The sequence below is a fragment of the Mangifera indica genome, chromosome 17 (genome assembly GCF_011075055.1).
Source record: "Mangifera indica cultivar Alphonso chromosome 17, CATAS_Mindica_2.1, whole genome shotgun sequence".
Lineage (NCBI taxonomy): Eukaryota > Viridiplantae > Streptophyta > Magnoliopsida > Sapindales > Anacardiaceae > Mangifera > Mangifera indica.
The window spans coordinates 13,312,363-13,415,002 of NC_058153.1; the positions used below are offsets into that span (position 1 = coordinate 13,312,363).

General features: G+C 33.4%; 11 protein-coding genes and 1 pseudogene across 16 annotated transcripts; 5 read left to right on the top strand and 7 right to left on the bottom strand.

Annotated features, from left to right (window-relative positions):
- The first annotated feature begins 5,248 nt into the window (after positions 1-5,248).
- LOC123201174 (homeobox protein knotted-1-like LET12) lies at positions 5,249-14,065 on the top strand. Its single transcript, XM_044616649.1, is given in 6 exon segments — positions 5,249-5,263; positions 8,533-8,653; positions 9,281-9,474; positions 9,542-9,623; positions 9,626-9,672; positions 13,925-14,065. Coding segments are annotated over 6 exon segments (600 nt in total).
- A 1,051-nt stretch (positions 14,066-15,116) lies between these two features.
- LOC123200420 (receptor-like protein 7) lies at positions 15,117-18,129 on the bottom strand. The gene is made up of 2 exons (XM_044615587.1): positions 16,368-18,129; positions 15,117-15,937 (listed from the first exon to the last, which is right to left on the bottom strand). Exons 1-2 carry the CDS (start codon positions 18,117-18,119, stop codon positions 15,791-15,793), a joined length of 1,899 nt encoding a protein of 632 aa, XP_044471522.1. The 5' UTR covers positions 18,120-18,129; the 3' UTR covers positions 15,117-15,790.
- A 9,319-nt stretch (positions 18,130-27,448) lies between these two features.
- On the top strand, positions 27,449-28,841 carry LOC123200003 (probable E3 ubiquitin-protein ligase RHY1A). 2 transcript variants are annotated; one of them, XM_044615073.1, is made up of 4 exons: positions 27,449-27,767; positions 27,877-28,109; positions 28,195-28,313; positions 28,399-28,841. In XM_044615073.1, the coding sequence occupies exons 2-4, from the start codon at positions 27,933-27,935 to the stop codon at positions 28,706-28,708; spliced, it is 606 nt and encodes a 201-aa protein (XP_044471008.1). In that variant the 5' UTR covers positions 27,449-27,767; positions 27,877-27,932; the 3' UTR covers positions 28,709-28,841. The 2 variants fall into 2 exon arrangements, with proteins under 2 accessions (XP_044471008.1, XP_044471007.1); XM_044615072.1 differs by having other exon boundaries at positions 27,450-28,109.
- A 973-nt stretch (positions 28,842-29,814) lies between these two features.
- LOC123200482 lies at positions 29,815-32,613 on the top strand. Its single transcript, XM_044615678.1, has 5 exons — positions 29,815-30,392; positions 30,607-31,428; positions 31,560-31,639; positions 31,763-31,834; positions 32,020-32,613. Exons 1-5 carry the CDS (start codon positions 30,066-30,068, stop codon positions 32,393-32,395), a joined length of 1,677 nt encoding a protein of 558 aa, XP_044471613.1. The 5' UTR covers positions 29,815-30,065; the 3' UTR covers positions 32,396-32,613.
- A 430-nt stretch (positions 32,614-33,043) lies between these two features.
- LOC123200483 (uncharacterized RING finger protein C4G3.12c-like) lies at positions 33,044-38,603 on the bottom strand. 3 transcript variants are annotated; one of them, XM_044615680.1, is made up of 7 exons: positions 36,879-37,016; positions 36,168-36,341; positions 35,059-36,021; positions 34,455-34,625; positions 33,738-33,883; positions 33,431-33,541; positions 33,044-33,306 (listed from the first exon to the last, which is right to left on the bottom strand). In XM_044615680.1, the coding sequence occupies exons 2-7, from the start codon at positions 36,237-36,239 to the stop codon at positions 33,231-33,233; spliced, it is 1,539 nt and encodes a 512-aa protein (XP_044471615.1). In that variant the 5' UTR covers positions 36,240-36,341; positions 36,879-37,016; the 3' UTR covers positions 33,044-33,230. The 3 variants fall into 3 exon arrangements, with proteins under 3 accessions (XP_044471615.1, XP_044471614.1, XP_044471616.1); XM_044615679.1 differs by lacking the exon at positions 36,168-36,341 and having other exon boundaries at positions 36,879-38,603; XM_044615681.1 differs by lacking the exon at positions 36,879-37,016 and having other exon boundaries at positions 36,135-36,805.
- A 38-nt stretch (positions 38,604-38,641) lies between these two features.
- On the bottom strand, positions 38,642-42,191 carry LOC123200485 (zinc finger BED domain-containing protein DAYSLEEPER-like). Of its 2 annotated transcripts, none has more exons than XM_044615683.1 (4): positions 41,894-42,191; positions 39,535-40,083; positions 39,006-39,435; positions 38,642-38,861 (listed from the first exon to the last, which is right to left on the bottom strand). In XM_044615683.1, the coding sequence occupies exons 2-3, from the start codon at positions 40,078-40,080 to the stop codon at positions 39,019-39,021; spliced, it is 963 nt and encodes a 320-aa protein (XP_044471618.1). In that variant the 5' UTR covers positions 40,081-40,083; positions 41,894-42,191; the 3' UTR covers positions 38,642-38,861; positions 39,006-39,018. The 2 variants fall into 2 exon arrangements, with proteins under 2 accessions (XP_044471618.1, XP_044471617.1); XM_044615682.1 differs by having other exon boundaries at positions 39,037-39,435; positions 41,894-42,189.
- Positions 42,064-47,821, top strand: LOC123200296 (cation/H(+) antiporter 27-like). Its single transcript, XM_044615434.1, has 3 exons — positions 42,064-42,147; positions 45,649-46,653; positions 46,730-47,821. The coding sequence occupies exons 1-3, from the start codon at positions 42,064-42,066 to the stop codon at positions 47,819-47,821; spliced, it is 2,181 nt and encodes a 726-aa protein (XP_044471369.1).
- An 813-nt stretch (positions 47,822-48,634) lies between these two features.
- Positions 48,635-54,576, top strand: LOC123200698 (110 kDa U5 small nuclear ribonucleoprotein component CLO-like). Of its 2 annotated transcripts, none has more exons than XM_044616029.1 (11): positions 48,635-48,788; positions 49,459-50,206; positions 50,642-50,710; positions 50,822-52,015; positions 52,125-52,223; positions 52,326-52,484; positions 52,589-52,674; positions 52,747-52,945; positions 53,356-53,466; positions 53,729-53,935; positions 54,178-54,576. In XM_044616029.1, exons 2-11 carry the CDS (start codon positions 49,472-49,474, stop codon positions 54,274-54,276), a joined length of 2,958 nt encoding a protein of 985 aa, XP_044471964.1. In that variant the 5' UTR covers positions 48,635-48,788; positions 49,459-49,471; the 3' UTR covers positions 54,277-54,576. The 2 variants fall into 2 exon arrangements, with proteins under 2 accessions (XP_044471964.1, XP_044471965.1); XM_044616030.1 differs by having other exon boundaries at positions 48,669-48,870.
- Positions 54,577-55,605: 1,029 nt separating this feature from the next.
- Positions 55,606-58,196, bottom strand: LOC123200385 (40S ribosomal protein S11-like). Its single transcript, XM_044615554.1, has 6 exons — positions 58,077-58,196; positions 57,948-57,988; positions 57,761-57,861; positions 56,226-56,370; positions 56,043-56,132; positions 55,606-55,917 (listed from the first exon to the last, which is right to left on the bottom strand). Exons 1-6 carry the CDS (start codon positions 58,086-58,088, stop codon positions 55,827-55,829), a joined length of 480 nt encoding a protein of 159 aa, XP_044471489.1. The 5' UTR covers positions 58,089-58,196; the 3' UTR covers positions 55,606-55,826.
- A 13,254-nt stretch (positions 58,197-71,450) lies between these two features.
- On the bottom strand, positions 71,451-76,919 carry LOC123200386 (annotated as a pseudogene).
- Positions 76,920-83,658: 6,739 nt separating this feature from the next.
- On the bottom strand, positions 83,659-86,307 carry LOC123200387 (40S ribosomal protein S11-like). The gene is made up of 6 exons (XM_044615555.1): positions 86,174-86,307; positions 86,042-86,082; positions 85,850-85,950; positions 84,234-84,378; positions 84,052-84,141; positions 83,659-83,925 (listed from the first exon to the last, which is right to left on the bottom strand). Exons 1-6 carry the CDS (start codon positions 86,183-86,185, stop codon positions 83,835-83,837), a joined length of 480 nt encoding a protein of 159 aa, XP_044471490.1. The 5' UTR covers positions 86,186-86,307; the 3' UTR covers positions 83,659-83,834.
- Positions 86,308-87,531: 1,224 nt separating this feature from the next.
- On the bottom strand, positions 87,532-89,086 carry LOC123201038. Its single transcript, XM_044616484.1, has 5 exons — positions 88,894-89,086; positions 88,689-88,750; positions 88,518-88,596; positions 88,040-88,107; positions 87,532-87,939 (listed from the first exon to the last, which is right to left on the bottom strand). The coding sequence occupies exons 1-5, from the start codon at positions 88,961-88,963 to the stop codon at positions 87,745-87,747; spliced, it is 474 nt and encodes a 157-aa protein (XP_044472419.1). The 5' UTR covers positions 88,964-89,086; the 3' UTR covers positions 87,532-87,744.
- Between the last annotated feature and the right edge of the window lie 13,554 nt (positions 89,087-102,640).

Consider the following 102,640-nt stretch of genomic DNA (forward strand, 5'->3'; position numbering starts at 1 on the left):
CATCGAACAGGTGGCCTACTGTAAAGAGGTGGTCATAATATACATGATAATATTGCACCAAGTTTTTTAAAGTGTTCAGCAATTTTAATTTACTAATCTCATTGATTTGAGGGAGACTAACAACTTCCATGAGAAGGGTTAAGAAGGCAGAAGGCACAGTCCTGAAAAAGACATACAACAACAGTTAAAAAAAAAAAGAGGAGAGTAGCAGAGGAGCCAAGGCCAACTTCAATGCATCACAAAAGGTCAAAAAAGTTCTTTCCACAAATAAACCAAAAATATATATACAACTAAAGTTAAAATGTTTTATGAGGAATGGAGAAATATATTATAATACACCAGCACATTGCATCAATTTGTATTTTAGTTTCTATAATAACTGTAAGTATACAGTTTCTATATGATTCAACCTCAGCTACTACTTGAACAAGCATTTCCTAGATGAATTCTTTATTTGGAGATCCATTACCAATACAACAACGTGAAATATGAAATCATGTCATCCTGCCTGTCAAGTACCTGTATAAAAAATGTAATTCAAATGAAGTTCTTCTTCCCGCTGAAGTATTTAGCATACCATATCATAAACAAGGTATGAAGAGCAGAAAGAGCTTCACAAAGGACAACACCACCATATGTAACCGACGAGAACTCACTTTCTTAGCGTATTCACAAACTTCCACTAAGAAGGCAATCAATCACGAGGAGTAGCACTATAAATATGCAAAGAGATGGGTAATTTCAACCCTTGGTGAGCTAGAAGAAAAAGCATGAGACAAACATGAAAGCCAATGCTCACATTACTGGCTTATAAATTTTTACAATTACCTAGTTTTTGTCAGTTCTGCTGGTCTCAAGAACTTATCAAAGAGTTTGCTATTAAACGAACAAAGGAGGCCTCATCCTGCTCCAGAACAAAGGAGGTCTCAAGAACTTACAAGTATGAATTTTAACCCAAAAAGATAAAAACACATCAACATTAATAACCTGATTCAGTTAATCAATCAAGAGCCTCCATGTGGCTGTTATTGATTGTTGTTGTTTAGAAAATAACAAAGTTATAGTTGTGAAAGCTAAAAATGCCTGTGTAAATATTAAAAGCGTCATCCCTTAGCTCAATGCAATCAATCTAAGGGAGATTTTTCATTTTTTGAAGCTAAGTGTCCTAATTTTGCATTAATTGTTCAAATCTTGCATTGAAATTTTGAGGTCTTTTGGAATTCCAAATTTTAACTCAATGCAGTCAGTTTAAGGGATATTTTTCAAATTAAATTGTAGACAAATAATACAGTAAAAGTTTTAGAAATATTATTTAGTCAAAAAGGGTGTGCTTTATTTTGCATTTATTCTCACTGTATGCTTACATGATAAGCTTAATTTTTCCAAAAAAAAAAAAAATGATGGGTGTGACAATTCATAAATAAGACAGTTGGATTGAACATCTGAGTCAACATTAATCTTGAAATTTTGAGCAATGAGATAAAGAAAAGATTAGAAATTTAATAGTGATAGGAAATAATAATTCAAAGTTATAACATTTAAGTAAAATCTAGCCTCTGTAATAGTTTGAAAATTTAGCAACTTTGAAATTGATGGATACAAATTAATAAAAGTGGTCAAGTTGTGCAGTTCAGTTTTATCAAATCATGAGCACATAATTCCCCATCTGATTATTAAAACAAATAATAAGTTACTAATTAGTAATTACAATTTTTGGCTGATTGATTGATTTTTTTTTTTAACAATTTTTGGCTAATTAAGGAAAATATTTTCACTATAATTAATGTTTGTTGGAAAAAGATTATTTTGAGTAAATTAAAGAGATGGGCATCTTTATATGATTCTTCCAAACACATGTCTTTGTCAATGATTATTAAGATGGTGGAGCTATTTGGAATTCCAAATTTTAACTCATAATGCAATTATCTCTCTTACAAGGCCAGACAATGGTTTTTGATAGACTTGAGAAATTAGAAGTATTTCAAATAATTTCGGAAAGAAAATAATTTAAATTTTAAATATTTATGAATACCATGCATATATGGAAACTTAAAAAATTTACATTGACTCAAAAGTCTTTGAAACAGAGACAAAAAGCAAAAAAGATTTTTAATGTAGATAATGCTCTAACAATATTTTGTATTAGGATTTTTCTGGTTAAAACTTAATTTTAATTATTTCATTAGTTTAATTATGATAGCTACTTTAAATTAACCTTTAAATGGTTTTGTTCCTTAAAACATTATACAAATTAATTGAATGTCTACTTAGAGCAGTTAGTCCTAGGCATTTTGACAGAACCATTTAAGTATTACCGATGGGAAAAAAAAGCCTCATCATTAATATAATATAAATAATTATGGGTGCAAATTCCGTGTTAAAAATATTAATAGCAATATAAGCCAAAGGCATGTACAAGCCAAGTTTGAAATGTATAATCTATCGTACACTCATACTAACGGGAATTTCTTTCAAAGAAGAACTAAAAATAATTTAATCTAGTTTCTGAACCGTATTCTATAAAGGAAAAAAGACAGGAAGTCCAAACTTGAATAAGAAAGTCATAAGTATGTTAATCCAGGAATGTCAGCAAGTGTTGATGGTATTGCTCCAACCATTTTGTTGTAGGATAAATACATGTGAAGATTCAAATGACAAATTAAATAGATTCCATGACACTGGAATCAATAAATAAAAGCTGAAAGGAAATATATCCTAAGTTGTAGCGCACACAAGATAGTTCAACTTGCAGAATTTCCAGATCAGTCAAGTTTGTTAGTAGTGTTGTAACCCCTCCAATTAAATATTTATAATTCAAGTAGCTACATATCAGGAATAATTATGGCAGTCTGATTCAACCTGTAAATATGTTACGTAAATGATTTCAACACAATCGAATTTCTTTCAAGTTGCGCAATACTGGATAGCTTCCATCAAATCAGATGAGTTCCTAAGTCGTACCCACTAAATAAATGTTAAAAACATCCCTGAAAACGTAAAAAAAAAAAATTTCCAGCTTGCAAATAAATTGGAAGTAGCTGAAAAATAGACTGGATGATTAATATATACAAGGTGCAAGAATGAGATATGCACTAAACATTCTAATAAAAAACTACAATAGAGAAAAGTAGAATATGACAAATGTCTAATTTATGTTCTGTAAGGTACCCATCTCTGATGGAATAAGCCCGATTAAACGGGTAGCAAAGCTCTTTAGGAATTTTACCCTTAAATTATTTAAGGTCAGGGACCTGGAGGCATTTCAAAAAATTTAGTCTCAAATTCACACAAAAGCAAATAGATAGATGAATCAACGCACAAAGAAAATGAGTCAGTTTTTTCAGTTCACCAATCTCAGGAGGAATAACATCTTCTAGTTTATCCCACCTCAAATTTATGTAAGGTACACATCAAGTTTAGTAATCAATTAAAGCTCTGTAAAAAATGAAAACAATACAATACATTAAAAGATACAAGATACAACTTTGAGAATATAAAAGGTACAGTACATAAACGTGAAGATTTTTTTACACTCAGAAATCCCTAAATTATCCTCACGCGTTCTCCACATTCGCAGTGTAAATCAGGAAATATTGTGAACATTAATCATTAGATAATGTACATGCATTTGCAACTAACGAAATTCTAGTGTGTCATGATTCCTTTCTACACACAAGTGCATTTCTGCATCAGGTTTGATCGATCACTTCTAATCACATAGTATGTTGTTGCTTTGTCTACAATAGAAACTGAGTATGTTGCACTAACAGAGGCTGCTAGGGAAGCTTTGTGGCTGAAGGTATAACAAAAGAGTTGAGATTGAGTTGTAGTGCTCCTACGATATATTGTCACTCTCAAAGTGAAATACATCCATATAGAAATAGTGTTTTTCATGAAAGAACAAAACATATAGATGTTAGGTTACATTTCATAAGGAAAGTTTTGTCTAATGGTCAAAATTCTGAAGAAAATTGCTTCAGAGATCAATTTTACTGATGTTTTGACAAAAATTGTTTCATTAAACAAGTTTAAAATTACCTTAGACTTATTGCATATTGGAAGTGTATAAACTGTTTTTGCAGAGGTGTTTTTCTTGGTTGAGTTCATAGTTTTGAGTCTTACAGTTTTCAACAAGGTGGAGTTTGTAATATTTTGTGTCTCAAACTATAAGGGCATATATGTAATTTTGCATTAAAGAGTGCATTAGTCATTTCAGTGTTTAAGCAAGGGCAGTCTAGTCATTTGCATTTTCACTTTTTTGATTTAAGTATAAAGTCTCTCTTTCATTGTGTATTTCATACGGAGAAAAAGGGCACTGTATATTCTTCTTCTCTACTTTGCATTTGTTGGCACTGTACTAGGGTTTTGGCTTTTGAGTTTAATTAGTGACGTCTTTCCAGTGAAGTCAGAGCCTATTTTAACTTTGTTTTACCTCATATATAGTATTGTATATTGTGTGGTTCTACAAAGGTTGAGAGTCATGTATTTGTATTCTTATAATCAAACTTGATAAATAGTAGATTCGATTAGAGTGTCACCTTTGCCTTGGATATAAGATTTCTTTATGAAATCTGAACCAAGTATATTGTGTTGTTATTATTTCTTTCTATTTCACTCTGATATTACTCGAATTGAAAGATCTTGGGGTTCAAATCTATAACAAATACAATACATTAGAAGGTACAAAATACAACTTTGAGAATATAAAAGCTACAGTCATAAACACGAGGATTTTTTTACACTGAGAAATCCCTAAAATATCCTCACATGTTCTCCACGTTTGCAGTGTAAATTAGAAAATATTGTGAACATTAATCATTAAATAATGTCCATGCATTTGCAACTAACGAAGTTCTAGCGTGTCATGATTCCTTTGTGCACACGAATGCATTTCTGCATCAGGTTTTATCCATCACTTCTAATCTCATTGTCATAAGTAGTTGCACTCACACTAGAAAACAAATCATGAAACTCCACAAATTCATACACCTTGGAGGTTTTTGTCTACTGTTATATTATTTTTCATTTTTATCTCTTTATGTGTTTCACTTTTCTAAGAACAAAATCATTTTCAAATTGTTCTAGTTGTATAATGAGCTTCAGTCCACATCTGTACTTGTATTGCGTAAATACCTTAGGCTTGTGAACATTTTGGAGGGTGTAGTCATAAAGACAAGGAGTGATACTAATAATCTATTTGTTGTCATACATTTCTGCATCGGTAACAATGACTGGTTTGTGAGAAGAAATGGAGCAATTTCTTGTCCAACCATTATTAAACTTGGAAGCTCTGCAACTGTGGGCAAGGAGGAGTTAAGTTTTGCAACTCTGAGAAAATCATATCATATTTTCTCAGCATCGACAAATGAGAATAATTGAAAACTTTTCTTTGCTGTACTGAAACCTTGATTCTACATGTTTCTTTCTATGTCTTCTTAGTAATCAAACAAAACATCACTGAAATTGATTAAAAAACTCTACCAATCAAAAATAGTCTCACTAATTCCCCGAAAAATTCATAACTCACACTCAACAGGATTTAAGGAATGTCCAATAGAAAATGAACAAACAAATTTGTTAACTTCAAAAATGATTCTCAAGCAGGTTAGCAAGCAAATACAAATGGGACAAGATAAACAAACAGATTTCCAATTCAAAATAAGCAAAAACTACGAAGACATTCTCAACTTCTTATTAACAAGGTCGACAACAATGTGTTAGGGTTGCAAAAGGGCATCAAATTTTATCAATATTCAACTTCACAAACATGTAACAAGCTGAAATTTCTAAAACAAGAAACATAATATCCAAAAAAATCCACCGGAAAAAAACCGAATGAAGGAGACAAGATTAAGAAATTTATCAATTTCTACTCGATTCTCAGTTAGATATTGTCTCTTATCATAGTAGGTCAGCCGTTTGTCCTCTCGATTCGTCTATTGGGCTCCGTCGGTCAAATTTCATCTCTCCCCATCTTCTGTCAATCCTTCGTCCTCTCGGTTGTTGTTGCATAGTCTCATGTGTTCCTCTCGGTTGGTCACCACTTGCTCGGTTGTCTCTCAGTTATTGCAGATCATTGATTTTGTAAGATTTCAAGACTAATGCTTTGGGTTGGGAGAGACTGAAGTGGAGCTGGTGAGTGGAAATGATACTTTGTTTTTGTATTCGCACTAAATGATGTTGATTTGAGAATTACTTGACATAACCTGGATTAGATTGCAAACAAAATTTGAACCATCTCTTTAAATTAATTGGAATTGGATATTAAATATTATTGTTAAATATCGAAGAGATGTTTAAAAAAAATGAATTAATTAATTATAAATAAATAAAGTAACTCTGAACTTAAAGTCCTAAATGTGTTTGATATTTTTAAATTAAAATACAAATTAATTATAAATTATAATAATTAAGTAGTAAGTTTTAATTCATTTATTCATTAGTAAAGAAATTGAATCATATTTATTAAAAAGAAATGTTAAATATACAAATTAATTAAATAAACAATTTCTTATAAATTGATGTGAAAATTTGTACATATTGTTTTTCGTTTGCATGCATAATATTATTAGTTTTTTTTAATTTTTTATCAAATGAAATTAAATATACAAAAATTTAATTAAAATAACTTAGTCACTATTCATTACGTCCAATTATTGTTCATCATATTTAGTGATTGTTTATCATGTTTAGTCACTATTCATCGCAAAATTTGGAGTTGGATTTTTATCGAAAGAACATATTTTTTTTTATGTATCCATGTAATCTATAAAGTATTGACTATTGTTGTTTAACCCTAATAAAATTAAGTTATTCTAGTTAATTTACTTTAAATGTATGGGGTCCGGGAGTTGAGTGAAGGAATATTAGTTTTCTGTTGGCTAACGTAGAAAAATTATAATATGTGTAGTTGTCAACTAATTACTTTACTTTTTTGCATCTACATACCTAGTATCATATAATTTTAATAGGCTTTCTATCGTTATGAATTCCTCAAAATTTTCTCTTTTGCAATTAAATTGCTCTAGACCTGAGTTTTTCGCTTGCCAACACCAATATATTAATTGTTTGCATTTAATAAAAATATTGAAAAAGGTCCTCAAATATATTAAAGTTGGAATTTTACTTTTACCTATTGATTTATTTTTTCAATATATTGTGATACATTATATGATTATATACATTAAACAATTTATTCCCTTGGAAATGTTTGAGTATTTGCATCTTTCAAGAGACTCTCAAAGTTGAGAAACTTTGAGAATCTAGAATTAGGTGTTAACAAATTCAATAATAGTATCTTATTATCTTTAGTTGGTCTCTTCTCTCCTCTCCTTGTTAAAATATTTGAATCCAAAAGGAAATAATTTCAATGATATTATTGATATTTAAGGTAATGGGATTCCAAAATGGGATTAGATGTTTAGTTAGCCTTAAATCCCATATCAAAGAATTTCTTCTAATCCAAATTTCACTTAATTCATTTTTAACGTTGTTTAAAAATGAATTAAGTGGAGAAGAAGAAGAAGATGATGATGATACTTAAGTAGGGTTTTTTGTGTGGTATGTGATGGCATCATTATAAGAATCATGCTATTGGGTATAATTAATAGTTAATAATTGAGCTTTTTGGAGTGGTTTACAGAATCTCTTTGTTGATAATCATCTTGTCATATTAGTCCACCTGATAGATGGGTTAGTGTACTTAGTCCTTTCTCTTTTCTTGTTTGTTGTGGAATTTGTGCTTCCTTCGTTGAGCCAACTTCAAGTCTCTGCAAGAGGACTGCTTTTTATTTATTCCATTCCCCAGTCCACCAAGAAGTTTTTAATGCCCTTGTTTTCTGATATGTTTTTCACCCTTAAGTAAATCTGGAAAGAAAAATGAGAATGACTGCTATCATACTAAAGATAAGGATCTGAGAACAAACTTCAATTATAAAATTCATATTAATATATAAAAATGATTTGTAATGGCATATAATGGAAGAAATTTGTATTTCTTTATACCAGATGTTATTCAATCTGCTGCACTATATGACCCCCATTGATGGTGGCTTGCAATTAGGCAATTATTGTAACATTTCACCGTTCTCCGTGACTTGCAGCCAAACTGAATAACTTTCTTCAATAACATATTTGCAAAAATTATACATCAAAAGGCCTGATGTCCTCAAATTTGGGGACAAAAATTCCTTCTAAGCAGAGGAGATAGATACAAAGCATACACAGACTTCCAGCCACAGTTTATGTTTAACTTCATTTGTAGTTTAAAAGATTGTTTTTGAATTTGAAAATATTTATGAAATGGTAGTTTTGTTGGAGCTCTAATTTAAAACGTTTTCTTATATGATAATCAAGCTGTATCTACTTTGTTGGATTAAATATGTGGATGTCTATGTTTATTGTTTTCTTTTGTCTGAACTATTAAATATAATTCAATTAGTGGTTAATAAAAGAGGTCGTGAATTTTGTGTGTTTTTTTTTTTTTCACCTAAATACCCTTTTTGCCTCATCAATTTCTTTGTTCTGATGTAGACACATTGTGTTCTGTTGTTTTATCCTTTCAAAGACCAGTTGCAACAACATGTCCGTGTTCATGCAATGGAAGCAGTAATGGCTTGTTGGGAGCTTGAGCAACCTTTGCAAAGCTTAACAGGTATTTCTTTACTCTGGAGCTTCTTTGTGTACAATATATATCTGATGTCAATATTTTAATAAAACAATATGCTATTTGGTATTACCAACTTTTCTTAACCTTCTTTCTATCCGGTTAAGGGCCTTGTAACATCAAAGGAATTCTGAGAACTAGCAGTAGACTATAGTGGAATTCTTTTGTTTTCTGTCTAGTGTAATTCTTTTGTTTCAACTTTCAACAATTATGTATATGGAGCTTGAGAGATTTCAATCGAAATGATATGATAGCAAGTTGATGTGTGGCACTTATTGACTTATGGACTCTGTTCTAGTGAACTTATGAATATATTTTTTTGGTAAGTAACTTTTGAATAATTTTCCTACATGCTGCATAGATTAATTTTCTCACTGTAGTTTTTGTCTTAAATTTCTGATATAAGTGTCTTCCATAACTGGTAAAACCTGAAATTATACCTTGTAGAAATTATAGGACACCAACCTTTTGTTTGGCTGCAGATAGTAGCACATTTATTCATGAAATTTATACTCGATCTCTACTTTGCCTTCCTTTCTTTTATATGCTCATCTCTCCTCAGATTAGATTTAGGTCAGAGTTGTCACTTGGTACCAAACCTTGGTGTACAAACAGGTGTATCCCGTAGTGAAGGCACAAGTGCAACCATGTCAGATGATGATGAAGACCAGGCAGAGAGTGACTTAAACTTGTATGATGGAAGTTTGGATGGGACTGATAGTCTGGGATTTGGTCCTCTTGTCCCAACTGAAACTGAGAGATCATTAATGGAGCGTGTTTGGCTAGAACTGAAGCATGAGTTGAAACGGGTAAGATGCATAAATTTCTTTTGGTGGACTACTTGATAGTGCAACTAATCCGATTTCTTATTCTCAGGGTTATAAGGAGAAGATTGTAGACATTAGAGAAGAAATTCTGCGGAAGAGAAGAGCTGGGAAATTGCCAGGTGACACAACCTCCCATTGAAAGCTTGGTGACAGTCACATGCTAAGTGGCCATACCCAACTGTAAGTATATTTGTTAGTTAGTTGAGTTTGTTTTGAACTAAATCCTTTTTGGTTTAAACTAAAGTCCAACTAGATTAGGTATAGTTGGTGATGAAATGTATGGTAATCCATCAACTAAGAATCCTTTTTGCAGTAAAGTATGGTCTCAATGTACTTGTCTCAATATAAAAAGATAACTTTGATGTTTGTACATGTAATTTTTCAATTCATCAAAAAAACTCATCTCAAGTTCTCTCTCTAAAATTGTTCTCTGTACTATACTTTAGTAGTTTTTGTTTTTGCTTTTGATTGTTGAGCTTGAATGAATTCAGTTGAGTCAAAACAACATGGTATCAAAGTTGTTGAGGTCTTAAAGGGTGTGTCTCCTAAATCCTACTGCTTCAAATTTTTTCTTACCTCTGTTTCTTCTATAATCAGTTATTTGCCTATCCTTCCTGAAATGGCTTCTTCATCAACTCATTCCTCTCTTTCACCTCCATTATACAATGGTGAAAACTATCAAATTTGGGCTGTAAAAATGAAGGCTTTTTTGAGAGGATTGGGACTATGGCAGTTTGTAGAGGAAGAAAAACAACCTCCAACTTTGGGGCCAAATCCAACACTTAATTAAATAAGGATGTATGAGGAGGAATTAACCAAGGCTCCTAGAGCCTTGTCAACCATTCACCAGAGCTTAACTGATGCTATTTTCACTAAGATCATGGCATGTGAGACAGCAAAAGAGGCTTAGGATAAGTTAAAGGAGGATTCATTAGGGAGTGAGAGATCAAGATTGATGAATGTCTTGAATTTGAGAAAAGAGTTTGAAATGTTGAAGATGAAAGGATCAGAAACCATGAAAGAGTATTTTGATCGAATTCAGAATGTGGTAAATCAAATAAGACTCTTGGAGAAACACTTGAAGACAAGAGAATAGTTGAAAAACTCTTAGTAAGTGTCCCTGAGAGATATGAAGCAAAAATCACCTCTTTGGAAGATTCAAAAAGCTTCAATGAATTGACTATTTCAGAAGTGATTAATGCTCTTAAAGCTCAAGACCAGAGGAGAGCATTAAGGCTAGAGGAGCAAACAGAAAGTGTTTTAGCAGTAAAGATGCAAGAGAAGAATATAAGCACAAATTCAAGCAAAAGGCAGAACAGTGACAAGAAAGAGGATAAAAAGGAGAAAGGGAAATTCCAAGGTGATAAAAAAGGAAAGTATAATCCTTGCCTTTACTATAAGAAGAATGGCCATTCATCAAATTATTGTTGGTTCAGACCCAATGTTAAATGTAGAATTTACTATCAGTATGGTCATGTTGATCGAGTATGCAAGAGCAAACAGGGAAGCCAAAATCAATCTCCTTAACAAGCTCAAGTTGTGGAGAAACAAGAAATATCAAGTGAAAGTTTATTTGTGGCCACCTGCTATGCAACTCAAGATATTCAAACATCATGGCTATTTGACAGTGGATGTTCAAGTCATATGACTTATGATTCTACACTCCTTGCTGATTTGGATGAAAGTTTCATCTCTAAGGTTAGAATTGGAAATAAAGACCTTCTTGATGTGAAAGGGAAAGGTTCTACCTTAATAAGCACAACCTTAGGTACAAAAAGTTATCCATGATGTATTTTATATGCCTAAAATAAATTTTAATTTGCTCAATGTTAGTCAAATGATGGAAAGGGGCTACACTTTACAATTCAAAAATGATTGTTGTATTATTTATGATTCTAAAGGCATTGAAGTCATGACAGTCAAGATGAAAGACAAGAATTTTGCTATCAGTTTTGAAAATTCACATGCAAATGTAGCTAGGTGTGGCAATGACAGTTCTAGCTTATGGCATAAAAGACTGGGACACTTTAGCTACTCAACCTTAAAATCAATGCATAATGAAGGGCTAGTAACAGACTTACCTGACATAAAATTAGAAAATGGCATTTGTGAGGTATGTCAATTGGGTAAACAAACCAGACTCCCTTTCTCAAACAGCAAATAGAGATCAAAACAAAATCTAGAGCTCATTCACTCTGACATTTGTGGTCTTTTAAGCACACCTTCCTTGAGTGGAAGTAAATATATGTTTTCGTTCATTGATGATATGACTAGGTTTTGTTGGGGTTATTTTCTGAAACAAAAGATAGAAGTTTTTGAAACCTTTAAAAAGTTTAAGACTGAAGTTGAAACTCAATCAGGTTGCAAATTAAAAATGTTTAGAACAGATAATGGTTCTAAATATTCCTCAAAGACTGATGATGGAACCATCTAATTCTTTTGACATAAGTGATGATGAGAAAGAAATTCCAGAGTCTAGAATAAGATCACTTAATGATATTTATGAAAGATGCAATTTTGTGTTAGTTGAACCAGAAACCTATGAAGAAGCTTCCTGCAATCAGGCCTGGATAGAAAACCATGATAGAAGAACTCAATATGATTACAAAAAACTGCACTTGGAGTTTAGTTCAAAAACCAGCTAACCATAAAGTCATAGGTGTTAAATGGGTTTTTAGAACCAAATTGAACCCTAATAGTACAGTTAACAAGCTCAAAGCAAGACCTGTAGTTAAAGGATATCAACAGCAACCTAAAATAGATTTTTCTGACACTTTCTCTCCTGTTGCAAGGTATGATACTATAAGACTGTTAATTGCTTTGTCTGCCAAACATGGATGGAAGTTGTATCATTTAGATGTAAAGTCAGCATTTTTAAATAGCCTGCTGGAAGAAGAAATATACATAGATCAACCTGAAGGCTTTAAAATTCGAGGCAAAGAGGATCATGTATATAAGTTTCATAAAGCTTTATATGGACTTAAGCAAGCCCCCAAAGCTTGGTATGTTAGAATTCACACTTACTTATTGCAATAAGGTTTTTTTTACAGTGAAAATGAAGTCACCTTGTATGTTAAAAAGATCAATGGTGAAGTGAAAATAATTGTGTTATTGTATGTTGACGATCTCCTAGTGATAGGAGGAGATTTCTTTTTTAATTCAAAAATTCAAGCAAGAAATGCATTAGGAGTTTGATATGTCTAACTTGGGTGAGATGAAGTATTTCTTGGGCTTAGAAATTCTTCAAAAGTCTAATGGCATGTTTGTGTCACAAAGCAAATATTCCAAAGACCTAATATGGAAGTTTCATATGAATGAATGTAAGGAAGTTTCTACTCCCTTAGCAATGAATGAAAAATTAATGCAGAATGATAAAGCAGAAAAGATTGATGCAACCAAATTCAGAAGACTTATAGGCTGCTTGTTATATCTTTGTACAAGTAGACCAGACATCATGTATGCCACTTCATTGCTATCCAAATTTATGCAGGAACCAAACAACCTTCACTGGAGTGTAGCAAAAAGGATACTAAGGTACAATCAACTATGGATTATGGTTTTCAAACCATCAAGGTAGAGATCTAGTTGGATATTCAAATAGTGACTCAGCTGGCAACACTGATGACTACAAAAGCACTTCAAGTTTTTGTTTTTCATTCGGTGAAACTATTTTTTGTTGGAATTCAAAGAAACAATATATTGTAGCACAGTCAACTGCTAAAGCAGAATATGTGGCATTAGCAGTAGCAAGCAAAAAGGATATATGCCTGAAAAAGCTTTTAACTGATCTAGATCAGTCCATGGACAAAGTAGTGACAATTTATGTTGATAACAAAGCTGCCATAGCCATCTCCAAAAATCCAATTCAGTATGGTAGAACTAAACGTATTAATGTTAAATATAATGTTATAAGAAAAGCTACTAAAATAGGAGAAATTGTTTTGGAACATTGCAACTCATCAAATCAGTTAGCAGACATAATGACCAAGGCTCTTCCCAAACCTCAATTTGAAAATTTGAGGCAGAAACTTGGTGTCTTAAAAACAATCTAAAATGAGGAGTATTAGTTAGTTGAGTTTGTTTTGAACTAAATCCTTTTTGGTTTAAACTAAAGTCCAACTAGATTAGGTATAGTTGGTGATGAAATGTATGGTAATCCATCAACTAAGAATCCTTTTTGCAGTAAAGTATGGTCTCAATATACTTGTCTTAATATAAAAAGATAACTCTAATGCTTGTTCATGTAATTTTTCAATTCATCAAAAAAACTCATCTCAAGTTCTCTCTCTAAAATTTTTCTCTGCACTATACTTTAGTAGTTTCTGTTTTTGCTTCTGATAGTTGAATTGAGCTTGAACAAATTCAGTTGAGTCAAAACAACAATATTGAACTCTCTTATATGGCCATCAGTTCAATCAAAACGTTTCTGCAGGAGGAAGATAAGGCGAAATTGGTGCAAGAAACAGGATTACAATTAAAGCAGATAAATAACTGGTTTATAAACCAAAGAAAAATGAATTGGCATAGTAATCCTTCATCTTCTACTTGTTCCAAGAGCAAACGCAAGAGCTAGGCTATTAGTTGCTCTATGTTTTTTTTGTATGGAATCTTATTTGTACAACATCTTCCAACAGTATTTTGGGAAATAAGTAATACAGGTAAGTCCAGCAGTGAAAATTTTGTGTAAACAAAGAATTGAAGCATGACTACTGGGTTGCACTTCATGTCTACATCTTGGTGGGAAGCACTATCAGATAGCTTCTTACAGGCAATGCATTGGAAGGAAAAATTATGAAGACTGGTAGCATATATCTGATGAAGCTATGGAGCAGTGAAGTTGGCTGCTAGAAAAATCTGAATTTTTGAGGATGGTTTTGGTGCAGAAAGCTGAAGCTGATGTGGATTATTTTTGTAGCCTTGAAATGATGACAAACTTAACCATTTTGTAATGCTTTTGGTTAGATTGCAACCAAACCAAATTGTAGTAGCTGTGTTTGGTGTACTTTGATAATTAAGGTTTGGTTAACTTGTAAGAAATTGTACGGGTAAGCTTAATTAAAGCTGCTATTGTACATGGATTTAGTGAATTTGATGTAAATATAAATGCATGGAAAAGAATAGAAAATGTTGACTTTTCACAGCAACAAAAATATTCCGTTCCAGCTCTCCAATTTCTCTCCTCTGTTTTTGCATTTTTTCATGCTTTCTTTGCATAAAAATCTCCATTAAAAATCAACAATATCAACTTTACTAATACATGGAACCTTAATTATTCAACTAAACAAGGCTGCCTGTTTATCCTTACATTAGCATTCAACTCATACATTGATTAATTCCTATCATGAATAGGTATGCTTGAAGAGTCTGTAAAGCTTTATGATCTTAGAGGTTCAAATTTCAAGCATTATGAGATTAGAACTATATTCCTCTGGATGGATTTTCTGGATCATGTTCCTTGTAATCTGGGAAAAACCTTTGCTTTACGTGTTCATATCTGTGAATAAGAATGCCTTTTAGCTACAAGTTCTACATGTAGTTCTATCTTTTTACCGTACTCTTCACTGTGTTTCAACTAAATAGCCATGAGCAGTATATCGGAGTGATCATCAGTCCTCATTACCAAACTAATCCAATGCAAAGCTGAATTTCTCTGAAAATCACATTGAGAATTTAAACACAATTTGACATGCTCTTGATAGTTTTCTACATCAGCTTAGGCTGTGATGTTGCTATTATTTTGTTTAACTTATATAATTTCCTGAAAATTTCGATGACATTAATTCCAACTCTGTTATAATAAGTTACAAATCTGTGGGTGGCTTCTGCAATCCAATAGAGGTCAAATAGTCTGGAAAATATGATGTGACTTAGTGGAAATTTAAATTCAAGGGGAGGACTTGGAGTCTTCAGACAATTGCCTCATCTGCTTATCTCTTCTGCTAATCTGAACCTTCAGTCATTCACCAATGAACAAAATGAAAATAAAGAATTATGTATACAGTCAGCATAAGAAAAAGCAATCTAAAAGTTACGTGAAGTTGAAGATAAGGCTGTTGACTAAAGAAACTAGATTTAAATTGATCTAACAAGTGAATTGTCTAAAAGCAAACAGATCCTCTTTCAGAGGCAGGAAACCAAAATTCAACTTCTCTGGCACTTTGTTCTTCATACCCTGAGCTTTAAGAAGAAAAGGAAAGATGGTTTGGCAAACATTAGCATGATTAATCAGCTGCAGGAAACATAAAATTTAAACAGGTAGAAACACTAAATAAGTCATGAGCACAAGGAACACATGGGATTATACATCGGCCACTATAATTTCACCTTGGGATACCGCAACACCTTCCCCCAACCCAAGGTTCCAGTCATCATAAACCTGTTTACTGGCCAGGTTCTCATTGAATCTGAATGTGCATGAGGTAATGCTTTTTGGCACATATCCAGCCTGAGGAATAATTACAGGTTGATGAGACACTGATTTTTTTTTTAAATTTATTAGAGAAGACAACATCACTTTCTAAGATACTTTAAAAATTCTTTAAACTAACAAATAAAATTAACTAAGGAAAACTTGATAAAGAAATATTAGACAAAAAATACAATACTTCCATATGAAATTTTTATCTTCATCAAACTTTAAGAACAACACATTCAAACTTCCAATAATCTACACCATGGAAGAGTTTCTCTTGTAAGATTATTGTATGAAACTCACTAAACCAAATGGGCAATGGTGGAACAAGGAATTGCCCTTGCAACTTATTTAAGAATAATAAGACTAGGGAAGAACATGAAAAATACAACACATGAAGTCAGTCAAAGCCAGTTAAAAGATTGTTGGCAAGGTTCAAGTTTTGCAACGAATCTATGCTTACGTTCAAAAACCATCTAGGTATTTTTCCAGCAATCTTGTTTGAGGAAAGGTCTAGGTCCGTTAATTGATCTTGGTTCCGCAAGAAGCTTGGGAACTTATTTAGGTTGCAGGACCCCAATCCAAGATGACTAAACTTTGGAAATTCAGTATAACCATTGGTAACAATGAGCAATGAAAAATTGTTTGAAGAGAGACTGAAATATTTTAAATTTCTGAATTTAAAAGCAATCATGTCCATATCTACTGTGCCATTCAGAATGTTTGAATCAAGGTAAAGCAATTCAAGGCTCTCGAGATGATAAAGAGCGCTAGGAAATAGGCCTTGGAATTGATTTGAGTCAAGTGCAAGATTTTTCAGTTGTGTCAAGTTTCTAATTTGAGAAGGGATTATACCATTTAATTCATTTTGGCTCAAATATAAACGAGTAAGGCTTTTTAAGCTCATGACCCATGAGGGAAATTCACCAACTAAATTGGTCTTTAAAAGGCTTAAAAAAGTAAGTTTACTATTGGCCATCCAGGACAATGAATGAGAATCATAGCTTGAAAAATTGTTCATAGAGAGATCTAGTTCTTCTAAAGAAGAAAGATTTCCAAGGGTAGCTGGCAACTTACCTGAAAATTTATTGTCATTAAAGAAAAGATGAGTGATCTTGGTAAGGTTTTTTAAGGTTGTGACCCAAGAGGTAATTTCACCAACTAAGTTGATCCCTGCAAGGCCTAAATAAGTAAGCTCACTATATTGGCCCATCCATGACAATGAATGAGAATCTTGGCTTGAAAAATAGTTCATAGAAAGGTCTAATTCTTTTAAAGAAGAAAGATTTCCAAGAGAAGGTGGAATCAATCCAAAAAAAAGGCAAGAACTTACATCTAGGATCTGTAAGGAATTAAGACTCCCTATTGAATATGGAATCTCCCCAAAAAATGTCGTGTTCGCAACTCTCAATTCTTCAAGGGGGCTGTTGTTTTGAAATTTTGGCAAGGATCCAGAGAGATTTGGATTAAAACGCACACTAAGAATTTGAAGGTTGGGTAATTGGAATATCTTTGCAGGGAATTCACCTTGCAATTGACAACCCTTGAGAGATAAAGTAGTCAACGAAGATAAATTTGCCAAGATATCAGGTATCGGTGAAGAAATGTTGCTGTGACCAAGATAAAGTTGTTTGAGCTGAGTTAAATTCTCAAGTAGGCTTCTTAGACTTGGGTTTTGGAGTTTCAAGTTGAAATTAAACGTTGTGTCAAGGATCTCCAACTTTGAGAGCTCTAGCACTTCTAATGGTATTTGACCAGAAAAACTAGAATTATATAGGCTCAGATACGATAACTTGGAAAGGTTCTTGATTGTAGAAGGGATTTTAGAGCCATTGAAGTCATTATCAGCCAAGCTAAGTCGTGTAAGGTGGACAAGATGGAAGAGACTACTGCTAAAGTTGATAGAACCATAAAGGCAACTACTAGAGAGGTCAAGCTCGACCAAATGACCGGAAACCTCATTGCAGGTGACTTCGTCCCATGAGCAACAGTTTGTATTAGCTTTCCAAGATGCAACCTTGGGATAAGCAGAAGGTTCAGAGGAAGCAAACTTATTGATGATCATGCTTTCCTTGAACTGTAACAAGGCAAAGCGCTCATTTTCATGACAAAGTGATTGCACACAACAAGTGAAGCGAACAAGTACTGAAAAATAAAGGAATAAAAGCCAGAGAATTAAGCATCGAAATGAGAAGAAAAGTAATGATAACCCCATATATGATTTAGGTAAGTAGCTAGATTTGATTGTGAAGATCTTTTTCTCAAGCATGACATGAATTTATAGGCATATCATGATGGATATGCTATCAATATTATTGACTCAAATTCTAAAAAATATACAGGTGTCATAATCTTGGATTAACATGGTGGAGCCTTTTGTAATTCTAAATTTCAACTCAAGTTGCAATCAGACTCTCTCATAATAATTGTAATGTTAGTTGGATTTGCACCCAATTTTTTTGTCTATTATTTGGGCTCATTAATGACAGTTTATTGAAAATTAGGATCATTTCACATGACTTCTAAGAGAAATTTTTACGGATAGATATTAAATTGAATACAAACTTAACGCAAACTTCGAGTGATAAATGTTTGCTAAGTCTACTTGAGCTGGCTTATAATAAATATACTATAGGTATTATAAAATCATATTCATATTTATTTGGTGGTGATGAGAGTAGTTCTGACGAGAAGTAGATTGAACAAGGATAAATTTTGAAGCCTTTTAGAATTCCAAATTTTAACTCACTGCAATCAATTTAAGGGATATTTTTCAAATTAGATTGTAGACAAATAATATAGCACAAGTGTTAGAAACATTGTTTAGTTAGAAAGGGTGTGCCTTATTTCGCATTCGTTCTCATTGTATACTTACATGATAAGCTTAATTTTTTCCAAAAAAAATTATGGGTATGACAATTCATAAATAAGACAATTGGATTGAACATCTTAGTCAACAAACTTGAAATTTTGAGCAATGAGAAAAATAAAAGATTAGAAGTTTAATAGTGATGGGAAATAATAATTTAAAGTTAAAATATTTAATGTCTAGCCCCTATAAAGGTTTGACAATTTAATAAATTTAAAATTGATAGATTCAGATTACTGAATATGGTCAAGTTGTGTGGTTCAACTTTATCAAATCATGAGCTCATAATTTTTCGCCTGATTATTTAAATAAATGATAAGTTACTAATTATAAAATACAATTTTTCGCTATTTGATTGAAGGTTTTTTTAAAACAAGGTTACTAAATACAAATGCCTTGGTCGATGGTTGTTCAAAAAATATTATGTTGAGCAAATTAAAGAAATGGGCATCCTTGTATCATTCTTGCAAACATACAAGTATTGGTCAATAGTTGTTAAGATAGTCTTTTGAAATTCTACATTTGAATTCATAATGCAACCAATTTCTAATATATATAAAAACTTAAGATATTTACATTGACTCAAAAGTCATTGAAACAAAGACAAAACATGTCCAAAGAATGTACAAACTTTCAATAAATGAGAAAGTTCAATTTCTTTTCATAAAAATTCACTAATTTAGAGTTTTAAATTAATTGAAGAAATTAATAAAATGTAACTTCAAGATCCTATAAAATCGTTATTTGTTTCTATAAGTTAACCAAGATTAGACCTTAACTATTCATATATATTTTATATGTTTATATTATCTTTTGGAAAACTATAATTTAATTAATTTTTTAAAATAATATATATTTAGAAGTGGATCATTTTAATAAATTTAAACTAGACTAAACCGTATTTTTTCAGTTTAGTTTGGTTTGGTTTGAAATCTAAAATAGTTTAGTTTGAAATTTAAAAATGGTTTGATTTGAAAAAGCTCCCAAACTACACCAAATTGAACTATGCATACCCCTAGTCTACATGGTGTAAGATCTAAATTCAACTAAACTGAGAAAAGTGTATATTTTCAAAACTAAAATAGGGAAAGGGAATTAAATTTTATTTTTTTATATTATTGGTTAAATAATATTTATACTCTTGTAATTAAAATATTTTTTTTGACAATAACAATTGACGGGTATGTTTTCAAACTTAACAAGCTTAACACAAACTTCGAGTGATAAACATTTGCTAAGTCAGGGATTATTAACTCATATTTTATATGTACTTGTTGGTGATGAAATTAGTTCTAATGACAAGCGAATTGAACAAATATGAATTTTAGCGCAAAAGATACAAACACGTCAACATTAATAACATGATTGTTGTTATTTAGAAAATAACAAAGTTATAGTTGTGAAGGCTAAAAACGCCTGTGTAAATATTAAAAGCGTCATCCTTTGGCTCAATGCAACCATTCTATTTCTAAGGGAGATTTCTCATTATTTGAATCTAAGTGTCCTAATTTTGCATTAATTGTTCAAATCTTGCATTGAAATTTTGAAGCCTTTTGGAATTCCAAATTTTAGCTCAAAGCAATCAATCTAAGGGAGACTTTGACAAATAATACAGTAACAGTTTTAGAAACATTATTTAGTCAGAAAGGGTGTGCTTTATTTTGCATTCATTACATGATAAGCTTAATTTTTTCCAAAAGAAAATGATGGGCTTGACCGTTCATAAATAAGACAATTGGATAGAACAATCGGTCAACATTAAACTTGAAATTTTGAGCAATGAGACAAAAGAAAAGATTAGAAATTTAATAGTGATTGAAAATAACCATTCAAAGTTAAAACATTTAAAATCTAGCCCTACAAAGGTTTAGAAATTTAGTTGCTTCGAAATTGATGGATACAAAATACTGAAAGTGGTCAAGTTGTGTATCAGATCATGAGCACATAATTCCCCATCCGATTATTTAAACAAATAATAATTTACTAATTATTAATCACAATTTTTTGCTAATAAATTGAAAGTTTTTTCAGAACAAGATTCAAACGTGCTCATTAAATATGCAACTGATTCAAACTTTTATTCCAAAAAAAAAAAATTTAAGTTTAAATATTTAATAACATCAGTTAGCAAACATCTTGTATTATTTTTCAATTAATTTTTAAATAAAAAATTAAATGGACGAAAACAGGTTATATAATTTATATGGGTGGATTACTTGCTTTTGAAGAGATGATCTTGGGAAAATACTTCAGATGGCGGAGTGGAACATTAATTTTCAAATTCTATTTAGAAGATGCAATATAATATTTTCTTGCAAACTTACACATTGCCCCTATTATTATTATTATTAAGGAAAATATTTTCATTATAATTAATGTTTGTTGGAAAAAGACTATTTTGAGTAAATTAAAGAGATGGGCACCTGTGTAACAAGTCTTGGTCAATGGTTGTTAAGATGATCAAGACTTTTGGAATTGCACATTTAAATTCATAATGCAATCTGTTTCAAATATATATAAAAACATTAGATATTCACATTGACTCAAAAGTCTTCGAACAAAGACAAATTATGCATAGAAAATGTACAAACTTCTAATAAATAAGAAAGTTCAATTTACTTTCCTAAAAATGACATACTAATTTAGACTTCTAAATTAATTGAAAAAATTAATAAAATGCAACTTCAATCCATACAATTGAGATCCTATCATGAAAAAGACAACGCGTCTACATCTTAGATGAAAACCGTTCATCCTTAGCTGAGATGAAGATGATTTCTTTGTCTTGTCTTGGTTGATGATGGTCGGCAAGGCAAGGGAGAGATTGGAAAGGAGAGATAAGGTGAGAGAGTGGATGGCTAGCAACTGAAGGTCGGCAAATCATTGTCAGAGAGAAATAAAAAAAATCCTAAGAGATAAATTGTCATTTTTCAAACTTTGGGTGGGGAAAAATTGTGAGATTTTTAAACTTAGAGATGAAAATGTAATAAAACTTTAATTTTTTTAATTTTTTTAATAAATGACAATTTTATCCCTAACTTTAACTATTTTTTTAAAGGAATTTAACTCATAAGTGGGTGTTTAAATTTTTAAAAATTAAAGAGAGTCACTTTGGGTTTTCAGTATACCTTTGGTGGGTACAAGTCTTTTGGCCTAATTGTAATCTTAGTTGGATGGCATTGATTTGCAAACAATTCTCCATCTTTAATTTCAACTCATTAACTACAATTTATTGGAAATTAGTGTGGACATTCAAACAAAACAATTTTATAGAACTTTTTTTTCTAACAAATCTTTATCTTCGAAAAATATTCCAAAATCTTTATTCAATAAATTCATTCAAATAATTTCATCTTAACAACTATATAATATAATATAAGTTTTCTTCCATAGAAAATATCTAATTAAAACACTTTTCAAAATATTTTTGATAAAATTAATAGATACTCTTGAAATGTCCTTATAGAATCAAATCATCAAATAGTCCATTAATTTTTATAAAAAGAATTTCATAACATAATTCTTCATATATAAACATTTTGAATATAAAACACAAATCATTACATATTATGATTTCTTTTACTTAGCTTGACAATTTTTTATTACGCTTTTAAGCACCCAATGAAATAAAATATCCTCTCATTGTCCTAGCACTCATAAATCAAACTTAATACCACCAAATATTAATCTTAATAATATCTTCTAATAGTCTATAAGCCTTACAAATCATACTCTTAGTATTAAATCATAATAAACTCTATCAAAACCAACTATGCATATACAGACTATTCACTAGGCAGTTATGGTTATGATATTTTTAATAAATTAATGACTAATCATAAAGTCAAAAAATTTAGACAAATTAAAGTGACTTATAATAAAATTTTCATAAAAAATTTCAAATGAAAAAAAGTTCAATTTGATTCTCAAAACGTTCAATAAAGGATTATCAACACTATCAAAAACACCAAATCTTTACTGAATAACCCCTATTACTTGATTTTTAAAAATTTCTATAGGTATCAAAAACTTATGAAGTGTTGATATAAATGAATAAACATATAATAAAATATTTATAAAAATTTTAAGATACAATTGAGTTAAACTACTTGATCGTTCAAGAAATTCAAACAATCAAATTACTTGAAATGTAGAAATTTTTATTGAACGGTCATTATTCTAAGAATTTTAAAAATTTATATAATTACCAAAAAATTATGAAAATTTGATATAATATAAAGACATGTTGTAGAGTTTCCAGAAAATCTTTTAATTACAAATGAAATAAATTTCTTAATCAAAACATTTAGCCAAAAAATAGAATACAAACTATCCAAAATTTTCTGTTTTCAATATGCACATACACAATTTAAACCCCAATAATATGCTAACACAATTAAATCTAAGTCCAATTGTTAATTAAAATAACCCTTCTACTTCCCCTCCTTGAGTTGCAAAAGTGATGAAGAAAAAAGAAATTTTTTTTAAGGTAAATTCTTGGAGTAAAAAAAAATAAATAAAAGAAAGAAAACAACCCTTAACCTTTCCACAGTTTTTCAATTTATATACTTTCAAAAGCATGTGTACAAATTCATAAATAAGACAGTTGTAATCAATATCCAGTTAATAAACTTGAAAATTTGAGCAATGAAAAAAGGAAAAAATTAGAAATTAAATAGCTATGAGAAATAATAATTTAAAGTTTAAACATTTAAAATCGACCCCCTATAATAGTTTAGAAATTTAGTTATTTCGAGATTGACAAATATATATTAACAAAGGAAGTAAAGTCATGTTGTTCAATTTTATCAAATCAATAAGCTTATAATTCTCCATTTAATTATTCAAATCAATAAAAATTTTCTAATTCATAATTACATAATGTAAGTTTATATATCTAACCAAGGGAGTGTCCTTTATTATTATTTTTCAATTATGTTTTAAAATAAATTAATGATAAAAAATAAAATGGATGAAAAAGATTATATAATTTATATGGGTGGATTACTTGTTTTTGAAGAGATGATACGTAATTATCAATAAAATATGTCTTAAATATAGTAAAATAAGATGGTGGAACTATAATTTTCAAATTCTATTTAGAAGATGAAATATGGTATTTTCTCCACAAACTTAACGCACTGTCCCTATGGTTGCTTTGATTATTATTATTAGGGAAAAATATTTTTATTTTCTTAATAGTTGGTGAAAAAAGATACATTGAGTAAATTAAAGGATGGGCTTCCTTATAACATTCTTTCAGAGGCCGAAAGATTTATTCCCATCGAAGGTATAATATAATTTTAAACTCTCATCAATTAATTTTTAAAAATTCAAAATTTCATTTATTAACTGTTAAAATTAATAAACTTTATTAAATCTATGGTAAAAATTATCATTTAATCAGTATTTTAAAAAATATTTAAATTTATATCATTTTTCCTCCAAAACCCAAAAAATCAGTAATTTTCTCTTAAGATGAAATTTAAAAAAGTTGCATTTCTCTTCTTAAGGTTTCAAATTTTCATAGACAATTTTTTGACGAACGGCTAACTTCTTCAACATTCTCTATTCCTCTTGATGAAGTCCCTCCCTCTCTGACAACTTAAAAGGCATTTTTCCTGGCATGATTCATCGAGAAGAATCAATTTTATACTTAGATTTAATAGATTTTATTAATTTTAATAGTTTATAAGTAGAACTTTGAGTTTTTGAAATTTGACGGATAAAAATGTGGAATTACATCAAACCTTAGGTGGGAAAAAGTCTTTTGGCTTTCTTCCAAACACACAAGTCTTAGTTAATGGTTGATAAGATGATAGAGTTTTGGAATTCCAAATTTTAACTCATAATGCAAGTAGTTTCATGCATTTATAGAAACTTTTGATATTTACAATGACTTAAAAGTCTTTGAAACACAGGCACAACATGCATAGAAAATTTATAAACTTCTAATAAATAAGAAAATTCAATTTATTTTTATAATAATGATACATTAATTTAGATTTTTAAATTAATTGAAAAAAATTAATAAAATATAATTTCAATTCGTATAACTGAGATCATGTGAAATTATCATATGTTTCTATAAATTAACCTAGATTGAATCTTGAATATTATTATTAAATACTCATTAGCTGTTTCTATAAAGACAAAAAATTAATTAATTATAAATAATCTATGCATTTGCCTAAATCCCAAGAGATGTCGATAAAAACAGATAATTGTTAAAGAATTTATTAATTAATTGTAAGGAATTATTTAAATAATATTGCTAAATACCCTAGAGATGTATACCAATTGCATTAATTTAGAAAATAAGGTTATGTTCAAAATACTTCACAAAAAAGTTGCCCAAATCAACATATGTGTTTGATATTTTTAAATTAGACAACAAATTAATTATAAATTATAATAATTTAATAATACCCTGACATGATATAAATTAATTCAAATATTTTAGATAAATATTACTTTAATATAATTTATTAGAGATAAATTATGAATAATATTATGTATATATATTTTTAATATACAGTTTGAGTATATAAATGATATATTACTATGTGATTGAGTGTTATTTTATTTTTAATTTAAATTCTTCTAATCATATGATAACATATTATCTGTACACATAAATTGTGTACGTATAATTTTATTGATAAATTATAGAAATATTAAAAGTCAATGGTTGAAATTTTTATAGATTTTATATAGTTATATTTTTTTATAATTGTAATTACTTATATTAATTTTTATTTATATTTGAATATTTTATTTTATTATTAAATCATAAGAATGTGATTTGATTGGTCAAATTTTTGACACGTTTTAAATGTTTTAGTATGTAATTTTTTGATCATTTATAAATAAAATAAAATATTATATTATGTGTTTTATTAATGAGCAATGCTATGTATACCTATTTTTAGTACATAATTCATGTACACAGTGATGTGTCATCATGTAATTAGGTAATTTTAAAATATGTGTCATCATATGATAAAAAACATCTAATCACATGATAACACTTCATCTGTGTATATAAATTATGTATCAAAAATATGTATACATAGTTTTATTGTTTATTAATAATAGATTGAGATTATTCAGTGAATAAATTAAAACAATAGAAACACTTGGAAGAGTAAAAACAATAAATAATTTTGAATCAATTTGGGTTAGGTCAAATCAATTCGAATATTAAAATATTAGATTAATATTAAAATTTTTGACATAATTCTAATTTAAATTAGGTTAGAACAGGAGATCTTTGATATAAAATTTAAACTAACAAAATATAAATATTATCTAATGAGCTGTAACTAGGATCCATGCCTAAAGCCTAGGCTGAAGCCCGGGCCTGGGGAGGGGGTGAATGAGCTCAAATTGTGTCAAGTTATGCACGTATTTTTTATTCTCACCGATGATCAAATTTAAAAAAAAAAAAAAAAAAGCGCCCCCACGGAATCAAGCTCTCACATATGGCTTAGTCCTAAGACTAGTTTAGGCCCTGTATTAGAAGGCAGAGCCCAATCGGGTTCGGTCTGAGCCCCATTTGTCCACTCTAATGAATCATACAAATAGACAAATTGGACCCAAAGGTTACTTGGGGTAGTCATCGTGGTGCCAATCCAACTTTGGCAATCTTCATTGGGCTAAGAAAGACTTAGTCCATCAAATTGCCCAAGCCCAAGCCCCAAAACTAATATGAATCCATTGGTCTAGAATATGGAAAAATATAATGACGAGGTACGCAAGCTATTTTGTCAATTCTTAATCACAATAATAAAATATTAGTTGGGATTGATGTGGCCATATGAGATTGTGGGTATTTCATTTCTGGTTAAACTACATATTATTTCCCAAAATTGAATTTAATATATGGTTTTTGAGCCATCCCTTGCTTTGCAGCCCCATTGTCCTTTTTCATTTAATAATTCTTACTTTTATTTGCGTCACATGATTGGGATCATATTAGGATTCCATTCTATTAAAAAATTTGAACCAAATCTACCAACCCAATTATCTATATATATACCTCATCGATTATATTCTTAATTTGACCGAATTAGTGGAATTCTATGATCTTTACAAAGATATCTGACTAGGAAAACATTAAAATTATGAGCATAAAAATATGTATAATTTTATATACAAATAATAATATATCATTTTATAATTGATAGTTTTAAATTAAAAATAAATCAGCATCTAATTATATGGTAATGTATCTTTATTTATATCTAAAATTATATATATTATTTATACATAATATTATTTGAATTCATAATTTTATTATTATAGTCATACATGCATTTACTCAGTTAATCACCTAATTAATTAGTATGATTCAAGGAAACTTCATCTGTGAGAATTGAGTAACATGTTCTTGTCATGTGCCTTGTGTTATACGGTCATTAGGTGGATTCCATATAAGTTTAACTGAGTTTAAAACTAATTTGTGTTCAAATTAAAATCATAATATTCTGTTTTAGTTTTTTTAAGCTAGTGTATAATATTATTAGAGCATTATCAATAAATAAATAAATAAATAAAATGATTATTAATTGGGTTACTAAGTTGAAACTCCAGTTTGGAATTATTTAAACCGAATCATGAATTCATTTCAAACTAACTAACTCAGATCGAAATTACCCCAGGAGAGGAACATTGGCATAAAAAAAAAAATCACAGATTCTTATTCCAAACAAAGCCAATAAATCTGATCGAAACCAGACAACAGTCTTTGCGGTAACGTGAAAGACGAGGTTTATATATGAAATTAGGTTACTCACGTGGCTCTCCTTGCACGCAACCGCCGCTTAATTTCCCTGCTCATTGATTTCGTGCTGCCTCTTCAACAATGACCTTGAACCTTCCTTCTCCTTTCTTCAATTATATAATCAAACTTTATGTTAAATTTTAATATACAGACAGAGCAGATGAAGAATGAATGATTGGTGGAGATTCTCACAGCGATCTTCTCCGATGGCATGGACCCGCTTCTGTCTCCCGCTTGCTTTACTTTGATTCCTCTTTGTTTTATGAGTCAGAATCTTCATTTTAAATCTTTCTGTCATCAGGGTTTCACTTGTTGCAGATTTTCCCTCTTTGTGAGTAATTATCAGAAGAAGAAGAAGAAGAACTGGTGTTTCAATGGCTGGTATGCTTCCTGGGGTCGAGTGTGCAAGAAGAAGAAGGTTTCATCAAAGTGGAGGGTGCTCTGATTCTCCAAGTATGGCGGCTCATGGCTGGTCAAGAAGATCTTCTTTTTGTTTATATACAAGCAACCATGAAACCCATCACCATAGTTCTTCTATGATCTCTTCCCGGGTATGTGTGTATGTACATATATACATATATAGTTACAACCCTTTTTGATTTATTATTTAATTACTTAAACGAATGAGAAAAACAGCAAAGAAGCATAATGAGTGAGGCATACGAGGATGAGAAGCTAGGGGGAGCAGCTGGAGAAGCTAGAGAAAGATTAGATGAGAGATTGAGAACTCAGAGGAAGTCATCAGAGTCCAAAAGGTAAATTTAATTACTTAATCCGATATTGTATTGCAGCCGAGAGATGGTTTATTATGAGGTGCTGATGTTGTATGAACTTGATCAGGCAAATGAGTGCTGGGAAAGAGAGGTTGAGGTCAGGAGAGTTGCATACAGAAGTATTTGGAACATTAAAGAGCAGCAGCAGCAGCAGCAGCAGGAGTGGGTCAAAGAGGTTCAGCTGGGCAAAGTTAAGTTGGAAGGCTTCAGAGCAAGAAGAGTGTGCAATTTGCTTGGAGAGGTTCAAGACGGGTGAGACTCTGGGTCATCTTCCATGTGCTCATAGGTTCCATGGAAGGTGTTTGGTTCCATGGCTAGATGCCAATGCTCATTGCCCTTGTTGCAGAATGGAAATCTTGACATCGCCATTACCTTAACCAAATTAATTAATTCTTCTTCTGCCATAGAGTAGTTGGTGTGGAAAGATTTGTAATCGATGCTTTGCTTTTAATTATGTGATGCATTAACTGGAGCTAATTGATGTTTTCAACAAAGCTTTTCGCCTGGAAACATATATTCTCGGATGGTCTTATCTGAAGATTCTATTAGTATACTAGAAAGACATGTATTGGAAATGGTATAAAACCCAATTAAGACAAATCATATGTGACCTTTTTTTTTTCATGGAAGCTCAACATGATGGGTAAGTTAAGTAAAGAAGGTGCCATTTTTTATAGGGATGGAAGAGTTGAGTTTGGTTAGTTTGAAAATGAATTCAACTTGTTTTACTTTTGATATATTCGATAAGGAAACCTTCGAAAAATTATTAAATATGAAAAGGAAAAATCACTAAAAATAAATAAAAAGAAAAATTATCAAAACAGATAAAATATCTTCAATGAAGATAAATTTATTAATAAATTTTTGATGATTTAATTAAATTCAAGTACCCTTGTTTGAACTCAATTTATTCAAGTAACTTAAATTGAACACACTCCCTTTTTTTTTTTTTTTTTTAATTTATCACTTATTCCATACTTGACTAGGACATTTGATTAGCAGAAGAGAAGGAAGTGATTCTCATAGCACGAGAGATCATTATCCATTTTTTCCAGTTGCCCACCCACCTTCATTTGAATTTTTAATAATGCTTGCTAAAGACACTTTTTCTAGAAGTGGACCTATAACTTTTGAATCCAATGTCCAAAATATATATACCTTTTTTTCTTTCTTCCGACCTATTTATTTATTTTTTTTTTTCAAGGAATCTTTCCACATATAACCATGTAATTTGTGTGTTTTTATTTTTGCTAACCACTTCAATTATTTTAACACCCGCCAAAAATTCATTTCCAAAGTTTTATAATTTAATAATAATATCTCTTATAATTTATTAATCCTTAATTCAATTATTGATGACCCAACAATTAACCAAAAGTTAAGGGATTAAGTGTTAATCAGATTGATTTTCATTGTTTTTTTCAAGGTACAACAACAAGTCATTGCATAGACAGACTGTCCAATTAAAACGGTAACGTATTAGTAAAGCTTTTTCACCCCTGTCCACAACGGCTATATTCAAGTGACCGTTAATTTTACCAAAATTTCAAAACTCCGAAAACCATCATGAACACTCTCTTCGATACAATACAAATCGAAAAGCCTTCTCCATAAAAAAACTACACAAATTTACAGCTCTGCAAACTCACGACGAAAATATTCAGTCAAACCCTCTTTCAAAAAGCCCCAAAATTTAAGAATCCAGAGCCAGAACCTCAAAAAAATTCTAAGGAAATGGTGTACAATTATACACCCACATACTACTCTTCTCTTCATGACTCAATCACTTCTCTTTGCAAGACCATTCTGCCGTTTTCATTCAAAAAGAGGCGGTGGCTGCCAAAGGCGGATCACAAGCTGGAGAAGCTTCAATCTGATCATCTGAAGTGGCAGCAGGACTCGTACCACCAGATTTTGAACTTGATGGGTCTGCACAAAGAGGGGATTCTTGAAGAAACTGAAGTTGCTGCTTTTAGAGTTAGTTTGCTTGAGACCCTTATTGCTTCTCCCGCTGAACAAGAACGGGCTGTTATTTTGAGAGATAAGTTGGTGTTCTTGCAGGTAAGTGGTTTTAAATTTTATAGGAATTTGAATAATTTGCTTGCTGGTTAGTGTTCGTTGGTTAAGTTTTGATATTCTAGATGCTATAAGAACATGAATTTGCATGAACTGAACTTAATTTGGTTGCTTATAAGTCTTGATTGGTTAATGTTTTGATTGCGTTCAAGTGAGCTTAATATGGTTAGTTGTGTGTTTGTTTAATTTGCTATTGTAGGAGCTGCTTTATGCAAAATGCATATCAGTAGATGACTACCATTCCTCGAAAAGGCCTTTGTTACAGCGATTGGCGGTACAAGGAGCTGAGATTGAGGCTAGAGATGTCATTGTTTCGAATCCAAAAGATGGGAAAGAGAACTCAGAAGAACAATGGTCTGTCATCGACTTGAAAGATGAGAAATGCCAAATGAAAAAGGAGAATTCACAAATGAAAAATAAGTTGAAGCACAATAACTCAGCAATGAAGCAAATGAAGGAAGCGGTTTCAGTCTTTAGCTTTGCTTCATCACATAAAAAAAATAGAGAAGAGAAGAGCATTTTTTATATTGAATCAGAATTCTCTGCTTGTAGTAAGAATTATATGATGTGTTCCAAGGAAGACCCTTTGTGGGATAGCCAGTTGAAGCATAAAGAAAGTGAAACACAATCACTTCTTCCTCAGGAAAGTTTACAAAATGAGTCAGCCATCAAAGTAAGAGATGGTGGCAACAGTGTTGAAAAAGCTAAGAGAAAACCCTTTCGAACTTTGTTTCATAAAGAACAAAAAGAAGGACGTGGTGGAGGTGAAAATGTTGTTGAGTTTGAGGAGAGCGCACTAAAATCAGCTAAAAAGCAATGGGCATTTGAGGGGTTGAAGAAATGGAAGAGAAATGATTCAGACGATGAGACTGCGCCTCTGCCTCTCAATGAAAGATCAGACTCAGAAGCTTATTTGGAATCCTGCAGGCTTGTTTCAAGTTCCATTGGAGAGGGACCGAACACAAGAGATATTAAGAAGTTGCATTCAAGTGGTGCTCCATCAGATCCCTTCACTGACAAGGTCCACAAGTTATTCAATTCAATTGGCTCTAGTTTCTTAAATGCTGCGTAGAACTATTATCTTATCTAACAAAAGTTAGCTAATTTAGAGCCCTGAACTGATGTTGTGTGCACTTGTTTTGTTATTTGCAGGTTTTAGGGGACAAGATAAAGAAGGAGCTATTGCGAATTCAATCAGAACTCAGCACCACAAACCCCAATCTAAAATTCTCGTAAGCATATTCGATGAAACTGTAATTTGATTAGTGTTCAGTGTTGGTGTGGTTGATGTATTCATAATTAGTTTTCTATTCTAACATGGTTGGCTGATGTTATTTATGACATTGGTTCTATAGGAATGATCAAATTGAAGCAATTTCCACCAAGCTTCCTGTTGGAAAAGCTGACCTCAAAAAGTTCTTCCCCAAGTGAGGCCTGCCTCTAGCTGTATCTTCTTTTCTTATGAGCATATAACAAAAGCTCTAAACTTATCATGCAATTCTCTACTTGAACACATGTAATGAAGTTTTAGTACTAGTCCAAAGGGTCCTTGTTTTTTTATAGCTGATCACTCTTCTTAATTGTGTTTTGTTGTTCTTTTTAAATGTTCAAGGTCATGGTGTGATCGGTATGGTGATGGTGTACTGGACGTGGTTAAAAAAGAGTTCAAGGACCACGTTGGAGAAATGGAGAGTAAGCGAAATGCTGCCGGACAGAAGCATGGCAACTCAATGCAATGGACAACATTTGAAGATGATGATGAAAATTGTCACCCAAATCTCTTTGCTCACCACGATCATTCATTTCAAGTTATGAAACAAAAATTTACTTCTTGGAACAATGATCACAACACCAATGACCTGGTAAAGAATCCCTTCTTCCAGGATTGCAATGAGAAAAATGTACACAACCTAAGGTCTGAATCAGCCTTTTCTGAACGCCATAATCCATTCTGGACACCAAATCATGACTCTTCTTTGCTGAAATAGTTGAAAAGCGGGCAATGTAATTATGCTCACATAAAAGCTTTTGCTTCTCTTATACGTAAGAACAGCGATCTCTAGTATTGTGGGGGATTATATGTTGTTTTGAGAAATTCAAACCCCGGTTTTCTATGTTCATATTTCCCTTAAGAGGGCCTTACCACTATCCATTTTGTAATATGATGTTCTTGCAATGGTGATTGATTGAGATTTATGATTATCAAGTCACTGCACTTTTCAACCGTGCTCCTTACCCAACATTCTTTGCCCAAAAGTCGTAAGGGAACAAAGTAAACATAATAAATAAGACTACTAACTCTCTCCCACCAACTTTTCTTATTCTATTCGCACCTAACTCCAGAGAATAAATTTTCTTCAAGAGTTAGCCCTATCCTGAGTCCCTGTGAATTCTTTTACATAGCCATATATTTCTCACTACAATGGCTAATTGCACAATAATAACCTGGAGTCTGAGAAAAAGGATATCAGCAATTAAGCAAATATCCAGTTGTGTTCATCTTGGCCTAAAAGAGTATGATTTTCAAAAACATATGTAAGTGGTATCCTGCATGCATAAAACATTGAGTAACATCATGTTTGTGATTCAAAAATAAGTTCTATTACTTACACAAAAGAGATGATATAAAGGCAGGATGAAAGAATTGCTATGCCAGCAAAATTTCATTTCTTTAGTTCTGCAGAGCTAAATCATGAGGAGATGCCTCAAGATGGGAATATTTAATTTCATAACAAGAAATTTTGATACAGTATAAAATTTGCTGTAATACAACATTAATAGGGAAAAAACCTGTCACCATTTACATTGATATTCACACTTCTGTCAAATGTTAGGAGTTTCTGTGTTACATGATGTGGTGGCAACCTGACAAACATCTCCTCGACAAAGTGGACATACCCTGTAAGCGCCAAGAGAGAGGGAGATGATGAAGAACCATTAGTAAAGAAAAAAAAGCTTGCTTGCGGGAATCATGAGGAAAAGAAGTGGCAACATATGTAAAATGAGCTTGATGAAAATGGTACCTGTGTATCTCTTTTCGCCATTTATCAACACAAGACATGTGATATTCATGGTGACAAGGAAGAACTCGTATTTTGTCCCCTTCCTCATATTCAGCAAGGCAAATGTAACATCTAACAAACAGAAGTGATTGGTTAAAATAATAAACTCTTATCAAACGAATAATCATCCATAGCTATAAAGCAGAAGAATCATTAGCAAGTTTTACTCATCCATGACAAACACACATTCAGTTCAAATTTTATTTCATTTGAGCTAAATATATAGACTTCATTTCATTCTAAAAGGTAAATGACTACAGAAACTTACTGTTCAACATCTTCCCCTCCACCCCCAGCTTTGTCTGCCTTCTTGTGATTTTTGAGAGGGAATGAGTCAACAACTGATTCTGGGGCAGGAAGCGAGACCATAGAAAGAGAAAGTGATACAGGATGGTGATGAATTTCATCCAGGACCTGCAAATATCACATTTATATATAGCTAAGAAATTCAGTTATTTGTTTAGTATTATTATTATAAAATTATAATGAACAAACAACAGAGAAAGATTAACGAAAATAAAACTTAGCCCATGATTAAGAAAGATATGTGAAGCCACTCATCTCTTATGCCCAGGAATTATTGGTCCTTTAGAGATAAAATAACATAGAAATATATTTGCTTTTATCGTCCAGTTACAGGCACCTTTGATAAGAGAAAAATGATGACACTCCCTCTAGTAGAACAAAATACAACTAAGCAGAAATCAGGAAAAAAAAAAAAAAACTGAATCTGAAAGGAAACCAATAATTAAAAAAAATGTTGAGATAAGGTCCGCATATACATGCTCTTTATTTCAAGGCCTGTCAACATTAGTCTAAGTTGGCCCACCTATTTGTCACCAGCAGTCCAGCCAATCACTCATATACATGCCAGATTCATATAAAAGCAGAATTGATCCAAAAAAAATAACAAAGAAATACACTTGATCTGATAACATAGATTATTCAGTTGGCTGAAACACATCCAACTGGTTATGGAATTCACCTCAAATAGAGCTTCAGCAAGCATGACTATTCGAGATATTGCATGAGAATGAGACTCATCACTCATAACAAATGACTCACATGGGCACGAACCATCAGGATGGATACCAGATGGGCAGATTCTAGTTTGCTGACCATTCTCATCATAGCCAGAGCGAAGTCTTTCCCAAGTCTGCGAAACAATACATCAGATTATTAGAGAGGAAAAAATGAAATTTTTTTTATTATTAGCTTCCATTCCCCCATTTTCTAGTAAATCAACAACATAGTGCGAGGAAGATAAAACAATATGAAGGAAAACTGAACAGAACCCATCATTCCATTAACTACTAAATTGACAGCGTAAACCAAAGTGAAGCATAGACACTAAAATGATGTTAAAATACACTTGCAATAAATACAATCAGAGGATTACTAGAGATCTATAACGAGAAGGATATATTTTTTCTTTTTAAAATAAGTTATAGTTATATTGCTGCATGCCACAGCCCACAGACTGAATAGGCCCAACCAACAAATCATTTAGCTGATTTTCATTATTCAGCGCAAGTTGGGTGCAGAAATGAAAGTAAAATATTCTAAAACTGAAACACTCAGGAGATTACCTCAGATCTTGAATGTCGTCTTTGTTCATTCCAGCTGAGAATTCTACTGCCTAAGTAACCTGAATCACCTCTTACACCATCATCGAAGAAGTCACCACTAAAGTCAAGGAGCCATCTGTTATGAGATCCTAGATCACCAACATCATCCGCAGAGAAAACAACGGCTGAAGAGTCAATAAGCCTCCTAGAACTACGCCTTGAAAATGAATCCCAAAACAATCTCCTACTATTCCTTCTGGCCTCATGGTTACTGGCATCAGCACTGCCACTAGACAAAATGTTGGAAGAGATACTAACAACATCCACATGCAACACACTTCCATCAAGCCGGCTTTGTTCCCTATTAGACACAAGAAATCCTAAACCAGCAGGCAATGCCCCTCTAATAGATTCATCTGCTTGTGACTGAAAAGTTATGGGTAATGCAGGGACATGAGAAACAGAAGAATTATGTGCAGTTGTTATTTCACTTGCATGATTCTCAGCAGACACCCCATCAGAGAAAGAATCCCCAAGTGTTTGAGAAGATGAACTACTTGGCCCAGGAAAGATTGGAGGTACACCCTTTTCTGAATTATCAATAGCATTGACTGCATTCTGGTTAGCTGAATCATTTATAGAGACAAGGTCTGAAGTTTCTTGTTCTATAAATGAAGTACTAGCTGTAGTACTACTTCTATACCTATAAGATTCATCATGACTAGAATTAGCACTTACCAGATGAGGACAAATTAACTCCTTACTATGAGCTGAACATTTTCCACGATTACTAGTCTCAACATTTCTTCTACCATCTTTGGCAGAATTATATCCACTCGCTGCAATGTCGCTTCCAGATGAGGGTCCAGTTTCAGTACTCAGGCTGCTAATCAAAGAACCACTAGGGAGATTTTGGACCACGTCAGTGAAGGGAGGACACTGTTCTGCTGAACTCACCAGATATACATTGGAATACTCCTCCATCTAGAAGGGAAAAATCAATATATGAGTCTCTTTACTTCATACTAGAATTACCAAGCAAAAAAAATCGTGATAGAACAATGCATTAAATATAATTAATGGCAAAAAAAACCTACGAAAAACAGTTAAGCTGTAAAACTTATTAAGACCAGTTGGCTATTGTTGCCGAAATGAGAACCATGTAGGTTCCACGGTTGATTCCTATACAAGTGAAAGGCCATGATGCTCAATTGTCTTCATAGCTCTTCCGGAACTTCAAAACAATTTCAACAGTTCTGATATTCCATTGGTAAGCTAACATCGCATTTAAAAGCTAAAGAGGCCTGTGCGCATAAAAAAGCACCCAAATTGCAGCGTCAACTCAAAGTAAAGAAGCTTAAAGTCCCAATCAAACGAAACATGCATAGAACTTACTTCAAAACTTCACACACCAACAAAATTTACTGTACAACAAACCTAACATCAAGACTGTACAAATTTCATCTTCAAATCAACCAAATCATCATTCCAAACCGTTTCTCTTACAAATGAAATGACATCCAAACCGTTGATTTACACATAAAACATATCAACAGATGGTTCAAATGAGCTTTAATATTATCAAAATTCAGTAATAAAATTTACAATAAAATTATCCTCGGCACCAAAACAACACAAACAACCCCAAAGTCAAATACTTTTAAAATGGGTAGATTCCAAACTGATCAAATAAGCTTAAGAATACAGAATGAGAAACTAATCTCAACACAAACCGATCATCGAGCATAACCATACATAAAAAAATAAGCTGAAAAAAAAAACACACAATAAGAATTCGACGATTATGATGATGACGATAAATACAATAACGTAAAAGGCACCTCGATGGGAGCAGCGCGAGTGGAGGAGCCACCGCACAGGAGAGACGAGAGTAATTTTGATCGGCAACTGACCCGGGGAAGAGAATGACCCGACCGGAGTCTACTGTTGCCCGAACCCATTTGAGTGAGAGAAAAGAAAGACTTTGAAATTTCCAATCAAATTTCGGTTGGGTTTGCGTGCTCCTTGGAGTAGGGCTGGATTCGAGCCGAGCCGAGCCGAGCCGAGCCCGAACACAGAGAAACTCGGTTTCAGCTCGGTTACTGTTCACTCGAGCCGAGCAGTGGCTCGAGCTCGCCGAGCTGCACGAAAATGCAGCTCGTATTCGAGCTCGCTGGCTCGCGATCTGTTCGCGAGCCGTTCGCGAGTCTGTTGAACGAGCCAATATCGAGCCGATAATCGATCTAGGATCGCTAATGCATAACGAGCCGAGCCATCGAGCTTATAAACGAGCTGATGAGCCGAGCTACATAACGAGCTAACGAGCCGAGCTCAATAACGAGCTAACGAGCTGAGCTTCATAACGAGCTTGCGAGCTGAGCTTACAAAGCATCAATCTGAAACTCAAAGATTCAAAGGGTAAGTAAGGACCACATAATATTTATACTTTCATGTCAACCCGAAACTTAATAGATTCAATGTAATATCCAAATTAATAAAATATTGTCAATACAAAATAATTCCAAGATTAAATATAATCAACTCCTACCTACAACATGTGACATAATTTCAGTCATGAATTTATACTGAGGATAAAACTAGGTCCTTTGCCGATAACATAGATGCAAGCACATGTTCTCACCCACCTAAAGATAATACCAACAAAGAAACCAAAATATAGTTCAAGAAATGATTATAAGATTCATTCGTTTCCTTATCTGAAGTTAAATCCTCACCATACTTTCCATGTGGCATCAGTGATAATCATTTGATAACCAAATTATATGACAGTATCTTTAAATCTATATTATTTATGAATCTAAGATCATTCTAAAATCTTTCTAAACTGGTTGTAAACAATGAATGAGTCTGAAAATCTAAATAAAATGAATTTTTTTTTTGCTCTTGTAGTTTGACTTTTTTCTTTCTGATTGGATTCGTATTTCAAGTAGTAAGTTATTTGTTAAGTAATAAAATTTAGAAATGGATTGTCCAATTATTATCTAACAAAAACCCCATAAAATTTACGTTAAAAACGTCATATCTTAAAATCATTCACAAAATGAATCCCACATTTCCAAGTGATAGTAATAAGTAATGCTGAACAAATGTCAATCAGTAGCAAAGAATCTAGTACACTTCATCCAAAACCAATACAGACAGACATAAATTCAAAAACTTACTATCTGATAATCTTTTCATTGAACAAGTTGACTGTACACACTGACCTCAAATTTCCTCATTCTTTCATTCATGTGTAGGTGTTTTTGTGCAGTACAACTAAAAGTCCACACCAGTTCTACCCCAATCCACCATTTATAAAAACCTTGAAACTTAGTTCTAGATTTCCCACAAGAATACAGAAAACTGAATTTGAGAAAAAAAAAAAGCAAAAGTGAATTTCAATCAATAGTAACATGAACTTCGTTGATCACAACCCTTCACCCCAGCAAATCCCAAGAGCACGAGACATTGTGGGCTTAAGGTTGATAATTAATACATAAATCAGTCAGAAATTATATCCCCTGCCTACTTAGGTCATAAACAGAAGTTAATACTTGCTGCATCAATAAGAAGTTCACTGCTTTTAATATCTATGCCAGTGTGCACACAACTGTATGGTTTCAACTGATAGAACGTCTATATAACATACATAATTTATCAATCAAATGAAGATGCAATTACATTGTGAGGACCGATGACAGTGCCAGTCCAGGAGCGCATGTAAATGTCATCTCCATCATCCATCCCATAGCTGACGGTACCATCTCCAATACCTTTTTCTCCACGTTCAAGTTCCTCTAACAATCTGAAGTTCCGAGGAACTGCAAACAAACCCCAATAATTAGTGACACCAATACTTGACAATGATAATAGAACAAAAAAGGGCTGATAGCCAACTTAAACTGCAAATCACTTCTAAACATACAAAAATGTCTAATGCTCTTCGTTAGTAATATATCTCTTACCATTGCTTCAAAGTTACAAATTTGATTTTACCTTATGTTCAATCCCCCACCCCTTTAGACAGTCAAATATTGCTGCTGCAATGTCTATTCCTCTCCTAGGTGGAGGTAGGTGCACAAAATTTATAATTTGTTTATTTAAGGACCACGACTGGTCCACCCAATGCGCTGTGAGTACCATGTACTCAATACTTTGATGATCTGACTTCCAAAGATCAGTAGTAATACTAATCCTTCTTGTCTCCTCAAAAACCTTCTTCAATCTGTCACGCTCTGTTTGATAAACCCTAAAGCAATCAGCTTTTACTTGCTTTCTTCCAACTTTTTCATAAAAAGGTTGCAGAACGTGACAAAAATTAATAAAGTCGGGGTGCTCGACAAAATTAAATGGCAATTCAGATATCATCACCATATGGGCTAAGGCCTCTCGAACCTGAAACACCAATACCATAATCATTGTATTAGTTAATACAATTAATTTCATAACAATTCTATAGTAATAATATACGTTAATAATTAAACTCAAACTAACCTTGGGATGCTCATAAGTAGTCTTTGTTTTCACCACAGTTGGCGTAGGCACCCCTGAGGTTGAACGCTCAAAACCCAAAACTGTTTGTCCCCCCACGACCAAGTCTTTCCCCATTGCTTTCTTCCTTTCGACACATTGACCCATATGTCGTGTCAAATGGGAAGTAGCCTTGGTCTTTTGTAATTTCAGCTTTTTTTGGCAATACTTGCAAACTGCAAATGTAGCATCGCCAATAGTAACAAACTTATCTTCGGGATAACACTCCCAAACAACTGATGTTTTCCTCCTCTTAGTAGATGGAATAACAGGAGGTGGTGCTTCCATTTGGCTTTCAGGACGTTCAATTGCTTCAGCTTCTTCACTTGAAGCTGAGACATCAAAATCTCCTATTGCAGCCAAATCAATATCCACATCATCAATTGGTGCTTCAATTTGCACCGATTTTCTCTTAACAGATGCACATACTGAGGGAGCCATTGTGCTTGCAGTCGATGCTTGAGATGAAGCTCGACTTGCTCCAGAGGGTTCTACTCTTCTTGATGTCATATTCTACATCACAATCACATGCCAACGGTTAGATACAATTTAAATAAAAATTTAAAAACACAACCTAGTTAGATACATGAACATATTTTCAGTAACAACACAAGCTAAAAGGAATAATCATAATTCCAGTTTAAGCAATTAACACTTTATCTCCATGACTCCACCATTGTTTTACTAATTAACTAGTGAAAACTTAAAAAAAAAAAACCACCAAACATTGCGTAAAGAAAATAATATAAAAGAAAACAATACAATAACATAAGTATTTTTTTTTATGTGTGAAACCTCTTCAATATAAATAGAGCAAAAAAAAAAAATCAAGAGAATCTATATGATCAACTTAGATATAATATAATAAAAAATGTTTACATCAGTCACAATTTACCAAAAAAATATTTCATAGAAATTTAGAGTTTAATCACAATTCTAATACAAATTAAATGTGTGGGTTTATAAAAAGATTGATTAAATTTATCTAATAAGTAGTCACTTTTCAAGTTTTATAACTTCATATATAATCATTAAATCAAAACTTGATGGTACAAATTAAGTATCCACCTGTTTCAATGTATATTGATAAATAAATTATATTAAAATAATATATTTAAACATTACACCATTTTTTGAAAGACTAAAACCCTATCTCTGGAACTGAAATCTGATTTGAGCTTTAGGTTTTTAATGCAATGTTTGGATGACAGACTAGTTCAATTCCACACTAAGTTTAGAGTTTTATTTTGCACCAAATATACTTATTAATTTTAATTTCAGATCCATTTGAAGGTGGGTCTAATAACATATCTTTAAATTTTTACCCAAACTTGTTTACAATTAAAAATGGATATCATTTATCTTTAATTTTCTGATATTTAAGGGTGGGTCTAAACAATTATTCTTCTAACTTTATCTAATTTGAGGGTAGAATTGGATCTACCTTCAAAAGGCCTAAGTTCATCCCAAACTACAATATAGAACAAAGTCCATTTAAGCCTAACTTAATACGGTAGTTAAATTCCAGTTTGACTTCCTTTAAGCCAAATCAACTTGAAGCCACCTCTATTCAAGAAACCCTTAATTCTTTTGATTGCTAGCCACACAAACTATTAGCATTGTTTGGCATCTGAGTAAATTTTTCCTTGTGATGTTCTAAATGTGCTCTTTTAATGGATGTGGTTATCTATTCATTCCTCCATTATCATGTTAAAATAAAACATCAAACCTCTATTATGAGTTTGAAGACCAATGAAATAGGCGAAAAAAGAAAGAAAGACAAAAAAGAGAAAAATAAAGAAAATCAAAGAAAATAATAATAAAATAATTAAATTATCATTAATATTTAATAATTTATCAATAATGTATCTAGTTATGAAGCCTAATGCTATCCACTCACTATTTGTATATCTAGTATTATAACAATCTTGGCAGATCAAAATTTAAGGATGAAGCGACTTGAAACTTGGTGTTGTCCAATAATTTTATATATATGTGTGTGCGCATGTGTGAGACCTCACTTAATACCTTCTGCATTTGGTAGGGTTGAATCAAGGTATTTGCTATATTTAAAGCAAAAAAAACTATATTTAAAGCAAAAAAAACAGCAAAAAAAAAACAACAACGAGTACTTCTGCAAGTTTGACGGCAAGTTTAATCAAGTTTGAACAACGCATTTCAATCTGCTTGACGAATAAATTTTATATTAAAAATTAAAAAATTAAAAACCCCCAATTCAGAAACCCTAATTCCAAAGTTAGGGTTCAATCAATTTAAAGCAAAAATTACAAAATTGAAAGTGAAAAAATGGAAAAACACAAACCTGAAATATATTTGTGTCGTCCACGTCGCCGTCGCCGTCAAAATTGTCGTTGTAGAACTCTCGATCGCTAGAATCTGCGATTGGCACGTGACGTCAGAAGACTTGAATAGAATCGCTTCAGAAACGTCTGTCGACAGAACTGGAGAGCAGCTGCAGGTCGGAACTTTCAGATGGCGGAGGGCTGGACTTTGGTTTGGTCTGGAACTGGAACTGGAACTGCAGCTTGGAGTTTGGTTGGAGGAGAGTTTTTATGCGTATGGAAGTCTCTGGAACGCAAGCAAGAGTGACTAGGCTGGCTGGAAAAATAATAAATATGTTTAAAGGGAAGGGAATTCTTATTTTAACCAAAAAACGGCACCGTTTGCCTTTTGGTTAAATAAGAATTGGCTCGCGAGCCAAGTCAAGGGACTCAGCTCGCGAGCCATAACGAGCCATTGGCTCGTGACACGTAACGAGCCAGTGGCTCGCGATCCACAACGAGCCAGTAGCTCGCGATCCAAACGAGCCATTGGCTCGCGATCCAAACGAGCCACTGGCTCGAGATCTATAACGAGCATTGGCTCGCGAGCCATAGCGAGCTGCTCGCATCCAGCTCGTATTCGAGCTCGAGCTCGATTCCTCTGAAACTTAAAGCTCGATATCAGGTTCGGGCTTGTTAATACCTGGCTCGTTTCGGGCTCGTTCGAGTTGAACTCGATTTCGAGCTCGAGCCAGCTCGGCTCGAATCCAGCCCTACCCTGGAGTCACCCAAAACATTCTAAAAAACACTTATTAGAAAGGCCGAAAGACTTATTCCTACCCAAGGTCTAGTCCATTCAAATAGACACTCTCTCACCCACTAAGTGTTAAAAATTTAAATACTTACCTTTTAAGTCATTAAAATCAATAAAATTAGTATAATTACCATTTAACTAATAATATTAAAAAAATAAAATTTTATTTCACTTTTTTTTTTAGTTTTAAAAACTAACCATTTATTTCTATTTTAAGTTTTCAAAAGTTACATTATCCCCCTGCTAAGGTTTACTCAAAATAGAGTCATAGTTGCCAACAACTTCTTTCTCCACTCCAACTGCCTTTGTTGGAAACAAAGGGTGAAATTGATAAAGAAACATTGGTAGAGAAACGCAAGCCAAAGGTGAAAGGTAGAGAATCTAACGGAGAAATGTTGATTCAACTTTGACGAAGGGTGACTGTCGACTTCAATTTTGATTCAATTTTAACTTAGATTTCGATGAATCAAGGGGTGATTCTTTGTATCATAAGGGATTTCCATCAAATCGAAGGTCAACTCCCTTCGAGCGCATGTTTGTATCATTAGGGCGACTTCTTTTGTTTTCACGAATGAGATTTGACAGGAGAAAGAAGGTCATCAGTCTCCAGTAAAGAAGATGATAGGTTCTGACGTCGGAAAAATAGAGAAAGAAACCTTAAGAGGATATGTAAGATTTTAAAGTTTTATCAAGAGGAAATGACAGTTTTCTAAACCTAAGGGAAAATGGAAATATTTTATTATTTTTAATATATTACTAATTAAATAACGATTTTGCTTTTGAAGTTATTTATTTTTGCTAATTTTACTAATCTATTAATGAAAGTTTGGATTTTCTATAACAAGCAAGTGAAAGGTTGGAATTGAATCAGAACTTAGGTCGGACATAGTCATTTGGCCTATTAGAAAATTTATAAATTAATAATGGGATAAATATGTGCATACATGTTGATGTCTCATTAGGGGGTTTTGTGCCGAATTGTATTTTTAAAGTAGATGATATCTTGAAATTGAATTGAATTATTAGACCATATTACAAATACTCAAAGTCACTTTACAAATTATTTTTCAATAATGGTGGGACAACTTCTATAAAGATATTAAGTTTTACATAAGAGATGAATGTAACATTGTTTGAAAATAAGAAAAGAATATTAGTTAAATAAGTTTGTGAATTTTTCAATGGCCAAAGGACTATTTTCTACTCAACTTTTAATCAAATTTTAAAAACACACTTGGAATAGTTTTAAAAACTCAAATACTTACTCATAAATTAACTTTTATCAGAGGTAAGGGTAAAATCGTTATTTTACTACTAACCCCAAAAATCCTAAAAATTTATATCTTTTTTTTTTTCTTAGTTTAGAAAACTAACAAATTTTTTACATGATTAAACTTTCAAAAATTATAATTTCCCTCCTAAGATTTCAACTTTTTAGGTGATCCACCAAAATCTGGTGGCTCAACGGATCTGACCTCCATGAAGAAGAAACGTTGACAAAGGATTTGACAGAGAAAAAACATCTTTCGTCAACCAAATCGACGCTTCTAGATGATGAAGTGTCATCTAGATTTGGACGACGCTTCGTCATCGAGAAGCATCAATGCTTTGTCGTCAAGATTCATCGATAAAGGACATTTCTTCTCTGTCGAATTAGATTCCAACAAATCACCTAAAAAATTGAAACACTAGAGGGGAAATTATAGTTTTTCAAAGTTTAATCATAAGGAAAAATAGTTAGTTTTCTAAACTAAAAGAAGAAATGATACACATTTTTAGGGTTTAGGGTTTAGTGGCAAAATAATGATTTTAGTTTTGCCTCTAACAAAAAATTCTAATAGAAATTAGTCAATAGATAAATATTTAGGTTTTTAAATTATCGTAGGTATATTTTTGAAATTCTACTAAAACTTGGTGGGAAATAGTCGTTTGACCTTTTTAAATTATTAAAATATATATTTTGAATTGTAAAATTAAAAAACAAACCGTTGAAGTGCAATTTAATACCAGAACATTACATAATTAGTGCATGTAAGATTGTGACATAATTTTGCTAAATTATTTTTATTATATGATTGAAATCTTTATATTATACAATTGTAGTTGGGCAATTATTGGTTTTGAAGGTGGGTATGTGTTGGTGAGGTAGAGTTAATATGGCAATTTCTTGGTGTCAACTTTTTGTATGTGTGTGTTTCAGCTCTAAGCAATCCACACTAATACTGATTTTTAGCATAAAAAATTTGGGTTTTATGAATCTATTAATCAATATTTTCATAGTTAATAATAAAATTATCAATGGATTACACTTATACAATAATAATCAAATTATCCATGAAATGGGAGTTGAGAGGACTTTTGTCAACTTAGAATAAAAAGTATAGTGTGGGAGGGAGCATTAATATCGGCTTCATTTTTGCTAATTAACAAAATTATTTATAAGGTCGTCCAAGCCACAGAACCACAGTCGAAATTGTTGGCTCAAATAATTCACATTTATGGAAATAATTCGGCTGCCGCTTATTGCTCTCCTCTCCTAATCCAAAATCCCATACTCAATTCATCTTCATTTTCGAATTTTCATATTTCTCTCCTCCTATCCTATTGCTCACCATTATCTGCCAGAACCAACAATAATGGCTTCTTCATGGCAACAAAATGCAACTTTTCTTTGTGAAACATTGACGAGTATGAAGAAAAGTACTCAGCTCGTCGGAGATGTAAGGACACATTTCGTTCTTCTTGTTCCCATCACTTTAATCACTTTGTTTACATTATTTTTCCAGTTTCTCCTCAAGCCTCTAGGTCAAGTTACTTTTGTTTCACAAATGCTTGTAAGCTCTCGACCTCTTACAATTTTCTATATATATATATATATATATATATGAAACTCCTCTTCATGCTTGAATTTTGATATGTGTAATGTGTATATGATGTTACGTACTGACGCTGTTTAGGTTGCTACGTTTGCATGCGCAATAGGCTGGAATCGCCATCGGTCCCTCCTTTCTGGAGCAGAGTAAAAAATTTAGCAGGAAAATATTTCCATTGAAGGCGACAATCGTTTTGACAGTGTTCGAGGCCACGGGATTCATTTTTATGTTTTTCACTCTCACTGCTCGGATTGACAAGGCTATTTTTAAGAGATCAGGGAGATTGGCCATTTTTATAGGGATTGCATCTTACCTTCTTCCGCTTATAGTAACCATCGCTATTTGTTTCTTCTTAGATAATTTGTTCTATCTGGAGTCAGACCTTCGCCGTTCTCTTTTAGCAATTGCTGCAGTTGAATGCACCACTTCGTTTCATGTAATTTTTGCCCTTTTGACTGACCTCAAGCTCCTCAACTCAGACCTAGGCCGTGTCGCTCTCTCTTCTTCATTTATCAGCAACTTACTCAGCTGGTTTCTCCCAGAATTAATCACTTTCGCCATTGATGAGACAGCTGATGTTCCTAAGCATACCACCTTGTGGAGGAATGTGAGCTCTCTAGTCATGGTGACCATCATCGTTTTCGCTATAAGACCATCGATATATCGGATGATGGAGCAAACCCCAGAAGGAAAACCCTTGAAGTCTGTCCATGTTTTAGCCATCACCACAATGGTGCTTGGGTGTGCTCTTTTTGGGGAATTTACAGGACAACACAGCATTCTTGGACCCTTAATTTTGGGACTGAGTATCCCAGTGAGACCTCCACTTGGACCTCTTTTAGTAGATAAAATTCATTACTTTGTTTGGGTAGTGTTCACGCCTTGTTTCATAATAAATACTGGCAGGCGAATCAATTTGTTTTCTATAAGACTTACTTCTCTCTTGGTTGTGGAGTTTCTTATCTTTGTGTCTACGTTGGTCAAGCTTATTGTCATCATAATCCCTTCCCTCTATTTCAGAATTCCTATAATGGATGCTCTTTCCCTTGGCCTACTTCTCAACTGCCGAGGCATCTATGACATTCAACTTTTCACACGGGCAAAGCATCGCAAGGTACTAATTTGATTGTCCAACACAATTTTCTAGCTATAAAGCTTAGCAAACCTTCTAAATTTCTCTTCTTTTGCAGGTAATTTCAGCAGAATGCTATGGAATCATGGTAGTGACAGCAATGTTGCAGTCTACTATTGTGGTTCCATTAGTAAGAGTTATTAGTGATTCTTCAAGAAGATATGCAGCCTACAAAGACCTGACCATCCAAAATTATGTACGCCAATCTGAACTTCGCTTCCTTGTATGCATTCATGAGCTAGATAATGTCCCAACAATTCTCAATATTCTTCAAGCCTCCAATCCCCCAAGAAATCCTGTGGGCATCTGCGTTATGAACCTGGAAGAATACATTGGACTCTCCATGCCTCTTATCATCCCACATTATAATATTGACAAGCTAACAACAACTTCTGATGATAAACCAAACAAAATCGGTCCCATCATCAGTTCTTTCTACAATTACGAAAGACAAAATAGAGGCTTCATGACAGTCCAGTTCTACACAGCTATTTCTTCCTACGCTTCAATGCACGACGATATTTGTTCCATGGCGTTTCGAAAGAATACTTCATTGATAATCATCCCATTCAAGATAACAAATCACCCTTTCATGAAGAGAGTGATAAGCAATATCCTGAGAATGGCTCCATGTTCAGTTGGTCTCTTATTCGATCGTGGGATTTTCGGAAACATCCTGCCCATTTTCACACGAAAATTGGAGCTGAATGTGTGTGTATTATTTTTCGGAGGGCCTGATGATCGTGAGGCTTTGGCATATGGTTCACGCATGGCGAAGAACCCTAACATTATTCTTAGAGTGATTAAATTTATTCCAATTAAACAATCTATTGTTAGTGTCTTGATACAAGAAAATCAAGATTTAGATATGATAAATGAATTTAGAAGAAGGAATATGAACAAGAAGAATGTTGAATACATAGAGATGAACGTGACAGATGGATGCGAGACAGCAAAGAGTATTCATTCTATTGGGAAGCCATTTGAGCTTATTTTGGTAGGAAGAAGACATGATGGTAATTCACAAGTGTTGGTAGGATTGATGGAGAAAAGGGAGATTAAGGAGATGGGTTTGGTTGGAGATTTTCTGGTGTCTTCAGAATTAGAGGCGTCAGTCATGTCGATACAACAGCAAAAAATATTTAGTTGAAGATGAAGATGAAGATAGATGGATGATCAATTAGTTAGCTTTAGTACACAATTAGTGTAATATATCATGCAATATAATCCTTCTATGGCTCTGATTTTGAGTGCCAAATAACACAACTCCATAGATAAGATTGTTTAGTTGAATATCAATGAAAGAAGTCTGATCACATCACATCATCACTACTATTCCATTGGCTTGAAGCTTCATATCTAATATAGACAATGATTGGGTGCAACTGATTTCCTGTAAAGTAATGAATTTATATTAATCTGAAGACACTGCCATCAATTTCTAGAATAACTGGGGCACAAATTGATGACACTTTTTTTATATATAAGAAAATCTTGACCCATTTTCCTAAAACTAAAATTGACTGCATATTTTTATAATTCTAACATCTGAAAATAGTATGATACTCAATGAATATGAAAATATGAGAATATGAAAATATGAGAATATGAAAAAGAAGTGTCAATTAAAACAGGGGTGGATCAAGTGGTGCTCTAATAAAGGTTAATTCGAATTTACCTTAAGTTTAGAATAGTGAATTCGAGTTTGAACACAATTTTGTGGGAAAAAAAAAAAGAAGAATATTTCGCTAAAGTAAAACCAGCTCCTGGTGAAATGATGCTAATGAGCTTAAATATCAATATTTAAAATTTAAAACTCATTAGAGCTCTAGGCCTCTGCCATTAGATCAGTGATGAAGAAAAGGTTTTGAACGCCTCAAGTGATCTTACAATGATTAATCAAAACCTAAATATAATTAAAATTCACATTAAAAAGGGACAAAATTAAATACAAAATAGCTCCGTCCATCAAGAGCCCGACACAGTTTGATGGATAACCCGATAGGCCCAACTCAGACCAGAACCTTCCAAAGAAATTCTCCCTCTCTCGTCCCCTCTCAAAAAACCCTTCTTCAACACTTGTTTCTTCTGCTTTTCTGATTAGTTATAGTTTGAAGGTAACTCATCAGCTTAAGCTTCCGTTTTTGTTTCTACGTGCACCGTGTTAACTCAAAAGAAAGATTAAATTCTCTTTTGAGTGTGAGTGATAGATTTTTTTTTTTTTCAAGAAGGAAGGTGTTTATTTGATTGTTTAGATAATTGTTACTGATGCGCAAATGCTGGAATGTCAAAATAAGTTACCCTGTTTCAGAGGCTTGGGTTTTTTAACTATTGGATCTAATTCTACATTATAACACACAACTAGAAATTTTTTTTTTTTTTTTGAGTGTTTGCTTGGTTGCTTTGAAATTCTGGAAGAACACAGGGAATAGCAAGGGAAAGTTTTGAGTGTGCTTTTGTTCGGAAAGAATCGTCTGTTAGTTGAATCACATATGTATTAATAAGTTTTTTTTTTTTTCTTTTTGAGGAGAATTAGATTTTTATTCAAGATTGTCTGTTACTTTGAGGAGAATCTGCTATTCAAAATTGAAAATTTAGGTTTAAAAATTATGATTTATTAGACTTTCGTGCCTTTTCTTGGAAGAAAATGATAAATGTTTAAGTTTTGTGGATAGAAAGAAATATGGCAGGGTGTGAACCAGTTTATATTTTGTTTTGTTTTACTATGATTACTTGCTCTTTTGTGGTGGCCATGTTAAACCCACTATTTGTTCTTAATTACGGCAGATTTGAGAAGAACATGGATGATAGTTTATATGATGAGTTTGGAAACTATATTGGACCTGAAATAGAGTCCGACCAAGAGAGTGATGCTGAGGAAGAAGATGAAGACCTTCCAGACAAAGCTACTGAAGATGAGCTTGTGTCAGATGGTGAGGGTGCAGCCAATGGGTGGATTACTGCCGCAAATGATGTTGATATGGATAACCAGATTGTCCTTGCTGAGGATAAGAAATACTATCCAACAGCCGAAGAGGTTTATGGTGAAGATGTTGAGACTTTGGTCATGGACGAGGATGAGCAGCCCCTTGAACAACCCATTATTAAACCTGTGAGGAATATCAAGTTTGAGGTTGGGGTGAAAGACTCTTCTACTTATGTATCGACCCAGTTTCTTATTGGTCTCATGTCAAACCCTGCCTTGGTACGGAATGTTGCACTTGTTGGGCACTTGCATCACGGGAAGACAGTTTTTATGGATATGTTGATTGAGCAAACTCACCATATGTCTACATTTGATCCAAACAGTGAGAAGCACATGAGATACACAGATACAAGAATTGATGAGCAAGAAAGGAGGATATCAATCAAGGCAGTTCCAATGTCACTTGTTTTAGAGGATAGCAATTCAAAATCATACCTTTGTAACATCATGGACACCCCTGGTCATGTCAATTTCTCTGATGAAATGACTGCTGCTCTCAGGCTTGCAGATGGTGCTGTATTAATTGTCGACGCTGCTGATGGGTTGCTGGTACGATAGCCTTTCTGTTGCAACTTGCAATCATTCATCCATCAAAATAATTTCGTTATTTACTCATTTCTTTTGGTACTTAGGCAGAATTATATATATATTTTTTTCATGAGTCACCATAGATAGACCCAAGCGTGAAGTTTGAAAATTTTAAGGTTATAGGTCATCTCTTTGTGGGTATCAACTGGGCTGAGCTCAGATTATGGTTTTTCTTTCTAAAACCAATTGCTGTCACAAATTTAATAATCTCTATTAAATTCCATGTGTGCTTGGTGACTTTTACCCTTGGGCCTTTGAATTGTGTTGTTTAACATGATTTATTTACTACTGGTCTTTTTCTCCTTGGAGTGTCTTTGGGCATCACTTGTCACCTTGGTGTGAACCATATGATAGTCATGAGTTGCTTGGTATAATTCCGGTCTTTTTTTTGCACAGGTGAACACGGAGAGGGCTATACGCCATGCAATCCAAGAGCGTTTGCCCATTGTAGTTGTAATCAATAAGGTAAATTTAAATCCAGCTAGGCTCAGTTTAATTTTCACATTTTATTATGAACAATTGCTTCATGGCTTAGTGTACCTACCATTTTATGTATGTACTCTTTTCCCCTTAAAGGTTGACAGGTTGATAACAGAACTGAAGCTGCCTCCCAAGGATGCTTACCATAAATTGAGGCATACAATTGAAGTCATTAATAACCACATTTCTGCTGCTTCAACCACTGCTGGAAATGTTCAAGTTATAGATCCAGCAGCTGGAAATGTTTGTTTTGCAAGTGCCAGTGCAGGATGGTCCTTCACTTTGCAGTCATTTGCTAAATTATATGTCAAACTCCATGGGGTCCCATTTGATGCTGATAAGTTTGCAGCTCGTCTTTGGGGGGACATGTACTATCATCCAGATACTAGGAATTTCAAGAAGAAACCCCCTGTGAGTGGAGGAGAAAGGTCTTTTGTCCAATTTGTTCTTGAACCCCTGTACAAAATATATAGCCAAGTGATTGGAGAACATAAAAAAAGTGTGGAGGCAACTCTTGCAGAACTTGGTGTGACTCTTAGCAATGCGGCTTACAAATTGAATGTCAGGCCTCTGCTTAGGCTGGCTTGTAGCTCAGTTTTTGGTGCAGCCTCAGGCTTTACTGATATGCTGGTTAAGCATGTACCTTCTGCTAAAGAAGCTGCAGCAAGGAAAGTAGACCATATATATACAGGACCTAAAAACTCTATGATTCATAATGCCATGGTGGATTGTAATCCTTCTGCCCCCCTTATGGTCAATGTGACTAAGCTGTATCCCAAGTCTGATTGCAGTGTGTTTGATGCTTTTGGTAGGGTTTACAGTGGTACAATTCAGACAGGGCAGACTGTACGAGTGTTGGGAGAAGGCTATTCCCCAGATGATGAAGAGGACATGACGGTAAAAGAAGTAACAAAATTATGGATTTATCAAGCTCGAGATAGGATAGCCATAAGTAGTGCGCCTCCAGGTTCTTGGGTTCTTATTGAAGGTGTTGACGCATCAATTATGAAAACTGCCACTCTCTGTAATATGGATTATGATGAAGATGTGTACATTTTCCGGCCACTACAATTCAATACCCTTCCGGTGGTAAAAACAGCTACAGAACCCTTAAATCCTAGTGAGTTGCCTAAAATGGTGGAGGGTCTTAGGAAAATTAGCAAAAGCTATCCTCTAGCCATAACTAAAGTGGAGGAATCCGGGGAGCATACTATTTTAGGTACTGGAGAGTTGTACTTGGATTCAATCATGAAAGATCTGAGAGAGCTTTATTCTGAAGTTGAAGTGAAGGTACTTATTTTCTTATACCACTTTCCTTTTGCAATAATTTAGTGGTCTTCTTCTTCATCTCTCTTGGATACTTTTTGCCTTAATTGGCTTGATCTGCTTAAACTTCTAGGTGGCGGATCCTGTTGTCTCATTTTGTGAAACAGTGGTGGAGTCTTCATCGATGAAATGTTTTGCCGAAACACCCAACAAGAAAAATAAAATCACCATGGTAAGGAAGCCACTTAATTTTCTTTTGGATCCTGGTGGTCTGTGAATTGCAATTTATATGGCTAATCTAATCTGGTTTTCTTAATGTCTATACATTTGGCAGATTGCAGAACCGCTGGAGAGAGGTCTTGCTGAGGATATTGAGAATAGTGTTGTAAGTATTGATTGGAGTCGGAAGACACTTGGAGATTTCTTCAAAACAAAATATGACTGGGATTTGCTGGCAGCTCGATCTATATGGGCGTTTGGCCCTGATAAGCAGGTAATACAGATGCTTTAAATTTTTAGGTGTTGCAGGAGGTATATTAGTTTATTTTGTGTATGGTCCCATGAGGCTAAGTTGATGTACATATTTTATGCCTACAGGGACCTAATATTTTATTAGATGATACACTTCCAACAGAAGTTGACAAGAACTTGCTGGGTGCTGTCAAGGATTCCATTGTTCAAGGGTAAGTTAGCTTATTATTTTTCTGACTGAAAATTATTTCTTACCAGAAATAGTTTGATGATATTTTGGACAGATTTCAATGGGGTGCTCGAGAAGGACCCCTCTGTGATGAGCCCATCAGAAATGTCAAGTTTAAAATAGTTGATGCAAGGATTGCTCCAGAACCTCTGCATCGAGGATCTGGTCAGATTATTCCCACAGCTCGTCGTGTGGCCTATTCAGCTTTCCTTATGGCTACCCCACGGCTTATGGAACCAGTGTATTATGTGGAGGTAATGGTTGTTTATTATGTAGAATGAATTGCATTTTGAAGAAGGGTTATACGCAGTTGGCTGCTTCTCTTAGCTTAACTGAACTTTAATGCCATAATCTTGAAAAAAAATTGGTAGTCTGATCTGTCATTGTCTGTTATGTTCTTTTATCTTCTAGTGTACAACATCTCAAAAAGACATCTTCTAGTATACATGCAATTCATTTTGCTGCAGTAGAGTTTCTCAAGGTTGTCAAATAAACATAAAAATATTCCATTGAAAACTAAAAATATATTATTTCATTTTTTTTTTTCCCTCATTGAAACTATGGTATTCCTTACAAAAAATTGTTTCATTGAGATAGCTCTATTTCATTATAGGTTTTGACATGCATATTTTGGTTATCTAATTTGGTTGTTGCTGTCTTTCAGATACAAACTCCAATTGATTGTGTCTCTGCGATCTACACTGTTTTATCTCGCAGGCGTGGGCATGTTACTGCTGATGTTCCTCAACCAGGGACCCCAGCGTATGTTGTTAAGGTATGGAAAGCTTTGCATGCTTCAGGCTGTTAAAAATTTGTTTCTATGACTTACGTTTTTAATTGGAGTTTGGAGGACTAGAATATTTGCAATTTTTATCTTATTGAATTTCCAAACAAATCCCCTGTGGTTTTATTTCATGTGCATGCAGCTGGTTCTTCCACTTGTGCAGAATTGTTGAAACCATAGGTGTTGAGTTTCTGTGTAATGCATTCGCTTGTTTTAGTTTTTACATTCAAATTTTTTGGCCACTGGTTTGCAGGCATTTTTACCTGTGATTGAATCGTTTGGTTTTGAGACGGATCTGAGGTACCATACTCAAGGGCAAGCGTTTTGCCTCTCAGTGTTTGATCACTGGGCTATAGTTCCTGGAGATCCCCTCGACAAGAGCATAGTTTTGCGTCCACTTGAACCTGCCCCAATCCAGCACCTTGCCCGTGAATTTATGGTCAAGACAAGGCGTAGAAAGGTATGACTCCAATCTCTCCCTCTTGTCCACTCACTCTCTCTGGTCCCTTAGATGTCAATAAATCTTTTTGCAAGAAAATGCATAAGGACTGAGTTGTCTTAAAATTCATTTATGTGATTCAAGGAACCCAATAGTCTTTTTGTGCTAATCAACATGCCTTTTTATAGGATCAATATATTTTTGATGCTACTTAATATGGTAATCGCTTATGCATTCATTTGGGTTTCACTTGGATATGGCAGGGTATGAGTGAAGATGTGAGCATCAACAAGTTCTTTGATGAAGCCATGGTGGTGGAACTTGCTCAACAGGCTGCTGATCTACATCAGCAAATGATATGATGGATGTAAGCAAGTAGGGATGTCTGTCTTGAGAGTTTAGTCTTTCCTTTTCCTCTTGCTAAATCCATCAAGGTGTAGAGGTTAGAACAATTGCAGTAATTATAGTGAAGCTATCATATAACTGAACTCCACACGTGGACGCTGCCCAAACCAATCTCCAGTAGCTGTAAGTCCAAAGTATTTTTAATTAAGATTCTGTGGAGTTGTTTTTTGGAATTATGTTGTATTTGATTCCCTAATTTACAAGGGCTGTAAGCTAATGTATTCTTTTCTTTGTTGCTAGTCGTTATGTGTTTTCAAGATAGTAGTACTTTTTTCCCTTTTTTTTTTTTTTTTAAATAAAATCAATGAGAAGTTTTTGGACCTCTACGGGGCATCAACAATCATATATATCTTTTGGATGGTTTTGAATTTGAGTATCAAAATCCTAATTTCACCGAGGCACAACCCTTGGCGTCTTTATGATGATCACACCATCACATTTGAAGCGATTGACAATTCTTGTCGGAATTCTCCAATTCTTGATCAGACACGTATATGAATGAAGATTTTACTTTAGAAAGTTTATTCACGTATTCATTCTTAGTGATCATTACCAACCCATCCATCGATTCAAATTGCCATCCAATACATGATAAATAGTGCAAAATCTTCAATTCATTGCAATGTCATATAATTTGTTTGCTACAGCCATTGGGTAATTTGTTTGTAACTTGTTAGTCCTTTTCTTGGGTTCTTTGTTTAGTCCTTTAGGCACTAAGATTCAAACAGACCATCGATAAAACATTAATACACATGTTCTCTTCTTATATTATCTTTCCTTAGATGGCACTTTATTATAATTCTCTAACTGTATTTGTCTTAAAATATAGATATAAAATCATTATTTACACACAAATAGGTGAAGGGGAAATAATCATTGTTTGCACTTAATTCCCCGATAGAAAAGATCAATATCTATATTAAAATACAGCTATTTGGCTCGATACGGCAAGAATAATAAATGGTAACCAAAAGAGGCACATTTGATTGTGAACATTTTTACTTACAAGTTTCATATAATAATGATTTTTAATTCGTATCCGTGTGATCAATACTAATTTTGATACTCATAATGATATATTATTATATAATTAGATGATTTTAAATTAATAATAAAATAACACTTAATCATATAATAATATATCATCATTGATACTCGAATTAATTCTCCTCACAAGTATTCATAGCATTGGTACACATTATATTATTGTAAAACAGTTTATTTCCCTCCAAATCCTATAGCTTTTGGTCCAACATCACATCATTTTAATTGAAGAAACCTATAAATTAACCACAAAATTCCATATTTAACTAACATATAGCGTAGTAATCTTCAAAATTCAAGATTTCATGGTTCCAAAATCATATATAATGACAAAAGGCTCTATCGTTCTATCATTCATAATATCTATAGTGCTCCAAAATTTTTATAAGACTTCTCTTCCTTAATCAGATCATATTTTAACTCAATGGTTTCAACACCAACCTAATTCAAATCAAGAAACACTTCACATTCCAGTGAAAGCCTTCTTGCCACCACCAGAAGATCCAGCTGGAATAACTTTCAACACATTGAACCTCACTGTCTTGGACAATGGCCTAAATTTGACAAAACAAGAGAAAAAAAATATAATTGTCAATGCAAAACTGTAAGACTTCTGGAAAAACCACATTTATGCATTAAAAATGATAAAGAAAAAGGTTTTTTGGCTAAGAATTATAACCTGCATTGGCCAATAATGACATGATCTCCTTCCTTCACACGGAAACATGGTGAGATGTGTGCAGGAATATTTGAATGCCTCTTTTCATACCTGAACAAACAAAAAGAGCATGTTACTCTTTATAGAAACAAAATCTAAAGACAGAAACAGAAAATGCTTAGACACCCAGAAGCTGGCTCACACCTTTGATATTTCTTCACAAAATGAAGGTAATTCCGTCTAACAACAATAGTCCTCATCATCTTGGCACTGTGGCAGGTACCTGCTAAGATACGTCCTCTGATAGAAACAGTGCCAGTGAATGGGCATTTCTTGTCAATGTAAGTTCCTGTGTAAAACAAATATATAGGGCTCAAATCAGCAAGAAACACTTTGGATACAAAATAAATTTTGAGCAATTAACAAGTATCTTATTTTTATGTAGGCTGTAAGCTACAAGAACACAAGTACATATATTAGCCATGCCAAGTAGAGAAGAAACAAGTATATGGTCAGAGAACTTAGATAAAGTGCCAAGTTAAATACCTAACCACTTGAAAAAGGATTCACCCACTGATAACATTATCCAAAAATAATTCATGCATATGCCAATATAAAAGGTATCCACTTGAAAAGCATTTGATTTCTAAAGGTCATTAACTAACTCTAATTTTCTTTTTTTTTTTTTTTCTGACCAGTATCCTATCAATAGGATACAATATAACATCCAAATGTTTGATAATTTTAGATAATACTGAAAAATTCAAGCCTCAAAAGGACTCATTCAAAACAATTCATGGCTGAGAAAATTGGTAACTTTTGACCAATTGGCACTAAATACTCATTCAATCTTCTCTTCAATCTCATCCATTCATAATCCTCTACCCATTAGACACTATCCTGCGAAAGAAAAAATCGTGCCCGACAAGATAGTGGAGACACTCCCATTGATGGTAGCCAGAATTAAAATATTTTGCGCCATTGTGCACAAAAACTTGACAGCTATAAATGGGAGGGCTCTTTGTATTGATAGCAATTAAGTAAACCTACAGCTTCAATTAATTTTGGGGTTTCTCTGTCAGAGTTTGTGTTTGTCCTTGGCCTCCTTTGGCATTGTTTATCTCCCTAATTTCTTATTTTAACTTTTGTGGATGGTTCCCTAACTTTTGGATATTTCCCCCCTAAGGCCAAAGTTTTTCCCTCTTATAAAGGAGTTCCCACCATCAGACATCTCTCAATGTCACCCCACATTAAGTTGGATCAATACATTCAATTTCTAGTATATTAGTCATGCTTACAATTCCATAAATATACGACATCGATTAACTCCGCAACAACCTAATCTGTTTTTCTGCCTTAAACATCATTACATCAACTAATCTAACCACAAAAAGTAAAAGTTGACATCTAAGTTGACAGAAGACAATGTCACCGGTTATCTAAAAGCTTCCTACATAAACTGTTGAACATGCACATCACACATAGAAGAAGAAATCACATAACCCAAGTTTCATGAAGACTCATATACTCTTGTTACAAAGTAAACATGTAACCAAGTACCAAAATATTATACACACAGACACATATCATTGCCATATTCAAATTAAAAAAGCTAGCTATACGGAATGCATAAATATCAAAATCTGATCTGAAGATTCAAACAAATGATTTCTTATTTTATATATCCTATCAGTAGTAGAAAGTTGAAATCTTGGTGGAGTTCGAAAGGAAGCAAATACCTTCGACGGCTTCTCTTGGGGTCTTGAAGCCCAAACCAATGCTCTTCCAGAAACGGTTCCCGCCCTTTCCAGGTCTTTTTCCCTTGCTTGATTTCTTCGAGCTGTTACACAAAAAAAAAAAAAAAACTAAGCAAGCTAAATACAGAGAGAGAAAAACAAGTTATATGCTTGTACAGAGCTTCATTACCATAAAAACACTTTGGGTTGCTTCAAAAATGCCTTCTCCGTCTGCAACAAAACACCCATAATAACCCCTTATTTAACCTTGGAACACAATCAAAATAAAAAGCGTAAAGAAAAAGAGAATGAAGTGAACCTGCTCGGCCATGACTGAAAGATGCTGAAGCTTGAAAGTGTCAAGCAGATGGAGGCTTTGGGAACTTCAGCCTCACTTCCTCAAAACCCTAAACGACCCGACCGGGTTACTAATAGCCAGCTACGCTTCAAAATGGGCTGAAATTAGGCCTCCTTTTGGGCTTCGATAATCTCGAGTCAAAATTTTTAATACCCCTCAGATTTGCTCCAAGAGATTATTGATGGCTCAAATGAAACTATTGACCACATTCTTTCTTTTATTTAACAATAAATATAGGAAATTTAATTTGTTTATACAATTTTAATCATAATATTTTTTTTATTATATAATTTTAGTCAAAAATTCAAATTAATATTAGTTTTATCTACCTATCTATTAATTTAAAATCAATTTAATATAATATATTTTCAATATAAAATAACCAATACTTTTAACTAATTTAATTACAAAATTAGTTCCCCAACTCATGCTCTTCTTATCACTGTATATGCTTATGCTCTTGTTATCACTCCATATTATTCCTATACACAACCATTAATATATTTTTTGGGTCCAAAGCTGTAACATCTGGTGTTTGCAACTTCAAGGGGCTACTACTTTGTGTTCTCCTCAGCCACTGGATACAGCAAAAGAGGGACCAATCACCAACCCTATCCTGAATTTTCCATTTTTCGAAAATTCTTCAAATGGTTATTACTACTCTATTACTTCCCATTTCAATTCAGTTCTTCAAAGTAGAAGAATATAACATCTTTCACAAACTGTGTGTGCACTGTGAACAAAAATTGGGAACTACATTCCTTCAATAAAAAAGAAATGTTGTAAAATGTGTAAATTTCATAAGCCAGCCATCTTACCAGCTTACCAGCCTACCCCACCAAAATTCTCCAGATTTTCTAAATTTGAGATAAGTTTTGATAATGGTTTGAAGGAGCCCTTAGGTAACAACAAAAGTTGAATTTGCAGCAAACTTGAGACATAAAAATGGCATTACAAGTGTTATTGGTGAACTATGCTTACATGGGTGGAGGAATCTTGCTCCATTCTATGCTCCAAAGTATCTGTTGAAGGATTTTGACAACAAAATTAAAATTTTTAATTTATGTTCACATCATATGTAACAATGGTATTGAAAAGTTTATATGGTTTTTCAATAAATAAAACATAGAAACATGTAAACTACCTTGTACCTTGTAATTTGATTTGAAGTTTGGAAGCTTGAATCACTAAAATAAGTGATTTCTTGACTTACACCATTCAAGGAAGAAAAATGGAAGAAAGGAGAAGCTTTTCCCGGCAAAGAAGAAGAAGAAAAGAAAAATGTATATTTTTCTTTATTTTCTCTCACATTTTTTGCATTAAAACTTGATAATTATCAAGTTAAAACATATGTTTAATTCTCATTGGTGGATACATAAGAGAAATGAGAATTTGACACATGTTAATTCATTTGTACCCAAAATTAATCATTTTAACTTTCTAAACAATTTAAAAGGTGTAAAATGACAATTTTGCTCCTTTTCCGAATCTTATTCAAAAAACACAATTTTTATCCTCGGAAAGTGTTAGCCAACTATGGATAAATATTTTCAGCTTCATAACACTATTTTCTTCCTTGAAATATAGGTGTAACCTTCAAAGTTCATAGTGACGTAGTCATGGGCCCCATATTGGACGATACGTTTTATTATATCATTATATAACATAAAACTGTCGTTAACCGATGTACTTCATTTTTCGCTACAAAATGAAGCTCCCATTGATCATGTGGTATCATCTAGCAATGTCCCATGACCCCTACATCACAATGAAATACAAGCTTCACATAATATCAAATGAACCTTTCTTACTCACACTTACCATGTAGTCCAATCCCTCCGTCATTACATCCTGATTAAACTTGGATTCATGGAATGTCAAAATCCAATATTTAATCTTTTCGAATATCAAGTAATACATCATAACGTGCCATATCGAAACTTTTTTCTTGTGGTCTTTTATCTACATTGGCCAGTGTCTTAGATTTTCATGTTTCTCGATATTCGTATGGGAACTTGGGAGTAGTCGAGCTGACGGATGCTTGTATGATCATCACTTGTCCTCTCGCTCAAGCAACATATGATCAAAACGGCTTTTGAACGAGACATGATTAGCCTCGTGGTATACACCGTATGAACCATACGTTCCGAAACAAAGCACAACTGTGATATCTCAAGTCAAAAGATCTATACACTAGTATGATTCACAATGTATCATTGAGTACATATTAATGCCCATGTGATCATCGTTCAGCGATCACATTCGATAAACAATATAATAGAATAACCTTTGATCAGTTCTCTAACCATCAAATGGTTCCATTGTTTACCCATGTGTATATCCACCATGTCTAATATCATCCATTGATATACTGTAGTGATATAGCACACACCCACTATGCAATACTATTGCCCAAACAGATTGCCTATGCAGGGAACGATTTGATGACGTTTATTAAAACTCATCGGGACCTTTCACATATTGTATGCATGTAGTTAATATAGATGTAATATACAACTACATATATATATATATATATATATATATATAAAAGTGACGTTTAAAACATGTGAAGTATGACAGAACTTTTCTTTTATTAATAATGTATATGCAAGATATACAATCCTTAAAACCAATTAAAGCGATTGGTTTTTAGGGCATATTCTAACAAAAACTCCCACTTGCACTAAAGCCAATCGCTGTAGTACCTAATGCCCATCCTCTCTAGATGTTGGTCCAACAGTCTTTGCATTAGTGCTTTAGTTAGTGGATCTGCAAGATTGTTTGCCGAAGCAATCTTCTGAATAACAATATCTCCAGCTCCAACGAATTCTCTCAAGATATGATATTTTCGTTGAACATGTTTTGACTTTTGATGCGCTCTTGGTTCTTTTGCCTATGCAATGACACCAGTATTGTCACAAAATAGAATTACTGGTTGACTCATCTGAGGAACCACGCCCAACTCTGTGGCAAATTTACGCATCCAAACAGCCTCTTTTGCAGCTTCTGAAGCGACAATATACTCATCTTTTGTAGTAGAGTCTGCAGTAGTTGATTGTTTGACACTTTTCCAACTGACTGCACCTCCATTACAAACAAAAATAAATGCAGACGTAGACTTTCTATCGTCTACATCTGACTGAAAATCAGAATATGAGTATCCTTTGAGCGTCAACTCTGAACCCCCGTAACCTAGTATCAACTTCTTGGTCCTTCTTAAATACTTCAGGATGGCTTTTACTGTTGTCCAGTGTCTTTCTCCAGGATTTGACTGATATTTGCTTACTGCACTAACTGTAAAAGCAATGTCTGGTCGTGTACATAACATGGCATACATGAGACTACCTACTGCCGAAGCATATGGCACCTCACACATTCGTTGTCGTTCCTCATCAGTCTTTGGACACATATCTTTTGATAGATGTGTTCCATGAGGAAACGGTAGTAGACCTCTCTTAGAGTCTTGCATGTAAAGCATTTCAACACTTTCTCTATGTACAACTTTTGAGATAAACCTATTAATCCTTTCGCTCTATCTCTATAGATACAGATACCTAAAATATAAGTTGCTTCTCCAAGATCCTTCATGGAAAAAGATTTCGCTAGTCATAGCTTAACGTCAGTCATAGTGCCAATGTCGTTTCCAATTAATATTATGTCATCTACATACAAGACTAGGAAAATGACAATTTTATCTCTATCCAATTTATAAACACATGGCTCATTCGGATTTTTAATAAAACCAAATACTCGAATTGTTTCATCGAATCGAATATTCCAGCTTCTTGAAGCTTGTTTCACTCCATATATAGATCGATGTAGTTTGTACACTTTATACCTCTCGGTAGCGGACACAAAATCGATTGGTTGCTCCATATAGATATTTTCTTCAATATACCCATTGAGAAAAGCAGTTTTAACATTCATCTGTCATATCTCATAATCATAGTGTGCTGCGAGGGCTAGTAGGATTCTGATGGATTTAAGCATTACGACTGGTGAAAATGTCTCCTCATAATCCAACCCTTGTTTTTGAGTATAACCTTTTAGCTACCAATCGAGTTTTATAAGTTTCAACTTTTCCATCCTTGCCAATTTTTCTCTTGAAGATCTATTTACATCCGATCGGAACTATTCCATCAGGTGGATCAACAAGCGTCCATACTTGATTGACATTCATAGATTCAATTTCTGAATTCATTGCCTCTAGCCATCTACTAGAGTCAATATCCAATATTACCTCTTGGTAAATTTTTGGATCCTCTAGATGCTCAGTTTCTCCCATTAGAAGAGATTCAAAATCTCCTTTTGTCAGAAATCCATATCTCTCGGGAGATCAAGACACTCTAGCAGATTTTCTTATTTGAGCTGTTGTAGTTGGTATAGGTGATTGTATACTTGGAGGATTTACCTGAATAGGCTCGGTTACGGGCTCTCTAGACTCTTCTCCGAGCACAATTTTCCTTATTGCACCACCTTCCTCTAAGAACTCTTTCTCAAGAAAATGTGCATTTCTACTGACCATAATTCTTTGATCAGAGTGAAAGTAGAAATAATATCCTAAACTTTCTTTTGGATACCTGATAAACCGACCTTTTTCTACTCGGGACTCCAATTTATTAGTTCTAACCACTTTGAAAAATGCAGGACATCCCCAGATTTTCAGGTAGTTTATACTTGGAAGTCTATCATACCATAATTCGTATGGTGTCTTTCGAATGGACTTCGATGGTGCTTTATTCAACACATGTAGTGCTATTTGAAGAGTATATCCCTATAAGTAAACTAACAAATCAATAAAACTCATCACAGATCGTACCATATCTAATAAAGTACGATTTTTCCGTTCAGACACACCATTATGTTGTGGTGTGAATGGCGGAGTCAACTGAGATAGTATTCATTTGTCTCTTAGGAACTCCTGGAATTCTGTACTCAAGTATTCACCTCCATAATCTGAAAGTAAAACTTTAATATTCTTCCCAGTCTGGTTTTCTACTTCCTTTTGAAACTCTCTGAACTTTTCAAAAGCTTCAGATTTGTATTTCATTAAATATAAATACCCATATCGAGAATAATCATCGATAAAGGTAATGAAGTATGAAAAACCTCCTCGGGCCATTTCATTAAAGGGGCCACACACATCAGTGTGTATCAACTCTAATATATTTTTGGCTCGCTCCCCTTTATTCTTAAACGGAAGCTTGATCATTTTTCCTCGAAGACAAAATTCACAAGTAGGATAGGGTTTTAAACCCAATGAACCTAAAAGTCCACTTTCTCCTAATTATCGAATTCGATCCTCTCCAATATGACCAAATTTGTGATGTCATAGAACTATTGGATTTATATGTTCCCCAGTTTTTTTAGATGATTTTGAATACATAGTGTTATGTAAATCAAGCTCTACCACATACAAACCATTTGTATTGATAGCATTTCCTACTAATCTATTCCCAAAATAAATTTGACATTCATTCCTATTAAAGGTAAATTGATAACCATTTTTACACAAAACTGGAATATAGATGATATTCCTGGTGGTATTAGCAAAATACAAAGTTTTATACAAAGTTATTACATGTCTAGTATGTAACTGTACACTACATACACCTATAACCTCTGCGGAAACTCGTGTCCCATCGGCGAATCTCAGTATGATCTCATCACATCTCAAGGCAGAACTATTCTGTAGATGCTATAAACAAGCACAAACATGTGAAGTTGCAGCAGAATCTAATATCTAGGAATCAATGTTTGAATTAACATTTAATTCAAATTCAATTACATAACACTGATATGTACCTACTTTGCTTTTTCTCAGATCATCAAGGTATAGAGGGCAGTTCCTCTTCCAATGCCCCTCTTGGTTGCAATAAAAGCAATTGCTCTTCTCCTGCTTCTTTTCTTTCTGTGGAATAGATGGTCGTGGAGGCTGAGAACGTGATGCCCCAATGCCAAAACCCTTTATCCTAGAAGGTCTGGTAGTGGTTTTCTTAAAACCCTTTCTTTGTACTTTTGGTCCACCAGATCCCATCTGTGAACCTCTCCACCAAGGCTTTTGAGTTTGCCTCTTTTTGCCTCTCGTGGCAAAAGTAGCTAGCAACTCAGCTGGTGTTTTCCCTTTCTTCTCATTATTGTAAAATTCTTGAATATCATTGAGAAGATCAGGGAGAGTGCGCTCAATCCTATTGAGATTATAATTTGTAATAAACGGCTTAAAAGTTGGAGGGAGTAAATGGAGAATCAAACTCACCCGAACATTATGCGGCAAATTTGTGCCCATAACTTGTAACTCCCCAGTCTTATTAATCATTTTAATAACATGATCATTTAGGGAAATGCCCTTCCTAAGCCGCATGCTGAATAGTGAAGTCATCAAATTATATTCCTTCACTCGAGCATTTCCACGTTCTCAAACCGAGTTTAAAGTTCAGAGTTCATTGATGCCAGCATATAACTGCGAACTCGTAAGTCAGCATCTACCCATTCAGTATAAGCCTTTTGCTCTGTCTCAGGGGCATCAGGGTCCACTGTTGTTGGTAAAAGTGCCTCCAAGACATAAGCTGAATTTTCAAGATTAAGAACAATAGTCAGATTTCTCAGCCAATCCTTAAAATTTGGACCAATAAGCACATGCGAGTCCATCAATTTTAGGATTATATTGTTTGTTGTTGACATTTTGAGATTCTGGATCACAAGAGAGAATACTGTAAGAAATAACAAATTCATTAGAAATTACCAATAAATCTAATCTTATTAGCTCCCACTATTTTATTCAAATCTTATACTTCCTCAGTTGAAGATTCGGAAAGTTCATTGAATCACTTTCTAGTGAGGAATCAAATTCTTATCAAACTTGACAAACCGCACATAATAGATCTAAGTCCGTCAAGCTCAATAAGTAGGAATCGATTTCCTTTTACATTCTAAATGCGAGTTATGATTCATGTGAGCCTCTAGCTTTGAGCACCGCACATAATAGATCTAAGCACTCTAAACTAGTCAAATTCAACCCATCGTGCTTTCCAGATATAATACCCCATCACTCCCGCACATAATAGAATATAGGGAATGACAGAAATAGTACTCTAGACACCAATCAACTAATTTTACGTCATATGACATAGTATCCATCACATAATAGAAATCTAGGATTTCTAGCCTTATGACGTAACCCTAATCAACCCATAATGGAAGGCTCGAATTTGATATTGAAAATTTAGGGAAGAATTTATTATTATTATTAATAAGAGTCATTTTATATCTTGGGTAGTCTAATATATATCTTTGGATAAATATTTGTCACCCAAGACATATTACTAAACCATATTCTTACAATTTATGCGATTGAAAACTTTTCTAATATCCTAAATGATATTGTAAAAATATTTCATGCCTAAAAGTTTTAGTTCTCTAAAACACAAAACTATGTGTTATATGCCATAAATAAATTACATGATAACATAAAACATAAAACTTAGGCATGCTATTGAACACATATCAACTATATTATTCAATAATCAAAAGAAATCATATTTTCATACAACTTAGCATATCACATATCTAAAATATACATTAGGTTGATCTTGCATATAAGACATCCAATATCTTATAATTTAATCCTAGATTAGCAAACTTAAGTTTTTTATTTATCTATCCAAGACAACAAACACATCTAACATGTTAAGTCTATTTCAATCTAGCATACATAATATTAAGCATTTAAAAGCATGATGTTTACCATGTCACTATGTCTCATATATATAGCATACACATGTCACACATTAATACTATCATAAATACCTTTAATGACATGACATTTTGGGCATCCTAGTCAAACATTCAAACATATAAATTAAATTTGTAGTTTGGTAAACTTAACAAATAATTTACCATATTTCATGTTTTTTATTCAAGTTTGCTAAAATATAAACACATCAAATGTTTGGTGTCTACAAGATCAAACCATAACAAGTAAACAAAGTAATTTTAACTGAAATTCTATATTGTATTTTTCTTGAAGCTACCCATGAAACCCTAACTCTTGATGTTTCCAAAACACATACCAAGTTCACCAAAATCTCACTAACCATGTTTCAATTCATACTTAAACATGAATAGATTTTAGAATGACAAGTTGTAAAATAAATACATAACACATGCCTAATATGAGCCAAATTCACAAGTGTCATGCATTTTACCAAATCATGACATATATGAATCATTCATCACTCAAACATAATTCATCTCACCATATAATAATTATTCAAGCATGAATATGGTTACTCATAAAGTAATTTATCCAATCCAAGCTATTAAAAATTCAATTCTCAATCAAACCAAGTCAAGCACTAGTTTAAGGAATTAATAACAATTCAATCAACATTGAATGTTATTTCCATCAACCAAACACATGGAAATCATGTCAACTTGTTCATGCCCTTCACCAAGTCTCACAAACTAAGTTTCTTAAAAAACACATTCCCATGTAAAGTCAAGATTAAAATTCATGTGTATATTATGACAATCATGTATAAATCATGATTAAACCATTAATTTAAAGATCACCCAAATTTCTAAAATTAGGATTTTTATTTTTTTTATTTTTTTATTTATTTTAATTATGTCAAAAGTTATCCAACACAATTTCAACAATTTAAAGTTTCTCCAATACTATTAAGACATTCTTAATAACATATATACACTTGGTTTGAACTAATCACATATAACAAAAATTATAGCTTAGGTTTTGATCACTAACACTTCAAAACACCTAAAATTATGACATGTTCTTGTCATTCAAGGATCAAACTCTTGCTCTGATACCATTTGAAGGATTTTGGCAACAAAATTAAAATTTTTAATTTATGTTCACATCATATGTAACAATGGTATTGAAAAGTTTACATGGTTTTTTAATAAATAAAACATAGAAACATGTAAACTACCTTGTACCTTGTAATTTGATTTGAAGTTTGGAAGCTTGAATCACTAAAATAAGTGATCTCTTGACTTACACCATTCAAGGAAGAAAAATGGAAGAAAGGAGAAGCTTTTCCCAGCAAAGAAGAAGAAGAAAAGAAAAATGTATATTTTTCTTTATTTTCTCTCACATTTTTTGCATTAAAACTTGATAATTATCAAGTTAAAATATATGTTTAATTCTCATTTCTCTTATGTATCCACCAATGAGAATTTGACACATGTTAATTCATTTGTGCCCAAAATTAATCATTTTAACTTTCTAAACAATTTAAAATGTGTAAAATGATAATTTTGCCCCTTTTTCGAATCTTGATGTTTCCAAAACACATACCAAGTTCACCAAAATCTTACTAACCATGTTTCAATTCATACTTAAACATGAATAGATTTTAGAATGACAAGTTGTAAAATAAATACATAACACATGCCTAATATGAGCCAAATTCACAAGTGTCATGCATTTTACCAAATCATGACATATATGAATCATTCATCACTCAAACATAATTCATCTCACCATATAATAATTATTCAAGCATGAATATGGTTACTCATAAAGTAATTTATCCAATCCAAGCTATTAAAAATTCAATTCTCAATCAAACCAAATCAAGCACTAGTTTAAGGAATTAATAACAATTCAATCAACATTGAATGTTATTTCCATCAACCAAACACATGGAAATCATGTCAACTTGTTCATGCCCTTCACCAAGTCTCACAAACTAAGTTTCTTAAAAAACACATTCCCATGTAAAGTCAAGATTAAAATTCATGTGTATATTATGACAATCATGTATAAATCATGATTAAACCATTAATTTAAAGATCACCCAAATTTCTAAAATTAGGATTTTTATTTTTTTTATTTTTTTATTTATTTTAATTATGTCAAAAGTTATCCAACACAATTTCAACAATTTAAAGTTTCTCCAATACTATTAAGACATTCTTAATAACATATATACACTTGGTTTGAACTAATCACATATAACAAAAATTATAGCTTAGGTTTTGATCACTAACACTTCCAAACACCTAAAATTATGGCATGTTCTTGTCATTCAAGGATCAAACTCTTGCTCTGATACCATTTGAAGGATTTTGACAACAAAATTAAAATTTTTAATTTATGTTCACATCATATGTAACAATGGTATTGAAAAGTTTACATGGTTTTTTAATAAATAAAACATAGAAACATGTAAACTACCTTGTACCTTGTAATTTGATTTGAAGTTTGGAAGCTTGAATCACTAAAATAAGTGATCTCTTGACTTACACCATTCAAGGAAGAAAAATGGAAGAAAGGAGAAGCTTTTCCCAGCAAAGAAGAAGAAGAAAAAAAAAATGTATATTTTTCTTTATTTTCTCCCACATTTTTTACATTAAAACTTGATAATTATCAAGTTAAAATATATGTTTAATTCTCATTTCTCTTATGTATCCACCAATGAGAATTTGACACATGTTAATTCATTTGTGCCCAAAATTAATCATTTTAACTTTCTAAACAATTTAAAATGTGTAAAATGACAATTTTGCCCTTTTTCGAATCTTATTCGAAAAACACAATTTTTATCCTCAGAAAGTGCTAATCAACCATGGATAAATATTTTCAGCTTCATAACACCATTTTCTTCCTTGAAATATAAGTGTGACCTTCAAGGTTCATAGTGACGTAGTCGTAGGCCCCATATCAGATGATACATTTCATTATATCATTATATACCCTAAAACTGTCGTTAACCGATATACTTCATTTTTCGCTACAAAATGAAGCTCTCACTGATCATGTGGTATCATCTAGCAATGTCCCATGACCCCTACATCACAATGAAATACAAGCTTCACATAATATCAAATGAACCTTTCTTACTCACACTTACCATATAGTCCAATCCCTCCGTCATTACACCCCGATTAAACTTGGATTCATGGAATGTCAAAATCCAATATTTAATCTTTTCGAATATCAAGTAATACATCATAACGTGTCACATCAAAACTTTTTTCTTGTGATCTTTTATCTACACTGGCCAGTGTCTTAGATTTTCATGTTTCTCGATATTCGTATGGGAACTTGAGAGCAGTCGAGCTGACGGATCCTTGTATGATCATCACTTGTCCTCTCGCTCAAGCAACATATGATCAAAACAGCTTCTGAACGAGACATGATTAGCCCCGTGGTATACACCATATGAACCATACGTTTCGGAACGAAGCACAACTGTGATATATCAAGTCAAAAGGATCTAAACACTAGTATGATTCACGATGTATCATTGACTACATATTAATGCCCATGTGATCATCGTTCAGTGGTCACGTTCGATAAACAATATAATAGAATAACCTTTGATCAGTTCTCTAACCATCAAATGGTTCCATTGTTTACCCATGTGTATATCCAGCATGTCTAATATCATCCATTGATATACTATGGTGATATAGCACACACCCACTATGCAATACTATTACCCAAACAGATTGCCTATGTAGGGAACGATTTGATGACGTTTATTAAAACTCATCGGGACCTTTCACATGTCGTATGCATGTAGTTAATATAGATGTAATATACAACTACAACATATATATATATAAGGGATGTTGAAAACATGTGAAGTATGACAGAACTTTTCTTTTATTAATAATGTATATGCAAGATATATAATTCTTAAAACCAATTAAAGCGATTGGTTTTTAGGGCATATTCTAACATCTGCTCCATCCAAAGACGCTACCATTAGTGCTGCACTTGATTGTTGAGATATGACAGGCATGATCAGGTGAAGAAAGTTAGACAAAAATAAACCTTCCTCACTGGCACTTGCTTTTGCTTCTGAAGGTCCACTGGCTGTAACCACACTACTTTCTAAAACAAAACCTGAAGCTGTCCCCTGTACACTTGCATCTTCAACATGGATTTGGCCACCAGGAAAAAGATTCCTCAGAAATCGCAAAACACTACCAGGGATTTGCTGCTCAGGTTCTCCGTTGTTTTGGATCCCACCAGCAGAAAGAATGCGGGTATTGACACTAAGTCCATTAAAAGATTCTTACTGTCTTGAGTTCAGATTTGATAATGATCCTACACAGAAAATACCCATTCAAAGGATTCTTAAAAACAGCACCATTTATCAACTAATACAGAGATTAGAACAACTCAATATATAGTCTTGAATTGAACTCTAAAAGTAAGGCATGAATGATATAAATCTATGTCTTCAAACAACCCCTCTCTCACAAAGTTTATATGACCAATTGCAGTTGTTGAAGTTCCATTTATCGAGGGTTCAGAGGTCTTCAATTAATTAGAAATTTACAACAGGCTCTCTTGCAAAGCTGTTTGAGCAATTTTTTTTTTTTTCCTACGGGTCACGATGCACACTAGTCAATTTATACTCTTTCTCCTACCGTAAGCAAAAAGCAATTAACCTACAAAGTAATTGGATGATAGTATGAGAAAATAATAAATATATAGAGTCACAAAGGTCTAGTCCATAGGATATTGATAGAGATCCCGATAAAAATATTATATTAAATAAATAATACTGACAATAAATAAGAGACTATTTGATTCTAAGGATTTAAAGATTACTTTAGTAATCTAATTTTTATTACTTATATTATCTTGTTTGGTTATGCTAATATGGTAGGTAATATAAGTGATAATCTGATTATCTTAAATATTAAAATATTACTAGGATAATCTTGATTTTATTATAATTATATTATTATTTATTAATTTTTTGAAATAAAAATAAATTTATTTTTAATTAATATAACAAATAATATAAAAATATTTAAAAATAATTATATTCAGAGGCATTTAAGTAAAATAATTTACTAATATTTTTTTATTATATTTAACCAAACACGATAATTATTTATATCTACCAAACTTTATCAAACATAATAATCGTTTATACCCACTAATCTTCTAAATACTCTATCTTTAAAGTAATCTCTCTATTTTGATAATAAAATATTACTCAAACTAAATATCCTCTAAGAGATATCAACTCTTCCCCTAAGATTGTAGTTTTCCTATTAGCCAATGGTTGCCAAAATATCTAAATAATAAATATTTTCTCTCCTACTTCGACACTCACTCACCTTTATATAATTCATTAAATATTATTTTAATATTATCTTTATAAAATATTATCCTATAAATAGTATATTAATATCCTAATTTTATCATAATATTCAACATCTTATCTTAATCGATTATTTTATTCTAATATTATCTTAATCAATTAATATTAATATTATTATTGTTATTATCCTAATATAATATTATCTTAATTAATTAATTAATATTATTATTATTATAAGTTACCAATGAAAGTTACCTATATTATTAAGATGAACAGAAACTATAATTATCAAGGGTAACGATAGCATCAGCAATACAACGGGCACCTAACAACAGTAAGGACACTAAAAACTGTTAACAAACAAAAATGAATCTATTTAAGCTTCTTAAACACTACCAGGAAGAAAAGTTCACATTGAAACCTTATTTTCTCATGAAATAGTTATCATTAATACTTCGCAGGACTTGGTGATTGGTTCAAGTACCATTTCTTGCAGGATCCTCACTGTTTTGTGGCTGCACGATGGACTCAGGTGCGGATAGCCACTCAGTTTGTGCACCAGATGCTAGCAATCTTCGTTCAGCGGTCAAATGTCCAGTAGCTACATGTTGAAATCTTCCAAGAACTGGATGGTATATCCCTACAGAATTACCAGATACATCAGAGGGTAGCCAACTGAAGGGAGCAGACACTTCTGCTACCATGGTCCTTATTGGCACTACCCATCCACCAGATTCTCCAGCAAGAGATGAACCTTCCGAGATCCTTGAAGTCGTTTGACTGGCAGGTTCATTACCAGGACCTGTTGCTGAGTTACCTTGCCCCGAGGGCTGCTGAGCATTACCATGATCTTCTTGATTAGTGTTAGAAGTTGCCATTGATGAACCTTAAAATTGTGCAAATAATGATTTAAAATATCACATTTGCAGAACTTCTGCAGGAAACCATCACACTTCAGTACATGATACTCACATCCATTGCTGATTGTTCACATGAACGGTTAAAACAAAATTCGCTTATCCATCAGGTGAGGTGTGTATAATTATGACAGTGTTATCCATTACAGCAAAGAAGCTGAGATTGCTATTCAACTATTTGTTGCAGGAAATGATCTTAATCAAGGAAAAATATTCTCAACTTAATTAATTATAATAAATATTTTGATTTCCACAAATAAACCCACATAATAATATTCCATTGTCCAGATTTGTAGGAGATGTGTTGACACCCATGCTATACACACTAAAGATTTATGTACATTGAAAAGCAATCAAATGTCCAGTCTCAAAACTCAGTACCTAGTCATATTTGTATATCAATATGCTTTGGAAGAAACCCAGCACCATGCAAATTAACCAGACCAGTGCTAGACTGTACAGACCCTATGGGGATGGCACCAAAGCTTGTTCCCGGTTGGAAAGGAAGAGGTTGGAGACATAAATTCAACTATCAACAAAAATTAAAAAAAGTCTAAAGCCATCAAGAAGATTTCAATAGAATGATGAAATATTACTTGAACCATGAGAGAGTTAGGACCAGAAGGAGATATGAAAACAGCTGGACAAGCATTAACCACAGCTTCAGACTGCAAAGATAGGTACATTAGCAAATAAGTGGGCAAGCACAGTAAAACAAAAATGTCATAAATTGGCATTTAGAATGGTCATACCGGAGTTTGACCTAAATGCACAGTAAAGCAAAATTGTACCTAGATTATGGAGCAGAACTCCAGCTGTCAATGCGGTAGACTCTGTGCTCATCTGTACATACGAATCACTCACATATGCCTGATTATCCAGTTGTCCAGCAAGTTGCTTCCAGTAGATAAAAGAAAATAATAATTACTTTTAAATCTAGCATTTAATTAACTACTTAGCGGTAACTTTAAAAGCTTATAGTTCTCATACAATTTCTTGAAACGAAAAAAATATATATACAAACATAAAAATAACAGTTTCTCACTTCAAAAAAAAAAAAAAGTATACTCACATCAACAATATTTATTTAACTTAAATATGATAAGAAAGGACTATGTTCACAAAATCATAGAATAAATAACTTTAGCATTGACTAATAGAATAAACTATTAAAAAGGCAGATAAGAACACACAAGTAGGCACCCTCCAGCATGTTCAACGAGCATGTGTCTAGTGGACAGCATTACATCTGCCAAAGATGCAGCCATTGGAATACCTTCTTGTAGTGTCCCTGGATATGATGCAGAAGTAGAATCTCTCTCTAGTCATATCCATGGTGGCTGCTTGAGAATTGTTATTCTCTCTACTGCCTGCAATACAATGTGTTGCAACAATATCAAAAAAGAATTATAGGAATACTAATAAGCAAAATAAATTTGGTTGTTAAGCATAATAAACAGGCCAATTCCATCAATTTCATGTGTTGTATTACTCAGATATTGGAACAAGGTTGTTAATGCATCAGGAATCACCTAAAAATAAAAAGATGTTGCAGAATATATATCATTAGACCAAATATGTATGCACAAAATCCATTTGACATGGAATGACAAAAGTTAAAGCAAACCAAAAATTTCAGGCTTACAGGAGGCTGCAAAGATCTCAAAGGAACAGTTGTCAGAATTCCAAAGGCACTCTGCAGTCTATTCGATACACTCATACCAGCTTGTTCAAACAGTTGCTGAATTGAATCTGACATAACACTAGTAACTGATGTTATTTCAAGTCTCTGCAATTCTGGTTCCTTACATTAAGCACACCACCATCCAAAAGAGTAAGGATCAAAAAGTAGACATAGATGAACAAAAAACAGACACAAAAAGACAATAATTACTGTGACCCTATATTTTTTCCAAGATCACCAAGAAACCATCAAACATCTCCACCAATAAAAAAACTATCAAAAAATAACAACTTTAATGGTTTATTTTTCCAAATCTTTTCAAACCTGCTATTGTGGACAGGGGAGTGACGGTATTAATTATAAATTAAGACCAGCAGTAACAGACACACAATAATTCTAAAAGGCATTGAAAAGCCAACAGTTTCTGGCAGCAGCAATTATGACTTACCTTGACATCAATCCCATTACCAAAAACTCCAATAATTGAAAATCCAAAAGAACCAAGAACAGCTGAGACAATCTGCTTGGAGGAAAAAAGGAGCATTGAGACATTGGCATGGTAAAATATAACACAATAGACATGAAATCATAAAATGGCTCCTTTCCAATCCAGTTGTTGGCTCACCTGACTAATTTCTGGGGGATCTCCATCCCCTTGATCAGGAACATTAAAAGTTTCAATTATGACACGAGGGGCCACCTGATTCCCATGACTGCGACTGGTACCTGATGCAAGTTCAATTGTTGTAAATGATGGAGTTTATCAGCAAATCCTTCCCAGTTATGAGAGAAGCCATTAATCAGAATAGCATTTCCTTCACTGTAATATTGTTAGCACAACAGAAATTAAAACAGCACACAAGTTACTGATGCACATTGGATTAAAGAGTATGATTGACAAAAGAGAAAGCCTTTTATGTAAATGATAATCAATTTGAAAGGAAAAAGTAGTACAGAATGCTAATGAAGTACATAGGGAAGCAGAAAGAGAAACCCAGGGACAAGAAACCAAAACACAAAAAATTAAATCTAGTTCCACAAACTTGAAATGACCCAAAAGTTCAATGCAATGGGACAACATAAAACAGTACAAAGAAAATATTAACTCATATAAACAGCAGAAATATAAGATGTATGGTATATATAAGCTCAAAGTCTCAGACAGCACAATCCTTTCCCTTACAAAATGTAACAGCTCTCCACACTTTTCCACTCCTTTACTTTAATAAACAACATCTTCAGCAACCAAGAATTTGAACCAAGGATGTTGGCATCTCCCAACTAATAATAAATGGTAAGAGGGATTACAACTATATTATCAAAACCAAACAGCAACAAATGAGTACCATTTCACCACTGTATTTCAACACACAAAACACAGTTCTGCAATGGTCTTTTTCCTCTCAATATACTTTTAAGAAACTATCTCATGTTCCCTATTGCCAATGGCCAGCCAAAATATAACACATTGAATGGTTAAAAACAATTCCAAGGAAAGAGGAAGCTGATCTACTCCTGCACAACAGATCTATTACAGAGGTTTGACCACTATTGCATAAAATCTTGTTAGCATTAGAATAAGTAGCTCACACAATACTCATGAGCAAAAGAAAAAAATAAGCAAGAGGACAGACCTGTATGGTTATGGCCACCACTCGATGAGGGCAGGACAAGTTGCCTAACCACCATATGCAAGGTGTGACCATGCTCAACATCTAAATCAAATTAAGAAACTTAAATGTAAAGGATTCCAAAATGATATTGACCATACTTATAACTGTAATTTAACATACATTTGGCCAGAGGAAGGAATATAAAAGTTTATCGGCTGCGGATATCATCTTTTAAGTAGTATAAATCCTCAGTTCAATATGGCTCAGTTTCAGCAACAGACCAAACAACTAATATTACTAAAACATATAAGTATTATAACTCCTTCAATGATGGTGAAAATTGCCTCTTAGTACGAAATTTAAGTTAAGTCATGATCAACAGGTTCTCAACCGCACATTTGTAATCATTCTTTATTTTTCTACCTTCAAATGGAAAGGTCTTGGCCCAAACCAAGTAACAGTAGAAGCAACCACCCCAATAATGTTGCTCATTATGTGATTGAACAATGGTTTGCATACCTGGAAAATATTTGTTGTATGAACTATAAGAAAAGCAGGTAAACAAATCACCACAAAGAGCAGAAAATGGTACCATGGTGCTGTGCTTATATTACTTGTACAGATTGCTTAACAAGTATCACATGTAACCAAAATATTATAAAAGCATGATGAACCTTTCAGTTCATCACTTTTGTTATCTTTGCCAGTAAAAGATAAGGGAACACATGGAAATAAGTTATTGGTGCATTCTCTTTTGGATGCAAAATGTAGAACAATAATAACTAAGGTCCTGAAACTCAAAACATAAATAAGAAAAGGATACAGTAGGCAGAGAGGAGCTGATCATCCTTCAAAACGTTTCCACGACATATTAGACATTGTTGCTCAGATAAAACACCAGTCACAGAGGCAATCTGTTTTTTCAAAGCAGGCACTGGTACCTGTGGGAGGAAAAGACATTAACAGTATGGTAATGCCAGTACAAAAGTCAGAACCAACATCTGTGCAAGGGTAACATGTATAAGAAGATAACATTACAAGAAACATAATTGTAATAATAACGAGAATAGATCCTATGTATGTTCAATTCAAAAGCTAGAAGGATACCAATTTTCAAAAACCACCATGACAAGGTTTGAAAACTTGCCAGAAGTACAATAATAGCTATATGCTTACAGTACAACTAAAGAAAACACTGTAATAAGAAGATTGAGTATCGCCCAACAAAAGCTCTAGCAAGAACTTTAGGTCATGAATTCATGAAGAAAATTTAAACTTGCTTTGAACAAATGGAAAAAGTAGCACAAGGCCAGAACTGAGTACGGTAAATGACAACAGAGCAAAAGTGATTACCTGTTTATCCACTCTCAACATATAGGTTTGTGAGTCTAGAGTTTTATTTTGATTTCAATGGTGGTCTCACAACCTTCAGCCTCATTAATTCCAGGAAATTTTTCAGCACCACTACTTTCCATTTGCTGCAGACTGTGCAGGTACCTAGTGGTGAAACATTGTCCATTTTAGAAAATTTACACTAACGCATAGTTAGATTTGAAGATACAAAAACATGAGGGCAACAAGAAACTAATGTCAAAGGAAAGCTCATGTATACTGCACTACCTGGTACCCCAAAAAAATTCATTTTGCTTTACAACAAAGAATAGAACTTGCTAGTTTAAAAAAGCAAAAGGGGTCTACTTTCAAAATCATTAAAGTAAGTTAGCCATGACCAGACATTAACCTCTAATTATTCTCTCCTGTAATCAATGACATAGCCTGAGTAGAAGTAAGACTTCATTACTTTAAGACCAAAATATAGATCATTTAGGTCCGCAAAGCGATAAATTCCCTACTTTTACAATCAAAGTTTTATATGCATTCATCACTCTTCCAAAAACGAACTTGATTTTCAGCAAACCAGACACCAGGACCAAATTCAAGTGACCAGCTGTCCAAGAAACTTAGAAATTTCAAGTTAATGATGAACAACAATAATCTCAACCCCAGTTTCAAATTTAAAATCTTTGAGAGTCTCAGCACACATAAACAAATAAACACACTAGCAGAAACACAAAAATAATCATATCAACACATCTACGCAAATCCAGTATCCTATATTGAAGTGAAGAGCCCACGGGCTTAAACACTAAATAAAAAAAGAAAAAAAAAACCCACAAAAAAAATCTTTACCTTTAAGCTCAAACCCAGATGACATTCACTAAAACGAATAAAAAAAAATCAGAATTGAGATTAAAATCAAGAAATTGAGAGATCAAACATTACCTTCGATCAAAGACTAAAACTTAGGAGATTTACGAGGTGGGAGAAGGAAAAGCACAGCCAAAACGACATGGTTATAGCAGTGAAGGCGGAGATGGTGTTATGTGGAGAGCTGAAAGAGGAGGGACAGGGTGAGTTTGTGTTCGTGGGAAGGAGGTAAAGTTTAGGATCTGGATTTCGTGGTTCTTAACATTTTCTTCAATAACCGTTGGATTAAAAAATTTGAAAGGACAGTGAATTATATGAATTAAAATACACTGTTTCATCGACCCCCAATAATTCTAATTCATCAACTTCTCTTTGACCACCAATATGATATTTTTCATCTGTGTAAATAAAATTCTAAGCTTGCATAATTATTGTAAGGGAAAAGAACTATTTTCCACCCAAATTTTAGTCTAGTCTCAAAGTTAGACCTACGGAAGATGAAAAATCCAAACTCTTAGCCATCCAAATTTTTAGTTAGAGATATAAATAAAATCGTATTTTATTTATAAACTTTAAACTTCAAATTTTTTATCATTCCCTCTCTAGATTTTAAAAACTAACACTTTAACCCATCCTTAAAGTTTGAAAAGTTTTGATTTCACCTTTAGAGTTTGCTTCCTTCTCCGGCTACCATCGACAACCGACGTTTTCTACTAATCTCCTTTCTCTGATTACAAAGAACGACGAAGGATGAACCTTTGTCGCCCAAATCTGGATAAGGAAATGTCGTCTAGATTTAGAAGAACAGACGAAGGACGACGAAACATTTGTCCTTTGTCATTTGGCTTGTGTTAACAGATCTCTTCATCACACCGTGTGACGAGGAGGTGGAGATCTCTTCGTCGCACCAGGAGAAAGAGGAGGTCGGAGACGACAACGGAAGATGAAGTTGAAGAGTAGGGGTAAAACTACTGTTTGTGAAAGTTATGGGGGCGGTTGAGTTTTGAAAAATATGGAAACCCTAGATTTGAGGGTGAAAATATTACTTTTCAAAGTTTAAAAATTTTAGGTAAAGGTGAAATATTAATTTCTAAAACCTTTGGGGGAAAGTAATAAGTTTTATAACTTTTAATATAAATAAAAAAATGACTATTTTATCCTTTCCTTTAACAGAAGTTAAGTTATATGTGGGAGTTTTAGTTTTTCACCTCCTGTGAGTGTAGATTGGTTAAAATTTGGGTGGAAAATAATCCTTTTCCCTATTGATAATCACTAAAAAAAACATTTTTTTTGATAGAATAACATCTCTGACACCAATATTATTATTTGTTTTCATCCCAGGAGAAGAAGAACCTTTTTACACCTACAAAAACTTGTTTTGAGGCTTCAAATTAGGGAGAACGGTCGTTTCCTACCCGACGTTTGCCCCTTTACTAGCTTTCCATCCTTAAGTTTGAAAAGGACTTTTTTTTTTTTTTAACCGTATCCAATTTTGTTAGTGAAAATCCTTAACAGACCCCCTTGAAGATGATTGGGTATTTCCCCTCTCCTCCTAAAATTGCTTCTGACCAATAAACAAAATAATTTCAGTTTCAGTTTTCAATGCAGGATGCAGAAAGCCAGCCCCCTTGAAGATGATTGAATTCCGGTGGGAAAAGGTCGTTTGAATATTTGATTTTTTATGTGTGAGTTAAATTACATTCATACCCTTTTATGGTGAAAGTTAATGAATAGAATTGAATTCCGATGGAAAAATGTCGTTTTCAATAACTTTGTTCATCCAACTCCATCTTTTCTTCTGGTATATAAACCCTTTGCTTATCAGATTTATCTTATTCCACCAAGAAATCCATCTCAAATTATGTGATAAACCTTGTCGACGGCTGAACGGCGTTGCAATCGTGGTGGCTGATTGGTGTTTCAACTGTGTGTGAGCGAATAGAGGGGCGACAGCAACGTAGTTTAGTTTTTAGTTTATTTTCAGCAGAGAAGAATGACATTATAATAAAAGGAAACTGATTAGGTTTGCTTTACATTAATTGCTTCCAAACGATAGCGTTTTTGCTTTTAAGAGAAGCCAGTAAAGCAAGCTTTTTTTATGTAGCTGCACAATAGAAAGTCAACGCAAAAGGTCATATAATACTGCTAGCCAGTTTATTAATAACGAGCTCAACTCGACTCGTCGAGCTAACCGAGCCGAGCATTCCTCTGTTCGGGTTCGGCTCGCGTTCGTTTCTTGATTTTTGCTTCAGCTCGTGTTCGTATTCGTGTTCGCTTATAACACGCTTGTTTAAGCTAAGCTCGTTTCAAGCCCGAAAAAGCTCGCCTCAAATCCAGCCCTAATTTCAGTTGTGGGAGGTTTGTGGTTATGTGTTTGTTGAATATCATGTGAAGATTTGCCCACCTTGTGTTTGAGTTTTTGCCTGGCTGAGCTGCGTTTTGTTTGGTTGGTGAATTATGAAGAGACACTTGCTTTATCATAACTTACAATTATCTACTTTACATTGATGGATAAAAATAATATTAAATTATATAATAATATACATAAATTTGTATAAAATTATATATACAAAATAAATACATATAATATTATTCATATTGAATATAATTGTTTTCTATGGTGGGATATATGTTGTAACAATTAATAGTGCATGTGTTTGTAGAATTGGATTTGTTTAATGTATATGTTTTGTTTTGATGCAAAGTTAGTTGTTATTACTTATTACATTTATGTTTAATAATGCATATATTTTGTTAATTGTGAAAACTGAAAAGTATACACAATATAAAATTTACTGTGTAAAGTATATGTAATTACTAATTAGACATAATTTTTTTATGTTTTTATATAAAACTGTAATTTCGGTCCAATCAACCGGTCCAATCGGTCCGACCAAAACCAGTACTTAAAACGGTTTTTATCCCGATCCGGTTTTGAAAACCTTGATATTTTTCATCTGTGTAAATAATAATTCTAAGCTTGTATAATTATTGATTAGGGAAAAGAACTATTTCCCACCCAAATTTTAGCCTAATCTCAAAGTTAGACCCACAGGAGATGAAAAATCAAAACTCTCACCCATGGCCAAACTCCCATTCAAATTTTCAATTAGAGACAGGGGTAAATTCATTATTTTATTTATAAACTTTAAACTTCAAAATTTTTATCATTCCCTCTCCAGGTTTTAAAAACTAATACTTTAACTCATTCTCAAAGTTTGAAAAATTTAGATTTCACCTCTAGAGTTTGCTTCCTTCTCTGGCTACCACCAACGACTGACGCTTTCTACCAATCTCCTATCTCTAGTTATAAAGGACAACGAAGGATGAACCTTCGTCGCCCAGATCTGGATGAGGAAGGGTTGTCAGATTTATAAGAACAGACGAAGGATGACGCAACGAGTGACAAAAGATGATGAAACGTTCGTCCTTCATCATTTGGGTTGTGTTAAGAGATCTCTTTGTCATACCGTGCGATGAGGAGATGAAGATCTCTTCGTCACACCACTGTCGTGGCACCAAGAGAAAAAGAAGGTCGGAGACAACAAAAGAAGATGAAGTTGAAAAGTAGGGGTGAAACTATTGTTTTTGAAAAATATGGGGGTGGTTGAGTTTTGAAAATTATGAAAACTCTAGGTTTGAGGATGAAAATGTTACTTTTCAAAGTTTAAAAATTTTAAGTAAATGTGAAATATTAATTTCTAAAACCTTTGAGGGAAAGTAATTAGTTTTATAACTTTTAATATAAACAATAAAATAACTATTTTACCCTTTCCTTTAACAGAAAAAATTAACAGAAGTTTAGTCATGGGTGGGAGTTTGGGTTTTTTATCTTCCATGAGTGTGAGGTTGAGATTGGCTAAAATTTGGGTAGGAAATAGTCCTTTTCCCTATTGATAATTACCAAAAAAAAACATATTTTTTGATAGAATAACATCTCTGACACCAATATTATTATTTGTTTTCATCCCTGGAGAAGAAGAACATTTTTACACCTACAAAAACTTGTTTTGAGGCTTCAAATTAGGGAGAACGGTCGTTTCCGACCCGACGTTTGCCCCTTTACTAGCTTTCCATCCTTAAGTTTGAAAAGGACTTTTTTTTTTTTTAACCGTATCCAATTTTGTTAGTAAAAATCCTTATCTTTCATGTTGGGTATTTCCCCTCAGCTCCTAAAATTGGTTCTGACCAATAAACAAAATAATTTCAGTTTCAGGTTTCAATGCAGGATGCAGAAAGCCAACCCCCTTGAAGATGATTGAATTCCGGTAGGAAAAGGTCGTTTGAATAGTTGATTTTTTATGTGTGAGTTAAATTACATTCATACCCGTTTATAGTGAAAGTTAATGAATAGAATTGAATTCCAATGGAGAAATGTCGTTTTCAAACCGAGGATGAAAATGTCAACCAAATGCTTTGCCAGATAATTGTCATTTAGTAATATTAAAATATCATTTGATATGGTATTAACTATTAATAAGGACTCTACTAAAATTAAGATTTTCTTTTAACAAAATATTTGCTAAATTTACTTTTAAAGGATACTTTATGTGATAGAAAAAAAAGATTTCATATATAAAAAAAATATAAATTTAAGTCTTTTTTTTTTATATATATCAAAATTAAATTTTTGACTTACTTGATTCAATAACTATGGAGATGATCACTGAATTTAATATTTGTTTTGTTCAGTATGATTGTCTCAATGTGACGGTGCAGTTTAAGTAAAATTCCTCATTACCAAAAAGAAAAAATTCCTAAATTTGTCTTGCATACTAACACCCTCCACTGTGATTATGGCAGGGTATGAGTGAAGATGTGAGCATCAACAAGTTCTTTGATGAAGCCATGGTGGTGGAACTTGCTCAACAGACTGCTGATCTTCATCAGCAAATGATATGATGGATGTAAGCAAGTAGAGATGTCTGTGTTGAGAGTTTTTTCTTTCCCTTTCCTCTTTCTAAATCCATCAGACTGCTAATCTGTTCTTTTGTTTTGTTGCTTGTTGTGAAGTGTTTTCAAGATAGTAGTGTTTCGCATGACTGTTCTTGTCGGAATTCTCAAATTCTTGATTGTACATGTGTACCGATGCGGATTTTACTTTACAACGATTATTTGCTTCTTCATTCTTAGTAGTATGCCTCAGAGGACTCTTCAATTTGGAATTACACCCTTTTACCACCCCTTGGGAGCCTACGTGGTTTATTACCATCCAATACATGATAACTAGTGCAAAACCTTCAATTTATTGCAGTGTCATGTAATTTGATTGTTACTCCATTGTGCTTCTAGATTTCTGTTCTTACCTTTTTTCGATAATTTGTTCAGTCTTTTTTTGGGTAATTTGTTTGGCCTTTCGGCCCTAAGTTTCGAGACTGGTCTTATCCCAATCCAACATGCATTCATATAATTAAATATTATTTTATTATTAATTTAAAATCACATAATACATCTAATATGTCATTACACATTTTTCTCTTCTGATATTATCAGTGTGCTCTTTCCTTAGATGGCAATTGATTATATTCCCTGACTATATTTGTCTTACAATATAAATATAAAATCATTATTTACACACAAATAGGCTAAGAGGAAATAATGATTGTTTGCACTTAATCCCCTAATAGAAAAGATCGATATCAAAGTACAGGGATTTAGTTTGAAGTGGCTAGTATACATGGTTATTCGAAGAGGCACATTTTATTGGCATCATTTTCATTTACAAGTTCCAAATTATGTTGATTTGGGTAACAATGTAGACTTACCATGAATTTCAATTTAATTATTAATAATGATGTATTATTATGTAATTTGATAAAATAATACTCAATCACATAACAATACATCATTATTTATACTTAAATTAGTATTTATTGTAAGTACACATTGCATTGGTACTCATTATATTGTAAAACAGTTCATTTCTCTAAAAAACCTATAGCATTTGGACCAACATTACATCACTTCAATTGAAGAAACCTATAAATTAACCACAAAATTCAGAATTTAAGTAGAGCACTAACCTTCAGAATTAAAGATTTCATGATTCCAAAATCATATATAATGACTAAGGGCTCTATTGTTCCATCATTCAAGGAATCTATAGTGCAACATAACTTTTAAAAGTCTTCTCTTCCGTAATTAGGTCACATTTTAACTCAACAGTTTTTACACAAACCTAATTCAATTTAAGAAATACTTCACATTCCAATGAAAGCCTTCTTGCCACCACCAGAAGATCCAGCTGGAATAACTTTCAACACATTGAACCTCACTGTCTTTGACAATGGCCTAAATTTGGCAAAACACAGGAAAAAAAATATGATTGTCAGTGCAAAACTGTAAGATTGCCAGCAAAACTACATTCATGCATTAAAAATGATTAAGATAAGGGGTTTTTCTGTCAAGAATTATAACCTGCATTGGCCAATAATGACATGATCTCCTTCCTTCACACGGAAACATGGTGAGATGTGTGCAGGAATGTTTGAATGCCTCTTTTCATACCTGAACAACAAAAAGAGCATGTTACTCTTTATGAAAACAAAATCTAAAGACAGAAACAGAAAATGCTTAGACACCCAGAAGCTGGCTCACACCTTTGATATTTCTTCACAAAATGAAGGTAATTCCGTCGAAAAACAATAGTCCTTACCATCTTGGCACTGTGGCAGGTACCTGCTAAGATACGTCCTCTGATAGAAACGGTGCCAGTGAATGGGCATTTCTTGTCAATGTAAGTTCCTGTGTAAAACAAATATATAGGGCTCAAATCAGCAACACTTTTGATATAAAATAAATTTTGAGCAATTATCAAGTATATTATTTTTATGTAGGCTGTAAACCACAAGAACACAATTACATATATCAGCCATGCCAAGATGAGATTAAACAAGCATATAGTCAGAGAGCTCAAACTACAGCTGCTGAGTTAAATACCTAACCAATAAAAAAAGGTTCAACTCATTGATAACATTATACTAAAATAATTCATGCTTATGGCACTATAAAAATTATCCACTTGTAAAGCATTTGATTTCTAAAAATTATTAACCAACTCTAATTTTCTTTTTTTTTTTTTTTCTGACCAGTATCCTATCAATAGGATACAATATATCATCCACATGTTTGATGATTTTAGTTAATAGTGAAAAAATAAAGCCTCAAAAAGACTCATTCAAAACAATTCATGGCTAAGAAAATTAGTAATTTTTAACCAATTGGCACAAAATACTCATTCAATCTCCTTTTCAGTCTCGTCCATTCATAATCCTTTACCCATTAGACACTATCCCGTGAAAAATAAAAATCATGTCGCACAAGATAGTCAGCGCACTCCTAGTGATGGTAGCCAGAATTCAAAAATTTTGCAGCATAGTGCACAAAAGCTTTACAGCTATAAAGGGAAGGGCTCTTTGTATTTATGGATATTAAGTAAACCCTAGGGCTTCAATTAATTTTAGAGTTTCTGTTGAATTTTGTGCTTGTCCTTGCTTCCTTGGGGATTGTTTATCTCCCTAATTTCCCTTTTAACTTTTGTGGAGAGTTCACTAACTTTCGGATAGTTCTCCCTTAAGGCCAAAGTCTTGCCTTCTTAATAAGGACTTCCCACCATCAAACATCTCTTGTTGTCACCACACATAAAGTCGGTTCAATACATTCAATTTCTAGCACATTAGTCATGCTTACAATTCCATAATTATATGACATTGATTGACTCCACAACAACCAAATCTAATTTTCTAACTAAAAGACATCATTACATCAACTGATCCAACTACAAAAAATAAAGTTGATGACATCTAAGTTGAAAGGAGACAATGTAACTAGTTCTCTAAAAGCTTCCTACATAAATTGTTGAACAAGCACATCACACATAGGAGAAGAAATTGCATAAACCAAGTTTCATGCACACTCAAATACTCTTGTTACAAAGTAAACATGTAACCAAGCACCGAAATCTTTTACATATATATGTATGTGTATATATATATTCATACATACATATATGTGTGTGTGTGTGTGTGTAGATATATATATGTCTGTACACACACACACACACACACACACACACACACACACATATATATCATTATAGGTAATTCATAAATATCGAAAACTAAGCCTAAGATTCAAACAAATGATTTCTTATTTTATATATCCTATCAATAGTAGTAAGTTGTAATCTTAGTGGAGTTCGAAAGGAAGCAAATACCTTCGATGGCTTCTCTTGGGGTCTTGAAGCCCAAACCAATGCTCTTCCAGAATCGGTTCCCGCCCTTTCCAGGTCTTTTTCCCTTGCTTGATTTCTTCGAGCTGTTAAGAAAAAAAAACCCACACATACACACGTAAGCTAAAATACACAGAAGAGAAAAGCATTGTATATGTTCGTACAGAGCTGCATTACCATAAAAACACTTTGGGTTGCTTCAAAAATGCCTTCTCCGTCTTTAACAAAACACACACAATAACTCCTTATTTAACACTGGAACACAATTAAAAAAAAAAAACATAAAGAAAAAGGAGATCCGATGTGAACCTGCTCGGCCATGGCTTAAAGGTGCTGATGGAGACAACGCTAAACTTCGGAGTGCTTCAGCTTCACTTTTTGAAAACCCTAAGCTAAGACTAGGAGACCCGACTCGGTTTCTTAGCTTCGCTTAGAAATGGGCTCAAATAGGGCCTCCTATTGGGCTTCGATAATCTTGAGGCGAAATTGTTCATACGCTTCAGATTTGCTCCGAGATCATTTTACCCCTTAACTTTATGACAATCTCCCTCACCTCTAATGTTAAAATAACATTACATTTAAAAAAAAAAAAATTAAGAATGATTTGGAACCTCCATTGATATTTCTCACCTCTCTAGAACATAAAGGTGAATTGAATGGCTCAAATGAAACGTTATGTACACATATATTCTTTTATTTGACATTAAATATGTGTAAATTTCATAATTGAATTTACCTACAAGATTGAGGTAAACTTCTTGGGTATTTGGGAATGGTTGTGGCTGAATTCAAGCCGAACTAAACTTAATTTCCTATACAAAATTTCAAACGGGTAAATGCATTTTTATTAAAGAAATGAAAAAGAAAAAACCTAGGCATAATTGTGATAAGCTGGAATGGTGGCGTAGTTAAACGTTCAATTCAAATTTTTAGGGTTTCAAGCCATCATCGTCTTGACGACTTTCAAAATTCAAAGCAAGAGTGTGGGACCACTTGTGATGGTTTGTGAATGGCAACATTGTAGATTGGAAGAAAGCGTGGCTATGTGCAGTTAGAGGAGGTGGGATTGGCAAAGAAGAAAAATAAGACTCTTGGCGAACTACATTTGTAGTAGATCGAGGTAGGTTCAAGGAAGAGAGTGAGTTCAATTGCTGTCAGCCACTCAGTGATATACATTTTATAAATTTTTTTGATAATTGGTTATTTGGTCTCTTACTCTTTTATAGTTTAAATGAATGGATAGAATAAGATTACGATGGGAAAATGGTGTTTTTAAGTATAGAAAATGAAAAAAGGTCAAAGAAACAAAGCTTGGGTGGATAATAGTCATTAGATAATTGTCTTTTAATAACATTAAAATATCTGTTGATAAGGTATTATTAAGGATTTTTAAAGTTAAGATTATTTTCTTTTAAAGAAATATCTCCTAAATTTGTTTTGCATACAAACAACCCCACCGTGTTTCATATCTCTGTCATATTGCTTGCTCGGGGCCATGCATATTAAACTCAAAGAGACAACAAGTGAGGCCATGACAACTCAAACAAGGCAATCAATATATGAAATCCTCCAAGCCCCACTTACTAAATAAACACTCACATTTCACAATCAAACTATGCACCAAACACACCTACTTCATTCATTACATCAAATTATCACATGCTTAATTATACTAATCATCATTAAATTTTGATGTTCTATTCAATTGACTCTGATGAATAATGGGTTACAATGCCTAAAGTGAGCCACTAGAAAAAGTTCTCAATTATGTAAGATGATGATGGTGTAATTAAGAACATTAATATATGAACAAAAATCAAATCTAAGCCTAAAAACTGCAGAATTTCCTGATTTGTGTTTCCCTTTTATTAAATAAAACTTTAATTGTGAATTGGAGGTTTCTTTTTTGCTGGAGAATAGTCCATTTCTGCTATGTCTGTAATGTCCACATACTGCTCGGAACTTGGTGGTGATTTTGAGGGAAATTTTCCTTGCTTGCTCTGAGTTTCTCCATCTCTACTTGGCGACGTCGATGATTTGCCTTTTGTTGTAGGGTTAGCTTTATTCTCCTCATTCTGTACATGAAGATCAATGTATATAACTACATAAACAAATTAACAACACAAGAGAGGAGGGTTTTGAATAATCATGTTGCTTAATTTTGTTTATACCAACCTTATTTGAAGCGGTGGTAGAAGGAGAAGGAGGAGGGGCAGTTGAGGTAATAAGTTTTCTAGTCATTCCTGCAACAATAATGGAAAACCAGTACTTCAGATATATGTGTATATGATCAACAATATTTGCTTTTGCAGTTTCTTTCTTGTTTTTTTGTCCCTAAAAACTTTGATGAAAAGAATAGAACTTCTGAGATTCTACTACAACAATTATGATCAACTTCACTAATCATTTTTGTGGAGTACATGTCATGGGGTTTAAACCTCTAAAATTCAGCTACCTAGCGAGCTAGTAGTCAAAACTAAAATAAAGTTAACCCTAATGAGAGACATTGATCAGAATGAAAAAAGACGAATAAACTAATGGTGCGTAGGTCTGTGATGCCTAGGTCCGTAGTAATCTTCATGAATGCTCGGTAGCAAGTTTTTTGATGATTTTTTGGATACACTAGAAACTCTTTTTATCTTCAACATGGTACCTGATGAACTGCACTCATGCCCTTCTTTGCAGAGCATAAAATCTGAACTTTCTTTCTTCAAAGAGTCACCTTTCTCTTCCTGCATATATAATGTAAACAACCAATCTTTTAAGTTGCCATGATTAGGTAGTGAGCCCAAAACATGAAAAGGGAATAATAGAGTTTACTCACATGCATATTATGAGCTTTAAGATGCCCAAATGAGAAGAGAAGTTCTTTCTTAAGGCGAATACCTACAAAAAAAAACAAACAACATTACATTTAATTATAACCTAATCATACTTAATATAGATGAATTAGCAAGAGATTCATACATGATTAGTATGATCTCTCTATGGACAATTATAATGTTTAAGAAGGGAACATATTGGCCTACCCTGAGCCCCAGAAAGGAAAAGGGATAAAAGCAGAAGAGAGATTGCAAGTATGAGAAAAGAAGGCCTCATTTTTGGCAGAAAAACAGAAGTTAAGAACAAGAGATTTTGAAACTCCTGGCTAGATTCCTTGTGTGGTGTTAAGCTTTTCCTTGTGTCCAATACCTATGAATATCTGAGAGAGATTGTGAATCTGAATGGTTTAATATATAGAATGGAGAATTTGGGGCGTATTCAAATATATAGAAATTAGTGTAGGAGAGTCCCCACATAGTTTCAGTTGAGGCAACATGAGCTAACTTTAGATTGGGATTTTTCTCCCACTTAGCTTGTTTGGGTTATGTTTTGTCTTTGTAAAGTGCAAATAATCGTTTTTGTCAAGAGAAATGACTAATCATTTGATGAGAATGGTCGACATTAACTTTTTAAGACTAGTCTATATTCAACTTAATGCTATAAAATGTATATGGCTCAACTCATATTTAGAAATGGATTTGGTTTTTAGCAGATAGTTCCAACTCGTTAAGAGAATGAAGATTTTAAGAATCCTCTTGAGTGAAATTTGAAGTTCTTGTGCAATATTAAACACAAATGGTTCAGTGGAAATGCAAGCTACACGTCAATGAGTCATAAGATGATGGATTAGACAACTCGTATCCTGAATAGTCTCGACACTGTTGATTATTACTGGATGTATTTCTTGCACCATCATCATCATCATCCATCTGCTACAAGCTTTCTTTTAGATGATAACCTTAATGGGACATGTCTAATAACCCACATCAGCCATTCCATATTAGTGATTAATCAAATGAGATTACTATCATTTACTGCTTCTGTCTCCATTTCAATCAAAGATATGGGACTCCTTGCTCAATCTTTTCTTTGAAACCTAATAAATTTAAATAATTTATTCTATAATAAAATGATAGATCTCGATACTAGTAATAAGAAAAATGGTTAGTAATATTGAATTTGGAGGAGGAATGAAATGCTGCCTCAGCTGAACTGAAGCTGACGGAGACAACAGGGGTGGCTGCCCACGTTTCAGCAGGGAACAAGAGGAGTTAATGCGAGGGTGACAGTCACCGATTGTGTCACAAGTTGGCTCAAATGGGTTACATGTTAATTTTGTCGTAGAATTGGCAAATGGGGTAGGAAGCCACGTGGATGTCCACATCTGAGGGAGATGACATGGCAGGTAAGATGGAAACGTGGACACTGGAGCTTCAGCTTCACGTGTAATGTTGATTCTTTTTCAGGCAATATAACATCGTGTTGGCAGCTGCCATGTGGGTTGCTTTCTCATTTATTTTCAATCCAACCGACGCTTCCGTAGTAAATTTTCAAACTAGATACTCCAAGCTTATTCAAATATTTCTTCATATACAATAATGTAATATATGATTATGAGGATATGGAAACCTTGTTGTCCAACTTTGTTATAATGCGACTCTGAGATTATGCATACAAGCCCAAACATGTCATTTTGGAAACACAATTTATAATAATTTATGTTTACTCAATCGTCTTTCTCATGCATTGTTGGATTTATAAAGGAAAAACCCCTATCACTTATGAGAACATAAACCCCATTAGCAGCTTGATATATGGTTTACCAAAGATGGAAAGCTAATAACAAGATGACAATCTTTCCAAAAGTTCATGAACATAGTCAACTATATATCAAAAAAAGCCAACAAATTAAAGGGGAGATTCATAGGGTGAAAAATTCGGCCGACAAAACGACATTCATAGGGGAATTAACGGAAGAAAATATTGAAGCAGTCATGGTGCACAAATTTTCTTATGGATTCATGTTTTCTGATAATGTGTCTCGCCACAACCAAGCAGATCTAGAGAGAGCTTTACACATCTAACAATAACTTCATTATACTCTTTAATTATTAATCAATCTCTCTTAAATAGCCACTAAATGTTAAGGGAATAAAGACAAGTATCATGCATGGAAAGTCTGAGAAAACTGAAACTGCCCTCTAGCTGGTGATAAATTTTGATGTGTATTGGTTGTATACATATTTATAATATTTACTATAAGCATTTTGGGAAAACTGCTTATTTTTTGGTCGGGTCGAGCAAAACACTTGGAAGATGAGTGGCCCTAACTATAGTTATTCCAATAAATACACAACAATCGCAAATGGACAGCCTCTTCCGTCACATTTGACCAAGCACCCATTCTCAAGAAACATGTTAGATTGATATTGTTGTCGTTGCTTACCTTTATTATTCTCTGTATAGAATTTAGGCATTTTGTGTCATACTTACTAACAGTTGTTATTATCCTTTTCTACTCAGAATACCAGATACATTACTTATAAAAGATAAACTCCATACTTGCACTAACAAGAACTAGTACATATTTCATAATATGTGTATATATGTGTGTGTGTAAATAAAAGTTAGGATTCAATCTGGGATGATAAATATTTTGTCTGCCAAAAAAAATTAATGCAAAATGCATATTCATTATTTGTGTTGGTGGAAGAGACAGAATTAAATAAATGTTGGGCCTTTCATTTGGAACATATTAATAAGTGATAGCGAAACCTGCCGAAAGAAGAATTAATTACATTGGTCAAATTTGCAGCTTGAGTTAAGGAACTATATTCAATTAGTGAAATGTATAAAATTAATGCTAAATATTAATTGGTAAGTCAAGCAAGCACCCCTTTAATTCTGTCAAAATTATTCCTAGGAGATAATTTTTTACAGATGGGTTCATAGAGATCTACTCTTTTGTTTATGTAAAAAGGTTGGAGATTTTAGACTTGATATGTAAGTAAGAGGTGAGCCGTGCTATATCTTAAAGGTCCACTTTCTATCTCATTAAGATACCATCTCGTAATGCAATGATCGAATTGTTCCACTTTTTCACATGGATCCAAACACAAAAACATTATATCAAAGATATTATTAAGCGATCTTTGCAATGACTATTGCAAAAAGCCCATGGAAGCACAGTGACACAGCTACCTCACGGGCCTTACAACTTTGAAAGCTAACATGGTTACATAAATTCTAGTGTTTTGAGTTCAAAATAGGAATCCATCTTCTTTGCCAACATGAGAAACAAAATTGCATATTTGCAGAGACATTGTAATTTCTAAGGCAATGTATTCCACAAGTTTTACGATTGAAGTAAAAAAGTGAAACTAATGGGATATATGATTATCTTTTATTATATGTTGCGTCAGAAATTTGCTTATCTCCATATCCATAGTATGCCTTGCCATACCCAAGTGTTGAAATCTCACATGCATGTTTTATATGTTACATTGATATCACATGGGGGGTGTGGTGTGCCATGAATCCATTTCTCGACATGGTTAGACATCTAGGGTTTGGATGCCTCTTGCCAATTTGATGTTGAGTTTGCCGACCATGTATGTTCATTGTCTCATCTCAAACCCAATTTTCTCATGAGGGACGCACATGAAAATGACTTCACAAGCAAGCTCATCAGCTTAGCTTACCCCCACAAACAAGAAATTAATTAAACCAGCTAACAAGTCAGGTATGTAAATATGCTATAGTAATATTTTACAACTTAGATCCAATGGCATATAATTTTAACAAATTTATATGATTAAGAGTAGTCTTTCACTTACAGACACAAAATCGTGTAGCTTCTCTTTATTGAAGACATCATCAGAGAGGAGGATTATTGTTGTATACTGGAGTAAGAAATAATCACTCTACATAAAATGAAAAATCTTCTAAGTTTGATGTATAAGAAGGGTGTCACAACAATAATATAAATGTTGACGGTGGAGAAAATGTAAGCAAAATCAATATTACACAACATAATTATAATGAAAAATCTCGTATTAGAGTTGTAAAACTAAATAAATATTATTGATCAAATGAAGTACAATTTATAATATTATAAGGTAGTTTGAATATAAATATGAATTTATATTCTAGTATGAATAAAAATTTGAATCGTATAAAGATCTCTAATTCTATTAAATAAGAAAAACTAATATATACATAAAATAATAAAATAAATATTTCATTTAACAAATAAAACCTAATGATTTTGCTTCAATTTCTATTCAAATACATTATATTATAAAATACTGTAATTCGTAGATTAGAGACATAAATAATTATATCACATGGATCTTTAATTTGAAAGTGTGACGGGAATAACATTTAAACGTATCATACTAATATATGTTATCACATGTTGGTCCTCTTTATGATTTCTCTTTTAAATTCTATATTTTCAAAGTAACAAGAGAAATTTCATAAGTATCTCATCACGCTTACAATTGCACAAGCACATACATGCCCTTTCCACAGTATTCTGAAGACATTACTTAATACTAAATTTATCTTATTTCACCAAAAGTACCTGACCACCTTACAATTTTGCATAATAAACCTCTTAAGCACCCATTTAATGTAAGTATTTTGTGATAATCTTAGTAATATGTAATTTCTGTCATAGTAAATCTTAATATCGAAGACAAAATATGTTTCTCCAAGGTCTTTCATATCAAAAGCCTAAGACAAAAATTGTTTCAACGCATGAAGCAAATTATCATCATTGTTGGCCAACAGAATATCATCAACATAAAAGGCCAGAAAGATGAATCTTCTCCCACTAACCTTGATATATACACACTGATCAAATTTGTTTTCAACAAACCCATATAAAGTTATTATTTTATCAAATTTCAAATACCATTGCCAAAAAGCTTGTTTCAATCCATATATGAACTTCTTTAGCCTGCATATCATACACCTTTTTCCTTCAACTTCAAAACCTTCGTGTTGCCTCATATAAACTTTTTCATAAAGATTTCCATTAAAAAAATCTATTTTCATATCCATTAAGTGAAACTCCAAAATCAAAATGAGCCACCAAAACCATACTAATTATGAATGAATCCTTAGTGGACACAAGGAAAAAAGTCTTATTGAAATCTATACCCTCTCTCTAGGTAAAATCTTTAGCAACAAATCTGGCTTTAAATATGTCAATTCTTCTCTTAGAGTCTTAGTCTTAAAAACGCATTTATAACCAATAGGTTTAACCCCATCAGGCAACTCTACAAGATCTCATACACCATTGTCACTCATCGATTGCATTTCTTCTTTCATAGCCTTAAACCATTTATTTGACTGTGGACAATAAATGACTTCTTTAAAATTCACAAGATAAACAATTTAACCTATATCATAATCAGACTTATTAAGATTAGACATGTCAAATGGGTTGACTTGTACTATAATGGGCATGGGTCGACAAGGTCAATCCTTAGGCCTACAAGGTTAGGTCTTAGGCTTGAATATCAAGCTCACGTGGTTATACTGTCTCTATTACAATGTTTACATTACATCCATTCTTGATTAATTGATTTTATAAAAGTGAAGTTGTCATAATCATTTGAATACCTTTTTCGTTTAGACCATATTAAGTATTTTCATTATCAAAATATTTTAAAGAAAAATAATAATTAACAAAATTGTAAAAAGAAAAAATAGAAACTAAATTGCTAATAAACATTAACATAATTGTGACAATAACAAATATAGAAAAAATGCGAGACACTATCGGACAACCACTCACGTGTGACACCCCTAGGCGAATCCCACATCGACAAGCTTGTGGCGAGTAAAGTGCTATATATGAGTAAGACCCCCATTACCAGGCATGACGCGTTTTAAAGCCGTGCGGGCCAAGGGTTGCCCAAAGCGGACAATATCATGCAGGGGGGCAAGGGCCCAAAGTGTTGGTATCAGAGCCCGGCCCAAGCCTCTGAGCGGTGGTGGGGCAAACCTCAGCGAGGACGCTGAGTCCCGTAAGGGGGGGTGTATGTGACACCCCTAGGCGAATCCCACATCGACAAGCTTGTGGCGAGTAAAGTGCTATATATGAGTAAGGCCCCCATTACCAGACATGACGCGTTTTAAAGCCGTGCGGGCCAAGGGTTGCCCAAAGCGGACAATATCATGCAGGGGGGCAAGGGCCCAAAGTGTACACTTTGGGCCCTTGCCCCCCTGCATGATATTGTCCGCTTTAGGCAACCCTTGGCCCGCACGGCTTTAAAACGCGTCATGCAGTGGAAACGAGTGGGCCCTCACTCAACTGGCATGATATTGTCCCCTTATGGCCCAGTCTTTTCGGGGTTTTGTTTCGCTTCACCTCGACCTCTTGGGCCAGGTCCCTCACGAACGCGTCATGCCTGGTAATGGGGGCCTTACTCATATATAGCACTTTACTCGCCATAAGCTTGTCTATGTGGGATTCGCCTAAGGGTGTCACATACACCCCCCCTTATGGGACTCAGCGTCCTCGCTGAGGTTTGCCCCACCACCGCTCAGAGGCTTGGGCTGGGCTCTGATACCAACACTTTGGGCCCTTGTCCCCTGCATGATATTGTCCGCTTTGGGCAACCCTTGGCCCGCACGGCTTTAAAACGCGTCATGCAGTGGAAACGAGTGGGCCCTCACTCAACTGGCATGATATTGTCCCCTTACGGCCCAGTCTTTTCGGGGTTTTGTTTCGCTTCACCTCGACCTCTTGGGCCAGGTCCCTCACGAACGCGTCATGCAGTGGTAATGGGGGCTTTACTCATATATAGCACTTTACTCGCCACAAGCTTGTCGATGTGGGATTCGCCTAGGGGTGTCACATCACGTGAGTTATTTGGTTCTTCTTAGTGGTTAAGTGTATGAAAAATACTTGTCCCGACTCAAGTGTTCAATAAGTCAAGAAGACATAGTTAGAGAAATCTAGTCCATTGCAACGTCACTAATAAAATAAAGAGTTTTATTTAATTAGGTAGGACAATTAGTAATTTAAAATGATTTAACATCATTTGAAAATATAAACAAAATGTGATTTGAGAGATCAACTTGTAATTTACGATCCTCGGTTGTATTAATTTGGAAGGAAATTTATATTAGTAAATTTAAATATTTGTTTAAAAAGTTTTTTTAAAAAAGATTAATATATAAACGGGTGAGTCTTTTTTAAGGCTCAACCCAATAAATATAAGGTCAGGTCATGGGTCTTATATATTTATAGGGTTGTCTCAGCCTGAAGGCCTGTAACTATGTGGGCCTAAGGCCCAATGCGATCCCTAGGCCTAGTGAGTTGCATCGGAGCTGGCTCGACTCGATCTACTATCATCTTTAACCAAGATAGACATAATAATCATCAGAGATAGTTGGTCACCTCTATTTAGATGATCTTCTAACTGAAATTACAACTGTAAGGTCATTAACTATAGTATTGAACATAAACAACTAAACTAGTGAGAGATCTGAAATAGTATCATCAGCAGTGGCTATACGTATCAGTCAATGGCTTCGATCCAGATGAATCTTCTTCAAATTTCTTTAATGATCGAGGGCTACTATCTTCTACTGAATCTAGCTTAAGAAATATAGTTATCATTGACTCAACCACTCTAGTGCTACGGAAAGGGCAATAAAATAGTATCCTTTCGAATATTCAGGATAACCAATGAAGTATCCTCAGACAATTCTAGGATTCAATTTCTTCTCATTAGGATTATAAACTCTTACTTCAGTTGGATAACCCTAAATTCAAACATGTCTCAAACTAGGTTTTATACTTGTCCAAAGCTTAAAAGGAGTTTTAGGTATTGATTTTGAAGGAACCTTATTCAAAATACATAATGCGGTTTCAATAACTTTACCTTATAAATACTCTAGCAAATTAGATCCACACATCACACTTTTGATCATATTCTTAAGGGTGCAATTATGTCTGTTAGCTACACCATTTTGTTCAAGAGTCCTTAGTCTAATGCAATGAGAAACAATTCCAAAGTCCTGCAAATACTTGGCAAAATGACTTATTTGCTGCCCTAAATCATTTATCTATCATAATACCCTTTACCTCAAGCAAGTCTCATAATCTTGTTGACTTTTGTAATCTGTTTCTCTGATTTCATCTTAAAAATCTTGAACTTTTCAAGAAAATTAGATTTCTCTTTAATAAAAAAACATACCCATATCTAAAATAGTCATCAATAAAGGTAATGAAACACTTGTTACCATATAAGGTGGATGAATAGAGCCCACTAATATCTATATGAATAAGCTCTAGAAGCTTTTGATTTTTGGTTGGTCTATATTTCTTAGTATTTATCAATTTACCCCTCATATAATCAACACAAGTCCTTAGATCTTGAAAATCCAAAGGTGGAAGAATTTCACTTTTAATCAGTCAGTCAACCTTCTTTTTAAAAATATGTTGTAGCCTTCTATGTCATAACAAAAATACTCTTCTATAATCAAAGGTATTTTAATACCAAATTTTCAGCATTCAAAGAATAATCAACATTATTGGGAGCCAAACAAAGTCTATATAAATTATCAAAAAGAAGACAATTGCCAATAGACTGTGAATTAAACCACAAATCAACTTTTCCATTTTCAAACATACGTTTTGTAACTAGATTTATCCAACAATGATACAAAAATTAAATTCCTCCTAAAAAAATGTACATAAAAACCATTCTCTAAACATAATTCAAAAATAATCTATAATAATAATTTGATAGTGTCAACATAAATGACTTCAACATCAATAGTTTGGTCTCCCTATCAGTTGGTCTATGTCTGCTAATTAAACCCTATAAAGAAGTAATCATATGAATAGTAACACCACTGTCAAGCTATCAACTATCCTTAGGCACATTAATAAGATTATATTCATAACACATATAGGCTAGGGCATTACCTTATTCTTTCTTCCTATTTTCTAACCAAATCTTGAACTTCTTACAATTTGTCTTCATATGACTTTTCTTCTTATAGAAAAAACATTTATCCTTGATCCTTATTTTCATTTGAGATTGATCTGAATCCTTTCTTTTAAAACTATTTGTATTCATTGGAGTATGAGATATGAATTTCTTATTCTATTATTTCCTCTTAGATTGATCCTTAGATGAACCAACCATATTTACCGTTTTTAGGCTCTTTAATTTCAATTTCCCCTCTTCAGTCACATATCTGGTAATCAAATAATTAATAGTCCAATTCTCTCTCACAATATTGTAAACTGCTTTAATTTGACTTAACTATGTAGGTAAGTAATATAATAGACAATATAATTGTCATTAATAGGAATATTATGATTCTTCAGTTTTGATTGTATTCTCACAATCTTTAAAACAAATTTTCGACCCCTTTAGAGTTATCATATCTTGCACTTAACAACCCACTCATCAACTAAGTAATCTCAACATGATGTCTTTGTCTAATGATATTAAGAAAATCTTCAGCATTTATGGACATTGGCAGACTATTCAAAAAATGATCAACAATAGTCAATTTTATAGCAATAATGTTGAGCCTATTAGATCTTTCCCATCTAACATAATATTCTTTCTTAACTGTGGAACTCTAATTTGCAAGGTTATATCAATATTAGTAATGCTCAATGCAAATTCAATATCAAACTTTCTTCTCTTAAAATTACTATCAATTAGGAGCTCAATAGTAACATTTTTGTTGTTCACCCTAATAGTAACCGAATTTACAAATAAATAATGCAATTGATTAATAATATGGACAATTAACCAATTAGAATAGCTCCAAAACCTTATAAGTTATTCTAAATTGGGATTATTATTGCATCACTATTAACTCTCTTTTAGGTAAAAGAAATGACATGCTATTGGAATTCCAAGGTATAAAATTATAAAACTATATGAGAATCTTATGAAAAAATTACTTTTGAAAGAAATATTCACTTTGGGTTGATGAACTTTTTAGACCAATGTTCATCCTCTTTCTAAAAGAAAACATATGTTGATTGAATAAATACAATCACTTTTGGGTGTATTGGATCCATCCATGACCATGAACAATGTATTTCGTATAATCAACCTTATGCAACCGTTAGTCTTAATGCACACAATAACCTTCTTTGGACAGGAAATCGCATTTATTAAAAACTAAAAAATGTATCATTATTGGTGCATTCTCATCCAAACATACAACAGCAAACCAAAGAATCATAAACTGTTTTTACTGTTTATTTGAAAATATCAGTTTTTCAATTCATTCAATTTGATAGCCAAGATGAATTTCAATCCAAACCAAACTTATATCAATGCATTCACAACACATTGAGCTATCTTTTGATCTATGGTATCACAAAAATGGAAAAAGATAAAGCAATCAAAATGAAGATAAAAGTCAATGGCATATTTGGTAATTTCTCTGCAACTCTCTAGTGCATACACTTTCAAACATACACAAATGCATTCAACTTTTGGATTCTAAAGATGTATAAGTGAAACCAAGACATAAAGTAATAATTCCACCAACCTTGGGGTCTTTCACCACCAGGCTTCCACCAAGATGATTGGATAAAAGAAATTAGGAATAAAAACTTCAATGTTTTATCTCAAGTTTCATTTAAAATGCCAGCCTAAAAAAATACAAATGAAGGCCCACCCCTCTATATAGGAAGCATGGACAACAATGATACAATTTTGTCAACAAAATTAATTAAAAATCAATTAAACTCCTTAATATATGCTAAGTCATCCATCATAAACTAAGCCTATACCTCATTAATTTAATAGCAAATAAAAGTGATTATCTTTTCCCTTAAATCTAGGAAATATGTCTCCTATCTTTGCAACCAAGTTTCCATCTAGTTCTAAAGTAATTAAATATACAAGTTTGGGCCAAATGGGATTCTTAAAGTTCCTTGAACGATTTGGGCTCAAAATGAACTTTATTTGTTGCTTCTTTGGGCTAATGAGTGCAAGCTATTCACTTGGACCTTGGGTGCATGCTATAAGGCTATGCACAAAAATGAGATTAGGCTAAAAATAAGGAAGCAATGCTTTTTTTGGCTTATGAGTTGTTGGATTTTCATCCTTCTTAGTTTTAAAGGTAGCATGAAGGTTTGAGAAAGGCTTGAAACCCAAATGGTGATGGAGCTGGTTGTGCATCATCCTCTCTAGGTTAAGAAGGATTTGCCCTCAAATCCTCAAGGTAGTTATCTTCCAAATACGGTAAAAGATCACTTACATTAAAGATGGCTAAAAGTCCTTCCATTTCATCTAAAAGATTCACCTTTTGGTTGATCTACCCTTCAAGCATTAACAATGTATAAACGGGTTGGTGACAATAGGAAACTCTCTCCGTTTGTGGACCACTCATAAACAAGCTCTCCTTCTTGATTTTCTTTCCTTTAATAGTCTTATGGACTTGTTGAGAGCTAAGATGAGTCAATGTTATGGTCTTGTGGTTAAACCAGAAGGAGTAAGTGTTTTTGTTGCCATCATGTTTCACTTCCCTATCAAATTGCTAAGGTTTTCCCAATAACAAGTGACAAGTATCGATAAGAATCACATCACACAAGATCTCATCATTATAATGTTTGCCAATGGAGAAAGAAATGAGTATGTGCCTTGCAACTTGTATGTTTGTTCCATTACTTAACCATTGTAGTTTGTATGGTTGAGGATTTAGCATTGTAAATAGCTTAAGCTTGTCTTCTAAAATGGGGAGAAGGACTATTTCCCACCCAAATTTTGATGCATTCTCAAATTGGCACCCATGGCAGATGAAAATCCAGTTTTCCTACCCGTGAGCTGTTAAAATGGATGATTTCTGTTTGCATAAGGGTAAAATGTCTATTTTACCCTTGTTAGATGAAATGACAAAAATACCCCTCAATTTAATTTCTCAAAATTAATGTGAGAATTTTACCATTCACCCCCTTAGGTTTTAGAAACTAACATTTTCACCCCACGACAGATGACAAAATACCCCTCAACTTTAAAAACTAACATTTTCACCCCAAACCTAGGGTTTCCATATTTTTCAAAATACAGCCGCCCCCCATAACTTTCAAAACTAGCATTTCACCCCCATTCTCCAACTTCAACTCTGGACGTCTTATCCGACGTCGTCACCGGCCTCCTCCTTCTCCTGGTGCGACGGCAGTGGTGCGACGAAGAGATCTTCCTCTCCTCATCGCACGATGCGACGAAGAGACGGAGATCCCTTCGTCGCACGATATGACGAAGAGACGGAGATGGGGGGAGTCGATCTAAAAGAACAGACGAGATGGGAGATCTGGAAGAACAGACGGAGACGGAGATGGGGGGCGTCGATCTGGAAGAAGAAATGAAGAGACAGAGACGGAGATCTGGAAGAACAGACGAAGCGTCCCTCGTCGAAGCGTCGTCGTTTGTAGTCGTCGTCCTTCGTCGTCCTTTGTAGTCGGAGATGGGAGATCGGTCGAATGCGTCGGCCGTCGATGGTGGCCGAAGAAGGAAGCAAACCCCAAAGGTGCAATCTAAACTTTTCAAACTTTGAGGATGGGTTAGTTATTAGTTTTTAAAACCTGGAGGGGGGAAACGATAAAATTTAAAAATTTTAATGTTTTAAATAGCAAATGACAATTTTGCCCCTGTCCCTAACTGAAAAATTGGACGGCAGTTTGGTCACGGGTGGGAAAACTGGATTTTCATCTGCCGTTGGTGGCAAGTTGAGAACGCATCAAAAGTTGGGTGGGAAATAGTCCTTCTCCCTCTAAAATGGATAAGGTTATATTGGCACAACTATCACTATCAATGATTAAGGAGCATACTTTGCCACCAATAATACATCTTGATTAAAAGATGTGGAGCCTTTGCTCCTCGTAAGGAAGAGGCTTGACATGCAAGACTCTCCTAATAACTAGCAACTTTCCTTCATCAGCTCCTTGGAGAATTTCTTCTTCTTTCTTGTCGGCTTCATCACTTTCATGGTTGGAAACTTCACTTTCTTCTTCTTCTTAAAAGGACTTTTCAATGGCTTCTATCTCCATCAAGGTCAAAACTCTCATATTAAGGCATTTAGATTGAAAGTATCCCTAGCTTTGCCATTTAAAACACTTTTTATCAGAGAGGTCTAGCTTTCCCATTTTAGACTTGTCCTTGGTTGGCTCTACCACCTTTTCCTTGCCTTTCTCCTTGAAAGAATAATCAACAGCCTTTGTCTAGGATAGGGAACCTTTATAGAAGGTAATTCCCTTGGTAAAAGATGTTTTTGTTAAATAATTTTTCCCTCTAAATCCTAAAAACTAGACCTCTCGTCTCTAGATGAAGATGATTCGTCTTTGTCGATGACCACTCCTAGAAGAGCCATCAGAATGAGACTGCACCGAAGAGGAAAAGACATTGTCTGAAGGTCACCGGAGAGGAAGAAACGATGTCGAAAAATTGAATCTAAAAAATTGAAACTTGGGTTAGGGAAAATTGTTAATATTTAGGGTTTAGGGGGGGAAACTTAAATCAAATTTAAGTTTATTTTTTATAATACAGACAATGATGATTTTACCCTTGAAACCTTTAGTTTTAATCATCCATGGATGGGTAAATGAGATTTTGAAAGTTATCGAGGGGAATCTTGGGAAAACAACATACCTTAGATGGGAAATAGTCTTTTGGCCCTACATAATATCCTTTTAGAGAATAACTTGGCAACCGTGGGTTCCATGACCTTCGTTTGCTTTTCAACCTTAATGGCCAACTTACATACATCCTCAAAAGTGCAATAAAGGTGTAAATCAACCCTATTTGCTATGTCTTGGTTTAATCCACCAAAAAATCTTGCAATAGTCTGTTCTTTAACCTCCAACAAGTCACTTCTTATCATTAACATCTTAAATTCCCTAATATAGTGCTCATCATTATCGCTACCTTGCTTGAGAGTATGTAACTTCAG

Excerpts from the sequence above, each read along its gene's own strand:
- LOC123200387 (XM_044615555.1), bottom strand. Across the intron at positions 84,142-84,233 it reads TTTGTGAAGAAATATCAAAG|GTATGAAAAGAGGCATTCAA; the intron begins GTGTGAGCCAGC and ends TTTGTTGTTCAG. Across the intron at positions 83,926-84,051 it reads GTCATTATTGGCCAATGCAG|GCCATTGTCAAAGACAGTGA; the intron begins GTTATAATTCTT and ends TGCCAAATTTAG.
- LOC123200003 (XM_044615073.1), top strand. The coding sequence starts at position 27,933 with ATGGCTGGTATGCTTCCTGGGGTCGAGTGTGCAAGAAGAAGAAGGTTT. Across the intron at positions 28,110-28,194 it reads CTTCTATGATCTCTTCCCGG|CAAAGAAGCATAATGAGTGA; the intron begins GTATGTGTGTAT and ends TGAGAAAAACAG. Across the intron at positions 28,314-28,398 it reads AAGTCATCAGAGTCCAAAAG|GCAAATGAGTGCTGGGAAAG; the intron begins GTAAATTTAATT and ends GAACTTGATCAG.
- LOC123200385 (XM_044615554.1), bottom strand. Across the intron at positions 56,371-57,760 it reads CCCAAGAGAAGCCGTCGAAG|GAACTTACATTGACAAGAAA; the intron begins GTATTTGCTTCC and ends TGTTTTACACAG. Across the intron at positions 56,133-56,225 it reads TTTGTGAAGAAATATCAAAG|GTATGAAAAGAGGCATTCAA; the intron begins GTGTGAGCCAGC and ends TTGTTTGTTCAG.
- LOC123200483 (XM_044615679.1), bottom strand. The coding sequence starts at position 36,998 with ATGGGTTCGGGCAACAGTAGACTCCGGTCGGGTCATTCTCTTCCCCGG. Across the intron at positions 33,542-33,737 it reads GGAGGGGAAGATGTTGAACA|ATGTTACATTTGCCTTGCTG; the intron begins GTAAGTTTCTGT and ends TCTGTTTGTTAG. Across the intron at positions 33,307-33,430 it reads TGGCGAAAAGAGATACACAG|GGTATGTCCACTTTGTCGAG; the intron begins GTACCATTTTCA and ends TGGCGCTTACAG.
- LOC123200296 (XM_044615434.1), top strand. The coding sequence starts at position 42,064 with ATGGCGGAGGGCTGGACTTTGGTTTGGTCTGGAACTGGAACTGGAACT. Across the intron at positions 42,148-45,648 it reads TTGGAGGAGAGTTTTTATGC|GCTGGAATCGCCATCGGTCC; the intron begins GTATGGAAGTCT and ends CATGCGCAATAG. Across the intron at positions 46,654-46,729 it reads CACGGGCAAAGCATCGCAAG|GTAATTTCAGCAGAATGCTA; the intron begins GTACTAATTTGA and ends CTTCTTTTGCAG.
- LOC123200420 (XM_044615587.1), bottom strand. The coding sequence starts at position 18,119 with ATGGGGTTATCATTACTTTTCTTCTCATTTCGATGCTTAATTCTCTGG. Across the intron at positions 15,938-16,367 it reads TACCTAGATGGTTTTTGAAC|GCTGGATATGTGCCAAAAAG; the intron begins GTAAGCATAGAT and ends ATTATTCCTCAG.
- LOC123200485 (XM_044615682.1), bottom strand. The coding sequence starts at position 40,080 with ATGACATCAAGAAGAGTAGAACCCTCTGGAGCAAGTCGAGCTTCATCT. Across the intron at positions 39,436-39,534 it reads CTACTTATGAGCATCCCAAG|GTTCGAGAGGCCTTAGCCCA; the intron begins GTTAGTTTGAGT and ends TTGGTGTTTCAG. Across the intron at positions 38,862-39,036 it reads GGTGGGGGATTGAACATAAG|TTCCTCGGAACTTCAGATTG; the intron begins GTAAAATCAAAT and ends GTTTGTTTGCAG.
- LOC123200482 (XM_044615678.1), top strand. The coding sequence starts at position 30,066 with ATGGTGTACAATTATACACCCACATACTACTCTTCTCTTCATGACTCA. Across the intron at positions 30,393-30,606 it reads ATAAGTTGGTGTTCTTGCAG|GAGCTGCTTTATGCAAAATG; the intron begins GTAAGTGGTTTT and ends TTGCTATTGTAG. Across the intron at positions 31,640-31,762 it reads AACCCCAATCTAAAATTCTC|GAATGATCAAATTGAAGCAA; the intron begins GTAAGCATATTC and ends TTGGTTCTATAG.
- LOC123200698 (XM_044616029.1), top strand. The coding sequence starts at position 49,472 with ATGGATGATAGTTTATATGATGAGTTTGGAAACTATATTGGACCTGAA. Across the intron at positions 50,711-50,821 it reads TTGTAGTTGTAATCAATAAG|GTTGACAGGTTGATAACAGA; the intron begins GTAAATTTAAAT and ends TTCCCCTTAAAG. Across the intron at positions 52,675-52,746 it reads AAGGATTCCATTGTTCAAGG|ATTTCAATGGGGTGCTCGAG; the intron begins GTAAGTTAGCTT and ends TATTTTGGACAG.
- LOC123201038 (XM_044616484.1), bottom strand. The coding sequence starts at position 88,963 with ATGAGGCCTTCTTTTCTCATACTTGCAATCTCTCTTCTGCTTTTATCC. Across the intron at positions 88,597-88,688 it reads TTAAAGCTCATAATATGCAT|GAAGAGAAAGGTGACTCTTT; the intron begins GTGAGTAAACTC and ends TTATATATGCAG. Across the intron at positions 88,108-88,517 it reads GCATGAGTGCAGTTCATCAG|GAATGACTAGAAAACTTATT; the intron begins GTACCATGTTGA and ends TTATTGTTGCAG.